Source organism: Nipponia nippon, unplaced genomic scaffold (assembly GCF_047370975.1).
Source record: "Nipponia nippon isolate SJK-2023a ecotype South Korea unplaced genomic scaffold, ASM4737097v1 scaffold_3, whole genome shotgun sequence".
NCBI classification, from domain to species: domain Eukaryota; kingdom Metazoa; phylum Chordata; class Aves; order Pelecaniformes; family Threskiornithidae; genus Nipponia; species Nipponia nippon.
The window spans coordinates 54,722,752-54,865,074 of record NW_028262347.1 but is presented as its reverse complement, the minus strand read 5'-3'; the positions used below and the strand labels follow the sequence as shown (position 1 = coordinate 54,865,074).

The 142,323-nt window shown below is 46.8% G+C and overlaps 3 protein-coding genes across 10 annotated transcripts; 1 reads left to right on the top strand and 2 right to left on the bottom strand.

The window, feature by feature from the left end:
* Window positions 1–64,712: 64,712 nt before the first annotated feature.
* EMP1 (epithelial membrane protein 1) lies at window positions 64,713–79,885 on the bottom strand. The gene is made up of 5 exons (XM_009475265.2): window positions 79,713–79,885; window positions 68,278–68,395; window positions 67,280–67,382; window positions 67,032–67,172; window positions 64,713–66,439 (listed from the first exon to the last, which is right to left on the bottom strand). Exons 2-5 carry the CDS (start codon window positions 68,353–68,355, stop codon window positions 66,276–66,278), a joined length of 486 nt encoding a protein of 161 aa, XP_009473540.1. The 5' UTR covers window positions 68,356–68,395; window positions 79,713–79,885; the 3' UTR covers window positions 64,713–66,275.
* On the top strand, window positions 68,956–118,578 carry GSG1 (germ cell associated 1). Of its 7 annotated transcripts, none has more exons than XM_087764882.1 (7): window positions 102,194–102,301; window positions 104,994–105,125; window positions 110,362–110,680; window positions 113,238–113,285; window positions 116,083–116,235; window positions 116,359–116,470; window positions 117,554–118,578. In XM_087764882.1, the coding sequence occupies exons 2-7, from the start codon at window positions 105,063–105,065 to the stop codon at window positions 117,867–117,869; spliced, it is 1,011 nt and encodes a 336-aa protein (XP_087621008.1). In that variant the 5' UTR covers window positions 102,194–102,301; window positions 104,994–105,062; the 3' UTR covers window positions 117,870–118,578. The 7 variants fall into 7 exon arrangements, with proteins under 7 accessions (XP_087621011.1, XP_087621008.1, XP_087621009.1 ...); XM_087764881.1 differs by lacking the exon at window positions 102,194–102,301 and adding an exon at window positions 103,875–104,006; XM_009475316.2 differs by lacking the exon at window positions 102,194–102,301 and adding an exon at window positions 104,788–104,900.
* A 151-nt stretch (window positions 118,579–118,729) lies between these two features.
* FAM234B (family with sequence similarity 234 member B) lies at window positions 118,730–141,341 on the bottom strand. Of its 2 annotated transcripts, none has more exons than XM_087764879.1 (14): window positions 141,177–141,341; window positions 134,210–134,602; window positions 133,147–133,245; window positions 131,019–131,207; window positions 129,386–129,516; window positions 128,554–128,701; window positions 128,060–128,201; window positions 127,258–127,401; window positions 123,706–123,787; window positions 123,320–123,475; window positions 122,591–122,708; window positions 120,919–121,415; window positions 120,512–120,761; window positions 118,730–118,928 (listed from the first exon to the last, which is right to left on the bottom strand). In XM_087764879.1, exons 1-12 carry the CDS (start codon window positions 141,211–141,213, stop codon window positions 121,165–121,167), a joined length of 1,890 nt encoding a protein of 629 aa, XP_087621005.1. In that variant the 5' UTR covers window positions 141,214–141,341; the 3' UTR covers window positions 118,730–118,928; window positions 120,512–120,761; window positions 120,919–121,164. The 2 variants fall into 2 exon arrangements, with proteins under 2 accessions (XP_087621005.1, XP_087621006.1); XM_087764880.1 differs by having other exon boundaries at window positions 121,189–121,415; window positions 141,177–141,325.
* Between the last annotated feature and the right edge of the window lie 982 nt (window positions 141,342–142,323).

Here is a 142,323-nt window from a genome sequence, read left to right as displayed (position 1 = left end):
GCTGTGATTCCAACACAGTTTCCACATGCTCCCATCCTACCTCCAAGCGAGGCAGCTACACAGGGCAGGGCTGTAATGTATCCAATGCTCCAGACTTTCAGCTGTGGGCCCAAATGCATCAGCCCAAGTCCAGTGCCTTTAACTTCCCGTCACAGCATCCTCACAGCACATCCATGGTGACATCTGTCAGTCCTGTCCCCTCCTTCCCAAGGCTTCACCCCCCTTTGCTAGCACAGCGAGGCTCAGCACTGGCTGGCAGCTCCCTCGTTACAGCTGGGCAGTCACGGGTAGTGGATAGCAGAGGTGACTCTCTGAATTATTCAAGAGCACATCATGGTTTCCTTGCATTTCCTTTGAAATGATTTGGCAGGTGATTTCTATAGATAATTCGTGACCTGTCACTCATCCAGAAAGACTTTGCAGTGAGCAAGGCTAGGTAGAAGTGTTTCATTGAAAACTTCTTCATTTTGACAGTTGTGAGTTTTGTTTCTTTGTTGTTTTGCTATTCCCTGGATAAAAGTTGAATGAATTTTGTGAAATTCTTTTTGAGAGGATGTGGGAAAAGAAAACTTCATTATGAAAAAGATTTCGTTTCAAAAACTGCTGGAATTGCATTTGTAAATACTATTTTTGATTAGAGATTCTTCTTCACTTCTTTTTTCACATTATTTTATGATGTGAAGATTACATGTGCTGACATCATAGCACATATAAAAGCTATAAAAAGTAACATAAGACTGGAAAATGAAATAAAAATGAAATATGAGAACTGAAAACATAATTTTTGAACGTTTAAATAATTGAAACATTACCAAGTTCTATTTCTTGAGAAACACTGGCATATTCATTTCAATTTCTAATTGTTGTAATTAATTTCATTCCGGTTTGAGCTGATTAGACTGGACAGGTAGGTCACATAATAGGTCTTTGTTCTCTTGTTGGATGTGTGTAATTCCTGGAACCAAGTTTCTCATGCAAATCCTGACTACAGAGAGCCTGAAATCTCTCTTCTCACATCTCCTTGTAGGACTCATTTAAACATTGCTGCTTTTGCAAACACACGCATGAGTGAACTCATTTCCTAGAAAACTTGTGAAAATGACCATAGATGGGGTACTAACATGCAAAATGATTTTATAATTGAAATGAATGTCTCCAGCTGATTATTTCTTGCCTTTATATTTTTTTCATTCTTTCTTTGGTTCTACAACCTCCTGGTTCTACAGCTTCCATACTTTGCAACACCTTGCAGGTACACCTTAGAATAGAATCATAGAATCGTTAAGGTTGGAAAAGACCCTTAAGATCATAGAGTCCAGCCGTTAACCTATGACTGCCAAGTCCACCACTAAACCATGTCCTCAAGCACCACGTCTACCCGTCTTTTAAATACCTCCAGGGATGGAGACTCAACCACTTCCCTGGGCAGCCTGTTCCAATGCCTGACTACCATTTCAGTGAAGAAGTTTTTCCTAATATCCAACCTAAACTTCCCCTGGTGCAGCTTGAGACCGTTTCTTCTCGTCCTATCACTTGTTACTTGGGAGAAGAGACCGACCCCCACCTCGCTACAACCTCCTTTCAGGTAGTTGTAGAGGGCAATAAGGTCTCCCCTCAGCCTCCTCTTCTCCAAACTAAACAACCCCAGCTCCCTCAGCCACTCCTTATAAGACTTGTTCTCTAGACCCTTCACCAACTTTGTTGCTCTTCTTTGGACATGCTCTAGTACCTCGATGTCCTTCTTGTAGTGAGGGGCCCAAAACTGAACATAGTACTTGAGGTGCGGCCTCACAATGATCTGCTCCATGACCTTCCCTGGTACCGAGGTCAGGCTGACAGGCCTGTAGTTCCCTGGATTCTCCTCCCAACCCTTCTTGTAGATGGGTGTCACATTTGCTAACTTCCAGTCATCTGGGACCTCCTCGGTTGACCAGGACTGCTGATAAATGATGGAGAGTGACTTGGCAAGCTCCTCTGCCAACTCCCTCAGTATCCTCAGGTGGATCCCGTGTGGCTCCATAGACTTGTGCGCATCCAGGTGGAGGAGCAGGTTGGTGACTGCCACCTCTTCAACAACTGGGACTTCATCCTGCATCCTATCTCCATCTCTCAGCTCAGGGGCCTGAAAACCCTGAGGATAACCAGTCTGACTATTAAAGACTGAGGCAAAGAAGGCGTTAAGTACCTCAGCCTTCTCCTCATCCTTCATGGCAATGTTTCCCTTCGCATCCAACAAAGGAGGGAGATTCTCCTTGGCCCTCCTTTTGTCGCTGATATATTTGTAGAAATATTTTTTTGTTATCTTTAACGGCAGTGGCCAGTTTAAGTTCCAGCTGGGCCTTTGCCTTTCTAATCTTCTCCCTGCATATCCTCACAACATCCTTGTAGTCCTCCTGAGTTGCCCGCCCCTTCTTCCAAAGGTGGTAGGCTCTCCTTTTTTTCCCAAGTTCCAGCCAAAGCTCTCTGTTCAGCCAGGCTGGGCTTCTCCCCCACCTGCTTGACTTATGGCACATGGGGACGGCCTGCTCCTGTGCCTGTAAGACTTTCTTCTTGAATAACATCCAGCCTTCCTGGACTCCTTTGCCCTTCAGGACTGCCTCCCAAGGGACTCTGTCAACCAGACTCCTAAACAATCCAAAGTCTGCCCTTCTAAAGTTCAGGGTAGCGGTTTTGCTGACCCCCCTCCTTACTTCTCCAAGAATTGAAAACTCTGTCTTTTCATGGTTGCTGTGCCCAAGACAGCCTTCTCTGTTCGTAAACAGCAGGTCCAGCGGGGCACCTCCCCTGGTTGGGGTTACCAGCTGCGTCAGGCAGTTATCTTCCACACACTCCAGGAACCTCCGAGACTGCTTCCTCTCTGCTGTGTTGTATTTCCAGCAGATATCTGGTAAGTTGAAGTCTCCCACAAGAACAAGGGCTAGAGATTGTGAGACTTCAGCCAACTGCTTGTAGAATACTTCATCTGTTTCCTCATCTTGGTTTGGTGGTCTATAACAGACTCCCACTAGGATATCTGCCTTATTAGCCTTCCCTCTGATCTTTACCCATAAGCACTCAATCTTATCATTACCTTCGTTGAGCTCTAGACAATCAAAACACTCTCTAACATACAAGGCTATCCCACCACCTCTCCTTCCTTGCCTATCCCTTCTGAAGAGCTTGTAGCCATCCATTGCAGCACTCCAGTTGTGTGAGTCATCCCACCATGTTTCCGTGATGGCGACCACATCATAGTTTTCCTGCTGCTCAATGTCTTCCAGCAACTCCTGCTTATTTCCCATGCTGCATGCATTGGTGTAAATGCACTTCAGTTGGGCTTTTGATCTCTTCTTCAACACAGGCATGCCACCCCTAGGCTCATCCCTAACAAGCCTGGTTTTATCCCTTTTCCCCTTTGCATCTAGTTTAAAGCTCTCTCAATGAGGCCTGCTAGCTCCTGAGCCCAACATGGAGGGAGCCCAGGGCCACACACATCACAGAGCTCCCAGCTTGCGCCCGAGCAATCCACTGGCTCACAGTCATGTTGGCTGAAGCAGAAGGTCAGATCTAAAGACACAAGGGTTTAACAGTAGGGTTTGCCCCACTGTGCCCAAGAATGAGTCAGGCAGGAGCTATTAGCAATAGAGTAGACAGGCTTGATCTGCAGTCAACCTCAAATGCTTCTGAATCAATTGGACACTTTCCCATGCGAGCCCAGGGATTGCAATACCTATGATGGGCATGGGACAGGAATGTGTCATCATGCATTTCTCCTTCCAAGCATGATAATACAGTCACCTTCTGGGGACAACTCCCAGTACCTAGAGAGAGGTAGGAAGAGCTGTTAGCTCTTGGCAATCCTGCTCTGGGTGGGATTTCAAGGTAATGGCTCTCTGGCACCTCCCTTGTGTTCCCAGGAGAAGTCGTCATGTACCACTCCATCTGACTCAGCCCAGGAGTAACAGCAGTAAATCTAAAAAGACTCCATAAGAAGCAATGTAAGTTTTCCATAAAAATATGGGGCCTGCGCACAGCGTAAGGGAGAACAAGAATAAAAGAAGACTGGAAGGAAAGCAAGCTGGTCCAAACCCAGCACCAGGCGCCATGGCTCCACTTGCCACAAAACCTAAGGATAGGTATAATTCTCCTCACTTCATTCATAAGAAAGTGAATCTCTCTCTCTTTCTCACACACACATGCTCTCATGCTCTTTCTTTCTCTTTTCCTAACACTTCCAGAGACTCCTATCTTTACTCTGTCATTCTGGCTGCAAGTTTCTTTAAATTATAATTGGATAGTCTCCCAGATTCTGGGGGACCCCTTTGTTAGAGGAATCCCTGGGTTTATAGCCCCTATTTGATTAAATTGGGAGTTGAGTAATTTGATGAAATTGAGTAAATTAACAAAAGACTGACTAAAGATATGATTCTCTGTTCATAGTAGAAATCCTGTTTTACCAGTAACTATTTTTAAGGAACTCTGTAACCAAATATGTATGCTTGCACATCCATGTGCTTTTATTTTATTTTCTGTCAAATAAGACTCTGAATTTATGAATACCGTGATCTGTGCATGCCTCGCTGGGAATTCAGACCTTAGCCTGTGTGCTTGCTACCCTTGACCTTGGAGATCCCAAATGTGTAGGAACCGTTTGAACTAATTTCTCCAAATCCGTTTCATTTTTGCACTGTGAGTGGACATGTGGCTGTTAGACACGTGCAAAAGCCCTACATGCAACACACGGGAGGGAGGGCTGCAGCACAAGGGAAGTTCTCCTTCAGCTGGAAAAGCTCAGGCTGCTGTGTCCACCCCAGAAAGATGGTCTGGGTGCTGCACAAGTGTATCAGAAATCAGGGCAGAATGGATCAAGGGGCCAGGCAGGACAGGGGCAAAGCATGGGGAGACACTTCTTTCTGAAATTATACCCTTGGAGTGCATGTCAGCAGGGACAACGCTAAATAACTCTGAGCAGTAACCTCGCCTCTGGGTGCCTGTCACCACCTCCAGTTTCTGTCTTGTCTTTTTTCCCTTTCCCTTCCTCTCACTTCCTGCACCCTTTTGTTCTCTTAATTCTTGCTTATGAAGAACACCACAGCATTGATATGTAAATTGCACCAAGTGCTGCAAGGAGGAGTGTGTCTGAAGGAGAAATACATGCCATCCTCCTCCCGTTGCATTTTGCACTCCCCGGTGGGCTCCTCTCCCCATCTCTGGGAAAGGAGGCAGGGAGAGCATGTGAGTGGGATGGTGAGATCCCACGAGTGGCCTCCTCCTGCAGCTCCTTTGCACCTCTGCCTCCATGGTCCCTGTTCCTGCAGTTAGCAATTAAAGCTGTGATCTTTCTTGGTGCCCACAGCGTACTGGGCGGTCAGTGCTGCAGATACCACCCTGCACTGGTGATCGTCCCAGGTACCAGCCTGTCACAGCCCTGAGCTGCAAGGCTGTCCCATTCCTTTGACACAAATGTGATGGCTGTCGTAGTGCCATTGTTTGTAGAGGTCTAAGTCGGGTGGAAAAGTCACATATAGGCACACACATGGAGTGATTCCCGCCCCGTTCCCCGCCCCAGGAAAGGGATTTTCAGGAGAAGTCTCCCCCGGGGACTGGAAACAGAATTTCTTCATGTGTAGGCAGTGTGCTAGCAGGTTTTTGTCACTTTCATTCACTCCCTAGATAGGTTACCGGGGGCTGAGAGCTACTGCTCCTCTCTTCCCTGTCATCTCTTAGCCGGATAATCAGCTCCAAAATTCAAAGATTCCTGTCCTGCAAAAATGGAGCAAAGGCATGTAGTCCAGCCTGAAAAAAGACTGGAGATCCACCCGGACAGCTTTCTTATTCTGCTGGGTACTGACGCATTTATTCCCACCACACTCCATAGTCCAGATTTAGCTTATTCAGCCATGGCAACCCAGCTGTCTGGGACCCGAGCTGTATTTTCTCCCAGGCTGCGTATGATGTCTCCCCTCTGCTCTGCCCCCCCCCCCCACACACACACCTTGAGGAGCAAGCTCTGAATTCGGCACAGGTTCAGGAAAGTTTTGCATCAGCTATTCACCCTTTCAGTCAGCGCTGCTAGGGTGTCTGGGCTGAAATATCAGCACAGCTGGTTGGAGACACTCACCTTTCTGAGCGCGAGGGATGCCTGTGAAATATAGATGGTGCATTGCTCCATGAGGATGCCCAGTCTCTGCCACGGCTCCCCCAACAAGCACTAACCCCCACAGGAGCACTGTAGGGGTAAGGAGTGTGGCAGCACCTGCAAGTCCTGGGCAGACCCAGGGTGCCATGGTGGGAAATGTTGGATGCTCCCTGGGCTCAGAGCTTGCCAGGGCCAGAGGAGGATGATGCAGATATGATAGCCCCTTGCCAGACTGCAGCTTGGTGGCAAACTGTGTACATATCCTGATCCTGAGTCTAACCCCATACCCCGCAAAGGTCAGTGCTATTTGTGCCCCATGCAGTTTAACATGACTTCTTTGACAAAACCTTGCTGTTCTGTGGCACCCCAGTAATTGGGGCTGCAACAGGAGAAGACCTGGGGACTCCATGCCTAGGATGTGTAATACTGACCTCCATTTGCCTGCTGTTGTTACCTTGCCTTTTTAATGTCGGTTCATCACATCATCCCATCCTGATACTGCCCAGAGATCCTGGAGGAAATGCTTGGGGGTTGGAAAAAGGTTGAAGGGTAAGGGGTGCTTTTGGCACCAGAAACATTTTGGAAAGAAGCTTGGATTGGTGGCACAAAAAAGTTCCTTGGGAATTGGAAAGACCAGCAACAAAACATTTCAGGCAGCGCCTGTTGAAGGGTGTATCCTTCACCCATGAGCAGAGGGGAGCTGCTCACATGGATGGATGTGCAGCAAAAACCCCTATGGCCTTACTTGTTGCTGTCACCCACTCAGCCACCCTGATACTGGTAACATTAGGAGGTTTGATGTTGACTGTTGGCATCCATTTTGGCTTTTGTCATTGAAGTTGCTGGTCACTAACACATCTGATGGTGGGCCCTGGTCCAGAGTGCCTTCAATTCAAGGGAAACTTTCCTATTGTGTTTAGCCGGTTCTGGCTCAGAGGCTCGCTGTTGGAAAGACAGCAACAGTGGCCCTTGGACCATCTGTGCTTTGGCTGCCAAAATCCCTAGTTTGCCTCTCTCCCTACCTGTGCAGACAGGGCCCAAGGAGCCACCACCCTGCGGTGAGCCTGGCTTGGCAGGTGATGAAGCCTTTGCTGCAGGATATTGAACTGATGCAAGGGGGATGGCAACGAGAGCTGTGGAAAGGGTGGAGAGACAGGAGCAAAGGATTTCATCCTGCAGTGGGTCTGAGATCAGCTTATGGATGAATGGATGGGTGGATACAATGCAGAAAAGCCCTTTTGTCTGCGGTGTATCTGAGATGGGTGAATGGGAAGGAGCAGTTTTTGAAAGGATATTTCCCTGCAGCAGGGCTGAGCACAGCTCGCATGGCTGGATGCAGTGATAGGGCAGCACTGCCTCTGGTAATGCTGAAAGCAAGGGATGGGAGCAGGCTTGCAGGGAGATGTGATTCTCAGCACTGTCAGGTGTATGAAATGCCCATCCATTAGGAAAGAAGCAGCAGCTTTATGCTTTTGATGTCAGCTACTGATTTGCAGTGATTTATATCAACAGCTACAACCTGTATTTACATAATATTCCTCATAGGACTGTCAGGGCTCTGTACAGGAGAGAAAAAAATGGTCTTAGGCTAAAGCCGTAAGCCCTGCAACCTGGGAGAGCCAGATTCTTTCCAAGACCCTGCCAAAGCCTCCCTGTATCCATTTAGAAAGGCTGCTGTAAGCTTAGCCCTTCGTGCCTGAGTTTCCCCAGCTCTGAAATGGGGACAGTAATGGTTTTCATCTTTACACGGAGGGGTGGGTGATGGAAACTTAATGAGATGTGCTCCAAAAAAAAAAAAAAAAAAGTGTTTTAAGACCTTGCAATAGAAAATGCACGGCTCCAAGCAGTAACATCCCTGGGGTGAAAGAGCACACTAAAATCTTTAGTAATCCTGGCTTTCTCTGGGCCTGTCTCCAGTGAAGAGACACGCTGTCTCAGACTGGATTAGATGGAAGTGCCCAGGCCAGGAGTCATTCTTTCAACTGCTGCTGTTTGCATGTCCTGATATTTAAGCAAGTAAAAAAGGACATGGTGGGGTCACAACCCCAACAACAAAGGTAGGGCTGTCAGGGACCCTGCATAGCTTTGATTTCTGCCCAGAAACTGATGTGCATTCCTAAGAGCCCCCTTCTGCCTGCAGAGTACGAATTCACCCATTTCTGTCAGAGCCCGGCCCCTAAGAGGCTCTGCTGCTCCATGCAGGACCCCTCACTGACAAACCCAGTCCCTTTGCAAGGTGCAGAAGAATGGGAAAGGGGCTGGGTGGCTCACAGGGAGTGAAGGTTGCTGTTGCCTGGCCAGGTGGTATGTGGGAAGGGAGGGCTCCATCCATAGTTCATCTATGTGACTTCCCACTGGGATTGTTTTCCATCTAAATCCAGAGTTATTTGGTCTTGGTTTTGGATCAGGATCTTCTTCATTTTTCAGTGCATTTCGACTTTCATTACACTTGCTCTCCTGTGGCTTCAGAAGTCCTACACTAGTCTAGATATTATTTTATTTTGAGGTGTTTTTTTAAGCCTCACTGAATAAACTAACCAGGTTGGAACATTAAACATTATTTAGTGAAGCAGAACCAGGAGAAGACATTATTTCGTGCTCAAGATGGCCACAGTTGGACTCTTGCTATATCACCAGGCAAAATGAGTGAGTTTCCTCTACTGTGCCAGGTCCAGAGAGGAATCTCTCTTGTAATTTCAGGATGACAGAGAAAAACCGTGGTCAGTAAGAACATATTTGTTCAGCTCAGCAGATCTCCCTTTATCTTTATGTCCAGATTCTGCCAGCCCAGAAGAAATTGCTTGTCTGAACCAGGCCTTTTAATGATTCCCTTTGTGCAGTTCTGGGAGAAGCATCCCAAGTTTAAGCTACTTGATGGCATTCCAGCCTGTTTCAGCTCTTACACCGGGTGGATAGTTAGTGTCTCCAGCCAACAGAGAAGAGGCTGCTGACTGCAGCAAACAAGCAGATACACGTGTTTTGGCCCACAGTGGACTGTGGTGAAGATACAAGAGTGTTATGTGAGGCTGTATTACGATGTTAGATAATGGTGTTCTGGATAGCAACTCTCTCCCAGGAACAGGGCTATGCGGCTCAAAGCACCACACTGGCTCTGCATCGCCAGAGATGCTAAATAAATGAAAGGCCTTTAGTCCATATGTCTTGAAGTTGGCCACAAGTAGGAAAATATTGATTTGTGGTGACAAACGTAATTTCTAAATTAATTGAAGAAAGATACCATTCCACCTCAAGCTGTTCCATTTGCATAAGAATGAGGAGATCACCTTAAACAAGAACAAAGAGACCCATATACATAGTGAACTGTGCAAAAAACAAATTAGCTGGAGGTGGGAGAGCTGAACAGCCACTGACAGGACAAAACTAGCTAGTCTGGATCATAGCTGTTATAGAAACAACAGAGAGACATGAAAACAGACCTTTTAAGAAATATGGATTTTTCTCAGGAAAATACACTCGTGAAGTACATCATGCTACATTTCACTTGATTGATAAATGACCTAATAAAACATGCAGCAGCATCTGCCATTAGCTAACTCTGTCCAGTTCTTGGTGTGGCCATAATGTACACGCAGTAATTTCCAGAACACTTTAACATCATCTGGCAAAGATGTTCCCATCTCCAGTTTCTTCCATAGATCTATCTATGCACACTGAAATGTTTATGTCCATGCAAGATGCAGGTTTGAAACTATCATCTTTGGCATGTTGCCTGCATAACTTATAATCAGCTATAGGCATCTGATTTGGCAAATCTTACTATGGGGTGTTGTAGATACACCCATCTAGGCTATACCTTTGCTTTAGCAATTCCCAGCTGATAGCAACAGACACAGGCAGATGCAGTTCTGACCTCGATGGAGCAGCAACACAACCTGCAAACATCTCTGGGTGCATGTGCGTGCCCCGCAGCCAGGCCTGAGTGGGCAAAGCTCCCCTGCCCCCTAGTAAATCCACAACCGGCACAATTGAGGAGCAAGATTTTCTAACTGAGTCCATATGCTGCAGCCTCCCTTGGCAACACTTTCCTTGAACAACCGCTTGAACACATGCTCAGCAAGATTAGTCAATGAGCTTGTCTCATGTACGGTCTCACAGGAGGTCTGTGGCAGACCTAAGAGTTGAACCCAGGTGTCTGGGACGGACCCGAATTCAGGGCTCTAGCTGGGTGGTGCATCACTTAAGCAGACCAAGGTGACAGCTAGCAGCAGAGCTTAGGAGTTGCTGCTTTCCAGCTCACCGTGCAGCTCTTCCTTCAGCTTCCTTTCTTCATGAACACACACACAGCCTCTCACTTCGTGTTGAAACTCTGATAAAACTATTCCTGGCTGCCAAACAGGCAAATTTCATAGAGATGAGGGAAGGAAAAAAAAAAAAGCCCTTATATTTTTTCATGGCAAATGTTTGCTCAGCTCTTCTTCTGACTATGACTAAGAATATTTCATACTCAAATAATCCATCACACTTAATGCTGTTAACTTTTCAATACCAACTGTACAACCCACAGAGTATACAAAAACCCCTTCTGGGATTCTTTATCATCATAGCAACAACTACAGAAGATATTTGCCCTCCTGGTGAAAGGCATTTAAATCACGTGATCATCTAAAGCCCTTCCAGCCCTTTTCAGGCCATGAAAGAAAAAAACTGAACAAATCCTCATTGTTTCTCCCTTTATGTGATTCTTCTTGGGAGTTTCTTTGTAGAAACAGGGTGGGTGGGGGTATTAGCCACTTCAGAGAGGTGGCAGGTATAAAGGGAAGCAGCAGGTGACCCTTTGGTTAATGTCCTTCTGAAACCATCTTGCTCTAGAGTTTGTTCATTGCTGCAGTGTCCTACAGCCCTATGCCCTGAGCTGTGTTTGGCACTGGGAGGCTGCTCTGGGCACTGGGCTGTGCTAAACGCTCGGCTGCCACTGCGTACTCTGGCCTGCAGAGATGCTCGCAGCGCTTTCCTCCAGCTGCTCAGGGCTTGGGAATCGGGGAAGAGAAGGCGGCTGCCACTGGGCATGCAGTGGCTGGAGAAACTGCTGCTAGTGGCTACCTGTTGTTCTTCCCAAGCCCTCTGATCTGCTGCTGTAACTGCGTGCTTGCTCACTGCCTAACCTGTTTTTAGGCTGGGGAAACAAATCTTGGGTTACAGGAATTATTTGGCTATGCTGGTTTATTTTAGCAGAGCTGTGTTAGGAAGTGTCAATGATGCTGCTCTGCTGGCAGGTCTGGAGCATGGTGATTTCTTAGTCTCCCTGAGCTGTACCCAGAAAAATGTGTCCAAGTGCAGCCTTTGGGTGCCTACAGGGGTACCTGTGGTTTCATTCCACTCCTAGGACACGCAGATTTGTGTGGGTGAGGCTGGTACTGCTACATGTGAGTGCTCAGGCCTTGTTGTGAGTGACAAAACTTGCACATGAGAAACTAGGGGAGTGTGTGGGTAGTTAGCAGGTGGACATGCTGTGCCCTGGCTGCACTGGTAACAAAAGCTGAGCTTACCCAGTTTAAAGACCTAAAGAGGGAAAATGTTAAGCTGAAAGGAGTTTCAGGATTTTCTTAACTGCAAATACTCTTGGGATATGCAGCTGATGTATGGCTTATCTCTGCCAATTGCAACAATTCATCCAGCTGATCCTGTACTCAGGGAACCCAGACATTTCTTGAATGCCAAAAACCTGCTGTGCCTTTACTACAAATCTGAGTGCAAATCCTAAATCTGCAGCCTTACCTCAAAAAAGGGTACTTCACTAGCACAATCTCTTCCCAAGCACTGACTTCTAGATTGATCTTAAATAGATTTAAATACATATTTGGGATTAAAACAGTCCTGCTTGACAGAGCAAGCAGGAGACTAACTCTTGTCTTGCCTGAATCTCTACTGCTATGGGCCACCACTGCCTTTATCCTTCTGAATGGAGCCCAGCAAGGCAGCGCTGTTTCCCTCACAGCTGAGGCAAGGGCAAGCAGATGATCATGGGACCAAACTGCACAGGGAGCTCATCCCTCATCTAGGCACTGCCTTGCTGCTATGAGGTCACTCTGACATCTACAGGAAGCTCTTGGATGCTTTAAATGCTGCTCTCCTGAGTAGAGAGGATTGTGATCAGACCTGTGAGACTTGCTCAGGAAGGAGTCACACCAAGCTGACTCTCATGTCCTTTGGGAACTTTATGCTCCCTGATTTAAGTGTCCTGCAACTCTCTCTTATATAAATCTGGCTGTGATGCCCATGGGTACAGTTTATCCATAGGTTCCAGTCTGATTCTTGTTGTGAAAAGTCTCTTCAGGCCTGATTTACCAGCAGATGCTCAGCTCACAGCAAGGTGGGTCACTCTGGCCATTGAGGCTGCGTGGGCTCCAGTCAGACCCTGAAGGGAAGTAGGTTTTGGCTGGGTCCTGGGTGATGGCTCAGCACAAGGGAGGGGATGGAGGGAGCAACTCCTTTAATCATGTTCTGAATCTATATGGACTCCTTTAATTTTCTGGAAATCATGCTCTCTTGGCATAACCAAACCTGCAAGATCTTCTCCTTAAGTCGCTGAATGCCTAAGAGTTAACCTGGACTTTCAAATTGCAGGTTGAATGTTTATTGCAAGCACTGGGAACAGCAGGACTTAAACTATCCAAATTGCTAAATGCAAACTATTAGGTAAATGGTATGAAGAACGCTGTAGGCCACCCAAGTGAGTATCGCTTTAGGGCACTAACAATTAAACTGCTGCAGGTTTAAAATGTTCTCTCAGTCTTAGAATAAAAAGGGAGATGTACTTTGGTAGCCCTTTCTGTAGAAGGTGTGTTAAGGTCTGGCTCTTCACCTCAGTAAAGATAAAGGCCTAAGTAAAGACATTTTCAGGATCCTGTTGTGTTAAACATTTTTCTCATCCTGCATAAAAGATGACCCTTTTCACTCTCTTGCTTCCTCAGAGCAAGTATAAAAGCTGCCAGCTCAGGTGCCCACTGCAGGGGAGGAGGAAAGAGTCACGGAACAGGAACCAGAACAGCTGATACAAATTACCATTCAAATTGGAGCAAATGCTCCCAGAAATGTCACCTATTAAAAGATCAACTAATAAGTTCCTGCTGTAGCCCAAATAGCTCAACTGGAAAAAAAAAAAAATAAAATCTGGTAGTCTTCAGGCCCAGGCTTTTTGTGAGCTTTGCAATCTGAAGTTTGTCAGTTTTGTACTTAGCACAATTGATGAGGCTCTGGATAATATTTATTACAAAAACCTGCTGGATCCCTTTGAAAACCTAGACCTTTAAGAGCTGAAAACAGACATGTGACTCCTTCCCCTTGCAAATCAAAGATAAGAACCATAGCAGATAGCCAGAGACTGCTGATGCCAGGGATGGGGGGGCGGTACTTTGCTGATTCTTCACCTGCTGATTTGGTACACGTTAATTTGAAAAATGCAGTAAGCCTCCAGTGCACTGGAGCCTGAAAGAGCAGTATGGTTTTGATGAGGTCACGCTTAATACTGTGTATCTTATTCCTACAGCTTCCAAGATGAACATCCCTTGGCTGCAAAGGCTCTAAAACAAGTATGGTTTGACTGCATCCTAATGGGTAGATTTCATTTTCTTTGAGTGACTCCTGATCACTTTTCAAAGTCATGTGTGTAATCACTGTGAAACCTACAATTTTCATAATTATAAATACTGGCTATTTTAAGGTTTATGGAATCTTCCTGTCACACATTTCTTGTTTTCCCAGTTAACTCCTGATGCTACCAGCTGTGAACTTGGAAGGTCTGTACCTTCCTGGCGTGGGTAAGGATCTTATTAGTAAAAAGATATTTTAGCTATGGAAAAAGCCTATCAAAGAAGGACTTAACCGGTAAAACAAACCTCTGTAATAAGTAGCTTCTTAGAGCTAATGATAGTGAGACCAAGCCCTAAATTGGAGGTTGTAGAGTCCAAAGGCCACTTGAGTCCAGCTGGTTGACAGGATTATGTGTATTTGTGCAACTCCTGATTGTAGCTGTAGCTGGGTCTCTTTAACTTCTGGTCATTTGCTTCCTGATTCAGGGCAGCTGCTTCTGTGGCTCATGCTGAATCAGATATAGCTGAATGAGGTCTATCTACAATAGCCTGGCGTGAGCAAATCGGGTTTTCCTGGTCAAGCTCTCAAAGAGTCCTTGTAAATTAGTACAGTTAGCAGTAGGGCCTACCAGTAAGATGCTAAACAAAGAGCGATATGTTAATGCCAATTGTATCAGAACAGAAAATAGCAAGGCCAGGTAGGCATGCAATGAAATGCAACATCTCTACACAAAGGGTTTGCAATTTGGTTGGGGAGAGCACCCCAGCTGGGATGTGATAGCAATCTGTATCACTCATCCGGTAAGTAAGATAATTTTCTATCTGCCCATAACATACTTGGCACAGATCCCAGCTGTGGTGGGCTGGTGGCCTTTGGCTGCTGATGGAGGAGGGCTTGCTGTTGGGGTTAGACTGTCACCCACGTAGCCTAGTTTAAAATTAGTAAGGATGTTTCTGCATGGGTGGCAGTTGCACCTGTATGTTGCAGTGCAGATGTGTCTGTAATCAGGAAAGGGTTGGAGGGAGACATGTGTGTTTTCTCTTGTGGAGTAGGAGGGTTAAGATGAATGGTCGTTTGAACACAGTTACAGCTTTCTGTGTGGGTGAATTGCTGAGGGTGTTTATTGTAAGACATTCCACCTGGGGGAGGAGTAGGACAGCAGAGACTCTTCTGTCTCCCTCTAAGCACCATGCAAGGGAAACACTGCCAGCAGATGAATGATTCTGTACCTCTGGCTTGCTACCCTCTCTTGCACATATTCTGTATAGGAGCAGCATTGATGCAGACTGTTACGGAGCCACCCAGGAGGTCTTCTACCTCTGCACCCCATGTTGCATGTGAACTGAGAGCTGTATTCAGGTGAATTACAAACAGGGTTAATGCAAGTGGCTCTGGTCCTGTCTGACACCAGACCCACCAAGTCACCTAAACAAGATGAGCTAAGACCTAAACCTACCTATACCAGGAAAAAAATTGTGCCATCTCCTCAGCACTCTATGCAGAACACACCTTGATGGTTTGTTGTTTGTGCTTTAATGGCTGGATGAGATAGGGTTTTCCCTGCATGGCAGTGACTACTTGCCTTACTGATGTGGTATGGACAACAGGTGGCCCCTGGCACTCCATTGCTCTCCCCAAAGCTTTTATTCTAGTTTTTGACAAGCTGTTGCACCGGTAGTTGACTTTGCTGGGGTGCTTCCTGGGACCATCACCAAACTACCTCACCTGCAATGCCTGAGTTAGGTTATTCTCAAGCTACTTCTCAAGGAGGTCTTGGTTGCTCTGTGGCCAATCTGCCAGTTCTGTAAGGGTGCCTTGATTATCTTAGAGTGGCACATCCTGGAGGGCAGCATGCAGTAGCAGTGGACATCCCATGCCATCCTGGGGACGAGAACAGGGTTTGTACTGAGAATTTTGACTTGTCATCTGGGAGAAGTAATTGTTTGCCACCACTTTTCCCTCCAGATCCTCTCCAATGCAGGAACAAATAATTTGTTCTCCCTCTCTGTAGTGATGTTTCTGCCAGGGGCAGCATAAAAGGGAAATAACAGGGTATATGGAGCCAAGAGGCAACAGAGTGTCTGTGTTGTGCCAGACAAACCAACCCAGCGCAATATATTTGGGGAGGGCTAGAGCCAAGAGCTCTAATTCACAGTGGCTGTGGTGCACCATGCCTCCAAAAGCTTGTACAAAGCCTCCCCTTCCTCAGATCAGCCCTCTTCTGTGAACAGTGCAAAACTCACAAGGATCTCAATACTCCCTGTTCACATTTCTTGGGGAGCATAGTTCTTGCTGTGAACATTAAGCCTCAAAGTAGGCTGAACGCAGGGTAGAGAACAAGGTCATGGCCCTACTGCTCCCCCTCCCCTGTCATTCTGGGTTGACTGAAAGAGTAGAGCTAGATGCTAATAAATCAGCAATCAGCATGCCCTTCTGAATAATCTTCTGTTCCCCTAAATTATCTTTTCCATCTAATATTGGTGATTTCATATAATGCTAGAGAAGGGAAGGCTTGGGATTCATGGCTTATAGGAAAGCAGACTCTTGCTATGCAAGTTTCCCCTGTGTCTGAAAGAACTCTGCCTTAAGTAATTGTTGCCCTGATTTTAAGATTACTGCTGGAATAAGTTAAAACAGACAAACCAAGTTGCCTGATGCATGGCAGAGGGGGCTGGAGCCATGAGGTCTTTCCTTTCGCCTCACTGCATTGATAACGTCTTACACAGGCAAACTGTGCACTAATCCCAGAGTGGCTGGAAATCTTGCCGGGAAGGACACTGCCTGCCACTCCTGTATCACGGAGATGGAGCATTTAGACATACGCAGGCTTGCATAATTTTCCTGACTAAGTGACTTCCTCTTTGATAATGCATAAATCAGATGTACCTTAAACTGCTGTCCTGTTTTCCTGAAAGCCTGGGCAAAGCTGTGCAACCTGGGAATAATGATCCCTTGATAAATGAGGGAACTTAACTTCCCAGGCAGGGGGGAAATGGTGCAGGTGACATTCTTGTGAAAGGCACAGAGAGAGCCTTTGCAAAGGCTTAACCAATAGCTTGATACTGGTTTTGGTTACGGTGCAGTCTTCAGGTGGGGGAAGAGGATATTTCGGACAGGATGATTACTGCCCTGATGACTTGGAGGGGAGGAGAATATGTGTGTCTAGGGAGTAGGAAGCAGCCATACTTGCTGAGCCATGGCATGGTGACAATCTCTCTGGCTCCTTCAGCTGGTTTCCGTCAAAATGTTCGTTACTTGAAAAGGATGGATTTGAAATCTGTTGGTGTATGGGTTTAAGGAAACATTAACTGGTGTGATGAACATCTGGCCAAATGACACGTAGGCAGAGATGCTACAGTTTCCTACACAATATCCATGCAGAAGTGGTCATACTTTACCCAAAGGGAGTTGTGTTCAAGAGCCAGTAATGAGTCCATAGATCTCATGAGTTTCATTTGTAAAATGTGTTACCAGAGGTTATAAAAAGGCTGCAAATTGAAGCCATTCTGCTGCATTTGTTGAGCTTCTTTGGGAAAAGGGCAGCTGTCACCAGCTTCCTGAACTCATCTCCGGCATGGAAACAGTGACTGTTGGCAAAGGTGGTGGCTTTTCTCTCTCTTCTGTTTCCCCTGCTTTGCTTCTGCCTGTGGTGTTAACTCCCAGTGAGAAAGGTGAAGGGATCTTTTGACCTGGGTTTTCTTTGTCTTATTTTAGAAGGCTCATTGCGTCTGTTTTGGATCTTGCTCAGATGTAAACTGTTTGTTTATCTCTTCACAGATGTAAAACACAAGGCTTTATGGATGTAGAATCAGTTCTTTACAACTCCTTGGGTAGAAGGTTTAATCCTCTCTTAAGGGTGAGGAAAGACACACAGATAGAGTTTCAATGACTGACTGGAGGCCTAATTATGGGTAGGGAGTAAGCTTGAGATTAAAAATAAGGTTTGAATTCAGCCCCTTAATGAACGCTGCTAGATCTCACTGCCTCATTTTATGCAGATGTACAAGCAGCATATGTTTTACACAACAGACTCATCATGTTGACTCATCGGAAGGAACAGAAAAGGGAGTGTTTCTGTATTACCCACTATCTGCCTTTTGCGATGCACTTTCCCTGTCTCTGTACCTTGAACACCCTCTTCACTGTGGTCTTGAAGTGTGCGTGCATTCATGAAGCACAGGCTTCCTTGCCAGATGGAAGTCTATACAATCTCACTTCAAAGGAAGGGGTGAAGGTGGAGGGGGAAGGAGGGGATTTTGGCAGGATGGAGCCGGTTGTGGAATCTGCCCCCTTGCCCTAGGAATGGCGCAGATGGGGAGCGCCATCTGCCAGTGCCTGGACTGCATGTTCTTGGGGGAGAAGGAAGCTTATAAATGAGCCTCTCTTTTTCTTTCTCTCTGTTTTAACATTTATTTATTTGTTCTTCCCTCTCTTCCCCCTTGTCCCTCCCTGCCATCAGCTGCAAAACTAATGGCATCATGTCAAAATCTGTTAATGCATCTGCTGTGCAGGTTTAGGTTATCAAAAGCATTAGCGAAGCCAGTCTGCAAACACCTGGGGAACATCTGTCTGCCATTACACAAAAGACTCTGGGTGGCAGGGAAAGTTAATAAATCTGATTGGTTATGAAGCAGTATTAGGCATTGAATAATACCACCTTGGAATTCTTCCAGTGTCCCCAAAGCTGTTGCACAGACTCTCTCTGTGCATGGACCATGACCATAAGGGAGCCTAGGAAAGACTTGCTTTGGATTTGAAAAGTCTCAGATATTGATGGCTGATGGCATTAGTACGAAGTTCTTGCTCTCTTATTGCACCCTCTTCTCTCTCTAATGACTCCAGTGATGATGGCAATGAGTGACTTTCTCCAGCCCATGGATGTTTTGAAATTGGTAGCAGGCATCCTTTTTGTTTCTCCCAGTAAGAGTATATACTGCCTTTGAGACTTTTGCTATCAGTGGCAGAACCTTGTTTCTGTGGGTAGCAGATGTTAACTGTGTCTCCAGTGGAAACCCTTTCTCTCTCCTCCCCTAAGAAATAAACTATAATTATCCAGGCTGAAGGTAGGAGAAGGATTCATGAGGTAGAAACCAGAGATGGAGGTGTTTTTAGCAAATTGATAGATTACCAAAGAGTTGAGTAGCACAGTGAGATCTGTTGAAGGACTGGCAGAGAGGATCAACAGCATGAATCCATCCAGCATGAGGCATAGCCACTTGCATTGACTCAGCCCCCTGGCTGCTGCTAGAAAATCTGAACAGGAGGAGTCAAAAAGCCATCCCAAAGCTGTCTCCCCTGTGAAGAGTCAGATATGGTGGCTGAAAATCTGCTCTCCACTAGACTGCACTGTAGACCAGGTTTTTATTGTTTTCTGACCTCAGTGAACTGTGGCTGCCTCAGGGAAAAGGGGAATATAAGCAGCATGAGGAGGAAGCACTCCCAGGGAAATTGTGAAACAGCAGTCAGGAAGAAGCTGTGCTGCTTTAACTCATCTGCTGCTTCTGGATCACCTGGCTGAGCTCACTTTTCCAATCTGCCACAAGTTGGGACTTCCTTGCTAGGTCCTCCTACCTGTTCTTAGTGGTTGCATCACAGGTTATTGTCTGGTTCTTCTTTGTGGTCCCAAGCATCTTGTCTCAGTCTAATGATCCAGGGGGAGATGCTGAAGAATCTTTGCTTTCTCCATAGACTGGAGAGAGATTGCAACACTGACATCCCCAGCTTTGGCTCTCCACCAAGCCTGGTAGCAGAGGGACCAACCCCAACAGGCTCAGTCCCATACCTGGCTGCCCTAGCAATGATGCACAAGGAGGCAGTGTTGGCTGATGTCTGGTGTGCTGCTGCCAAGGGACCCCATGGGCTACCATGATGCATGGGCTACCATGATGAGGTACCTGAGGATCTAGTTGACCTCATTGGACATCCAGTTCCAGGAAAGATGTGCTTTTTCTCTCTCCTTCTCATAGGATGTGAATGCTGCTGACAGAAGTTTCCACAGGCCCTTCCATGCTGACAGTGTTTCAAAAGACAGAAATGGGGCAAGTGGGAAGGTCACAAGCCTTGGATCTGAGTGGGAAGAGGTGGAAGATCCCCAGGGTGCCTGTCAAGACAGCTCCAGTGAGTAGGAAGCTGATCTTGACTGGGAAGACTCCACTGAAGAGGTTCCTGCTGTGACACTCCCTGTTTTTCTGGATAGGCTAAAAACACTGCCCCTGGATCCAGACTGGTTTTAAGGCTTGCTGTCATCACCCCTTTGGTGGCTGTAGCATCAACATCCCTGTGTGTTAGGCCATTCCCCACTGGAGGGGTGCTTAGTCCTCAGGAACAGCACTTTAGTGTCTGCTCCACAGTCAAGACTCACTTGCTTCTACTTTTGCCAGAGTTTATCAGTGCTCTGCAACCATAACTGGTCCTACCCCTTCCCCTCAGTGCTGGCTTGCATGCTGGGGACATCTCTGTGCCACCTGGCAGCCCCTCCCATGGTCCCAGTGCTCCCAGTCTCTTTGTCAGGCTGGGCACGTAGGGCTCTGCTCCCCTGGGTAGTTTTGTTCCTTGCCCACCTGAGTACTGATGCTGTGGTAAAAATAACTCTGCACGGAAATGAGAGCACTGATTGGGATTTAAATAAAATTTACATAAAACTCTGCCTTGAGTACTAATTAATTAGGTGTTAAAAGCCCCTGAAAAAGCGGGAAGGGGGGCTTGTTTGGCTTGCCAAATAGGGGAAGCTGTTAGGTGGGAGAGGTGAAGACTTTCAGTGGCCTAACTGAAGTACCACACTCCAGCCAGCTGGCATGGTGGGAGATTTGCTGGTGACAGGCAGAAGAGAGGCTCCCTTTTGCTACGACGGGGCAGTGCTTCCAACCTCACTCGGTGTTGTCTCTAGACATCCTTCTTGCCCGGGTGGTGCTCAGCTCCGTGCAGAAGAAGAGGTGTTTAGCTCCTGATCTTGTCCACTACCCAGGGCAGCAGAAGGCAAATGCAACATCAAGAGGGAGAGGGGCTGTGTTAGTACTAGCAGGTGCTCTGTGGTAGCCCCTCAAGTCAACTTTTCCCCATCTAATACAAATATTACAAGGGACAGCTCTGTGGCTTGTAGTGACTTACTGGTTAATTAAGCAATGAGATGTACCAGTCTGGGTGACACCACCAATTAACTTGTTCCTCATGCTGTCTATCTAATTTAATCTATCTAGGATTTTATAGAGTGCTCATGGCCACAGAGAGGCTGAGGGTAGGGAGGCCTTTAAATTTTACCACAGTTTATATAGTGCTGTCTGAATCCCATGGCCACCATTAGAAAATGGGTCATGTAAACGGACAAACAGGGACATGCGGTTGCTTGAGCCATTTTAAATGGGATTGAACTAGCTTTCTGTGTCAGAGAAAACATTTGGCTTTCCCTGGAGACAGACCGGATTCCTCACACCCCAGCAGATCCTCAGTGAATTTCAATGGGCTGGGTTATGAGGCTTCTCCACTCAGTAGTTCCTTGCTGCACACTGCAAGAAGTCCTGCTGTGTGCTTAGAGATAGGGCCTGGCAGGATACTAATACCAGTCAGTGAGAGCCTCCTAACTGGTTTTTCTGCTTTCAGGATCTTCCAATTTGGAAGATCACGGTGCAGTTTTTATCTCGATGGGCATCCTGATGGAGGCTGCCTGCCAGGTTGAGCTCACAGTCTGTCTGGTTCCTGGCCGCTCTGGGTAATGTCCCTCCCTCCTCCTCAGCCCACCTGAGCAGCAAATCGCCTTTCACTTGTACAGAGACAGGCTTCCTTGGTCTATCAGCAGCCTACCACTTGGCCTGCCCAAAGCTACAAAGACATATCCTCCTGTGAAAACTGAGGGTTTGTTCCAAACTGGGGGACACACACCCCAACATAATTACAAATACTGAAATTGTCTCCAGAGTGGAGTTTAGTCTCCTTGCCCAGCTGTACTCCCAAAGAGTGCAACAGGCTGCTGTGCAAATCTGAAGGCGATACTTCAAGTGAGTCAAAAACCTCTCCCTGCTCAGCTTTGATGTCCAATTTCTTTTGGCTTTTTTTTTTCTTTTCATTTTTCAGAGAGGTCTGGAGCTCACAAAATCCACAGGCAGTGGAGAATCCCCTTGTTGTGCCATTAATTTTTATCCACAGCTGGTCATTAGGTATATGGGAGCTGGAATAAGCCTCGATCTATCCCAGTCTTGGCATACACCATACTTACCTTGAGATGACAACAAATCCCCAAATGGGAGTACTTTCTCATTTCCCACATTTCCCACTTCATCCCCCCAAAACAATCATTTAGACTCTGCAAATATTTTGCTCAAATTCTCTTTCTCAGCCTTTTTCCCTGTATACATCTGTGTCCCCAAATATTTTGAAAATTCCAGTGTCCCTGGCACTGAGCTGTACCTTTTGTGACTTGTTTTTGTGTATGTAACCAAGGCAGATCTGCCCTGATCAATGCATGGATGTCGAGCTTTCAAGGAAAATAAAGTGGGTAGCCACCCTACAGTGGGTATGTAATGGATCACCTGTGCTTGGGCCACTGCAGTTCTGGAAAAGATGTGAACAGAGACCCCCGTGCTTTTTTCAGTGCTACAGAGATTAATTCTAGTTCTTCTGCCAAGTTCCAGCTGAGGTTGTTACATACTGCTTATCTAATCTTTTCTTTGCAATAGTACTTGGCTGTTGCTGTGTTGTTTGGGATTTTTACCAGAATGGTAATGGTCAAAGCCCTGGGGAGCAAAGTCTAATGATCCAGATTAGCATCCTGCAGTGCTGGGTGCTGTCCAAAGATGGGAGAAACCAGATGGAGACAAGCATGTGGTTCTCTTCCCCTGCCCCAATTCTTACCCCATTTTGATGCCATATTTGACATATTTAAATTGCAACTTCAGGCTGAGTGAAAGCACAGTTAGCATAGCAGGCTACGTATACTTTTGAAAAATATAATTCTTCCTGGAATGCCAGATGTACTCGGCTTTCATTTTCAGGTTACATATTGTACCCTCTGAGTGAAGTGTAACAGCAGAGCTGCTCTGTTTTGCGTGGATATTTGAGGAGCCCACAGTGTCTGTTGTTGCAGGAAGAGTTTGTTCCCTTTCCAGTGTCCAAGATCTCTTTGTCCTACAATGCACAACACCCTGCCAACCTGTGTAGTGCTGCTGCCATCCTACCGGTCACTGCTGCAGGGCTGGAGACACCATTTTCAACATGCTTTTGGGATGGATTTGTGTGGACTCCAGAACTGTGGATGCCACAAAAGTAACATCTCTCTGCAACGGGACAACATGTGTTCTGTAACCAAGGTGGGGATGACTGAAGGCAGCAGCATCTGCATGCAATATGCTGATTTTAAAGTGTTGAAAACATGTCTAGCTGTCTGGGTCTTTGGCAAGGTATCCAGACCAGCTCCAGTGCTCAATTTGTCTCTGATTTCTAACGCGACCTTCACCACAGAAGTGTTTGAACCCCACTCAGGAGTATATTATGTTAGAAGCTTGATAAGCGCATATGTAACCAAATAGGTGGATTTCTGAAGAGAGGAAATAACTTTGAAATATGAGTACTTAACTAGCCATTGCATTGGCTTATCAAATGGGTTTGGAAGGAAACTCAATCTCTGTTTCCATTATATTTATCTTGTGTCAGGCTTATAGTTCAATGTTTCGGCGATTGTCAGGACTTAGAAAGGCTTTACTCCCTCCCATCTTCTGAATTTTGTTTCTTTTCCACCTTTCTCTACATCATTGGAGACAGTCATGGCTCAGGACAGGATGCAGATCTCAGAGTGGTGGTAGAGCTTCATATACCTTTGATGTGTCCTGCTCACATGCTCAAGACATTTGGTGAGCTTATTAATTTTCCTGCTAGATGTCTGAACCCTTTTAGCCCTTCTCTTTTGTTTTACAAATTCCCTTTTAATGCAGAGATCCACAGCAATGATGTCACTTATGCCCTATCTAACCTCTTCCAATGCCACGTTACGATGGTGGCATACTAAGGGTCTTAAGTTTCTAACAGTTTATTGGGAGCATCCAGTAGCCCCTAAACGGAACATCGCTTGTGTGGCTGCCTGTGACGTCCAGGCAGCAATCTCAATGCCATGACTGGTCTGATTTATTCCTCTACAGAGCAGGACACCTGCCCAGAGCTCCTCATACACTAACAGAGGTTAGGATGGTCAGGATAAGATCAGTTCTGCATTGCCATACTTCCCCTGAGAGCTTAGCCTTAAATGTAATTACCTCAGCCTTTTCATGCATATCCTCTGTTTGCTAATGTTAGCCCTTCTCCTTAGCTGGAGAGCTTCTCTCAGTGATGGTGAATGGGAGGAGTGGCTGGTGGAGCAGTGAAGGCTCACTGCCTCCAAAATAGCTGCGTTTTATTTGAGCCATTTCAGCCACCTCCTGTTTTTCTAGTGATCACAAGGGAGTTAACTAGTTCTCAAATCTCTTAAAATTTTCAAAATCACTTTATGTTCCTGTTTGCTGCTGTTTTTCATTTATTTTTGCTTGTAAATCCAAGCTCTTTTATTCATGTATGTTCCGCTATGTGTCTTCCAGGTTAATAGGTATTTTAAGTAAGACCTTTTAAAGGTTTCTTAGGGATTACTATTGCAAAGAAAGAAAGAAATCACTCTCCCATACACGTGATAAATTCAGAGCCCAGTATTACAAGGTTTTTCTAGAACTGAAAACAGTTCCTGTGTTTTGGGGGCAAACCCATAGATTCAGGTTGGAAGAAACTCAGGAAGCCATTTAGACCTTGCTCAAAGCAGGGTCAGTGATCCGACTTACCCCACCTCGCTGTTTTACACACGCTGTAACCTTAGCTTTGACTGTAGCTGTCAAGCACTGAAGGAAAAAAAAACACTACAAACCCCACAAGATTATATGTCATTTTGAAGCACAGCTGCAACCACTACGTTTTTTCTCTCCTATAATATAAGCAATCTCTTCTGCTAACAGTAAACTGCAACATCTCCATCTGACAGTACAGTTCCTTGGAAATCTGTTGCACATGACTGCCACTGTTTTCAGTTCAGACTTGCTTCTGTATTTTGAGTTGTTAGGATGTGCTGGGGGCTGAGCGCAGTGGCTCTGTGTTCAAGGAGAGGGGCTGCATGCAGCACATGGCAGCTCTGGGTGAGGTGGTGCAGACATCGACATGAGACTGTACTTAAGGCTTTAGGACCCAAATCCAACACAAGTAAATTTGGCCCAGATGTCCTGATATTTTAGGTGCCTACCTTAAGAGGTGGAGGAATAAAACTATCTGTCCTGAAGTGAGTGGTCCTGAAGTGTGCCAAGGGAGACCCTGGAGGGCAGCTCCGGCTATTGGATGGGGTCTAGGTCTAGAAAGAAGCTGTCGTGATCTCAGTCCTGCTCTCGGCTTCTTGTGTGTGCAGGGTAAGTCCCGCAGTCCTTGGGAGAAGATTTACAACAGTATGTAGGTGCCTGACAGGGGTCATACTGGGATCTTCAGAAACTCCCAGGCACCCAAATACATCAGTAAATCTGCACCTCATTCAGTCCCTCATGGCAGGATCCTGAATTTATCTGTAAGGAGGTAATCCATGGGTAGGAGAAGCTGGTGGATGCCTGGTGGGCCACCACTCTGGGGACCGGAGCTGTGCTTGAGCCTGGGGGAGCTGAATGGCAAATGGCAGAAATGATGCAGTGCTGGGAAACTGAACTCATCAGAAACCTTTCCCAGCCTCAGCAGCAAGCTGTCTCCTTCTGCCAGGGCTCAGCCCAGCTTTCCAACCAGGTAACCATCTTCAAACAGACATTGTTAAAAAAAGAAAAAAAATCAAGCTGTCATATTTTTTTTTCTTGCCCAAATGTAGATTTCCCCCCTCCACTTCCTGATTACCCTGGCCTATAGTCCAGATTTGACAGTGGTCAGCCAAGGGACAGGTTTTCTACACATCCACATGTCTCTTGGTGACTGAAGTCCTGTTGATGAACTCTGTGTACCAGGGTACTGTGCAGTTAGAACATGCTTGTTACAGACACAAGAATCACCAATGAGTGAAATAGTTTTTCGTCAGCTAAATATGCCATGCATTTAAAATGTCTGTCCTCTATGATAGGATCTTCCAGGCATAGTGATGGAAGGTGTGTGGGCTGGGACTATGCCTTAGCCAGAGATATCATAGAGATCTAACAGAAACATTGAGAGTGGAATGGATGGGCATGAACAGCACCAGAGGACGTGGCAGAAGGACAGGAATGACAGCTGTTGATGACACCTAAGCTAGAAGATTATCAAGATCACAGCACATTTTGCAGCTTCTCAAAACACCCAGAAGCAAAAGACAGACTGAAGCCCTTAAGAGGTAAGATAAAGGACAAGCCTGAAGCCATTAAAGACATCCAGGTAAGGAGACTAAAGCGAATGAATAAATCAGCAATGTTTCCTAATACTTCTGAGAGGTGGAACAGGGCGGGGAGACAAAAGATAACAACCACTGTGAACCCTTAAAGTGAACAAAAGGCAGATCCAAAACCAGCCCTTGGTCACCTGCCTAAGAGGAACTCTAGAGACATGATGACTCATTAGCTCTTGTCCCTTGTCCTCCTGTCTTTGCAAGGAGTCCTAGCTGGAGCACATTGGCACACACCTGTTGGTGCCTGAGAACATGTGGGTATGAAAGAATGAGTGTGAATGAAATCAGTGGTTTAGAATAAAATCATCTCCCCTGGTAAGGTCTCTCATTGAACTCTGATGCATTAGTTGAGATTTGTGCGACAGCAGAGTACTCCTGTTCCTAGCAAAGGGTCAAAGTGTGATAAACCCTAAAAGATGATGTTCTGCATGAGGAATGTGGAATATTCACATGCAGCCCTGTGAAGGTAGATGTGTGCTCCAAAGCTGGTGGTTAAATTAATTCTTAAAGCTCCTCAATTTGACATTGCTTTCCTCTCCATACAGAATGTAACTGAAGGAGGGATAATTTTCTCTCCTCCTCTGCTTCTTTCTTTCTCTACCACCTGTTCACACATATGATGTCTTCTGTCATCAAAGACTATACATACTACGTTGAATGAACAAGCCCTGATGCATGGCTGTGGTCCTGAGGTAAAGGTGTGTTGGGAATATTAAAAAGGCAGGCTGTGAATGAAGAGAGAGAAACTCTACAGATTATATATGTTCTTCCTTGTCTTCATTTCTCTGTAAACTCTGGCTCTAACTCATGTGTGAGCTGCAAGACAGCTGTCAGACTGAGCACTGCTTATTAAATACATCTAGTGAAGAAATGAGGATTGAGCTAGTGCAATAAGGAGAAGCAAAGCCTTCATCCCTGTTGGCAGATGGCTCCTGGCTCCTGGCTCCTGGCTGGACCAAATGCTCATCTTCCCAGGGATACTGGAAGTGACTGCAATTTTATCCCCCCCTCTGTCTCTAAGTGCCTCAGTGCGCTTGGATAACATGAGTGTCTGAAGTCCCTACACACTTTTTCCCCCACCCCATTTTCTCTCAGAGACTGAGGACACACTGAATGCAAAATGACTTCTTTATTCCTTCTGCTCAGCCACAGCCCTGCTGACTTCAAGCACAAGTCCTGCTGTGCAAGGCTACAGGTGTAGATAATGCAGGAGCAGTTTTGTGGTTGTATGAAGGAGTCAGTGCTTAGAGGGTGCCTGGATCCTGCCTGTCCCACTGCCTTCCCGCTGTGTACACTGAGGTGTGACTGGGTCAGAGAAGGGGGGTGGCTGGTGCTTGCTGGGACTGGATGGCTGTAGGTTTTCATTTGTGTGATATGTCTCCATACAGACTGCGCTTGTGTGAAAGCACACCAGCTGTGCACGTTACAGGTGTGACATAAAATGTAATGACCCACTGAGTCAGAGCAATGGTCCCCACAGCCCAGTGCTTGGTGTCCTACGGTGCCAGCAGGAAATGCTATTTCAGAAAAGTGAGGGAGCCTGTCTGCTCTCTGCGGTGCCTTCCCTGTATACCCCACCGGCACCCACAGGCCTGTGCTAGGGGTGCCAGTAGTACATCCCTGCCTGCCCACTTCAATAACAGAGCCCTCTTGTCCATGAATTTATCCAGCTCCTTATGACCCCGATGACACTGGCTGCCTCCACCACCTCCTGGGACGGCAAAGTCCAGGTGTTCCCAGTTACCCACTGTAAAGAAGTTCTTTTTTTCTTTTATTCCTGATTCAACCAATTTCTTACTGATATCAGGGAGCACCCTCATTCTTGCAGCATGGCATTTGGTGAGCAGCGGTTCTGCTTTCACCTTATGCACTGCCTTGGTGAGTCTCTAAAGCTCCCTAACATCCTCTTCTCCAAATAGGAGAACACTGTGGCTTTGGGAAACCTCCTTGGCTCCTGGTAGCATTGAGTGTGCCAGTTGGATGCTCTGGGGCAGATGACAGCAGGTGAGGGTACCACTAGCCAGGGGAGGGGTTCTCATCTGGTTGAGCATAGCACAGGTGCTTCTGGGGGGCTGTGGCATGGCAGGACTGAGGCATCCTGTCCTCAGCTCCTCAGGTATGGCTGGGGCAAATGCATGCTGTGTGGGAGGCCAGAATATTCCTGAGGATGGTGAAACAGCCTAGAAAACATATTTACCCATTTTCATCCTGATCCTTTTGCTGAACTCAGCTCCACAGTGGAGACAAGTAACTTGGGCCTTCTGAGTCTTAGTGTCATCAGCTAAAAAATGGGGCTAATATCAAGCTTACCTACTTTCCAGTGAGTCGCAGCTAATTAGAGTTAGCATTAGTTAATGTTTGCACAGCCCTGGGATGTGAAAATGGCAATATCATGCTAAGTATTACTCCTGGTGCCTAGACACCATGATTCTTCATAACCAGAGCAGTCAGTTAAATTAGCTGAAAGTGGAGACATGAAGCAATGAGGAAGGCGGAGGAGATATACAAACATAATGCTGTATGCATGATGGCCTGCAGCTGCAGAGGGCACAGAAAGCTCTGCTCCTGCTACTTAGGGAGCCAGAGAGAGAGGTCTCTGTTTGCGTAGGAGAGCAGACGCTCCCCAACAGCTCTGGGTTGCTGCTGCAGCAGTCCACGGGCTGAGGAAGGGAAGGGAAGGGTCAGTTCCTGACAGATTTATGGGATAGAGGGCTCTGCTCAAGTCTTACATCGCCCTCACTCATATTCTGTCGAGGATGCTGATTCTCTGTGAGGCCTACAGGACAAAGGTGAGCAGCACTTCCCAGAGAGTGGACAACCCTGCCTCATGTCTGTCAGCCAGCACCGTCCTCAGTGGGGAGCAATGAAGACTCTTCATTGGGGGCAGTACAGGGCAGTGTTTCACCAGTCACAGTGCAGGACATCTCTGGGTGTAACACAGCCGGGTAGGTACACTGTCTCCAGCAGGAGATCCATTTCACCCACGCCAGCTGTGGGCAAGGAGCAGACACTCAGAGAGAGTGTGGGAGAAGCAGGGTGGGAACAGAGCCATCTCTGTTCCCAGCAAGGCACCATTCTGAAGGGGAAAGTAGTGGGACTTGGTTGAAACCCAAAAGGGGGATTTAGAAGTGTGTGATGCCATTTCCAAAACCTGGATTTTGTCCAAGACACTTGGATCAACACCTTGGTTTTTGGCGATTGATCCAGAATGACTACCCATGTCAGGAACTTGGCTTGCAGCCTCCTTCAAGAGTGATTCCCCAGCCACAGAGAGGTCTGATCGTCTGTAGGGACATGATCCACCAGGGAGGCAGAGGGAGGATTGCCAGGCTCTGAATCACCAGTGCTGTTTCTTACATCTCCCCAGTGCTAACCTACACATTAGCTGAGGATTTGGCTACAGCTCCTGGCCAGCTTCCACATTCTGCAATTGCATTCTTCTGCCTTGAAATCCCCCTCCTCACACACATGCACATGCATACCCCATGGTTTCAGAGGGACACAGAAACTGTCACTGCTTTCTGTCCAAAACTCCTGCACAGTGGTGGAGCTGGCTCATCCTTCTCAGGAACAGGCTCCATTTCAGTGCCACGAGACATGAATTACGTGTCTGGAAAGGTTATAAAAACTCCTTGGGACCCTTTGGAAGGCAGATGCAATCCTGAGATTAAAAGTGGTATTAAAATGTCACCCGGTTTGACTGCTGGCATGATCAGGGCCTGTGGCTTTGACTGGGGAGAGGTATCCTCGTGATGCTGTAAGGCAAAGATTGCTGACACTAAGCATATTCCATTTATGAAATCATAAAGGTGCCTGTACTAGGTAACTGATTTAGGATTTTGTTCCTCCTTTCTCCTCCTCTCCTCCTCCTGTGGTTTTACTTCAGCCTCCTCCTCCTCCCCACACTATCTCTTCTCCTCCTAGAGAAGCTGAGTATCTCCTGCCGTCAGAATGATTATTCTCTCTTGTATTAGAATGAATGATTAGTCTTTGTCTAGTTGCCTCCATAATTAAGTGCCGCATGAAAGAATATTCTTGTAAGTAACCAAGGCGGTCGCTCCCTGTGGGGTTGTTTGGAGCGTGGTACAGCTCTCCATCGGCTTACAGGCAGGGAGGTGGGTGTCCTGCATGGAAATGCATTCACACCCAGCCCCTGACACAGGTACCGCATGTGCAAGATGCCATGCTTGTAGCTGGGGCACAAACCTCCCCAAGATAGATGTGTGCACACGATGATCTCCTTGCATTCATTTGTGGGCAGCTACAGATATCCCAGCTGATGTATGCTTGTATGCACAGGGGGCACACACTCAGCCCTCCTCCCTGCCAGGTACCCAGCCCTACATAGGCCTGTACACTCCTGACCAAGGACTGAGCCTCTGCCTACCTCCAGCTTGCCTTTCTCATTTCCCTGACTCAAATCCATCAGTCCAGTCATTTCCTGTCTCAGTATACCCCCTAGATAATCCCCATATTAAGAGGAGGCTCTCTGGGGAGGGCTGGGGTGAGGGGAGAGATGGCGAGTGGAGACGGGATATTAGACAGCAATAAAGTGTAAAGAACACCCCACCCTTCCTATAAATATCCCAACAGCTCCCCTGCTTCCTAGCAGTGCTAATGAGGCTCAACAGGAGTGATGGAGGGAGACAAAGGAATCACTGATGAACAATCAGAGATGGTGCTCGGCTGCTAATGGGACTAATGAGCTGCTTTGCATAAGATGAGAGGGAGGGAGGAAGAGGAGCAGATGGGCTCTTGGAGGGAAGGCCAGTGGCAGCAGGAGCACTGCAAGGAGTGCCCTTCAGTGTGGCAGCGCTTGCTGCTGTCTCTCTGCTCCTTCCCCAGCAGGAGACACTGACCACAGGAGAGCCATCACTGGGCAGCTCTGCCCGAGTGGCTCGGGCACAGCCTGTATCGTGGTGTGAACCATGACTTACCACAACATGCCTCAGCCCACGTGGCAGGTCTTGTATCGTCCTTGTGCATCAGAGAGGTTAATCCAATCATTTACTGAGGAAAGGGGACACATCTTCTGTAACTCTAGTGGCCAAGACACGGACATGTGGACCTCCAAAGGACAATTCACCCTACTCTTAGAGATGTCCAAGTTAAAGCAGAGGTGTCAGACTCTGAAAGTGCATTTACTGTGGCCGGCTGGATTGATTCTCCACTTGTCTATCTTCTGAGCGGGCACCAGGCAGATACCCTGAGGGTTATTATCCTGCTTTGAAGGGGATTAGCATCTTGTTCCCTACCTTTTGCCAGTAGGAACTGGAGTCCAGCTGTAGGTGAGAAACTCAGGTTTCACAGGGAGTTGGCAGCTGTGATATGGTTGAGGAAGGAGCGCACAGGAGAAAGAGCAAGAGACAGAAGCATATACTGCAAAGGACGGACGCTAGTCTGTGCCTCAGTTAGCCAGGTATAGGCAAGGGGAGAGTCTAACCTCAGGCCAGACCGCCACTAAGGTTTAACAAAGATTTTGTGACTTAAAAAACAGGGTGGCCTGGTGCACTCTGGCAATGTGTGGCAAGGCATGGCAGAGGATTTCCAAGCTTGAGAATATGACATGAGCAAACCACATTTGGGTCACTTTTCCTTGGCACATTAGTATCACTTCTACTATGATTGCTAATGTGAGACTGGAGAGACTATGGTGCCCTGTTTTGCCTCTTACACCTGACTGCTGATCCTTCCAGCACTGCTGGGTGAGGGCAGGATTATCATCTCTGTCACCCTATTTCAGTCCTTGACCCCTCTTCTGAGGCTGTGGGCAACCAAACAAGCTATGATCTCTATTGCAATTCGGACAAGTGTCTGCTAATAGCCGGCCTGAGGTCCATTAATGTGTTTCCCTTTCACAGAAGCTCCCCGAACAGCCAGAAGATGGTGATGACCATGCAGCAAGAGCAGCAGGTTAGAAAGGCTGCAGCATTGCTCTCGTTTCAATTCAGAAGCAGATGCTATAAATTATCTTGCAAATGGAGCTGTAGGAATGATTTTCTGCCTTGCCTCCATAATTTGTTGGCACGTTATCTAGGTGCACAGCTGCGGGTGGGGTGTCCTTACAGGAGGGAGAAGGCACTGAGCTCTCTGCCCACTTATTAGCTTGTACTGGGAGAGATGATTATGGGCTGGGTGCAACTCCTCTAGCAGAGAGGAGCTGATGAAAACCTGTTTTCCCCTAGGGCAGGCTGTGTGCAAGGCTGTACGCCGACTCCCACTCCCAATATGGTCTCCAGTGTAGGGGGCATCTCTAGCATGAGACAGGCCTAAAGAACCAGTTCTGTATTCAGAGCAGCCTGTGGGCTATGTAAAGCCATCAAATATTCAGATGGCCCCTATACTTCTCTAACTTTTTCAAGGAAAGGGGGTAATGGAAAGGGATAATTTAGTACTGGGCAGATGAGAATTACAGTGCTATGTTGACTTGAAGCCAGTCAGTTGGGATGCCCTCCGTGTTGGGCCAGGAGAGACTCCATGCCCTGGGGGTGTTCACAGGGAAGCTGTGCTCCCACTCCTCCTCAGGCCTTTTCCAGCTGCTGCTTCTCCCCCTCCAGATTCCTCCTGCATGTTGAACTCAAACATGTGAACTCCCTGAGTTGGGCCTAGCAGGATTTGATACCTATACCTAAATGTGGAGATCTGAGGTGAGCTGCGAGGCAGATAATTTACACCATCTTTGTGTTGCTTGTGGGATATTCAGTCCTGTCACATTTGTTAAGTCTGCGTGCCTTGAGTCCTGCACTCTGCGTCTTGCTCTGAGTGTCCCTGTGTCACTGCCCTGCCTCCAAGGGCTACTGAAAATGCTTTTCCAGGATCACCTTCTGGCAGCTCTGCATAGTTGCAGAGGAGCCCTGTAGAAAAACCCTGCAGGTTTTCTCTGACTCTGCATGGAGAATATTGCAAGGAAAAGAAATAGAAAAGATGTGGTTGGCTCAAAATCTGCAACCCATCTTTTCAAATGGCCACCGTGCTGTTCTGATGCCTGATCAGAGAAAGAAATCTACCTCTTTGGTAATGTGATGGGCAATGTGATGTTATCCTTAATGACTGTAGTGATATGAGGCTAATGGAGGCCAGACCCTTGTGCACACGCAGATGTAGATGTGTAGATTTTGTGTGTTCTGAGGGTTTACAAGAGAAATCCATGACAGGTGACCGGGGCAGACCATGCAAACAGGATGAACAAGATGCTACCTGAGTTTTGCTGTTATGGTTTGTCACTGCCATGCTGGTGGTGGTGGCAGTGGTGAGTGAGTGGCACTTGACTAGGTAGGATGAAAGAAGGGCTGGAGGCCAGCCTGTAGCACTAAGGAGGGAAAGCCTTGCAATGGAAAACTGCAGAGAGCGATGGGGCGATGTTATCTGTGGCCATCGGTCTCTGCCCCGTCTGCCTTCTGTAACTGCTTTGCCAGCTTCCGGCTGTGATTGGCATTTACTGCCAGTTTCTTCCCCAGAGAGAGGAAAGGGTACTGCTGTGCGGGCCCTAACGCTTATGTACATTTTTCCCTTCAGGATCCAGAGGTGCTAAGATTGCTCATTTGGAGCACAGTTTTGTAACCTGTTCGCCTGCTGCTGATCCTGGCACCGGTAGCTGAGAGCACATGTGCTTGTTTTCTCTAGCTATTGGCACACTTCAGTCTCCACTTCCCTCCTCCCCACATTTTCTTTCCCAAAAGTTAGTCAGGCAGAGGCAAAAAGAGGAGGAACGACACTAGATAGACCTGCCCAACAGAAATTTTTCACAGCATGTCCTTTCAGGGTCTGGACCTTAAAATACAGAAGGTGGTTATTGCTGCCATAAGTGACTGTACTGCAGCTGATCAGTGTAGAGAGATCTTCCTTCCAGCTGGTAAATGCCCTCCTGCTTTCTCTATGTAATATGCTATTACAGCTGAAGGATGCTGGGTTATTTTTGGTTCGTTTTTTTGTTTGTTTGTTTAGTTGGTGCTGTTTCTAGTTTGGGAAGAAAATGTCTTTGCTGAAACCATGGTGGGCAGAGGATTGTCTGTCAGATTCCCATGGCCATGGAGCTGTTGTGCTGCCTGTATTTATTCCATCTGTATGATTATGCTGGGTCTCAGCGACTGAGCTGTGTCTGCTGAATTCTTCAACCGAACACCTGGAGATACTACTCTGGAGACATTTGTATCATTAGACATTTGGATGGAGGTCAGAAGCTTGTAGGTTCAACCACTTCTATCACAAACTTCCAGTGCAGCTTTAGACAAGGTGTTTTAACCTCTTACACCTCATCCCTGCCTCCCATCTGCAAAATATAGATATCGAAATCTTTCTCTTACCCACTTGGATTTTAAATTCTTTGGAGCAAAGGGCTTTTTTTACAACGTGCGTAACAGTCTCTCTTTGGGCTTCTGAGCATCACCATACCATAGACAGATAGTTTCAGTTAGTATTAAAGCTGATCATTTTTAGTAAGTGATGATCTAATGGTGCTCTTTGCAAGAGGATGAAAGCTATGCTTGGACTCCTGTTCCAGTTCTTCTTATATCAGTATCTTCTGTATCTCTTAAAGTCCCTCTCCTATTTCATATTCCCTTTTTCTCTTGAATTCTTTCATGCTGTGCTGCTGTGGCAAAACAGCTGCCACTGAGCACCTTGGCCTTGACATATATGTATACAGGCAATGGGAGGTGACAGATGGGAACAAAGTCCTCTTATCTTGGAAGAGAACTGCAACTTCGTAATCCAAAATCTGCAGTCAAGAAGGATTTTCACTCTCAAGTTTCTGTTAACACCTTGGACTGTATTCATACACCGAAGAAGCATGGTAGAAGGGCAAAAAACGACAATGCACCCAAACCTTCACAGACATTTGGCCTGCAACAGTCACCTACATATGCCTAGGAACTCACTCTCTGTCATCTATGGAGACAACCATTTCCAGGGGCTATGTAACATCTGAGCATTTACATACATTGAGTAGAATATTTACAAATGCGCTCAATTGAGGGAAAGGGTCTCCGTAATCATCTTTCTCTTCACTAGCATCCCTAACAGGGAAAGTCCTCTTTCCCTGGTAGATTGCTTCAGCAGAAGCACCATAGGACCCGTTGCCATGGAAACAAACCCCTTTCCTTCTCATATTTCAATAATGTATTGAAGGTTTTCAGGGCCTTTTCCCCTTTTTCCTCTGCTTGGCCTTTCAGCATTTACTGTGCATCATATGCTGGAAGTGCAATGCTCTTATTCTTCAAAACCCAAACAAAAAACAACACGCAAAATTGTTCTTCCATCTCAGCTGACTCTCTGCCATCCTTCCCTCTTATTCCTTGTCTCTGTCATTTGATGGCTTAGGCTTTCTATGGCAATCTAACCCAGAAACAGCAATTTGCTTTGTGTGATACAAAGTTCCTTTGCCTGTGCTCAAAAGCTCTCCCCGAGGGTAAGGGAGAAGCCCTGCTGCCATGGACCTGTCTTGCAGAAGTTTTTCCCTGTTACACAAGGCAGTTGAATGTCTTCTGGGGTATTGGGGGTGAGGAGGCAGGAGGTGTAAGGATTTCCACTCATGGGAAGAAAGTGATGAAATGTGCTTTCACAGCAATGATTTCCAGCTCTGCAGTTTCAATGCATTACAGCCTCTGCTGTGAAACCTACAACCCCATCCTGCTTGCTTCATTGCATAGAGCTAGCTGCACCTGCTCATTAGAGTCTTGGTTGTTGAATAGCACAACAGATGAAAGAAGAGATCTAGGAGCAGTTAGTTAGGCACTGAGCTTTAGAGGTGGGCCTCACTATGCTGTGCAGCTGCCTGTTTCCTCGCATAGTCCGTTCCTCTAACAAGCCCTGCAGTTCCCTCTAAGCAATGCATGTCCCACCGCAGCTCCTCCCTTACGGTCCACAGGCGACTCCTGGCTTATGAAAAGCCTAGAGAAGGGTCTTATGTTGGTGGTCATCACCACCACCTCCCCTCAGCATTCATGGGCTGCACTTCAGATAAACATTATTATGAGCACATCCCCTAGTCACTGCTTCCCTCCACTCTTTATGTGCCCCTCCACAAGCACAGCTTTGGGTACCTTTGCTTTTACCTGCTAAGCTGACTACAAAGGATGTAGTATGTTCGGGTTTTGTTGCTTCTGAGTGTGTGGGAATAACTGTCAGCCCTAGAGGGCAAACAGTGTTTTCTAGAAGATTAAAAAAAGAAAAAGGCAATTTATTTGAATACAGCAGCGGTTTCGACAGCACTGAAGGTAACCTCTGACCCATCAAAAGAATAAGCTAGGACTTCAAAAAGCACTAGAGAATGCATAGGGTTACTGCGTTTACCTGCCAAGAATAAGAACAGGAGCTGGATCTCATAGCTGAGATACTGAGCTGGGATGACAAGAGAGCAGATAAACAACGACCAGTCTTAATGGGTGTTGGGCCTGCTGCAGAAAGAGAGAAAAATAAAAGGAGGGGCTTCCTATGATTCCAATTGCTCCTTTTTGGTAGTATGGGAACACATGCCCTAAACCATTCATAAACCATCATCACTAACTCCCCATCATCTAGAGCGATTGGCCCACTCCAGGAGAAGGGCCAGAGAGGAACATTCGCAGACCCTGATGCGTGCACTGCTGGAAGGCTTAAGACTGCAAAAGCACGGCATACACGTGTGACTGCCTCCCAGGGAGATTAGTTTCTGCTGCGTTCTTATCTGTGCTCTCAAATGGAGTCAGGCTGAGCTAACTCATTATTTGGTTAGGAGACCCGTAACTTGGGCTAGAAAAAGGTGTTGATGGATTCAGCGTTGGCGAAATTCCCACAGAGTCTGTGGAAAATGTTGTTCGCAAGTCAAAGGTGTGCATTTGGCTGTGGGAGGTGCCTTCTTTCTGGGGAGCAGAACCACAACACTGAGCACTGAAGTCGTGGAAGGCTTTGCTCCCCACGTCCAAATGAGACAGGGAGGCAAAAGTGCTAAACCACACTCTGAGTTCACAGCATAACGACAGAATTGTCTACCACCGAGGAAAGTGCTTGAGACTAAACCATTACGTAATTGCACTGTAAACTCATAATTACTTATTGTGTTTCCTTCCAAAGATGCAGGGCTGAACAGAGTGTCTCTTATTTTGTAGCAATTACTGATAACAAATGGTTTAGTTAAAGCTCAGTAAAGATACTTTTGGTCAAAGCCTTTATTTTTCCACCGTGGACTAGAACTTAATATTTTTGGCCTCAGCCCAAAGAGGTGACATTTCGAAGTATGAATAAAACTAGCATAGCAACTTGCAATCGTGCGAGGACAACTAAGATCTACATTTCCTGTAATTCCTTCTGTTGTCTGCTGTTTTTTCTTGTGATCTAGACCATCTCAGTTTGGTTAAACAGCCAAATAAAAAGGCAAGAGCCATCTTTCTGCTACAGTTTTGTCTAGTGCCTTGCACAAGAGCTGTTGGGGACTGCTGCTGGGGGCCGAGGTGTGGGGCCTCACCAGCAGAGATGAGACTACTGCTGCAATGAGATGAGCAGAGATGATGGACTGCACAGAGCTGGGAGGGTGGTCCCGTGGGAAATGTAATCATCACGCTGGTGCCAGTCACAGTTAGTGGCACTGGGGCTTAAATCCCCATCATCAGGGTTATCAGTGAGTGATCAGTGCTGGCAGGAAAAGGGGAGCAGTTTAAGCAGATGGGATATCTCTAATCTTCCTAGTAGCTGTGTTTGTGCGTTGGTGCCATGAGGGCAAATAATCTGGACATCTAAATCCCTTGTCTATACTTGGAGTGTATCCAAATGGATGTCAAGGTAAACAATCACAAATCCTGGCTTGGACTGTCTACCCTTGAGGCCTCCAGCAATGTCGCCAGGCTGGGTGGTTGCGGACTATGGTCCCTGCCAAATGTACACAAGGCTTACTCTGGATGTGTCCTTTGGAGCAGAGAAGTCTTCTGGGCATGGCTTTTAGAAGCCAATCCCTGCACTGGCACCCAAGCCGGTGTGCAGCCCTGTTTTGCAGTGGAAAAGGGCTCTGGGACTGATAAGGAGCAGGAATTTGGGAGAGCGGGGAGCTCATGGGTGACAACCTTTTCCAGGAGATTTTGCGTGCACACCGTTTTCCCCAGACGAGGGTCTGTGCTCTTCAGGCAACAGCAACACGAGGCTATGGGGGCTTGGCTGGGCTGCCTCTGGCCCTCTGTTGTACTGATGTGCCATGAGGCTGTGCTCCGGGGCTGCCTGGCTTCAAGGGTATAAATCAGCAGAGCTGTGTGGTATGGCGTAGGAGGCCAGTCTGCTTTCTGGGCAAGAGGGAGGCTGCCTGTGAGCGCAGTTTGATTGCGGTAGGAGCAGACAGTGGGCATGCCTCTGACCACCAAACCAGAGTCCCAGTTAGAGATGCATCCCCCAGCCACCCCCACCCCAACTCAGCACTGCTGGCCCCTTTCACCCCAGAGCCCGTAGCTGTCACACTGCTGTCTTAGAGCTTAAATGCTTCCTGCTTCCCTGCCTCTCCAGAGGCTGCTTCCTACCCGCCCCACAGACCAGCCCCAGCCCACCTTGCTTCTGTACCCCCCTCCCGGGCCCTTCCTAACTCCTTCAGAGCTGCCCACCCAATATGTGAAGTTCACCACAACCCCCAGAAATTGTCAGTGACAATTTCTGCTGGTTAGTGTGGCTGCTCCAGCCACCCCTCACCTGCCTCCCCAAGGGAATGATAGCTCCAGTGCATCCTGCAGGTGTGGAAACAGCAGGATGCAGGAACCACTTGCCAAAATTCCTCCTCTGCATGAACCAAAGACTGCAAAAAAAGACATGTCTAGGGAAGACTTGACGTATGCTAGTTCTATTGTTGTTGACTTCTGCTAGGGATACAGTAACTTTGTCTTACTTTATTTTTTAACTCTATCATGCATTTGTTTAAAAAATGAAGAGGTTTGGGTGAAGGAGACCGAACTAATTCGGAATTTGGCCTAGTTTGTGAAAAGATCTTGGAATTTTGAAACAGTTCATTTTGGACACAGCTAAAGATTTGATTCGGGTGATTTTGGAATAGAACTTAAAAATACTGAAAAATACAAATATTGTTTTAAAAAAAGTGATCTTTCTGAAAACAAGAAAAATAGGAACATCTTTTCAGACTGATTAAATTACTCCAAACTGTAAGAAAGGTCGGTCTGGAATAAAATGAAAGGGGTCAGATTGGATCCAGCATAAACTACTTTACTTAAAATCTGCTTAAAAATATTGTTTCAGGTTGAATCCTATTGGAGGCTATATAAAAATGAATAAACTTCTCCCCAGCTCTACTTTACACAACAGTGAGAAATGCTACAGGTGGACTTTCACACTTTTGAATACAGACAAACCTATTTTTGCATGGTACAAAAAGAAAGAAACGGTCACAGCACAGAGGAATGTACAACCTCTAAAGAAAAGAACAGAGGGAAAAAGAAATACAGGGGGAAAGGATATATCCTGTCAGCAAAAAGGAAGCCTTGGTAATATGTATTTGTTTTATGGTGATATGTTTTATTAATGATTTTTTAAACAGTGTTCGGGCTTGTTTAAATACCAGTTTTATACAGATTTAACTAAATCAGTTTACAAAACAATTGAAATAAGTCAGGCAATCTCTTAGAGCACAGACACCTGTATTACAAGTGTTTGTATTGGCTTAGCTTATGTCAGTAAATCATCCTTCCTTCACTGCCCAGCTTCTTCCCACGGCCGCTGTTTGAATGCATTGCAGGTGGCTTTGCCTCCCTCTCTCCCTCTGGAATCTGACTCCATTCCCCTGCAGCAGAAGAGCGGTGAGCTGGGAGAAGGACAGGCTGAATGCAGGCCTGTCTCCCTGGTGGGCTTTTCGGAAGGTGGATCCTGAGGAGGAAAAAGAGGCAGAGGGGAGGGCTAGCAGCTTTGCAGACGCAATGCCTGCATCAGCTCAGAGATGCAGCTTGCAGCTGACTACGGTGGAGCGCTGGCTCTCCCAACAGCCATTTTAGTCGCAAGAGCTCAGACTCAAGCGAAAAAGAAGTTGGTTTTTTTTTTTTTTTTCAGAAAGTGAGCAGGGCACGTGAAGATGCCACTTCTTCATGTTTTGTCCCTGTGCTGGCTAATTTCCCCCTGCCCCAAAATGTTTTGTGAAAATGTCTTTTTGCCCAGGTCACAGTGATGCTGCTGTTATATATTTGCCTTTGACTCACATGGAAGCAGGATTCCTTGCTGGCTTCTGTAGCGCGGGCCCCAGAGAGGTACAGAGCAGCAAGTGCTCCTTTCAAACCAACCTCTGTTGGTTGACATCCCTGACATTTTTGCACCTTCCTGCGGTTTACTTGTTGCCGGTCCCTGCACATTAGCAGGCGGCATTTCAGCCTCGACCTATGGCTAATGTGCAAAGAGGAAGAGAGATGGTGGTCAGGGTCCGCGGTGGAGCCACGCAGTTCCCAGCACCCGTCCTGGAGGACCAGCTGCCTTGCACTCAGCGTGTCTTCTGGTGCATCAGCTGAGGGTGCTGCGCGTACGTCTGCAGGCGATGTTGCTGTGTGGAAAAATGAGTGGAGCTTTCCTGCAGTACAACAAACACACCTGTTAAAAAACACTTCTGTAGGCCTTCAATCAGGAAGGAGGAACGTGTGCCCCAGCTGGTGTCTGGGTAATGTTATTTTTGCAGCGTTAATTTTGTAGCGACCTGTTGTACGTGTCCCCTGCGGTGCAGGAGTGGCGTCCCAGACTGGACCAGGATGAAACCGTGCCGTCAGACCCACCGGCCCCTGGGCTGGGCACAGGGGAGAAGGACCCTCCCAGGCCTCTCCTCCGGGAGAGCAGCCAGACAGCAAGCGGCCGAGGGGCAGGGGCAGCCCACCCTTCCAGCAGGACCCACCAGCAGCCTCGCTGCCCAGGGGTCAGCCAGAAGACACTCGGGATAGCGAGGAGTGGGGGCGAGCACACACAGGGCCCCCCCCAAGCATAAGATCTGTGCGGGGAGGCGGGGGCTGCCCTCACCGCCGCCCCGGGGCTGGAGCGGGGCCGGACGGCGGAGCCGCAGCCCCGCCACCGGGGTGCGGCGGGCGCCACCTTGCGGGCGGCGGCGGGTGCGGCGGGTGCCGGCCCGCCCGGGCGGAGCGCGGCCGCGCCTCGGCCCCTCCGGGCTGCCTGCGGCCGCCGCTGCGCATCCCCCTGGGGCTGTGCCTGCGGGCCCCGCACCTCCCCGGCCCCTTGGCGCCCTCCCTTGCCTGGCGGCACCGCTCCTGTCCCTTTATTAATTTCTGCTTCACACTTCCTCCTGCCTCGCCGCTGCAGCCGTCCAAGATGCTCACTCCCACTAGGGCATCTTTCCCAATCTGGTACATATCAAGCTAAATGAGGCATAATTAGGAATAATTATGACATGACATGGTCTGGAATGAGAAGCAGATGGGGCTTCCCCCAGGATGCTCCAAGTTGGATTTCAGGGAGGAGGGGAGAGGGACAGAGGGGGGACATGGCAGTCTGTCATGGTTTCCTATCTTTCATCCCCTCCGCTGGCAGGGGCTGGAGACAACATCCTGGCTGGCAAGGCGCTGCAGTGAGGCCAGCGTATGAGGTCTGTGCTGTGAGACACCCGTCTTGGTCACTCTGGCTACTCTGCAGCGGCATTATAAGTCACTCACTCTGTGTTAGAAGAGCAAAGCAGCACTTGTGTTTGGCCACATGTGCTATCCCTCTGACTCTTCCTTCTATGCAACATTAGTCCTAATTTTACAGTAATATATGGAGTTTTTCTCTAGGAAGGGGGTGGAAGAGGGAGAAGTGAGGAGTGGTGGCTCTTTGGAACAGGTGGAAGACTCTGGTGCTGAACTGCAGAGGCCAGGAAGGTGTTTTCACCTGTCCTTTGTGCCCCTTCTGAAGGACACTCAGCTGCTTTGTATGGTGGGCTGTGCATGAGGAACGATGCTGGAGAGGTGCTGGGCACCACGAAGAAGAGGGATATTTAAGGGAAACCTCAGTCTTCGGCTCTTCTGGGAAGATGCTCCTTGGAAAGGGGGTAAGGGAGAGGCCCTTGCTTGTGATGTCTCTGACACATTTATTTGCCTTGGTGCCTGTACAGGGACAGGAGGGAATGTGGGTTTTGACTGAAGATGTGTGGCGCAGTGGATCCACATGGCTGTGTTATGGAAGGGTAAGAGTGTGAGTTGTCACGTGAGCATTGATTTCTCATTAAAAACTGATGTCATCCACAAGAAAATCCAGGATTAAGGGAATTTATAACCGTTCTCTTTTCCCATTACAATAATATGAGATGTTGGAAGGCTTTATCACTGGCATTTTGTCACTCTTGCATATCTGGGTACATCCCTCTGGGGAGAGAGCCAAACCTTACCACACAGAAGATGGTGATAGCATGGGGTAGACTTCAACGCCAACTAAAGCACTGCACTTATGCATCTCTTCAGCTACCTTGCTGTCTGGAGGCACAGACAGGTAGCAAGAGGCCAGACTAGCCCAGGTCTCAGATCAGGTGGTTTGGAGTCAGGACGGGTGGCAATGCAGGAGAATTGTGCTGCTCTCACCTTCATCTGTCCTCTGCCCCCGAACTCCCCAGCCATGCCCCCAAGGCAATACCTGCCATGCAGAACAACTGGTTTACTTTCACCCCTTGCTATACAACCTTGGCTGCAGGGAGAGCATCCAGAGGGAGCAGTTGTTTCCCTTTCCTCCGGGATAAACCTTGCTTGTTGCTGAGAGGCATTTTGCACCTAGTTTTTCAAGCAGCCATTCTTTAAGCTGCTCCTGCCTCTAGTTACCAAATTATAGATTTGCTGTTCCTAGCAAAAAGTCTTTTTTCTACAAAAATGAAGGCAAAGTGAGATTTTCTTAAGAATGTTATGGGAGATGGAGGGGTGCATCCAGGAGTACTCAGGAGCTGCAGGCTAGTTCTGCTTGGACATACGGTCATCCCATGTCTGCTTCTGTTCAGCTAGTGTTGCTTGTGACATCTCCAGTACCCCACATGGTTGAATTCAGCCTGCTGACCACTACCCTCACGATCTTGGTGTAGATTAGCTGGCACCAGGTCTTCGTGCTTGTTGCAAGGTTTCTGCCATGTCTCATATGTAAATGGACTGCTCGGTTCAACAGTGGACTTGCAGAATAATTCCTCCTAAGGAGCTGCCTCTGCACTGTGATAGTGCTGGCTGTAGGTTTTTAGTTTGCTGGGGCTTGGAAGCTCTGGCTTTGCCAAAGTCTATGGCTTCTTGACATTTTTCCTGGTGAGTGGGAATGAAAAGCAGTATTTCTGATTCTTCCTCCGCAGGGAATTTTCAAAATGAAACTGAAGAATCACTTCTGGAAAATCAGTCTTGTCATCTCAGAGTTCTTTAAAAGTGCCATGCTGTTAACATCTTTTCATGCCAGAACAGTTGAAATATCTATTATTCTTATTTCATTTTCAAAACCACTAAAGGGAGGATTTTTCTTAGTATCTCCTGAAACCCATTTTCTAGAATAGCTGCTTCTGTTTCTTTTATAGAGGAATATTTTAACACACTGATAGAAAGGGAGGGTGGGTTCATCTCGCTCAACTTTAGTCATAGAAAAGTTAAGCATTTAAGCACAGCTTGTTGTTTGGGGTCCTTTCACAGTCAGGGAGAGAACCATGAATCAACAGCATGCTCCAGTGAGGTCATGCTGTAACTTGAGCAAGAAGAGATATACCTCCATCTCACAGAGCACTGAGAGAGTAGTACTGCCCACTTCTTGTTTGTTTTGTGATCAGACCCACTGAATCGCCCTCTGATGTTTCGGTTTCTCCTCTTCTGCTATAGAGGGAACCAAAATGACTAGTTTTGCCCAGACACCTAATTGTTAGATAGCTAGAATTAGTATGATGACTGTTACGCCACAGGTCTAGTTCAAATTTGAAAATGGGAATCAGGTATTTGTCATTTGGACATTTTCGAAAATATCCTCACTGGTAAATACAATCATCAGTACCCTCCATACCCCTTGAGTGTGCATAACTGAAGCTTGGCTACTTCAGGAGATATTGCTTGGCTTCTCGGAGAGATATTGCTCATGAGCATAATGCTGCTGTTTGCTTATACACTGTGACACATGCTGTGTTCACACACACTGATTGTGCCCCCCTCGGGCATCCTAGATAGCACTTCTTCTGTGATGGCATCTTTCATCATGTCCAGTTTTAAGAACTATCTTCATCAGCAACACAAACTGGGGAACATTTTATGCTAGAATCATTCTAAGAATAGAAATCTGCTGGATATCTATGCAAGATGCCTCCTGGGTTTATTGCCCTGTGGGCTCTTGGATCCTTTCTTGGAAGTACAGGTAGACACTCTCTTTGAAGCAAATCAAACTGGAAGATTTCTCTGTGCTGGCTTTTTCATGTAGCCCCACAGGTTATAGACTTGTAGCAGTATATGTACCTTGAACTTGCCCAGCGCTGGGTTCTGGCAAGCTTTCCAGCTGAGTTTACTACAGTTTGTAATAACTGAGACAGAGTGGGGACAATACACTTGAATTGTGGTTATGGAATGGAAATAATCTCACCTTCCCTGGATTGCTGGACACCTAAGAGTCAGCATCTGTAATTTAGATACCAAATCAGATTTAGAAAAGATACATGTGCCTAAGGTTGGCTTCTCATGTGATCTATAGATGCCCCCAGGTAAGTTAGTTGAAGAAGGCTGATGAGGAGATATCTACCTCTCTTAGATTTATTTTTTTTTAAATAAATGCCTTTATCTGCATTTTTAGGTTTCTGAATATTTTTGTAGATCTGATCTACTCTCATCTCTATCATTCCAGCTCCAGTTTGAAAAACCCAACCTGGCATAAGCAAGCATCGATTCTAGTTCCTCTTGGTTCTGGCTGGGGGTTGCTTCTAACATGGAGAGGTGATGGGGCAGCTCAGTCCACATGATAGGAATTACTGTCTTTGCTGTTGTCTCAGTTCAGGCACTGCAGGCTGACCCTGATGAACAATAGATAATGCAAACTACCTCTCCTTTCTCTGCCTCTTCTCCACATTTTGGCACTTACCAGCTAATACAGGGACATGGCTCTGCCTGGAAAAGTTGGGAGGAAGCACAGCATTAACTCTTCACTGATCAGATATTGTAGAGACTCCTGGTTACTGACCATTCCCACAATGGTTTTGTTCTGTCTTCATCATCCTCAGTCGTAGCAGCTGGAAGGATGTGCACCAGTAAGGATATTTGCTGCTCAGCATATGGCTGAGTTTCACCTTGAGACCTTAGTTCTGTCAGCAGTTTAAAGATTAAATGCCACCTCTCTAAGCGAGTGTCAGAATCACCAAAAAAATCACTGAGAGGTAAGAGACATAATCCCTTAGGACCATCTCATTGATCCTCTCATGGTTCCCAAGCAGCGTGTAGTCCTGAACGCATGACTGTCCATTTCACCAGATTAGTTGATTTAGTTACACATCCCTTGGGCTTGTCGGGGGGAAATTTGTATCCTTGGAAAGAAGCAAAAGTCAAATAAAAGCTACTCCAAACCATACCAAACAGCATTACTTGCTGCGGTAAAGTGCAGGTGTCTCCTGGGACTGGAAAGCAGCTATTTCTGTTGGTCCTGCTGAAACCAGCCCAATTCCGCTGTCTCCAGTGGAACAATGCATGCTGTGCAGCTTGGTTGTTGCTGCTGGCTTCCAGCATGGGGTCTAAAAGCTGCTGTGCTGAAGAGAGATCTTTCTTTATGTCTTCACCCAGATTCAGAGGGTCTAGGACCACATTCTCCCCCTAGCCAGCTGGTGAATGGGTGTGTCTACGTGCAGTGCCCTTGAGAATCGTTGACGGATGCCCTGCATATTGCATGAATGATGCTCTCCCAGGGAAACATTCTCTTTTCCCTTTCTTTGCTTCCCCCTCCTCCTCTCCCTTCCTCCCTCTCTTCCTGTTTTCTGATATTCAGTCTGTGAAGACAAAAGGTGGCTTGTCCTGGATGTGAAGGCATGGAGACAGCAGTCATATTACTGGGGCAGTGTTCATGAGCATTTTCTCAAAAAAAAAATTTTGAGAAAAATTTTTCCTCTTGTTTTTTTTTTTTTTTTTTTTTTTTTTATTGCATATGAGGAAACACAATGAATGGGGAGACTTGCCTGGTATTTAGCATACACAGGCGTTTTGGTATGAATTAAGGTGTCGACTTCAGCTGATCGTTTCTCACACATACCCAGAGCCCTCTGGTGGTCACTGAAGATCTTAAACTTCCTTTTTTTGAGTTTCATCCAAACGTATACAGCCATTTGTAAGACTTATTTTGTGTGTGTGTTTTTTAAGGGGGAAGTTTGCAAATGTTGGTGTAACATTTTTTTTCATTATTTTCCCACACACTTTTACCAGTTCTGTCTTTTAAAAATTGTATTGTTCCGTTGCCCAGTAATGTTTACTTGGAAAATTGGCTTGGCCTGAGAAGTGCTATATTTACTCTGCAGGCAATGGAAGCTGTTGCTGTGCAGTTAAAGAAAATTCAGGGAGTGTTTTGGAGTTGGAATTAATTTCAAATTAGCATGTACTGAAACTTTGACTTTGCCATAACATTTCCTTTTAAACCTCCAGCTCAGAAGCAGATTTTTAACTACTCTCCAAGGGTGGCTGACTCTGTGGAGGAGAACAAGGAGAGTGGTGGAAGAAGGGGAGAGGAAGGACCCATGAAGAGTCAACACAGAGTGCTGCTGCATTTTCTAGATGTCATCTTTCCTTCAGCCTTCTCTTCTTAAGCACTTTAGCTGAAACAGCACTGCTGGCTGGCTGGTTACCCCACACTCTTAAAAAGCTAAGACTGGCCGTACTTGCTTAGACCAGAGGAACATCTCTTCTGGTGTCATGCCTTCAAGAGACATCATGATCAGAAGGCGGTTCTCCCAGGTTAGACTCACATCTTGAGCTCCAGGTGTGCTGATCCCTGTAATATCAAGCTATGGAGCAGCTCTCTGTCTGTATCTGAAAAACCAAACCTTCCTCTTCATGCTGTTGTCAGACTTTGACCCTCCCATAGTCTACAGGACACAATGGAGGTCATCTCTGCAGGTCTATCTAGAGAATAAGAGCTGCTCTCCTTTAAGAAATTACAGGATACTGTCAATTATGATGTAAACATTCCCCTCAAGATCTCTGTCATTCAGGGTCCCTCATCTGTGTGCTTCTGGGACATCCCAGTACAGACCAATACAGGACCTCTGGAAGAAACTGCCTTCTTCTGAATGAGCAGGGCTGTGATTTGTGTGCTGGGCTGGCCAATGAAAGGCTGCTAGCAGTGGAAATCCAGCAGGGAACAATGAGATATTTCCTTTTTTGCCAGGTGAGGAAGGAGGCAGCTGCCCCTTGGGAGGAAGAGGCAAGGGTCAGCTTGGAAGGAAAGCAAGAGACTGACTTATAGCAGGAAGAGAGTAAATAGTGCTTGAGAGGGCACATGTGATCTTTTTGGTATTCAACATGCAGTAAGCTTTTGTGTGTGTGTTTATGTGCATGCACACCCGGGGGAACTTAAAACCTATTCCCAGAAGGCTCAGATAAACCTATGCCTTTTAACCTTTGGGGGCAAGGCAGCCATGTAGTCCCTTTGGGGTGCTGGCAGTGAGCTCATCGCTTGGTGGTTGCAGAACGGATTATGAATGATGTGATGTGTTCAAGGCCAGCCAAGGAGCAGCTGGAGGGGAGACCTGCTGCAGAGCTGGGGCCAACCTGATGCTGCTGCTCCTGCCATCATGCTGAGAAATGTAGCAGATTTGGATTGCTTGCTTTCTGGTTAGGTACCACCCCAATCTGATTACTAAAATGCTGCCTATTTGCATGCAAGTGGGCAAAAGAATTATTGCGGTCACTTATGAAATACCACTCTGACAGCACTAGGCACCTGAAGAAGCAGCCGAGGGGGCAGACAGTTTGTATAAATTTTCTCATGACATGGATTGAGTCTTCATCTTGTTGCTGAATCGGGTGGAAGCTGTAGGGGTCAGGAGGAGGCCTGGGAGCTAGGCTGTTCTTGGGTCACTGTCCTGCTTGTACTCTAAGTAATCTCCCAGCCACAATTCTCTCTTGCATTGAATAGCAATAATAGCCACTACCTGCGCTTCCAGGCTGCTGAGAAAATGGAACAGTTAATCAATTTGAAGATAGTATGATATTGCAAGCCAAGCAGATCTGGGCCTGATCTACCTTTGGCAGAGAGATCTGGGTGATACAGAGGACGACATTAGGATCCTGTCTGTGACATAGTGCAGATGATGGCCCCTTTGTGGTCCAATAATTTGTATCAAGCAAGAGAGTCTTAGTTCCCTTCTTATCACAGGCTCGTTAGCATTTTCACAATGATATGGCTGGTGTGAACTGATGACCTTGCCTTTCTTTAGTCTCCTAAGCCAGCCCCTGATCCAAGCTAAAAAAAGATTCTTTCTTTTCCGATCTCAGAGAGAAAAAAAATCAAGTCCCTACAGAACAAAGAACCTCAAAGTGCTACAGAGCAGTAGGAAGCCAAGTCAAGCTATCGGACAGCGTGAGAGCTTTGAAAGCCTGGATTAAATTGGCAACTTGCTGAACAACCCTCCTGAAGAGAAGAGATGTCACCTTTCACTCAGAGGTGGAAACTTGTCCTCCTCAGTGCGTGCACGCACGTGTGAGGGAGGCAGGCAAGGAGGGGGAGGAACAAGGCTGGTGTAGCACTGCAGACTCCTATCAGGAGCAGAGTGCACTAGGTTAAGCAATTTGCAGCAGCTGAGATGGTCTGTGCTGGCATATGAGGTGCAGAGTAGGTCTGTCCAAGTCCTCTAGCAAGTAACTAACTTACCTAGCTGTCCATTCTCTGTTATATTCTCTCGGACAGCAGATGGCTGCTTTTCCCTATCCTGGTCATCTTTCAGACTTCTGGGATGGTAAGGGACACAGAAGGAAAGAGAGGTTATTTTGCTCCAGAGAAATAATAGGATTGTTGCTTTTGAACATTGTAAAAAAAATTGCTCAGAACTCCTTCTAAAATAGAATCAATCTCAGGGTTCCTCTGTTGTCTGGAATTAGGGGCTAGTGTGCCACCAAGTTTTTCCATTGGAGTCTGTGGAAGTACTGTAATGTACATCCTACAGGCAAATGGCCTTATATTCGGAGATTGTAACCTCATCCCCAGAATGTATGTTCCTTTTCCACGAACCAAAACTTCAGGATCCAACACAAGAAAAAAGCTCCATTCCCTCCCTCTCTTCCGCCATAGCCAGGCATAATCACATTTTCTCACATACCTGCTGATGAGAAGAGCTGGGTACCTACCTCCAAAGTGGTCTCTGTCCCCCTTAGCTCTGCGCACTTCTTCCAACTGCTGTGGGGCCGAGGGCTGCTGGAACCACTGTAGTGCTGCCAGCCCAGCTCTCACCAGGCAGGCAGAGCCTCTCTGTGTTCAGTAAACTATGCAATAGCCTTAAGCCATTACACTGTGGCTGCTACTTTTACTTTGTGACATTGAGGTCAACACTTACTGTATTCACATATGTGGCTCTGTAGATCAATGCAAATCAGCCCAGGAGGAACTTTTCCACTTACATTATTGGGAACTGGGGGAAAGTGGTACTTTCACCTGGGGGACTGGGAGGAATTGCTCTTTGTAATCTGCTTCCCTCCTGCTGCGGCACAGATTTGAGGCAGGGACGGGAGGGAGGGCCCTCTTCCATCTCAGCAACAACAGCACGAGAACCTGGTCTATGTATCTTTTAGGGAGGTTGCTTTCCTGATGTTTTTCTGACAAAGCTCTTAATTCCTTTTATTGATGTAATAATTGATCTCCTGACAGTGCAGCCTGAGATGCTGCTAAGCATTTCCAATGGACTCTGATTAAATAGCATACAATTCCTCCATTTGGCTTTGAAAATACCTTCCTGGAATTATCCTGTAGATGAGATCAGGATGTGGTAGGCTACCTCTGGCTTGTCTGTAGCACTTCAGGGGAAAGGGGAGCATCCCACAGGACAATGTTTAGGGATAACCTTCCTGGAGGGATACATTCTGCTTAATCCCTGACATTTAGAAGCTGTTTTTTATGTCCTGCGATAAACACAAAGCTCCTAAAAATTCTCATCCACTGCAAGATGCATGAATCCTGTTCTACATTTTGCTAAACTCTTAACCTAAATAACATCTTCCAACAATGACTTCCACAAGTTATTTAGATGCCATGTGGAAAACTTTTCACTGTACCTTCCTCTGTTGTAATTGAATGCCCTTCCATTTCCTGCACAAGGTAGTAATTTTGCCTTCTCCTTCCTTTGATATTTTTATCTGTTGCAGCCCTCACTTATTTATTGCCTCTTGAAACCAAGAAAAGCCAATAATTCTCATGTGTCTTTATGCCACAGTCTCTTTACTCCTCCGGGTTTTTGTCCCTCTGTTTCTGGTTCAGTTTCTGTGATGTCTTTCTTGATAACCTGGTCCTGCTGAAGTTAGAGGCAAAATGAGTGGATGGCTTTGTTGATCCCTGAGTTTCACTTCAGAAGCTTGGAGGGAGAGTGCTGTTTCAAGTGAAGGTGCATCACAGTTTTGTCTTCTGTATTTTCCATCCTATTATGTACATTTAAAATCGGTACCCCCTCCTTTGCAAGTTACTGATGCTACCAGGTATTCGGGTTATTCCATGCTCTTAGAGGAAGAAATGCCTAAGTGCTGTGATAACTTTAATTGCTTGTCAAGAGATTTGCAAAAATTTAATAGTAGCTGCTGTTCGCCATCCAGAAAGTGCACTCAGGTTCTCTAGGATGAATTATGCTGGAAGAAGTGAATTTGTCATCCTTATCAAAATTATCAGCTTGCATTACTTTCCATAAAGATAATGATTTCAACTCAGCTAAGTGATTTCTGTATTTTAGCCCTGAAGTCCTTCATGATCTCCAAAGAGTTAAATCCATCACGTGCTTGGCGTTGGCCTCAGAGATTTTACAAGGATGAAAACTGGTATTTAGTGTTGTTAGCTTTTTCTAGGGGTTAGTAGTCTTTGCCGAGGATACCTAGATCTGTATTTAATTGAGGGAGAAAATACTTGAAAAGGTACGGTTGGCTTCAGCTCTGTGATGTCTGAGACACGGAAGAATGAATCACCAGAGTGGAATAATTGCTTGCTTTTTTTTTTCCTCGATAGCCCCAGCATGGTGTCAGAATGGAACCTGCAAATTTATAGCTTCAAACCAGCTCTGGATATGTAGATGCCACGTGGGTTCCCCATTTGCTTGCAGGTCAGACCACAGGCCTGGCATGCTGTGTGCAGGCTGCTGTAGATACAGGGGCACAGCCATTCATGAATTCTGACCTGGTTTTCTGCCCTCTCCCTTGGTTCATCTACAAAACTTTAGGCCTCTTTCCTGGCTGGCAATTCCATCATTGTGAGACCTCAGACACTTGGTCCCTAACAGATTTGGAGTAAATAAATAGTAAAATGCTGATGAGGACAAGGACAGTAATAAAATTCTCCTGTCAGCAAATTCCTCATCAATGCAACTTTCCAGGGTGGCTTTCACAGTGCTGAGGAAGAGGAGTGCACAAAGAGGAGTGGCCAGTTACCCCTCTGCCAAGTTGTCTTGAGGATTTTGGTGACTGCTTTCCCTCAAGGCACCATGCTCTCACAGAGTAGTGGACTGGGTCACTTGCTTGTACTGTGAGGGCTTGAAGAGTCACATTATGCACAGAGGCTCTCAGGTGTTGCACAGAGGCATGAAAGGATGGAGATGCTGGCTCTGGAAGCCTTGTTGGTGAGTTGCGAGGCTCCAGGCAGTACCCTGATGCTTGATTCATGTGGACTACCTGTGCCCTGGGGGTCCTAGAAGGATCTGAGACTCTTGAGATCCCTTACTTCTCATTGCTTCCAGCTGGGAGTCCTGAGTGGGCTCTTCAGTCTCACCAAGGTTTATGGTGTTGGGGTTTGGCCTCAGAAGTGCTTCTGGGGGTTGTGTTGTGGCAGGGTAGACCTGTTCTCAGATACTGGTTCCCTGAAGGGCTTATGTTTGTACTTAGCTCTGTCATTGCACTGCAGGATAATGTAGACTGTGATTTATGAAAGTCCTTAAAGCTGTGTTTGAGCACTCCGAATTAGACTTTCCTACCTCACAGAATTATTGTGAGGGGAAATTAATAATTCCAGGTATATTTAATCCGGTGGGGAAACTGAGCAGGCATGGAGCTGGGCAGGAAAGTTAACACAAGTTGCAGAGAGTATTTCTGAGGCGTTCAGATACTGGAAGTGCTTCTGTAAAGAAAATCTGGATTGGTTGTGTATTACTTTGTGGCTTTCATTGCTAATTGTCACTAGGGATTATTTCTGCATTGGAAGAAGGCATCAAAATAACTGTTCAGTACAGGAGACGGAGAATGTCTCCATTTGTAAAAGGTCCAAAAAGGTTCAGTGGGCAGCAGGTGAGGGATGAGTGGCAATCAGGGCTATGGTTTCGAGCAGTAGATGCTGAAGTGCTCATATTGTTGTTGCATCCAGCATGCTCCCCAGGATGGAGAAGGGCTGGCGTTGGCAGGAATAAACGGCTTATGCACAGTGCTAATGCAGAAACTGGTTAACTCTATTGCAGATAGAGTTAGGATTAAAACTGGGCTAGGCAATGGCTGCACTGCTACCAGGGGTCTGAAAGGGCAAGGTTGAATGTCTTACACGTAGTCCCAGAGCTATTAGGATCTCTGGGCCCAGACTTGTTTCCAAGCAGTAGAGCTATCCCTGAACTCAGCCTGACCCAGTGGCATATCTTGTCCTAACCCTCTCCTTCCCAAATAACTTTCAGTCTTGCACTGGTGATATCAGGCTGCCGTCTTGCTCTTTAGGATCCACAGATATGCCAGGACTGTCAGGTCCTGAGCCCTGTGTATGTGGCTGTTGGGAATAAAATGAGAGAAGAGCTTGAAGGGGTACTTAAAGCAAATATTTAGGCACTGATATCAACAGAGATGAAAGTGCGTCAGCTTAAATTAAGCATTAGTTAGAACAATGTAAAGTTAGTGCATCTTGGGGGAAAGAAATGTAGAGCTGGAAAGGCAAGATAACCCTAAAATAGCAGGTAAACACCTTATCGGAGTCCTGTGGTTCTGTATGGTCATCATCAACCTCATCTTAATTTTGAATTAGCCTATAATTTGCAGAACCAATTATAACTTAAGAAACTGAGGCAGGGGGATGGATAAAGAATTAAATTAAGCTTAAGGATGCACAAATTGTTTAAAAATCGCTGGGTCTGAATTTCCTATTATGTACGAAGTATTTTATCTCATTTGCCTATTCCTCCTTCTACCTGTCTGACAGCTACTGAGCTGACAACTACATTGTTTTTAAAAAAAAGCTAAAGGAGAAGCAAGTGCTGTGGTCGAGACACACAGCCATGTTGTTTGCTGACAAATCTCAGGCAGGTGTGTGGTCTGACGTGCACACAGGTGGGCCGGCTGCAGACATGGGCAGAGTAGGATGTTTCTTAGGGAGGTAGGCTGCCCAGAGCGGCAGAATGGCAGGATCTGCCACTGCAAGAGGAGACTGGTACCAGCCACTTGAGCAGTAAGCGCTGGCAGTCTCTGCCTCCTCGCACCGCAGGCAGAGTGGGGCAGCCTGGCTGGTGTGTCTGCCAGGAGCAGGTTTGATGGTGTTTGGTCCTTCTGTCTCCCTGAGTGGGGTTTGTCCCAGCACCAACTGTTGCTACCCTGCCCCAACACAGTGGCAGATCCTGCATGATCAGCAGCTCGGGTGTGGTGGTTTCACTGCTGTCGCGTGACTCGTATTTCCTGCCAGAGAAGAGAGGTTTTCTGTTTAAAATACGGTATTTCCAGGGTCTTGTCACAGCTAATATACAAGACCTTCTATTCTGGGTGTCAACGCTAAATTTTGCCTGTGCTGCTGGGCATTTTTGAAGTAGCTCTGAACCTGCCTTCACAGGCACACATGTGCACACTTGTACTTATGCAACACCCATTAACAGGAAAGAACACTCAGTATAAACACATACACACACAGAGCCATATGGACACATGCTCATTAATTGAAACCAGGCCCATGTACTGAATCTCTTTGGTAGCATCCAAATCCTGGCCAATCTGCCAGTACTTATGAGATGCAAGACTGGATCACTTCCATTGTCTGTCACTTAAAAGCTGAAAATTATTTCGCTGGCCCCTGGCCCTTGCTCCCATGTTCTTTGAGAAATAGCACTGACATTTTGTTTGAATGCACATGTGGATATATTTATATTTTGTGCAGTATATTACATGTAAGCTATAGCTGATGCTTACTTCTATGTAGATGGTTAGCTCAAGGCACACAAATAACTTAAGTTGTCAGATCCAGCTTAGGTGGATGGAAACACAGTGAACTCCACAGGAGTGAATTTCTTCTTGTAAGTATACTGCACACACTGGAAAACAGTCTTTTGATGATAAAAAGACTTAATTTGAGGAACAAAATCAAGTACTCAGGAAATGTCACAATTAAGTTTGATATGAATCTCAATTAATTGCTTTGGCATCCCAAACCATTCACCAATCTTTAAATACAAGAGCACATGATGTTTCAACACAGTGCCATGCCTCACTGAGCAGGCACAGTGGGAGCAGCTTTTGGGAGAGGTCAGAGCTCGGTAGCAATACGGACTGCAGAGTGTGAAGCATTAGTCACTACAGATATTGGAAAGTTTGAAGAGAATGAGATGGAGGTCCCCAGGCTGGACACAGACATATCCTCACTTTAAGGATGTTAAATGCTGTCAGGACAATTCAGAGGCAGTGCCTGCCTCTGCCATAGCTTTCTGTGTGATGTTGAGGGGGGTCACATCACTGTGGTCATTTACTGAGACTAAGTTTGTGTGTGCCAATTTACCCTCTCATCAAATGAGAAAAGTATCTTATGTGGCCACACATAAAGATATCTTGAGATCTCTCTGCAGTGCTTGAGTTCTGGTCCTGTGAGAAGATCCCTGTATTCTGTGCAGTGCTCTGTGGGCTGAAGATGCAGCTGGGTCTCATGTCACGAACACCTACATCTCCTGGCCATGACTTAAGCGTGTAAAATTCTGCCCTGGAAGCCAGGGCTCCAGCAGCCTCTGTGGTGAGCAGCACCCAGCCTTCAAACAGACCAAACTCTAGCTTTTCTTCTTGAGATTTTTCCAAAAGTTTTGGTCTGCCTGTCTCTGCTAAAAGAGCCTTTCTTTGGAGGGGGCAGGGAACTGCAGTGACCAAGAGTGGAGTGACCAAGCCAAGTCTGGCAAAATCTTTGCCTGGCAAAGGAGGCAGTCCCAGGCACGGGGACTTGGGAAGGGTGAGCTGGCTGGGAAAGATTACTTGCAAGCATTTTAAGTCATTCAGCTGAATCCATGCTCTGCACCAATGTTGCAGACCATAATTTTCCCAAGGACTTGGTATTTTGAAACACAATGTATGTATTTGATCTGTCTTTCCTCTAAAAGACCATCGGGAAGATTTGCCAGTGATTTACTGTGCCCATACTGGGAGGAGGGGAAGCAGATCATTAAGCCTCGAATACAGCCTGCCATCTGGATGGGCTCAATGCGCAAGAAGGCGTAAAGTTGGGATGCAAATGTGCAGCACTTGGTTGTCAGCCAAGACAGAGCTTGTGCTCAATTGTTTAAAAGCAGATCTACGCAGACATGGCTTATTGCAGGGGAGGAAAGGGGCTAATGGGAGCCCTTGAGGTCTGCTTTGCAGAAATCACTGCTACAGCTGAAACCTGTGGGAGCCGTGCTCTGAGTGCATGGAGATTTCCATACATGGGCTATTGGTGTCTTGATAGTGGCACCTAAGATTGATTGATCTTTTTGACATTTATGTTCGTGCTCTTGTGTTTCCCATCCAGAGGGTTCACATTGGTGGCAAGTTTCTGGGTGTTTCCCAGATCAGTAATCCTGACCTGAGGTGACTGGTGACTTAAGGAGATGCATGCAAACTTCCTTCCACTTCAGTGTGCAAGCAAAAAGATGAATACAGCTAGCCACATTGAGAACATTAAAGTGGCTTGTAGAAACCCACTGTTCTCTCTCTGCCTTTACCATGGACTCTGAATGTGATGCTGAGCAAATCACATACACCCAACTTTTCAGTAGTGGCCATGAGCTGTTTTCTTTTGTATGTAGAGGCAGCCAGCCACTGTGGTGGCCAAAATTAATGGTCAGCATTGCAGATTTTTAACTGTGATCTGCTTATGAATCAGTTCCCCTGTCTCTAAAATGCCTGTGATAATGGTTTGGTTTTGCAGAGGTGACTGGAAGACAAAAGTCCTTTTCAGTTTGGGAACTGCTCAGCGGTGATAATAACGAGGCAAATCGAACAGCCCAGGAGGGAAGCAGAGTTCTGTATGCATTCTGCGCTGCTGGCGTGCAGATAAATACGGCCACAGAGTGAATAAGTAAGATAGCCTCATCTGCGGAGCACTTGTGTGTGCTGAATGAGGCAGCGGGTCCAGTAGAAAGAGGAAGAATATAGGATCAATTAATTAAAATTGTACCTCTATTATTATTTCTGTTTCTAGAGTTTGGTCTTTCTCCACAATCCATTTGGTATCAAATCAAGGGCGGGTGGGAACAAATGCTTATTTTTAGAGACTCTTGTGGGGTTGAAACTTACATTTGATATCAAAAGCCATTTCCTGTCCGTATTTGAAGTTGGTATCATGCTATTCTGCAGCAGTTGCTAGTGGAAACTGTTGATGTGTTGGTACACTTCCATTATCCATCATTCTGCTCTGCAGTTCGGGAACTGGAAGGCGTGCAGGTGGCTTCATTTTAATATCTATTTAAAGTGTAAATGGCTGTCTGCACTGCCCTTTGAAAAGGCAAGGGCTGTTGGAAGCTTTCAACACTGGTGGGAACTAAGAGTGCACATGTGATAGAGAAGAGTGGCAAACGTGATGCAAGATAATTGCTGATAGCTTTGAGGATTAAAACTGAGACATTTGCCCTTTGAGTACCTGTGGGAGCTGTGGAAGGTGACAGCACTGGGAAGCAGAGGAAGGCGGTCCCCAAGGAAGCAGTGTGGTGGGGGATGACATGGCATGTGTCAGCCAGTCCACCCCTGGAAGGGCTGGGGATCAAATTGGGAGAAGGGTGCTTTTGGTTAAATAATGACAAGTGGTGTCTACGCTGTGCCTGTTAATCTGGCTGTCTTGAAGGTGGGAATGCAGATAGTAGCCTTGTTTTGCATACCGGGAACAGTTAGGTGTAAGGTTTTGGTAGACCCAGAAGGCAGAGGTAGTATCATTTCTCTCTCTCATACTAGAAATGTGTTTTCCCAGACCTGCTGGAGGTGACTTTGCAGCCATGCTCTCAACCTTTGTAAAATAGGTTATATGAAACTATGAAAGTTGAGATGAATCCATGCATATGAAGGATACTGTTGTAAACAGAGCAATTCCAGACAGTGAAAGAGATAAGAAGGAAGAGCTCAGGGTCTGTGGCTTCCCATCCATTGCACCTTCTCATAGAGAGAGCACTCTGATGAAAGATGAGCTCCATTTTGCTTGGATCCCATTAAGATCAGTGATTCTGGGGAAAAAAGTAAGGTTACTACACAGGGACGTGGATTTGTTCTCTTAGCTCCACCCAGCATGCCACATGCGTGGCTGTGCAGTGTTTTCCACCTGGGTTGCATCTAGATCTGACTCTACTATGGCACAAAAGCTTTGCTGATATTTGAAGACATGTGCAACACAGAATGGTCAGAAAGTTAGAAACGGGCTAACTTTCCCGATCACGGCTTCTCTGAGCAAGCAGTGCTTTTATCTATAGCATATGTGTTGGCCTAAGTGTCATTGATTTTCTCCTGGGCAATAAAGGGCTCCTGCATGACTCCCAGCTTGCTGCTCTGCCAAATTTTACTTCCATCTCTGCAGCAGGGAGAGGGTAGAAGTCATCTAGGGAAGGATGAAAGGAAACAGTCATGGTAGAAAGCATCTGCTTTTCATTAAGTTTTGCCTTAGAAGCAGATAGTGCAAAAATCTGTTTTTTCCCTGTGAGTGGAAAAATAAAATGGGACAGAGAGACCAAGCATGGGAGAAGTTCAGCGTAGGTGCTTAGTATCTGTCAAAGCCGTAGTCATCTGAATGTGAATGTTTGTAAGGGCCAGTGTGCAGTAACGGCTCCGTTGGCACTACAGGTCAGCTGGGTCTCACTCCTTGTGCTGCACTGGTTCTGCTCTGAAGCACGCTGGATCTGGGTGTGACTGTGCTTGATTCGTCATGACCAATATCTGCTTAGTCACATTGTGAAAGTAATATGGAAAGATTCTCCTTGGAGGCCTGTCTCCTTTCACCTCTCATTGCTGCTCGTTAGCCGCAGGCATGGGTGAAGCAGGTAGCTGCCCAGGAAAGCAGCTGGGGAGGTGGGGAGGTGGTGAGGGGTGAGCTGACCGCCAGCTTTACCCATGCTGGCACGCAGCAAGCATGGCCTAAACAGTCGATCCCCCCTCCTGCCTGGGGGGCAGAATATCCCCTTCTTGCCCTCTGAGCTCTCTGCTGCTGGGGGAGGCACAGTTGAAGGCTATGGGACAGCTGGATCAGTCCTGCCCCCCAGATCTCTGCTGAAGTGCCTGATATGTCCACAACCTTTCCCTTTCCCTTGTCCCAAGAACAGTGCATCACAGAAAGACCCTGGCAGGTCCCCTCTGATTTCCTGCTCCTACAGAGGCAGCCTGGGAGGTGACAGCTGAGGAAGCGGTGTGCTGAGGCTGCAAATGGCTGGCGGGACAGGGAGGTCTCCTCTCCAACACCTGAGACGTCAGGCTGAAGGGGCAGAAGGAGGCACTTGTCCAAAGCACAACAGAAACTCCCAGAACTCTCCAAAGCCATGGCCTTTTCCTGCACCCCTCTCACCTCTGCCAGAGCTTTGATGACTGGATCAAACACATGCTTTATAATTTGCAGAATCCTCTGAATTTGAGTGGAAAAACACTCCTCCTATGCTTAGCTTCATTTATCTCCTGTTGTTTGGGCTCTACCACACTTCCACCCCATGTTTCCCTTTTCCTCAGCAAGACAGCAGTTGTGCTTCTCTATGGGCATGCAATTATACAGCAGGGACTACTAGATTTACTGCACCGCAAATACAAACTTTGCCTTTATTGCAGCAAGGTCATTGCAAATCTTCTGGTAGGCACATGGCAAAAAAAGCAATGACTTCTCTGATCTTTTTGTCGCCTTGCTGTGGGGTTTCAAGGTCTCCACTGGGTGTCTGTTCAGTTTTTCTGGCTTGGGTGTTTGAAATGAGATACTTAAATTGACAGACTTTGCTAAGCCTCTGCAGCTTCCACAGATTTCACTGGCAACTCATCAGTATTAAAACCACACACCTGAAAGCCAGTTACCTTAATACAGACTTAGCTACTTGTCTGCTGCAATCAGTCTTTAGGAACCTAGGACCTGCTCTTTGGGAATCTGAGAAAGACCCTGTTTTGTTAAGATCCACTGGAAGTCTGGAAGTGATGGGGAGTTAGCTGGAAAGGCTTCCACCCTGAAGCAGGAGCTGTAGAGGTCCTAAAGGACTGTGGTCTTTCCATCTTCAGGCCACCCTAGCATCTTCTCCATTCTCTGCTTCCAGCCTGCTTGCCCCAGCTCAATGCAATTTCTCTGCCTCTGTTTCTCTGACAGTACACAGCAGAGGGGATGGCATTAACTGCAGGAGTGAGAGGCAAACCCATTTATCTCCTTGAGCCCAAAACAGCTCTCAGTGGCAGAAGGGAACTGAGCCACGGTCATCTCTTCAGGCCTGATGGTTAGAAAGTTTTTGCTCATTCCCCCGTAGAGTTTCTTCTTCAATTTCCATTTGCCCTGTGGGTCTCTCATTGGTGATAAACACTCTGACGATGTTACCTCTTATACGGGACAAGATGCCCCTGACATGCCTCTTTCTTCTTCTACATGACATGCCACAGGCCAGTGGGGAGCCCATCTGAGGGCTGCCAAGTGAGGCTGGGGCATGCTCCCACTTCTGAATTATACTATGATAAAGCAGCACTGTCCCTGGCTAGGGATGCCCATATCTCAAATCATAGGATCATAAGATATAGTCAGCAGAGACATTTGCTGGGGTTGCACTGACCTCTAGTGACAATGCAGGGGACCGGGGTCTTCAGCCATCAAGGGGCTGAGAGGGCAGGCATGGGTCCTTGGCGCTGGATGGTTTACAAGGGTTTGTCCCACTTTTTGGCAGGACTGTGCACATGAGCCTCTAGTACTGCCGTGGGGAAGCAAGCCTACTGCCTGATCAGGGTCTTGGTAGATGACTGCAGTGGGTCTCACGTGTCCCAAACTCCATACACCGCCCCACTAAACCGCTTGTCCTCCCCCAGCCCACCAGTGCTGTGATGGTCTTCAGGTCTTCTGTAGTGTTTGTTTTTCCTGTCTATCTCATTCTCCCTCCCATCCAGAAATCTGATCCCCCATTTCTTTCTGCTGCCCCATTCCTTCATGGCATCTTATCACTGCCAGTCCATCCTCCTGGCTAGGTAGTGCCCATGCTCCTTGCTTCTGGGATGGTCCTGAGTACTTCACTCCTGCCTTTCACCTCTGCCTCCACCTCCGCACACTCTGGCTCTCTTGCAGAGCCTGCAAGCCCTTTCCAGAGCTGGGATGCGAAGTGCAAGGGTTCTGGTTTCTTTGCCACAAAGCTGCTTGCTGTGCTGCATAGTTGATCATCCTCTATGTGATGCACATGAAGCATCTCCTGCTTCAGAATGCTGTTTAGAAACAGAACCCCCTAAAAAAATACATTCAAGCTGTGCTGAGGCTATCTTTTTCCTCCCTGAGTCTGTAAACAAAAATGGTGACGGCTTTGGATCCAATCCTGGGAGCTGCTAAACGTGTCCCCAAAATGCTGAGCAGCCTCAGCTTTTAGGGACATCAGTAGGACTCAGGGGCTGTCAGCAGCTCCCAGGGAGCCCTGCACTGCCCAGAAGCATGGGGGAGACCTGCCATGGCTGCAGTGTGAAGAGCACTTTGCCAGCCCCCCCCCATCTCTGCATGCTGACCCCCTCTCTCACAGGCCATGCCTACAGTACTACCTTTTCCTTGCTTGGCTAAGCTGCCCTGGTGTGTGCATGTATGGTTTCAGGGCTCTGATAACAAGATAGTGCCTCATTCAGTTGATATTCCACTGTCTCTCAGAACCACACATCCTTCCACCCTCCCAAAGCCCTAGGAAGTGCTTTTACTCACTGAATTACAGCTCAGCCCCCTCAGCTCTGTGTTGTCATCAGAACAAGGCCCAAAAAGCTCTACAGGGAGCACGTCCATGAAAAGAACCTTTCATTCTGGGAGTTGCTTCCAGAGGAAGAAATAATCTGTGATGCCCCACAAAACTCAGGAAAAAAAGTCACATCCATCTGTGAATGCCAAAAGCCAGGCTTCTGTGCACCCGCAGATTTATCTGGAAGATGGAGAGAGGCAGGAGCACCCCCGACACCCCTTTCTTTATCACCTCTGACTGCGTTATGCTCGCCAGGTCATCTGTATGAGAGTGACAATACTCACAGGGCAGAGCTCCACAGCACTGCCTCTTCCCCTAGACCTCACTGCAGATAGATCCATCTCTGTTGCCCAAATCCTGACATGGGGATTAGCCTAAGAGATCAGATGAAGCATCTTGGCTTCTCATAAATCTCTGCTGAGGAGCATGCCTCCTGTACTTGCCTCTAGGCACATGCTGGCTGGAGACCCCTCACCCTATGAATTAACCTCTCTGGTCCCTGGCTAGCCTGGTCTACATGAGAAGCCTGAGAGGGGGTGGAACAGAGGAAGGCTGCCAGCTACAGCCTTCCACGCTAGGTTGAGCAGAAAGGCAATCAAGTTTCCTAAGCACTGTAACAGATGACAAGGTGTATATTTATACCAGATACCCACATACTTTGGGTGAATTGTGCAACATGAGATTTGTCATCATGCATCAGATCACTGTATATCTAATCCAATATCATGGCTCTGACAAAGTTGGGAGAGCTGAGCTGCCTGCAGTGATGCACCTCGCCAACTGTGCAATGCAGAAACAGAGGGTCTGGGATTAAAATTCCTCCCCAGTTCCTCCAGCAATCAACTGGTACCCTGACTGCTCTTATTATCTGAGCAGGCAGAGCTGCAAATGTAAATAATCACAAGATTAGGCAGCCTTCTGAAGACAACTAGTACAACTGCAGCATACATTTCTGGGCTGCCCCCTGGGTTGGATATGTTTTGAGTGGGATAATATTTCATGCTGATTTTGCCTTACTTTCCTCTGTTAAATGATTCTTGGGCTAACTGCACCCTGGATGCCAGCCGTGGAGAGTTACTCCAGTGCTGCAAGTGGCCTATAATCTTTTACACCACTCCTAGCATCATCTTTTATGCCTCCTATGATCTCTCCATTCCTTGCACATTTTTTTTTTTTGTTGGTGTTGGTGGTGGTTTGTTTTTTCTCTGTCATCTTTGCTGCAAGGGAATCAAGCCATTCTCCTGCTCTGGGTGTGCTGGCAGGCAGCTGCATTCTGTAATGGTGCTGCTGCCTTTGTGTTTGCAGTGCTGTCATCACCCCTTGATCAGCCCAGGAGTCAGTTACTTTGCTTGGCTGGTTTTGGCTTCTGCCATTCACAGAGAAGGCCTCTCCCCTGGCCTGTCTGCAGTGGCTTTTGCAACACTCCCGTGAACATGTACAGATAATTTCAAACCCGTTAATGTGAGCAGTTATTGGACTGCTTCTTCCCAGCCTGCATAGCTTGGCTCTCTGGTCAGAGCAAGAGTGTCTCTTGCTCTTGCCCCCTTGGCTGTCCCTCATTTTTAGCGCTTCCTGCAGCTCATTTACTGTAGCCAAATGCCCTGAACTAGTCAGTTGTTTGTCTATGGAAAAACCCTTTCTCCTTGCAATGTGACCTGCAGAAAAAGGGCCAGGGAGGGGGAATCCTTCCTTTGCTGTGCAGTGGAGTCTCAGGCATAGGAATCGTTGTGTTTCTCTGCTTCTCCTCTTCAAAGGCTTCTCTTCCTACTGCAAGGACTCTGCTGTGAAGTAATGGAATCAGTTTTGGTCCTGGCCCTTGTGAGGCTTGGTCACTGAAATCCCTGTAATGGCTCTTGCAGGAGTGCCATGACTTTGTGTCTCACAGTCTGCGTGGCTCTGGCTCAGTGTTGTTTCAGGCTGTGTTGAAGAAGATTTTTGAGCAAACACCCATCATATGACACAACCAATAGTGCCATTTGCTCCTATCCTTTTCTGCTTCCTTCTGTTTTGTAATCGATTAATCTTTGTTGGCATCTGCTTTTCTGTTTGGTATGTTCTGTCCTGCCAGCGCCCAATGTAATGCCCTACCTGCCAGCCCCTAATGTAACAGGACTCAGAAGATGGCGGTGGGAACTACCAGATGTGGAGCAAAGACTGTCTCATTTGGAATGGGTTATACTTCAGGGACTAGATCAACCAGGTTTGCCAGATGCCAGAGGACCCAGTGATTTTTTCCAACAGTAGATTAGGGCACTGATCCTTTAAAAGCCCAAGTGGTTTTTCAGGCAAACCAAGCTGACCGGAGTGTCCAGTAGCCTTCCTATCCTTGTTGAGCTGCCAATGACAACAGTTTGTGGTGAGACAAAGGTTGCTGGACACCATTGTTCAAAAGTTGAGACCATTTCCTGTGACCTGTCCTGGGCATCCCAACAAAGTTGGGATTGCTTTGTCATCCTGTAAGGTATCATATTGTCACATGTGATCTGTGCTGTGCTAGAAACAGGGCACGGATACCAGCCTAGCAGTGGGTGTGCTCCTGCAAAGCTCCCTGGCTAACATCCCCCAGTATTCCCACCTCAGCCACTGGCTCATGTCTCACCTGCCAGTGTTAGCTTGTAGCCAGAGGAGCCTTGTCCCCAGTGCCTGACTGGTCTTTGGTTACCCTGCACTTATAGGAGTGCCAGGAGGATAAGGCACAGCAGGACTCCTGGAACCTCCTGAGACCAAGACAAGTGTCCACCCATTGCACACCATGAGCCTTCCCACACCCTGCTGTGTATGAGGTCCTTCTCTGGTGAAACTTCAGCTCCTAAAGATTCATGACACCATTCTGCCCTCAATTAGCATGTGTCTTAGCTATCCCTAAGGCGGATTAATTGATAAAGAAAAATTTCCTACCCACCTGATTCCCACTAGGCCTTACTTCACCTCACAGCTCACAGGATTGTGCCCCAAGTTGCTGAGATCTGCCTGTGCCCTGGGCTTTGGACTCTTTGCTCAAGCTCTAGAGCTGCTGAGGTGTTTGACCAGAAAACTCTAAGGAGACAACAGCTGTACCAACTCACGTGGCACAGGCAAACATCTCAGTGATTTTGCTTTGGGGCTCACTTGTGCTTAGGGTTGTTCTAAGGTATAAAAAATCCTGCAGCATCTTAGGCACCAGCTTCCACAGAGGTGAGATTCTGCCAGAGTGAGAAAGTACATCTCCAGCTCTCCTGGGTGTGAAGCAAAGCCTGGGTCTGGGACTGAGTGTTGCCATTGCTCACACTATCTGCTTGAGCTTGCAGAGAGCCTGAAACAGGAGCTCTGAGAGTTGTTCTGCTTCCTCCTCCCCTCCAGAACAGGAAATCTCATATATTGGCAAGCAAGAGAATGTGGTATTTCTGCATCATCTTAAAGGGATGAGCTTTGATTCAGTGAGAACAGCAAATGTTTTCGTTAACAAGTATCTGAAACACTAATGAAAAAAAAAAACAAGAGCAGAACTCTTTATAATAAAGGGAATCAGATTTTATTTTTATACCCTCAAAGTTAAAAATATGCATTTCAAAATATTTACAATGACTGTATATGAAATAACCTTTGTTAATGAAACAGCAACATACAGTACTAGAATATATCCACCAAATTGATAAAGTCTACATAAGAAGAAATTGTAACAGAAAGAGCGAGAAAGAGGGAGAGAGAGAGGTAAATAGCATCCATGCACAATCTGCACCTGCATGTTTTTTTATACTCTCTGCCTTTTAGTTGTGGATGGAGTCACAGGAAGTTTTGACCTCTTGTCCCTTACAAATGCCACTTGTGACTGAGATTCTTTGAATGGAGAGAAATTTGTGGGTTGCAGCAGTACCAATGCCTTACTTTCCCATGCCAGCCTGGGGACCTTGTGTTACACAGTGGACTCAAAATCTCTCAGCAACCCTGGGAGGTAGGTGTAGTTTTATGGAAGAATTTGGCAGATAGAAAAGCACCAGGTTAAGTGACTGGCCTAAGGTTGTGCAGCAAGAAGCAGAACTCACAAGCCCTGCCTCTCTTGTAATCTCTCATTAGAGAATACATTTCCTCTGCTAACCAGTATCATCTGCCTTTGAGATGAGCTGTGTCACAAGGTGGGGCTCTCAATTAATACCATGTACTGGGTGACTATGTGGGAAAAAAACCCTGCCTGCAGATAAGTACTTGTCTCAGTAAAGATCTGCGATGTTGCAGTGCTGTTGCTATGTTCTGGAGCTGAACAGAAGATTTGAGTGTAGACACACCCCCAGATGATTCCCTCCCTGCATGTGCATCATTGAGCAACTGCATCCTCTGTAATTAGGAACCCCTGTGTATTTTCACCCCCATTCTCTCTCTTCCCCCCGCCCCCTGTCTCTCTCCCTCTCTCTCTATCATCCACACCTGTATATTTGCCCTTCCTACCTGCATCTGATTCAACCATGGGAATGTCAAATAGTAAACAGAACAGCAAAAAAAATTTGCTGCCTTATTTCTGTAGATATTTTAATACAAATTTAATCTGATTTCTATTGGATTGCTTCTCAATTTAATGTCTTTAACTTTCACATATATGTGCATATATATATATATATTTAAAAAAATGTAACAAAAGGCCCATCCCATTTGTTTCAATGGACAAAAAAAAGGGTCATAAGCCTCACTGCCCAACCCACAAGGCACGCCCGAAGGTGAGAAGGGCTGTAGGAAGCGAAAAAGATGTAGCCCTTGTTTTTGTGGCGCCCTTCTATCATCACTGCTGAGCTTGAAGCTTTGTGAAGGTATGATGTGACTTTGCAGAAAAGAAGAGCTGTCTGGGTCACTTGCAGATTTCTGGTGCAACAGCCCCAGGAGTGCTAGATCAGTTGGAGCTGTTTCTCCCTCTCTTTGGTGAAGGAGTTTCTGAGGATTCTAGCTTTGTTAGTGATTTTTCTGTGGTGGTGGCAGTGGTGATGATGGTGGCTGTTTCTGTCTATTGGCCCAACAGTTCTCTCAGCAGAGCAATTCTTCCCCATTCCCAGTAGCCAACCCTCTCCCCTGGACTCCCATCAGCCCTATTTTTTCCTAAGAACAAGGTAGAGGATGCCGATGATGAAACTGAAGCAAAAGCAGATCCAGGCCAATATGAAGCAGTAGCCATGGTGAGAACTTGTGGACTCGGGCACCTTGCCTGTGAACCGAGCTGTGTAAATGGAGACTCCAATCAGAATGCACAACCCTGTGGGAAGGAAGGGGGAAAAGAGAGAGAGTTGGAAAATGCACAGAAACCAGCATTGCTGCAGGACTTCTGAAGTACTGTTGTCCCCTGAGATTGTAATGCATGTCTTGTGCCATATGAGAGAGGGGCTGCTGCCCATTAGGCTTATTTGTGGAGAATTTCTCTTGCAGACATGATGACATAGGACACTTGGGGCTTGTTTAGTGGGTGCCATGGGGAATAAACCTTTGTCAGGAGGAAATCAGTAATAAGATCTGCAGACAGTTTGGTGGTACGTGTTGAATCCCATGAGCAGTAGCTGTCTAACTGTTTATTCCCCTGCCCCCCACAATACTTGAATCCTTTTTGTAGTCTTTCAAAGGTATTTTGCAAAACCCACTGGGCTTTTCTAATGAAAATCTGAAAATATTTTCATTATATACAGTAAAAAAACCCCAAAACTTTCCAATTCCTCAGTGCTTTGTTTTATCAAAAAAACGAGCCACTGGCTGACAACCTCCCCGATGGCCATGTGTGGCAAATACGTGCAGCTACTTTTGCTTGCAGAGGCAGTGGGACGCGTGCAGAACCATCGCAAGGCGCATGTACTTACAGCAAACCAGCATGATGGCTCCAGTCACGTAGAAACGTTTGCCTTTCTCCAGGGTGAAGAGCTGGACAATGAACATGACAAGCGCGATGACAGAGAAAATGATCGAGAGGATCATGAAGGCTTGCACGGCTTTGAGGGACGCTGTGAACACAAAGGGAATAGATTTGAGAAGGTCAGGACTCAACCTTGGTATTGTGCACCGAGCTCCTACAATTCATCACCACAATGAAAATGCAGATGTAACTTACCCTCATCACGACTGCTGACTGGCAGCTGCTCGCAGGTCTTGTTGCACAGTAGCCAGAGTCCCGATGAGGCCGTTCCTAGGTTGGAATAACCCACCATCCAAACCTGAAACAGGATGAGAGAGTTGCGTCAAGGGGGAGAGGAGCTTCCTTGCTCTTCTGGCCAGTTGTCAGACTAAACCATAAGGGGAGCAAGAGTAGTCCAAGTGCCACGAGCTGAAAAAGCCAGCACGTGTCAGCAGCAGATGAACAGCTGAAGCCGGTGGGAGATGACGCAGGCTTCCAAAGCCAGGAGGCATCGGGTCCAGGCAAAACACCGGGGAGGTCTGTTCCCGTGATCGGGGGGAAATCGCTCAGATCATCCTCCCCCTCTCCCCGTGCGAGGCGGCAGGAGGGCACGGTGGGGCGAGCAAGCTGCCGAGGCGGGTGCGAGGGGCTCCCGGAATCCGCCCCAGCGAGGGCAGGGGGGCGCGGGGAGACCCCGGCCGCGCCGCCCCCGCCGAGCCGCCAGGGGTCACCCTCGCCCCGGGTTTCCCCGGCGGCCGGGGGGCCCGGCTGCATCCCCTTGCTCGGGCTTTCCATCAGGAGCAGCACCGGGAGCTCCGCTTCTGGCGTCCCCCCAGCCCCCAGCAGCGGGCTGCTGCCGTCAAAATAGACAGGCATGGGAGGGCGCCCAGTTGTGCAACAGCCAGGCCGCCAGATGGGATGATAAATACCGCTTCAGAGCTGTCATCTGCTGATCTCCCCTGCTCCTCTTGGATGAAAAGTGTTGAGGTGCTGCTGGCTCTGGGATTTGGGAGCAAAGGACGACAGGCAGAGGCTGCCTTTCTGCTCTCTGAGCACACCCATCACTGCTTCATGTTTACTCATGGCCATGAGCAGGTGTCTCTCACCTGTAGACCTGAGCACCCACCCACCTGTCCCCCTGCCAGCCGTATGAAGGGTTAGCTATTGCTCCAGAAGGCAACAGCTGTGTCTCATCCAGGGTGGTCTCTACTTACATTGGCAATGGTGGAGACGAAGAGCATGATAACAGTGGCAATGTGAACCACAAAGATACCAGCCAGTAGCACCAACATCTTTGATCCCTTCTAGGTGGTGTCACCGATACAGAGAGATCTGGAGGAGAACAAGAACAGAGGGAGGAGGTGAAGGGAAGGGCTGAATCAAAGAATAGCATTACTATAACCTTTATTTACATGCAAGAAAACAGGTTGATCTTAAATCCATTCTGGAATCATGTAGTCACAAAAAAAATCACTAAAACCTTTGTCAAAATCTGCCAGAGAGTTGCTCAAGAGGTTAAAGAAAGCCTGGAGGTAAGGAAACCAGTTTGGGAGGAGATGTAGAGCAGGGGTAGTTAGCTTGGGGGCATTTTAAAAATAGCCTGAGTACATACACAAGTTGCTTAAATTGGTGTGTGGTTATGTAAAGTAAAAATTACATACTCCAGGCCTACACTCCAGGAAGAGGAGTTTTTGCCCACAGGATTCACAGAGGTCAGGAAAGATTTTCTCTTCCTGTTCTCCCTTTCCCTCTCGAAGAACAGTCTCCTCCAGCCGGTCTGGGACACAGACAGGTGGTGTGGAGGACTGTGTGTTCCTGGGTGCATCAGGTGTTGAGCAGCGGTGGAGAGTGAACTGGGGGGGCTACCCCTACTCAATGGCCCACTCCATTATGTGAAGAACAGAATAACCAGAACAGAAATGCCACTGAGGTGTTCTGGGGCAGAGGAAGATGCTTAGGTTTGTAATGAAAACTGCCTGTATCCCTTTTGAAACCTGAGGCATGCAGATCACTTTATTACTGCAATAAGATTCTCTTGTAATGCAAATTCCTCTTTGGATTGTTTTGGGGTTTTTTGCCTCTCTACCCTGCAAGCTTTTACTTTTTGTAAGATTCCATGTCATTGATGAACATGTGATTGGAAAGGGAGGGCAATGTTCTTTAGATAGCTCTCATGACACTGTTCATCAAGGCTGCTGACTTCTTCCCTGAAAATGCGAAATACAAGCAACAGATGTAAGCTTTGAGGGTGAGTGCAGACAATTCACACAAAGTGAGTGAGCATATTTCCTCTCCTTCCAGGCATTTATTAGTAATCGTGCAGTATAGCCACAGAAATCAGGCAGAAGAGTTTCCTGGATCCACTCACAGGGATGTGTTGCTCTTTCTCTTGGTAGTGCTCGTACTGAAGTGGTACTGAAGAGCAGTATCAAGTATGTGATTAATGTTGGCTGTCAAGCTATTTTGGTCCAGGCGACTCAGGTAAGTTTTGATTCTGTCACCATTTGTACAGGGTGTGGTAACATTGTCATGGAACAACACAATTATACTTTATGATGTCTTCCAAGCAAACTGTAACAAAAGGCTTTGTAATGTGGGTTTTTTTACTCAATGACTCCACCTTCTCCACTCCTGTCTTTCCTCTCATTGTGGCCATGTGTGGGAGTGTATTCCTGTAAAGCGCTGCAGCTATTCCTTGCACTGCTTTGGATACAGTTTCCCAAACCACAGCGGGCAGACAGGCTTCTCCATCAGTGGCTCTTTGTCCAGTTCAGCATTAGCTGATGACCAGGAGGAATTCCCTGAGTTCAGGATCTCAAGGAACCAGCTCTGTTAAGTCACTCCTCCCACCCACATGAGGCCACTCCTTAGAAGGACAGATTAGATTTGGTGACTGGTCCTATCTCCTCAGCAAGAACTTGTCCACTGTGAGGTTTCCTTCACCTGGGAGAACTCTCTGAAGTTGTTTAGCCTTGACTTGCTAAACATGGGCCAGGCTTGCTTGTCTGCTTTGGGGTGTCCTAGCAAACTCCTCATACTCTAGGGCTTGATTTGCATGGATGGCCTGGTCACTGTGCCCTCTCTTGTCACAGTACTTCCCTTAGTGATGATCTTGGAGAAAGTACAGCCTTCTTAGGAATTCTTCTCTGACTGCAGTGACAGTCATTTGAGTTCAGCATCACTAAAATCCAAGTTCTCAATACTATATACAGGCTACCACATGAACACACTTGACCTAAGCATTAAACCCCTTCTTTCCATTGACTGCAAAAGGAACGAGGGTTTCAAAATGCTGGATGGCAACCGATATGGGTATCACCACTGTACCTTGAGCTGAGAAACTATTGCTGTTGACATGACTAAGTTACATATCTGCAGCAGGTGCCTTGAATGGAGCCTCTGAGTCAAATCTTCCCATCCCTTTGATTACTTGTCATCCTTTTTTCTGATTACCTTGGTTCTTACACAAACTGTAATGAGTGCTCTTGCCACCATAGTGTATTGGTATGCATACACCAAATTGTGGCAAATTTGTCTGCTCTGAAATTTGCCTTTACTGAACAGTGGCTAAACTTCCTTCTTTCTTAGATGGATGTATTTTTCCATGGCCTCTTTAAAAACGAATTCAGCAGTTTTTTTGCCGATTAGTTTTGAGGACCTTCAAAAAAGCCCTGTACTTGAAAGACTAAAAACCTACTTTCATGACACCCTAAAAGACTAGAATAGTCCCTTTAAATGCATCTTCTGTTCGCGTTCAAAAATGAAAATGAGGGATGTTACTTTTCAATGTAAAAAAAAAACCCTACGCCCAGAACTTTGACCAATATGCTAAGAAAAAAACAAATCCTTTATTCCCTTTGCTTTTTCTGCCCTGTTGTCACACTGCTTGAGAGTACTGTTAGTTCAGGTGCTTTCAGTGCATCTACTTCCTGAGAACGTCAGCACCTCTCCCTGAATACATGCGCTATCAAATCCTCCCCCGGGGATATGTACTCACAGCTTAGTTTTGATTCTCTGTGACTTAAAGCACAAGCCTCCCTCTCTATTCATTCACTTTCCCCTTCCTTCATCTCTCCCTGCCTTTTAAATAAAACACTAGAGAACAATTCCAAAGGAGCAGTGGGTGAATGAATGGCACTGAAATAGAGTCATCTCTGTCTCTGACGGCACAGCATGGACTTTTCCTCCCATTAGACAGAGAAGCTGGCAGAGCATTGGTGACTGACAGGACACTCTTTCCATTTGTTAAGTGTGAGACATCTGTCTCCGCTACAGGGTGGGGTCACATTGCTGGAGCAATAGGACACAATTGCATGCAAATGCCTTTTCTTCCATTCCCCTACCTAAACTGCAGCTGGATTTGGAGCTCCTCAGGCTCTTCTTGGGCTATGAGTCAGTCTTAGCCTTCCTAGAGCTGCCAGTTTTTTCCACTGACTCACCCCAAAGCTCTCAAAACCACAACTATTTAACCCTGCAAGTGTTCAGGACACTCTCAGTTTTAGGACTTCTTCTCAAGAACCAGTCAAGCAACGAGGTTGTGAGTCCTGCATTGAGCCTCCTGGCACGTGTTCCAGAGGAGAGACCCCAGCTAAGCCAAGAAAAACAGAGCTGAGACATGAAAGTAGAATGACTACTGAGGTAGGACATGCTGGTGGGGAAGAAGCATGCACCTGCTGAACAGCCTGTGTGATTAAAGAGATCTTGCACTGATGACAGTGGACTGAGTTTCCTTTTCCTGGGATGATGGATGAGGAGAAATAACAAGCCACACCAACAGTAACCATGAATAACAATCACCATAGCAGCCTTCAGCACAAAAAAGCCTACAGATAAGTATGACAGACTCTTATCTCTATAGAGACTATTTCTCTGACCCTGCAGGAGTACACATTTTAGGGAGCAACACATAGCTCTGCTGCACCCTAGTTCAAGTTTAAGCAGGCAAGCATTATGCATTAAAAACTAAGACAAAGTCTTCTTGTGCAGGCAAAGTGTAGCCACCCATATCGCCCCTCTGTCTACTTAAGTGTTTTGGATCCTTCTGTCTGGAGGGCGATCTGGAGAAGTGAGTCCTTGCTCTTGGTTTGCTGCTTAGCAAAGCATCAGAATGAAATGCAAAGTGCCACTTGGAGATATGACAAAGGCCAACAGTATAGTTCCTCAAATATAGGGAGTAGGTTACTCAAGAGGGTAAGCAAGATTAGGTAGTGGTACTTTGCTTCTGGCAGAAAGTGCACTGCTGTGAAAGGAGTGGAGGTGAAGTGTACAAGATGTTTCTGCAGGAATGATCAGGTGGTTTGGGGTGAAAAATCAGAGCACTCTCAACTAAATCTGAAATATTTCAGATCTGAAGTGTTCCTAAGGGATGTAGCTCATCTGGCTTCCATTCCCATTCTCCTATCTGAACTGAGGTTCCTGCTTGGGACTTCCTCTCCCAGGGTGAGTTGGTGAGGTGTACTGTGAGTAATGCTGGGTGAGGGGAGAACTCAGCCAATAGCCTATAGCAGCCTCTAGTGTCCAGGGAGCAGAGGACATCTAAACTGCACCCCCTGTGAGCACCATGGTGACCTCTCACTCCTCTAAAACTCAGGTTTTCAGCTGAAATCCCTTGGGTTTGATACATTCAGTTTCTCAACAAGGGAAAGATGGCATTTCAGGGGAAAAGCAAATGCTTTTGGCCAGAATGTCAACAAAAATCTCCATAGATTGAAAGCAACTGAGATGAAAGAAATTCTGCCTTCCCCAGCTGCCACCACAGAATATAAGCAATGCAGTAGTAAGTCAGGTGAGTGATGTGTCTCACCCAGTATGCTCTCTCTGATGGTGACAGTAGGAGGTCCAATATTTAGAGAAAGTACGTGAACCTGGCCACTGTCTGAGGTGGCACAGAATCACACCAGGAATACTGGTGGTTCGAAACAGGGCCAACGCCACTAGGGAAAGAAGGGGAAAGTTGGATAGGACAGGACAGCAGATAAAAACTATTTGATATTGTTTGAGACAGCCACAAACTGCCACCTCTGTCACTGATACGTTCCTCAGTGCAAAGCCAACCTACAAATAGCAATGCTGCCATGATGCTACCAGTAAGGGAAAGCTCAGGGTGAGATAAAACCTTCTGCAGAATTTGTAGATCTGCCTTTTGACTGATCTGAGGCCCTGACTGCATCTTATCCCTGCTACAACTGCATGCCTTGTCATTGTGTGCAATATGAGCATGAGTCCTCATCGTGCCCAGGGTCATTTGGCAGGATGCAAAGATGTGAAGATCTGTGTGATATTCTGGTGGCATGGTGACTTTGGACCCATCACATTGTTACTAGAAAGCTCATGACAACTGTAAACAACCACAAGGGAGGATCTTTTTGCTTTCACCCTTTTCTCTGTTTCTTCCTTCAGATCCAGCTGAATCCAGAGTCCTTGCTGACTCCAGACTTTTATAAATCACTGTATGCCAGCACTGCTGTTGACAACCCGGTTTTGACAGACCGGCCTGACTCAATTTACAAGTCAGATGCTTTTTATAGACATGTGGATGAGTAGGCTGGTGCCTCTAGAAAGACATTTCACATGTGTGGGAAAAGGGTTGGGCAGGAGGTGTGCATGGGCACATGGAGACCTTTGGAGCCTCTGGTTTATGGTAGTGAGAAGATTTTGTGTGTGCATGGGTGGTGGCTGTGGTGACGACATGGGGTACAGTGAGGCTGTAAGAGTAGCAGATGAATGTTAACCAAAAGGATAGTGTAGAGCAGCCTGAGGGGCTACAACTGAAAATAAGCTTAAGTAAATGGAAGATTTTGTTTGGTTCTTAGGAAGCGTTCCCTGGTCTCCAAGGCATCAGGGGGAATTGCCTTCCCAGGGGAGTGGTAAAGCCCCAGCATGTGAATCATTTCTTGTGGGGCCAGACAAAGTCCTCAAGAATCCACCCTTGGTAACAAACCTCCACTCTCCGAGAGATGCAAGGGGGAGTCACAAAAGATGACACACAAGGGTTTTCCAGCTCTCGTGCTCGTGATTCATATGAGAGTGGGGAAATATCAGAGCTCCAGAGCAGACAGTGAGAAACTGGCATTTTCTCCAGAAGAAACCACCCTCGAGCGCTCAACATCAACAGAAACTCCAAAGCTCACTTGGTAGTAGGAAGGGGAAGAGACAGCTGCCTGGGGCCTGGCAGGCAGCCAGCAGCCACTGCTGGAGGAAGACACTGTCACTCCTCACACTAGGCACGCCAAGGAAGGGCTGGGACTGATGGGCAGCGAGTAAGAGGGAGGGGTGGGGAAGGGGACCTCAGAGCTAATGGAAGCACAGAAGTGTTCCTCTGCACCTTTGGAGGTACGATGGGGAGCACCCTCACCCCTTAGTGTGTTGGATGGTCCCCAGGTGGGCTAATTAGACACGGGAGTTGCTGGGACTTGCAGGGGTTCAGATAAGATGCCAAGATATGCGAGAAACGTTTGTGGGAGGACTGACGGTCTGGGCAATGACGTGGTGTGTGTAGGGGTGTGCATCCGCAGCTCTGTGTGGCTCCCTCTATGAATGGGAGTGTGCACCTGTGGTTCCCCTGTGAGCAGAGCTGAACCGCATGTGTGAGTGTGTGTCTGTCTACGTGCTTACTCATGCATGGCTTCCTTATGGGTGCATGTATCTATCTGTGCGACTTTGACACTGACAGTGCCCACGTGGGAGAAACCATCTGACAGCTCTGACAGCAAAGTTCAGGTTACAGAGTGGTGTGAGCAAAAGTGCACAGATCATTTCTGGTGGGACTTTCTGATTTTCTTCCTTGCAACAGCCTTTAGATAGAGGTGGAAGGTCCGTGGACCCCATATCAGCTGTGCTTTTGGCTGCATTTTTAAATTAAAACTGCAGTTCTCTGATTTACATAGACAGTTTTGTAAAGATCTTCCTTTTTTTTTTTTTTCAAGGGAGGGTAACTCTGAAAAAGAAGTGGCTCCTTATATGATAGCATCCCTCTCTCTCAAGACTGCAAAACCTCTGAACATGTCAGTACAGCCCATGAGACACTGAGGTCAATGCGACTTAGACATCTAAAGAGTCTGAGCTCTTGGGCCAGTCTGCCTCCAGGGTGTCCTTGTTCCTGCAAGCCAGCTTGGAAAAGACTGTGCAGTATTAAATTGCAAAATCGTGTGATAGCTCCTTTCAACCCACAGCGCACGAGTGATGGACTGGGGGGAGCAGGAGCATGCGTATGAAGCAGAAACAAGAGGATGCCGTGCAGCCTGGAGTTCATCGGTGCTTTGTGCAGGGTGGGGTAAAGGTGGTTGCGAGGAAAAATGCCCCACCTGGCTTCAGGAGGGCTTCTTACACCTGTGATTAGTAAGGCCTGGCAGAGTGGTATAAGGGTCATTCTAGCTCATGTTACATGCAGAAATGGCTTTCCACAAGGCATCAGGAACTCCCCTTGTCAGGGCACACCACGCTGGCCTGGCTGCAGCTGCTGGAGGCCAGCTAGCAGGCAGGTTGGCTCAGCTGCCTGAGCTAGCACGATCAGCAGCTGTGCCAGCCTCAGAGCCCAGCTTTCCTTCAGCAGTGGTCCACGTTCCTGAAGCTGGTCTTCTGCAACCCACTGACCAGCTTGCTCTGAGCATTTTGCAGCTCTTCCCTCTTGCCCCCATGGCTCTCACTGTCCCTTCCAGAGGCTTGCTGGGGCCAGTAGGGGAGATGTCTCTCAGGAATGAGAAGAATGTGAATGCTGGACCCAGTTGTGGCAGCTGCTTTCACAACTCATCTCCTTGAGCAGACTCTGCCCTGTGGGGGCAAAAGGATAGGAAAGGCTCTCGCCCCAGATTTCCTCTAATCCAAACACATTTCCAGGTGGCCCCACATCACAGGAGTGAGACTTTGGCATGAGTCACTGCTCACCTGCCGTCAGCCACTTCAATGCTCATAGTTCATTGCATTCTTCTGCATGGCTGGAGATGACCTAGCCCAGGACCTGTCCTTGGACTCTCACCGTGGGTGTCTCCCCAGTCCTGCAGTACAGACTGGTTTTCATAGGGGAAAGAGGATAGATCTTAATTATGAGCTTGGCAAACCAGTCACTCCCTTGGGGAACATGGGTTCTGTTGCTGAGTTGTCCTAATCCATCCCTCCTTATCATGACAATGCATGGGCTACATTTGGTCTTACTCAGAGAGCAGCTTCCATGTACTCTCTGCCCTGCTGCAAACAGTTCAGGAGGAGGAGGGTGCGTGGAGCTGCAAATTTGGCCAGGATTTCCTTTGTTCATTGTCTAGCTGTTCTAACTCAGGAGGTACTTTCCAAAACTCTCCCAGTGGGGTTTGAAGAAATCATGCTCCAGATTGCAGCCCCCAGATGTGCTACTTTGCTGTGCTCCCTGCAATGTAACAGCAGGAAGCAGCTTAAGAAAGGAGGCACTCTAAATTTCCCTGTGGGCAGCTGATATGGGGAACTGCTGCTGGACCCTGTGTCATACTGTGGGATGACTGAGTGTGGACTGGCTCTGACAGAGGATCTGTATAGTCATATTTGAGCTGGTGCTTCAGCACATTTATTCAGGGCCAGTATTAAAGCACTGTGGCTACCAGTTAGTTATCCGTCCTGGCAGGGGATGTCAAAAGAGCAGGGCTATGGAGAAGAGCCTCCTTTTCTCTGCACGCTGCTTTGCCTCAGCAGAAAAGACTCATGAAGTATTAAGGATCCATCTTCAGATGGGGAGATAGGAAATCCCCTTCCTTGCCCTCCCTTCTAGAGTTGTAAAAGAGCACCTCTAGGTCTCTTACTTCTCCCTGCCTTGAAGGAAGAGTAAAGAAATCTCATCTTTTAGACTTTTTTAATTACTTTTTTTGCAGGAGAACAGGAAAAAGGGAAAAAATTAGGAGTGCCACGCCCTGCAGCCTGCCCTGTGTTGTGTTGGGTGACAGTGCTGTCACCGCCCTATTGAAGGGTACAGGCACAGGAGCCCATGGAGATCAAAGGGGTCTAGTAGTGCTATTTCTTGCCTTGTGGGGCACTTGAGTATCCGAGGGCAAATCCCAGCACAGGTGCCTCCCCCTTCACCATCGGGCTTAGCACTCAGTGGAGATCACCCGTCCTGCAGCCAAAGGTAACTGAGGTGGTAAGCAAATGGCAACGTGCCATGGAAGGGGTGTCATGGCTATTACGTGGGGTTGATGGGGCCTGTGAAGCCCTGTGGGAGCAGGCAGGGCTAAGGAAGCAGGCTGTACCCTGCCACTTCTGCTGCTTTTGCTCTGAGGAAACTCAAGCAGGCACAGGCTGAGTGCCATGTGCCAGCCTTGCAGCTGGGAGAGTGATGAAGAGAGAGAGAGAAGGATTCATGTTTGCAGCAGATCTCCCCTGTTTCATTATAAAGAAGGCCCCGAGGTGGGTCTTTTACCCAAAAAATGCTGGCTATTATCAGCAGATCTCCCAGAACTGTTTCAAAATACAATCTCTTCTCCACCCCAGGCCACCAAACAGTAATTCCTGCATGCACTTGCATTACTCGCACACTGCAAAAGTCAAAGACCACTGGCTAGGCCAGAAGGGCCGGTTTTCCAAGCCTAGAGCTCTCTGTCCTCAGCAGGGTACTGGGGAACACTAGCAACCCTGCAGCTCTCAGGCACCCACTCCAAAACTGGGAGTTTCTCCACAAGATCCCAAGTCCCTCCTCCATTAATGTGTCCTTGGGTGTGGCTCGACTCCATCTCTCTCAGATGTCTACCTCGGGATGGCATGTGCCTGGTGGAGATGCCCAGCTCTTACACAAGGGTAGCCAGGATGAATGGCTCGGACTGTGTGCCACGTGCTTGAATGGTTAGTCATAGCTGGGGGGGGGGGCTTCCATGGGAGCCTGCTGGGAGGAACTCCTTAGGTGGGTGTGCAGTTCTTCGCATGAAGGAGCTGCATTTCAGGGTGTGGTTCCAGGCACTGCTGTGTTAGTGATAGTAGGATACCCCAGTTTTGATCCTTTTCCTATGCTGATCCTCAAGGGAGCAAATAGAAATAAATTGCCTTTAATCCCACACTCTCTCAGTGCACACAGTCCCCAGGTTTCGCAGCTGTGTGAGGTGGGCTCGATGGAGGCATTTGGCTGACTTAAACCCCTGTTATCATAGCCAGAATAGCTAATGGGCTCCAAGTTTTCACACTCTTCATGCCCAGCTCCCTCTTGTATGTTTGCTCAGAAAAGAATCCCACTCCATCCAGAAACGTCAAGTGGGCAGTTCATGGGCAAAGTTGCTCTCAGAGGTGTCTTGAGGAATTCAAAGCTTTTGAGTGAAAGTTGCTCTGTGGCCACAGCACTATATTTTTTTCCCTGCAAACCGATTTAATTGTTAATCGTGGTAAACAACAACTTCTGAAAATGTTTTTTAACCAGACTGATTGCTGACTGCCCTGGAAACACTCACTGCCTCAGTCAGCTTCCCTACCACTCAAACACATCTATTTCTCAGGCAGGAGGCACCTCTGCATGATCGAGCTACAAGCAATAAGGCCAGAGGGCACCTCGAAATTCACAAAATCCATCCTTCTGCTGTAAGGTTAAGGTCAGCTCAGCTTCTTGGCCATTCGTACAGTAACTGTCCACAGCACCAGCCTGAGCACCAGCCATTCCCAGCAGGACTGGGCTAAATACTGTTTCAGTCTCTTTCAGACCCATGAAACTGTGCAGGGGCGTGCTGGGTTCCTGCAACAGGAACCAAAGCCTAGTGCCAACAAACTTGCTTTGCTTCACTCCCTTTCTCAGACCTCAAAAATAGTTCAGGGTTTTGACCGCAGGATACAAACCATAGCAGACAGATGAAGTGAGAGTACTGGTGAAGAAGGGGAGGGAGGGAGGGGGAGGTTGCATTGAAAAAGGCAGGTGAATAGGGAAAATTGCCAGTCTCTGCAATCCTACGCTTCCCATCAGTGCCTCCCCCCACCACACCCCATCATGCAGCCCGCAGTGCTCTTAGCAATTCCACCCGCTCCCTCACTTCGCCTCTCAGTGCTCCCCATTCCAGGATCTGTGCTGCTAAGGAAGGTGTAGCATGCATTTCTACCCATTGTGTGGCTTTGCTTAAGAACTGGGGCTTGGCTTCAGCCTCAGGAGCTGGAACGCCAACAGAAAAAGAGAGCTTCTTCCCATTGTACCCCAGAGCCTGAACCTTTGGGGCCTCTCAGACTTCACTTGGAATGATCATTGTTGTTTTAAATTAAAGCTTGGCAAACGACCGATGGAGGGGAGAGAGACACACAGAAAAATATGAGTGAGAGGCAGAAATGCTGAACCAGCAGCCTTAATTTCAAGCAGGCGTTTTCCTGCGTTTGTAAACAATGCCACTCCAAAAGCGTGCAGCAGCTCCTATGCTGGGGCTGGCCCAGGTTGGGCGCCCCGTGCCTGCGCCCTGGCTGCACATGCCCTGGAGGCGAGAAGAACATTGCTACTGCCAGCACTTTACGGTTGCAACCGGGGCCCCTTGCAGTGTTGCGTTGCCCCGTAACGCAGCTGGATTTCAAAGCAAAAGCTGAAAGGTTAAAATGCGTCCTGTAACCAGCTTGTGTGCCAAGTTGAAGAGAAGTGGTGGAGCAGAGGAAAAAAGCAGGCTGGAGCTGCTGGGCGAGGGGAGCAGCTGCCAGCAAGGGAGAAAAGTTGCTGAGGATTTTCAAGAACAGCTCTTACCGTGTGGGCTGGGGCCGTCCTGGCACCTGCGGGAGCAGGAGCGTGCTGGGCTGCAGTGCTGATGTCCTGGAGTGCGGAGCTGTAGTGAAGGGGAGTGACCTGGTGGTGGTTTAAGTTTCCTCTGGTGGTGCAGGAGGGTGGTGTCTTTCCACTCTGTTTTAAAGGAGTTACTATGAATCAGTCTGCCTTTAAAGAGAGGGAGAAGGGGGGGGGGGGGGAAATTAATGAGCTACGCCCTGCTTTGTTGGCAGGGAGTCAAGAGTCGCTGGGAGGAAACCAGCGATTCAAAGAAATCTGTGCAGGGCTGCGTCTGACTCAGTGTGCAGTACAGAGACCGCAGCCTGGAAAAACGACTGACGCTGATCCAGCTGAGTAATAGAGGCCCACAACAGCATCTGTTTATAAAACTTCTGGTTGTCATAAAAAAAAATGTGTAGTTACAAATGTGGCAACGGGACTTCAACAATACAATCACTCAAACAAACAGCCGGTTGGCAGGGGGCATGGTGAGGCTGGGTGAGTCACCACATCCCCTCCCCGTGCTGCACAGAGAAAAGTTGCCGAGGTTGGCGGCATGGGGGGATGTAAGTCGGACCTGTGGGGTTAGCATGGACAAGACTTTCAGGAATATACCAAGGAGCAGAGATGCTCAAAATGCAGCTCTGGCCTGGTGGTGACTCTGGAGCAAGTTGGCTAGATGGTGGTGGTTTGCTTCCACAGAGAGAGAACATGCAAGGAAGATGAAATAAGGAGTCTGTGATTCACAGTTTTCTGAGGTCAGCATTTCTTGTCATCTTAAAGACCTCTAAAGATAAGTCCTTTACATTTGCAGAGAATTGACTGGTGTAGTTGTCTTGTGGATGCTACGGGCAAGATTGAGTGGGGATGTGCTTGAGAAGTGGGTGAAGGGCAAAAGAATTTTGTCAGAAAGCACCTGGGTTAAAATGTGATCCATATTGTGATAGAGTTGGTGATCTGCTACTGCAAGGAATCAAGCCTGTCTTTGCAGAGGCCCAGAAAGAGATAAGCAGATACTGATAAAATACCTGGCAAAGGCCTTTCCCACTTTAACAAGGAGGACACTGGATTGCCTTTATTTCAAAGACAAAGCTAGTGCTCTTTTAAGTCTACACGGATTAAAAGACCTTGCTATTTTTCAGATTATTCCTTCTCTCTGGTGTAATTGATATGTGTCTAGTCTAATTTTAGACTATAGCAACCTGCTTAAAACACAGCTATGGATAAAACAGCAGCAAAGATGACACATATGGTGGGCAAAGACATCGTGCCCAGACAATCCCATGGGAATAAGCCTGTGTTTAATACCTGTGGGTTAGAACGTGCTTCTTGGTGATACACATGAATATGATATCCAGGGAAAAGAAAATATGTTTGCTTACCCTGCAGAAGGAGCTGGCATTTGCATTGAGCTGCACTGTCCATTTGCCCTTCCCGGTTGCCCCAGCAGAGTTTATTGGAGTGAAGGATGCTCAGCTCCACACAAAATACTGGAGTGCACAGTCCCAAGCAGACTCCGTGGACCAGAGTTCAGCTGTGGTGGAACATCCTCTGCCCCAGACCTGCTTGGAAGTGACTGCCCATCTGCCAGAGGGCAACTGTCTGCACACTCACAGAATTGCTTATCTGAGAGCCAGCAGCCAAAACACCTGAGTCTAAAACACAGTCACATGAGGCAACAACAGTGGAGCCCCCTAAGAAGTTGCGTGTGAAGTGACCCATGACTGGCAAAGCGTTATTTGTCCAGAAAGAGCAAACTCATTTTGTACAAATTGCTCTCTAACCTGGAAGACCGTGTCAGGCAATGGCCAACATCAGACGCTTCGCAGGGAGGCAGCAGGATTCTGCAGTGTCAGCATCAGCTTGCCCACAGGAGTGTTGCTTCCTAGCTCTCCATCTGGAAATGTTGCTGCCCAGCCAGCAGAGTAAAGAAAAGTAACCGGACAGGCCACATAGGCTGTGACTGTGGCCCTGGAGGAGCACTGGTACCCTGCCAGCAATTGGCTTCATCCCTGTTGCTATACCTGTCAAGCCGGGTGTGAGAGGGGGTAACTGCAAGTGTTAAGCGAACAAAGGTGCAGATCGCTGCTCCTGTTTGGGAGCAATGCGCGTGGGCAAGATGATGATTTACACAAGTGAGGGTACCTCCTGAATGTCAGGGCACGATAAGGTTGGGGGAGAGCTCAGCTTCCACTGAGCAGATTGGCAGCTCTTCGGGATATTTGCACCTTGTATCTGAACAGGGAGACAGGGTAGAAGTGAGAGAACTTCCTACCAAAAAGTAAAGGTAGGAGAACATTTTAAGTTGATAATATTTGTTGTGTTTTCTGTGTAGCTGTTTGTCTGTGGATGAAACATCAGCTCAATAAACCTTTATGTGTGTGTGACGGAGAACCAGCCCTATCCACCCATTTAGAGAAGAGACTGGTCTTTCTGTGTGCCTCTGGCAACTTCTCCCTTTAGGGTGTGTGGTTTCAACAGGGCAAGTTGCAATAGAAAACCATGACGTGAAAAGTCTCATCATGGGATCAAAAGTCTAAAGCATGCTGCCAGTTTGACACACTCAGGTTGAATTGCCTAAGATCCCCACACCATAATCCATGGTGTCCCTTGACCTAAGCATCATTCATTTCACAGGTTTTTCTGAATGCCTACAGCCAACTAATAGGAGGTGGTCAGGTCAAAGCCATGAGAATTTAAGCTGTGGGAATCTGGATTGGCATTTCCACAGGCAATGAGAGGGTGAAGCTTTCCCATGCGTGCCATGCCTGTGCTGAAGCCCTTCCCAAACAAGCAGCTTGCAGCTGCTGTGTATCTGCTTGTTTTGCCATGCCCCACACACTTGCAGACACCACTACTGTGTATGAACAGTAGTCCTTGGTGTAACAAGATGAGCATCTGCAGTGACATTAGATAAGACAAACATTAAGCTTTCGCAAGCCCAGATCAAAGGAGGAACAGACAATGATGAGTGGGAGATGAAGTGTAGAGTTAGGAGTGGGGGAGGCATGGTCAGGCTCAGCTGGAAGCATCCAGAACAGATTGTTTCTAGAGATGGGGGTGCCAGGGGTAATAGGCCATGGTCTCCCTACACTTTCTTCAGATGCCAGAATCTGTGCCTGGGAGAGGTCTGTAGCTGAGTTCCCATGCTCCCTGGGATGCTTTCAAGTACAAATTCAACAGGAATTCAACATATGCTATTTGGACATGCTTTTCTGGATAACTATCTGCAAACACACATTGCATACTAAGCCCCCCTGCCCCAGTCTAAACAGCATGCCTTTCCACCTAAAGATACTTAAACCCGTTCCTCTCTCTTATATGTGCTATTTACTCTGTGCAACATCCTGCTGGCTGGTTGCAGGACAAGTGGAAGTGATATGTTCCATGCTGTTCGCTACTTCTCTGCTTGTCATGACATGGAGAAGGTGGGGTTGAGCCTGAGCTAATGCGTGGGTTTAAAAAATAGAAACCAACAGGTTTCATACTGCTCTGTAGTGGTGTAACTGATGTGTTTATGTGTGTATCCTGGGGTTATCCATGTGATACAGTAATTTGCAGAGACACATAATACATTTCACAGCCATATGATAAACTGCATTTGTCACACATGACCCTGCAGGGCTTCAAATGGGAGCATTCATCCACTGGAGAGGAGAGGGCGATGGTTCCCTTATTTATAGCTTCGCTTAGTTCTGAGGAAGCAGATACTGGAAGTCACACCTTTATGGTTTTGGTCATTTCTCTAATGTGTGTTGTCATGTTCCTGTCCCCCCAAGGACCGCTAGACTTCCAGTACTTAGGGAAGCTGACTTTACAAGCTCAGTGGTACAGGAAAAGACTAGATTGCAGTCAACACTGAACAGATGTAACTCTTTGTCTGCACAGTCTGGGGGGTTTTTGTTTTGTTTTGGGTTTTTTTTTTGGTGGCAGGGATAATCTCTGGCCCAAGTACTTTGGTAAACTGTATAAAGAACAAAACGTACAGAAGCATCTACATTTGAGTTTTTTCAAAATCACTTAGGACTGCCAGACTGACGAACCTTTGGAAAGTGAGTGATAGGTACAGAGTTGAAAATGCCCTGGGTTTATAGTGTTTGTGTAGGAATGGTGCGTCACAAAGCTTTAACAGGCAAGAATTGCCGTAGTTCCCTCCAGGACTTGAGCATTATGAGTGGGGTCTAGCCAGAATGCTTTCCCTGCATCACACCTACCACATCTGGGAAGCCCCAAAGCTTTCCTTGTTTCTTAACAGGAATAAAAGAAGAATATGGGCATGAGATAAGGAGACCATTCCTACCATAACTTGCAGAGTCATTAGAATTTAGTTCTGTCCTACCATGTGAAAAGGACCATACACTTCATTCTTGTGTTGGAATGGGAGATGAGGATGGATTATCATTCCTCTGTGCAGTGGGCGAACTGGCATCTCACACTGTCTTAGACTACTGACATTCACATTGTGGTCTCTGCAGCAGATTTCAAGATTCTGCCAGACTGGGTAAATGACAATCCATTCATAACTGGCTGAGCGGTTTGGACTAGTTCTCAGGGTGTCAGGTAGCCCAGAAGTGCCTTGCCATCCTAGGCACTGTTGTGTGGGCTGAATGTGATCCTCGGGCTGAATGTGATCCTCAGGCTGAGGTTCTGAACACCTGGAAGAGACACCATGAGCTGGCTGGTGCTGGGAATAGAGACCTGAACCTGGGAAAACATAACTTTCTTCCATGCTTTGGAGCAAAAGAAGGTGTGGTGAGATGAGAGCCATCTGAAATGAGGAGATCTTCCCCTGCTTTTATGAGACTGGGGGAACTGCACTCTCCATCTCATTTTCCCTTACTTTAACCTCTACCTCAATCTCTTACTTTTTTCTATTGGAAACAGCCCGGCTGAAGACATTTGCTTGGAATGTGCAAATGGTACCTCTGCCCTGGCAGACCCATCTGAGCTGTCACTTTCCCCAAGAACTTTTCCCATTCCACATCAAAGAGGTAGTGGTTGGTGGTATTTTCCACCTGCACATGAAGGTCTCTCTCATCCATTCTGGCAGCCAAGGAGTTTTTTTTTTATTGCTTTCTCCTGCTCCTGGCTTGTTTCTGCCTCTGCCTTCTGTGGCTGCTGTATTGCGCAGTACATGCTACTGATTGCTTCACTGACAGGTTTTACTGTGTTAGTGGAGAAAAAAAATCCTCCAAGCACAAAGAAATGGCATGAGTTGACAGTGCATTATTGTTCCCCTTTCATTCAGTGCTGACAAAGCGAATTACCTGCATGACCATCCTGGACTGCAACTGTGTCACTGGCTGTAGAAACGGACCTTGGCTAAGAGGCCAAGGCAAGGGCAAGTGCCATTTGTGCTGCAGCTGAGGTTTGATAATAGGACATCTTTTTATTTACCTGCTGCTCCCATGAGCTGTTTGCAGGTGTTATCTCTGCTCAAGGATTGCTGGACTTTCTTCTTAGAGCAGATGTTGGTGTCCTGAGAAAGTGGCAGGATCTCCCTCTGCAGCCAGAGATAAGGTCTTGGAGCATGCATGAAAGCTAACTGTATTTGCCTTTCACTCTCAACAATATCTTGCTTTTTTTAATCTCAGAATGCATTTATTTAAGTAGCACTGCAGTGTCACAGGCTCTACATGTATGCTGGAAGGGAGAGTGCTAGCCTAGAAATATAAATGGGAGAGTTTGCAAGGGATCAGTCAGAGGCAATTGAAAGAAAAGCCCAGGGAAGGCTTGCTAGGGAGGGCAGTCATACCTGTACTGGTCTCACAGTGAGGGTTAGGGTTGGTGGAAGGGGAAAAGCACCAAGCTCAGTGCATGGTGAGGAAGGAGGAGAAGGAAAACAGGGAAGTGTAGCTGAGACGGAAAGACAGGCTGGGCATTGACGGGGTCAGAGCAGGGCAAAGAGGGCTGAACACCATAGGTGATGCAGCCAATAAGGAAAGCGCCTTGGAGCTCCAAGTCCTGGAGCAAAGTGCAGAGGGCTGGCAGGAGGTTGGGAAGTCCTCTCCCTCCTGTTGGTGTTGCATGGCAGAAGGGAGGGGAGGATCTCTAGGTTTGATCTTTCATTCCCTGACAAATAGGGAAACAATTCCTGTGACTGCAGAGGCATGGTTCCCTTCTGAATGAGGAAACATCCACACGTGTCACGCTATGGGCCAGCTTCTGAGTTTATTTGCAGCAGAGCAGAACTGGAACAACTTGCATTGACTTCATGGCAGTCTTTCTGATTTTGAATCAGGGATTGAAGCAGTGCCACCATGTCAAGAAACTGCTGGTAAAGAGAGAATTTGTGGGAGGGAAAGCCCCTCACCTCAGCACAGAGACTGAGCATTGAACTAAGCTCTCTCTCCTTCCTTGCTACCTGCTCCCCTGCTTCTTGTCAGCTGTCCATTGATCTTTTGAGAGGGAACATAAATTATGCTTTGCTTCCCTTCATACACACATGCTCCCTTTCTGTACTTTATGCATGCGCAAACACAAAAATTTTCATGACTCCATTCCTTCTCCTTTTGTAATGTACAGTCACCACTTTCGTGGCTCCCTTGTGTTTGAGGCAGGATATGGGCAGGAAATAATAACACAAGATTCAAACTGGAAAAATGCAAACCTATTATCTGGGGGAAAATAAACCCAAAGTTAGCTATTCAGAGGGCGGGAGCCTTTGGAACTTGCAAGAGAAATAAAGCTGGAAGCAACTTAACAGGGACAGCAGACAGAGAGCTGGAGAAGAGCTTGCAACGTGATATAGCACTTAGCGGGGGAGAAGGCAGTCAATGTCATTTACAGCTCTTCAGATGCTGATGTCCCTCTTGCATCCACAAATTTCAGAGCCATATTTTACCCCTGGAGGGGCCCTATCAGTGGTAATAACAAAGAAAGCTGAAGGTTCTCATTGATAAGAGGATTTGCCTCAAATCCTATGGCAGGGAATGACTCTAGTGTAGTCCCAGCAGTGCTGTGGGACTGAGGAATTGTCTGGCTGCTCTGTGGTACCTTCATACAAGTCAAAGTCAGAGGCATCATGTCCCTATGCAGCTCTGTGCTGGGAGCATGGGGGAAGACATGAGGTAGACAAGGCAAAGGAGAAAGGGAGTATTCACCACATTGCCTGGCTCTGGGGGTGATTAGGTAGCACAGAGAAGTAAAAGCCTGGGCTTTTTGACTTCAGGTGTGCTTATGAAGGGTGATGCTTTGTGGGTATGGAATGAAAATCAAAAAAACATCCCAATGGCACAAAATGATTGCTTGAATTTGATAGGTATGTCTGGGCACTGCTATCCCTGTGAGATACATGATCAACCAGATAAAAAATGAGAATGAATGAACTGAACAAAAGGACATGGCAGACTGGTAAAGAGTGCTCCCAAGTGAAGCATAAGGACTCTTGGAGGTGGACTGAAGAAATGCTGAGGCAGATGTTGTTATTTGAGGGGATTTTTGAACTATGGGCAGAAGCTTAAGGGTAACCCTAAAGCTATAGGTACTACCTTGCTGAGAATAAATGTTACATCTTCTGTGATACGCAAGAGCATGGGTCTACTTTATAATACTGGTCAAAATTGGACCAGAGGGTGAAACTGAGCAAAACAAGGCACAGGCTGAATAACCTGCAACAATAGCTTTGCAGTAGCCAGGTTTGGTATGAATGATGAGTGTACCAGATCAGGGTGAAACACAGAGGAGCGAGGGGCACTATCATCTTTGTCACTTCCAGAAGAACAGAGCAAAAGCTTTCTGAGTGCAGAGTCTGATCCTCTTCACAGGGCTGCTGTGCATGTGTTGGGGTGAGCAATGTGCAGGCAGGGTGATAGGCCACTTTGACATCCGATTCCTATTATTGTGGCTAAAGAGGCAGTGAGCCATGTGTTAGGAACGCCCATGTGGTACTTGAGATGTAACTCAAGTACCTTATAACTGGTTATACTTCTTAAACTGGTGATATTTTCCACAGGTGATGGGGAAGGAGGCCATCCTGCCTCACAGACCACTTGCAGAGCAGCTATTCCCAGCAGGCATCATGAGCAGCTCCGTCTGGCTGGCTGCGGAGTCCTTTTCTCTGTAAGAAGAAAAGTGGTCAGGATGGAGGGGAAGGGAGGTACTGAACTCCTTTGACTCCTCCGAGTTTCATGGCAAGGATGGGCTCCGTGTGACTCAGAAGCAGCAGTGTGGCCGGGCAGACCAGCTCTGATCAGGCAGTGAATGCCCGTGGGCTGCGCTGCTGCTTATGGAGGTTCCTTGTGCTGCCTCCCACCCACTTGTTCCAGTCCAGTGCTGTCACCTTCATGTCTCAATGCAGAGGTGATATCCATGCCATGGGCCAAAGAGTGGGCATGACGGAGCTCTGAAAGTTAACAGAGACCTCTGCATGTCACAACTACAAAAATAAGTGATTGTAGAGTGAAAGCAGGGGGGAAACAGCAATGAAAAAGGAAGCCGCAAAGTCTTTGGTAGCTGATCTGCTCTCCATCTCTCAGAGAGGTTTTACTGCTGTCTCTGGTGTTCTCTTATGGGGAGCAGGATATGTGGGTGTGTTGGAGACATGAATTCCCAGCCTTTCTCTTTGCTGGAAACCAATTGCACCCAATATTAACACAAGCGGCAGCTGCTGGTTGTCCCACTCCCCATGCCAGCTGGCAGCTGAGTCTGTCCCAGCAGCAGCTGGCACTGCTCACCCGTGCAGGTCACTGAATATGCACTGTGTCCCTCCCAAAATGCCTGGAGAGAGTCACCGAGCTGAGAGGCACTGAGTCACAGGAGATCTGTGGAGGTTTCTTCTGCCAGGAGAGCAGTCTCTGAAGTCAAGCTGCTGCTCAGCCAGTGCCTTGCTGGGTGCCATGTGCTATTTGTAAAGCTGAGTTCTTAATACAAGAAAGGCCAGCTTGTCACTGTAATTTAAAAATCCTTTTGCCGTCTAGGGAAATGTCAGCAGGCAGAAACAAGTAATGGGATGGTTTGACCCAGACACAAAGAAGCTGTTGTTTTCTGCCTGTCCCGGCTCTCAGTGGTGTTGGGTTGCTCAATGCTGCTCAGGAAAGCAGCTCTGGAATTTCTGTGCCTTCCATGAAGGCTGAAGACATATGAAGTGAAATGCCTCTGCCTGAATAAACACCTGCCAGACTGTCATGGGAACAGTTGGGATGCTGAAATGCAACAGGGTGAGGACTGGCACTGGGCCCAAGCTGGGTGTTGGGGAGAATCCTCTGGCAAAGCTGACATCTTTTTTTTGATTGCTTAGTTTCCACCTGCAGGTGCAATTGATACCCAGGTGGTGGAGTGACTAAACTTGCCCACTGTTGCTGCTGCTGGGTTCAGCTGCACAGAACAGTGGGGAGGAATAGAGGAGAGGGGATGGGTGTGAAAGGAATTCCTGTCTCAAGAACCACAGAAGCATTTTCATGCCTGGGATACTTTCCTATTTGCTTTCCCCTAAGGTGGCCCCTCTCACCTTGGAGACAGTGTGGCACCTGAAACCATGGGCCACATGACCATGAGGTTATTTACAGCTGCAAAGTCAGGAGCAGATGACACATTTTGCAGGTTAGAATCCCTGCTGGGGCAGTCTGAGGGATGGATGTGGGGGAGCTGGGGTGTTTCAGAAGAGGATATCAGGGTGACAAACCTCTAAATGATCCTGGCTCAGAGAGCCTGTGATTTGGCAGAGGAGAGTGGAGGCTGTGCTGTGCCCACACTTGGCCCACTGATCTGTTTTCTGATCCATCCCACTCTTGAGGAGGCTTGTTCACAGATGGTGGAAACTTGCCCAAGGCATCCTTGCCTGTCCTCATCAGCCATAGTGAAAGGGAAGGGACACATCAGGAATGATCCAAGTCGAGGGAGGGGAGGAGTTGCAGGGGGCATGGTGCAGATCTGCATCCTTCACTGATGTGAAGAGCCCGAACCTTTTCCATGCAGTAACTCTCTTTCCTATGGAGCCCTCACATCCCCTGGAACTCAGCAACATAGAAAGCAGCAAGCACCTGTGTCCAGTTTGTTCCCTCCCTGTATTTGCTAGATTTAAGGTCCAAAGCATTAAAGCAATTAGGTTTAGTTATCGCAAAGAGTGTCCTCGCATACCTGCTGTCTGAGCACACTGCATCTGTGAAAGGCTGGTGCCAGGCAGTCCTATGTACTGGACCACTCTCAAAGGTGAGCAAGCGCTGGCTGTGGAGAGCTCTGCCAAATGGGACCACAAGTAAGAAAACAAGCGTCAACCTGAGCACTTCAAATGGTCAGTCTCGAGAAAGAGCTAATCAGAAGGACCTCACAGGGCTCTGTGCTAACACTAGTGCTATTCAACACACTTGTCGTGCTCTGGAGAGGAACACCAACAGCAAGTTAACAGTTTACTTGTGGCCCACAATTATTCCAGAGAGGCAATCTAAAGCTGACTGCAAAGCATTGCAGACAATCTCCTGGCACTGAGTGGCTGGGCACTCCCTGGCAGATGAAATTCAGTGGCAGCAAATGCAAGGGAATTCCACGAGGAAGAAAACAGCCTGGCTGTACAGATACACTGAATGGCTTTAAGTCAGCTGCTGCCAGCAGAGAAAGAGATCTTGGATTCATTGCAGACAGTCTGCTGAAAACACTGTCTCAAGGCTCTGTAGAGTTCAAAAAGCCAAACAGAAATGTTAGGAATGAGTACAGAAGGAACAAAGAACATGATTTTGCCTCTGTGTACTTCATGGTCTGCTGAAAGTTTGAAAGTTGTGAGTGCTTCTGTTTACTCCTTTGAAGAGCATAGAGAAACACTAGTAAGAATAGAGAGGACATCAACAGTGATCAGAAGTAGGAGATTGCTAATCTTGGAACAGAGATGCCTGAAAGGGAATTACAAATGGGACGGAGAATGTCAACAGAGAACTAACATTCACGCAGTTCCATATCACAAAAACTAATGGCACCTGATAAAATGATTAGGCAACAAGTTTAAAACAAACAAGCTATGGACTTTTCCACGTAGGCATCAAGGAATAATGGAACTCATTGCCACAGACCATTGTGGAAGGTGGTGCATGTCCTAAACAGCAGGCTGATGGAAGGTGATGGGATGTAGTTTAGCTTCCTCTGTTTCTTGTGCTTCTTTTCTTAATACCTGGTGACTGCTAGAGAAGAGATACTGGTTCTTCAGTCTTGGCTAGTACAGGCCATCTTACATTTTTCATAAAACTCTTTTTTTTTTTTTTCTATAGTCATTTCCCAAATTATTATCTGACAGCTGATGAGATATTACAGGAGAAGTGGAAAGTGAAGCAATGAGCTGGAGAAGACCGCAAACTTCCAGATGGAGAGCTGACACCTCTTATGGACATTCCTAATGTTCTGTGCTAGGCCATGTCATAAACCAGAAATAGGGACTTTTGAGCGAAAGTAAGCAAAGATTGTGGTCATGTTTTTAAAATGAGAAAAGCATTGTTTTTCCTATTAGCTTTGCCAGGGCAGTAGGCGTCCTTAGACATTTAGGAGATATAGGTAGAAGAGAGACATACTCTTCCCTTGCTGGACAAGCAGTAAATATGCTCTGGCTGTCTGATCCAAACAGTTACACCTGTCCAAGCAGGAAATGCCAAGTTCCATATCAGCAATGAAATTTGGATTCTGCCTATTTGCAACCATGAGTAGAACATTTGCAGAAATAACTGAGAGTAAAATTTGTCCCCAGGGATGCTGGTCTTTCCAGCTTGCACAGACTCATTGCTTGGGGCTGAATTTCAATTGAGGAGAATAATTTTGCATGAATAAGCTGGAAGGAGGTATAAACTGTCCACAGACAATCTTTGCAGAGGAAAAGATAACTAGCTACAAGGCCAGGGCTGTGGGGTGCTGGCAACAGAAACATGTTGGCTGTGGCTTAGCACAATTTCAAACAGCAAGCGGTCCTGGCCACAGCCTGTCCGGGGGTGTTTCACAATGTAAGATCCTGTCACAGCTCTGGGAGGGGGAGAATATACTTTCTGCAAACAAAACTACCTTTTAGTTTATTCAGCCCTTTCCAATTCAAATGCCTTGATTACTGATGTCTGCCATGTCTTAATGACCAATGTCTACTCAGGGACTACAGCTTTTAAGATGATACATGTCCTGAACCATTTCAGCTGTGGTTCTGCTTTTTTTCCTTGTTCTGTTCTGCCCAGTTTCTGACTCCACCTTCTTTGCCTGCCCACCCTCCTCAGTAGACAATGTTTTTCCATTTAATTTTATGAGACAAATGTAAGGCATTCTCATCCCCTCCCCCAGGCCTGGAGAAGAAAAGCCCACATCTGGAGGTCATTCACAGCTGGAAGATCTCTTTGGCATTCCTTCCTTTGAAATCCAACCCATGTAACCTTCTGTCTAAATACTCTGTGCAGGCATGGCAGAAAGGGGCTTTGCGAGGGGAGTCCTTGAAGAAACCTGTGACCCCTACACCCTTTTGCAAGTGCCAGGCTTAAAGATTACAGACTTTCTTCCCCACAAGGCAATTGTTATTTGGGTTTAGGGCTTCCTAGTTTTGAGGTCTCCAAATACCCACTCTGAAAGCAATTCAAAAAGGAAACTTTATTCTTCTGTGGTGTTAAACATACACAGCAACAGTTAAATGAAGCTGTCTGAAGCATTGTGTAGGTTCCACAACTGATTTTGTCCGAACAGTCCTTCCAGTGGCCTGTGGGCTGCATTTTGTCTGTACAGCAGTTCACCCAGACTCCTAGTGCCTTTTCTACCACTGAAGAATAAAACTTTAGGTCTCTTGCATCCTCCCCGCCCACTTAGAGTAAATTGCTGTAATCTGACCCCTGCTTGCCAGGAAGGTGGATAATCTGTGATTCCATTTTAAATACCTTCGAACAGAGACTTACTTGTTATCTTTGCGTTTGCTTAGCCTGTATATGCTTTCATCTGTGACTGCATTACTGAGTGCTTTACAATGCTAGCAACCACACTCATCATCGTTGTAAATGCCCCTGTCATGACTAACAGGACAAAGATCATTGAGCTGCTGGTTTGGTATTTAAGGCCTGGCACAGAGGAAGCGGGTGTGTCTTTTCCCTAAAAAAAACCCAAAAAACGTGAGGGGGGTGTCCTGTTTGTTTCCCAATGGGATTCTGTCTGCTTTTATGTTCTGATAATGACCATCAGCTCCCTGTGCCCCGTAACACATCCCCTTCCTGGGGGAGCTCACTGTTCTGGCTGTTCAATAGCCTCGTGTGTTTCGCACGGTATTGGGTCTCTGGGACCCAAGTGGGACCAGCTACCTTAACTTCTGGTGTCACACCAAGGTACTGTTCCACTCATATTTTATACCTGCTTGCCTGCAAGCATCCGCCCCGATGTTCCTTCTTGTATTGCAAATCTGAGCAGACTAGAGAGGCTATGTTCTTCTACATTAGTATAATTTGGGAACTGTTCGTGGTTGGTTGTTGAATTTTTACTCTTGAAGTAAGTGAGCCTTATTCTGAGAAGAGTCGATGTATGTGTATGTACATGCACTCAAGAGGTGGAGGAATATATTATAAAAGTGCCATATCAGTTTTCTAGTTCTTAGCCTCTGAGAGATTAAAGGCATCCATTCACCTTTTTAAAAGTTAACTATTGCAGGATATGATTTATGCTGTCCTGTTTCACTTCATACTACTACAGGCACTGTTCAGCTCACGCGTCTTAGCTGAGGTGATAGTAATAAACTGCTGAACAAGAGTGACTTAAGCCATGACACAATTTATAGGGACTTGTCTGACTCAATTTAGCTTTCTAGGCTGCCCCATATAATGTAATGTAATATAACGGTCTGCACGTATCTGGGCCATATTCAGCCTACCTGCTACCTCAGTTTGACTCACGTTGTGACTATTTTCCTGAGAAGACTGCTGAGGGAACAAGGGGTTAATGGCTCTGGGGAAAAAGTGACTTGTTTTTTCTTTTATCAAGCTAGAATTGTTCTTTGTGTGATACAATCACCAGAACATCTGGAATAGACATGTATTTTGGGGAATATGGCTGCTTGTGCCGAGAGCTAAAGTGTCTCTAAGGCTTCATATACCCAAAGGAATACCTTTGTAGCACTGGGATTAAATTTGCGCTGGTATGAAAGACAAGCACAATGCTCAGTAGTCTTACTGACACCTTATTCTAACAGTTTGGGAAAACAAACCAAACCGTATTATTACTAATGATTATTACTGTTATCTGCTCCATGGCAATGCTGAGAAGCTAGGGCCCCAACGTGCTAGGTGCTGGTCAGAAATATAATGAGCCACCACTGTCCTTAGAAGTAAATGCGATGCTGACATGCAATAGTGATCACTAGTGTGGCCATCACAGAGATCTGGGTCCTTGTTTCAGAGTGCAAGGGTTGGCCTCTAAGGAAGCCATTTTCTTTTCATGTGCTCTTCAGTGTGGATACTTTGGGGAATATTTCTAGACATGTGATGCTGACCTTCCCACCTCAGTTATTCTGTTGCTGGTGACCATATGGCTGACATCAGGAGCAGTGAGACCTGCAGTCCTATCACACCAGGATTGTAGGTTCTTCGCCTGCTGTGGGCAGCTGGAGATGGTCACAGCTGCTGCTCCCACAGGCTGCTCTGGAATTGTGATTTCTTATCACTTCTGAAAATCTGGCTCTTGCTCTCAGCATTGCAAGCAGTGTGCTTCCTTTTGACAGGGGATTGAACCAGGGCAGGGCAGGGCTGGGACAGGCAGTTCTGAACAGCTGGGCTTGCACACACAGTGATGAAACTTTGTCTTGGAAGGATGGAGACAAGTGGAATACACTGCTTAAGGGAGAAGATCCAAAAGAAAATAGCTGGAGTAATGGAAGGAGTTTGAGTGAAAGGAAATGTTCAGTTGAATATCAGAAAATCTTTGCTAGCAACTGACTTTTGTTGGTGTGTGGAATAGCTTCCCAAGAGAAACCCAGTAATGGAAGCCTAGCCTATTGGTTCTGGTCTCCAAAACTGGACTGGCCACAGGAGAACACACTGCAGGCCAGAAAATGAACTTGCTTTGGCTGGGACAAAGACTATGGGTGTAACCCTGCACCATAAAAAAACAGTGCAAGTGTTTCCAGTGACCTCAGGGAACATAGTCTCCTTCTAAACAGTAACCCAGTGCTGATTTTCCATCTCTCTTTTACACTCGAAGGTGTTTCTTGTCAGTAGGGTGGTGGTGGCAGAGTCACCAGGATATCCAGAACTGTGCCTTTCCATTCAATTCTGCTGCTTATTCCCTTCAGGCAGCTGGTAAGGAATGGTGCAAGAGTCTCTGAGATGCACAGAGCATTGGGAGGAGGGAGCCAGATCTACTTCCCACCAGCAGGGATGGGAGAGCGCACATCCACCCTGTGCACTGTGTATGAGGCCTGTAAAGCTGTATTTATTTGATTAACTCTGATCTGCTCCCAGTCTCTGATCTGGCAGGGGCAGGGAAAGGGGAAGGAATAGATGCCCTTCTACCAAGCTTGTTCTTACTTCACTTATGCCCTCTGCTCCCCTGGGACTCCTCCGTCCAGCAGCCCTTACAGCAGAGGCAAGTGACACTTTTTTTGCTCTCTCGTGCTGATGACTGGTCCCAGTGGAAGTCTCTGTCTCTTGCCAGATGTATCCCCAGGGAGCCACCCACCTAGTGCTCTTTACAATCCTTTCTGGTGTTCCCCAGTTATGCTAAGGTGTGTTAGTGCTGGGGTGCACAGGACAGCATGAGAAGGGTGGAGGCAAATAGCTGTGGTTTTAAAAGTAAATAATTTAAGCAACAATAACCTCTCCACCCAGGTAATCACAGTGAACAAACATTCTGCATGTCAAAGGTGTTTCTGGAGATAAGGGTTAGCACAGTAAGTCTCCTGCTTTCTTAGCTGTACCTAGTGCTCAGCACTTAATGCCACCTAGCTCTCTGCTGAAGGCAAAGCCTCGTCCCTCTAAGCAACAGTGCCCCAGTAGAAGTTACCAGTCATTTTTCAAGGGGAAGTCTTTGTGCTGACAATAAGCTCCCAGTGTGGCAGGTATGGTGTTTTCCAAGGGGGCTGGATTTAACCCCTAAAACTTTGCCTTTGACTCAGAGAGTGCAGTATTTGTCTGGGGGAAGAGAGAAAAGGGGCAGATACAGAGTAAAATTCTGATGGCTGGAAAATTCAGCTTCATAGTTGCAAACTGCACTTGTGCTTGCAAAGCAGGCTGAGGCTTTTGTTTTCCTTTTTTTCTTTTTTAATTACTCATGCAAATACCGCTTGCTGGAGAAAATCTCTATTTCCTCAGCTACCCACCCAAGGACAGCTCTACAAAAGAAGTCCTGGAGATTGCTACCGAAGATTTGGCCTTGTGACCTTCCTGCCATATATTGACAGGCGATTACCATGTTGTGATGGTTGCCTAGCAAGGTGGTGGCAATTGTGCTGAGGCAGAGTGACAGCTGTGTCACACCAGAGGGCTGGTGAGGCTGAAACTCTGTAATATTTGTTTTGCAACAGGGCGGTGCTTGCATCAGTGTATCCCCAAGTCATGAGCGTGAGAGTAGTGACAGGGTTACGCTGTCTACGTGCTCACCTAACTTCTATCACCAGGTGCCCTACAGTGGCTCCCTGGTTTGGTGTTGCCAACATCCCTGCGGACAGAAATGACTGAGCCTTGCTGTACTCGTAAAGACAAGAGCTACTAGAGTGGTGGAGTGGCGTTTCTGTAGACCTGTACAACCAAGCTTGGAACTGTGTCAAAGAGCAATGCCTTACGTATAAAAACATCCTTTCATTTGTAATACAGTTATTTTTGCGTTATGACATAATGATCAAGGCCGTGGCATGTAGGAGTCCGTGGGCTCTGATGCAGAAACCTTCTTGTGGATGGCAAAGATAATCAACACAGCCTCAGTTGTATGGCTTGAAACCTTATCAATGGTTAGACTTCAGAAAGTGCCAGGGAGGGATCCTGTTATCAGCAAGTGCTTCTAGTGGGGTTCCTATGGTGGTAAAGTTTTAGCCTGATGGTACTGAACTCATTTATCAGGAAAATTTAGTTGGTGGCATATTTGCACATCACACAATTAATAGCGGGGACGGCAACAACAGCAAGGTCAGCTCAAATTGTGCAGGCAGAGGTGGATCTCTTGAGTGCATTTCAACAATGAAATGCCACAGCTGCCTTCTGGTAGCAAAGCGTGTATGTGGGATGCGCCAGGGAGACTGAAGACAGTATCCTGAAACACAGTGTCACTATAGAGGATACAGGCATCACAGTAAATAATCTTTAGGCTAAAAACCCCAACAGTTGAGGAAAGACATCACTCCTAAATGTATAAGCGGAATAGCAAGTGGGACATTTTCATTTTTTCAGTCCCACTAACCTTTGTGTCCCAGCTGAGCAGCAGAAGTGTAACTTGGCTTCCTTTAAAGTCTTGGTCCCCTGAGAGCTCATGTCAGGGACCAGATTAGTGTATTGTCCAGTTGGCCCGCACCTGTAAGATTCCTGACCCTGGAAATGAGGTACACAGGTGAGGACGGGAGGAATTGTGCCTTGTGCTATGCTCATAAGGTGAAGGGAAGCTGGGAAGGACATGGAGTACAGGCATGGCTGGTGAGATCATACTGGAGCACTGTCTTCTGTTTTACTGTTTGTATTTCTCAAAGGATGCTGAAAACTGGAAAGGACTCAAAATGTAGTTTATATAAGAGAAAGTTAAGAATTGACTTAATCACAGTCTACAAATACTTCACTTGGGAGAGAGATTTCTAATAGTAAACAACGCTGGCAGAAAAGGTCTTGTTGAAATCTAGGTTACACCTACACTAGTAAATAAAGCGATCCAGGGCCAGTTCTCTGAATGCGAGGGCAAGTGGCATGGCATCGCTCTGAATAAAATTTCTTCTCCCCCAAAGAAGGTAGCCTTGCCCAAATCACCTGTTGGAAATGATGCCCTGACTTGTGGTGTCAGACTCAGCCCTGCTGTTAGGAGAGTACTAGCTCCCACAAGGCAAAACTTGCCACAAAGCATGCTAATAGTTTAACAATGCAGAAAATTGCCTGTCAGGGCTTGAGTGCATGGTCGGAGCTGCTTAGCTTACTAATACAGAAGTCACCTCAGTGGCTGGCAGTTGAAGGCCATCTAGATATAGGGTGTGCACTCCAAACTGCAAGGCTGGTTAGCCAGTGGGGCAGTTTAGGGACAGTAAGTTCCTTGTCATTTGAAGTCTTTCAGTCCAGCTTGGATGTCATCCTAAAATGACAGAGATGTAAGAGAAACCATGGCTTTAGTGTGGGCAGGAGAGAGCCTGAAGGTGAATGCTGTGCATGGGGTCAGAGCAGGTATCTGCAGTGTTCAGCAGATGCACCTGTATCCCTGAAGGGTGTGATCACTACAGGGAAAGCCTCTGTGAGAACCTCCTAATGATCAGAAAGAAACTCATTATTCTCCATCATCACTCCTAGGAGCCCTAAGCTCTGTGGAAAGCACTTGATTAAATCTCTCCACCTCGAGGGTAGGAGATGGAAGCGGCACTCCCTGCACTCCCTGCTGCTCTCTTCTGTGGGAAGTCTCAATGCCTACACATAACCTAGTAGATGAGAGGGGCTGTAGGGGCTCAGAAAAAGAGAGAGAAGCTTTCTGGGGGTGGACATTGGCATTCCAAGCCGTGGCTGTTTTCCAAGCAGTGATGGAATAAGCTGGCTGAGATCCTGCAGGCATCAAGTCACTTTCCCTGGATGTACATTTTGGTTACGTACTAGTGAGCCTGGTGTCTGAGTCAGGGCCCCAGTGAAAGCCTGGGAGTGAGGAGGTGGAGAAGGAATAGTACAGGAATCTTCCCATTAGTAAATACAGTAAAGAAGGCCAGATTAGAGGTATGGCTCCTCTGACATCCCTGCCTCTGCTTGCCAGGATACATCCCCAAGACAGCAATTGGCGCTGTCTGGGACACCTTGTGCCTTACCAGATTTGATCTGTGACCCACAGCTTTTTTCTTTAGCAACAACAAAAAGACTTTGGTAGCTTTTCTGTCTAGAGGATCTCAAAGCCTCTTGAGGACCCCATTTGAGCTTTTAAAAGAACAGTTTCCAAATCTTCAATGCAGAGGTTAAGCCAGCTGTAAAAGTGGCTATGAAGGATTGTGGGGAAGTTCAATCATTCAGAGTTTAATTTTCATTTAATAATTATTAAATGCATTTTAATCTCTGAAGAGGGGAACAGCAGATCCACTCCAGCAAAGCTGTGAAGCACACATTCAAAGTCTGTAACAGACTGTGGGTGGAAAGAAACACGAGTAAATTCCAGAATGGTTTTGTTGAGAATCTTAGTAATATTGCACTTCAAACATCACCCAGATGCATGACGGTGCACTGCACCCAAACCCGGAGCATGACGATTGCAGAGGGACATGTTATCCTGGACTGCTGTGTTAGCCCACACCAGGAGGTGTTCCAAGGCTGGAATAGTAAAACATGTGGTACAGTAGGACGATGGACTTTCCTAGGGCTCACTGAGGATTGCTCAATACAGGTTGGACTTCAGGTACCCATTAGCAGAGCCCTGGGGCATCCTTAGGCTTGCAACACAGACAGACTTACCAGGAGTGGTAAAGGGCTGTGGCACAGGCCTGTGACCTGCTTTGAGCCTCATGAAAGGGTAGCGGCTGACCTGTGACTGCATTCAGTCATGAACTGAAATGCTAGGGATTTTGAAAGTCAGGATTGTGGTGCATTGGTAAAGCTGCGTGTAAGGCTTCAGGACTGATGGGAGTAATTAAAGATGTTTGTTGTGTCCAGCACTGGATTAATGAAGGAGCAAAAGACCAGCTCTGCAATCTCTGTTTTAATCCAGCTCTCTGAAAGCTGATTTCAAAACAAAGCAAAACAGAAGAGAGAAGCGGGGAGAGAAGCCCCTAATCAAATGTTCTGCTAACTCAGAAATCCTTTGGTGAAAACTAGCAGGGGAGAGCCATGCAGAGAGCTAGACCTGAGCCTTCCCACTTCTTGCCCAGTGCTGAAGACTGACCACAAGTGACTGCAGCATGCTTAAGTACGGTCATGGGTCTCTCAAAACCACCCTCTTTACCATTGACCTAAGCCCTAATCCTCACCCACGGTGTCCTCAGTGGAGCTCACCTGCACGTGCATCAGCCCGGTGGGAGCAGCCCCTCTGAGCTGTGTTCCCTCCTGTTCTCTCCAGCCAGTCTTTCTAGTTTCACAGCCTCTGTGATGCTGCAGGCTTCTTTTTTGTTGTGTGTCATCCAGGAAACACACCCACCTCTCTCTCTCCAGCTCCATCTTCTGCCTCGCTCAGGATTCTGTAACTCGTGTGAAGGAATTTCAAGCAATGCAAACTACAGCCAATTTAAAAAAAAAATCATAGAAATTAGAGACAGGAAAATCTTGCTAGCTCATCCAGTCCATCTTCTCACATTCTAGCCCAGCCCAGTTCCTGCAAGATTCTTACCTACAGCACATTTTCCAATGCATTATCCAGTCTGGTTGTGTACGATTTAAGCAATGGGCATCCTTTACTTCCCATGAGGGACTGTTCCACAGATGACTACTTTTCACTGTTTGGAAGAGGTTTCTGAAGTTCTCTTTCCATTCTGCCTGACCTAATTTCTCTAAATTCTGCCCGTGGTAACATGCTAGCCAAATGTTCTCCTTCCTTCATGCTTACCCTGTTCAGGTGATGGCAAATAGTTCTTGTTCAGTCAAGCTTTTTAGCCACGACGCTTAATACTTAGTTGTAAAGCTCAGCAATTATAATCCTTGGCTACCTGGGAAAGACTAATGTTGAGATTAGCATTTTAATGGGTGCGCAGAACATAGAAGACATTGCTAGTAGTGTTACCTCTTTATTATAATAGTCATTTGACACATCCCATCACAAGGTTTGGCTTTGGTTGGTTTTGCCTTTGCCAAACTTGGAGCCAACATCTTCTAGCTCACGTCTGCTTCAGCTGTTTTATTGGGTTCTTTTTGGTTTTATTTTTAATTTCAGTCAAAACCACTTATCTGTTTCTGAGAACAAGGCTGGCAAGGGGTATATTCTGTTTTATCCACATTTAAAAAAAAAATCTTGATGACTCTTTCTTTTAAGAAAACAGCTTCTGAGCAGTGTCTTACTTCAAAATAAATCACAATTTTTCTGTCAGGAACACACCTTTTGCCATCTATGACAAAATCCCCCCTGAATTTGGCTAAATAATGAGCCTTTGAGTAATTGTAGCTTGAGCCTGCTCAGAAAAAAATAATGGGGGCCAGGAAGGACAGTTGTTTATTATTATTTTTTTTAACGGTGGGCCTCATGGAAATAATAGCACATGATTTAAGGCCCAGGTTACAATGCACTTGCACAAAGGGCCCTGGCTATGGCTGCAGGGTCACCTTACTCTGGCCTCCCGGGGCCCAGGATGGTGTCACCACTCCCAGACTCCTCCTGCCCACGGCCAGGGCCACCCTGGGGATGTGATGTCCCCGCTCTGTGTGTGGGACCTAGGTTGCCCAGGCAAGCGGAAACCTGGCTGTGAGGAAACAGGGAGGTACAGAGAGAGGAGGAGGAGACAGAAAAAGAAAAAAAAATCAAAACTGAAAAAACAACAACAACAAAAAAACAGCAGAAGAGAGGGAGACGCCCAAGTTCTCTGCTGGCAGTCTCTAAAATATTTCTTGTTTCCGTTTCCACGGACTGGGGCCCTCCCTTCCCCCAGGACCTGTAGGGAAGCCTTGGCGCCCCACAGCTCCCTGGCCACAGCACACACGTGCTGCATCCGCCCCGCACCCGAGACGGTGACACCGCCTGCTCCTGGCACTGCCTGCTCCCGGCACTGCCTGCTCCCTCCGGGCCTCCAAGGCATGGGGTCGGGGGCCCAAACTTTTGTCACTGCTGCCCTGTCCCGACCTGTCCCCTCTCCAGTGCACAGCGAGCCCCGCTGTGCTGCCTGCCGCAGCGTGCAAGGGCATGGGAGGCATGAGCACTGGGGCTGGCGCTCGCCAGCAAGACAGTCTGTGAAGCCACAGCTCCAAAATGCCATGAAGGAGTGGAAAGGGATCTGAAATCCTCATTAAATCTGGGAAAAAAGGAGATGTCCTCAGTCCTGGATAATTACCAGGACATCCAGAAAGATAAAAGGTGCAATTATAATATCTAGCACCGTTGTTTTCAAAGCACCCACGGTAACATAAGCCCTCTGCTCAGTGCTGTAAAGAAAGCTGGTTTTAATATTCCCTTTAGACCAGCATATTAGACCTTGGCTCTTCTGACCTGTGCTCACTACCATCTCTTCTCTGTCAGGGAAGCCAAGCTGAGAAACTCCCTTGTGCCTTCTGGCCACCCTGGTTGCTGTACCTCTTGCTGTGCTGCCTCTTTATTCATGAATTCTTCCCCTCCCAGTTTTCTCTCCCCCCTTTTTTTTTCTTGCCAAAGCAAGGAGTTTTTAATAGCTAAAGAACGAAAACACCTCCCACGCCTCACCTCAAAAAAGCTAACTCTCTGTCTTACTCACTCTTTTTGATTTCCAAACCTCTCCTGCTAGCTTAGAGTCTTCCTTTGAAGCACTGGTTCCTCAAATACTAGTGTGTGAGCATAACTTTAGTAAACTGTGTCGTTCCAATGGCCTCAAGGGGACAATCCACGTGAGTAAATAATTCAGATGTGGGATGGAGACCATGGCATTTAGCAGAAATGGAAAAGTTTTCTGTTGAATATTGTGATTTGGTTGGAATCAAGATATTACAAGGGAATATACTGACTTCAATCCAGGATGGAGTAGTATCTGCCTTGCAGAAAATTTTAACAGTAGTCTTGAAGGTCTTCAGGGTGCCTCAGCTGTATTGATGCAGGTGGAATGACTAGTTAATCTTTGGAGGCTTCCTCTAGCTCTGCTTATTCTGATTCACCATAGTGAAATGGAGGAAAACATAAATTGAAGTAAAGAACAATTGCTTTTACTTACTTATTTCCATACACGAAACGAAAGTGCAATGTGGTTCAGCTGTACTGTTTCAAATATTTTTTGCTTTAAAACTGGTATTAAACCTTTCTTTGACTCCCGGACTACCTGCATATTTTATGTACTCTTTGCACAGATTAATTTTAGATCCTCAAGTTTTGTCATTATCAGAACAGAGTGTCTCTTTCCCACCAGCTTTGTGCTGATTCCAACATCAACAAGGATCAGCTGTCCTGTAGATTTGCATCTGTGGGAACGACTATGAAGACCCAACTTTATAGTGTAGGGAAACAAGAGCTGTTTTTGAACTATCAGTCCAGCCATGGCAATGTGGAGTTCAGCACAGCTTACTCTACTCCATTTCTGGACTGAGGTTTGTACCCTGCATTGTGCTCCATATTGCTGCAGCAAAATTGCTAGCAACACCCAATTAAAACAAGCACTGAATGTTTACTCCCCATCACTGCCACTGCTTTGACTGCAGTGTAAATGCACCACTAATGACTTGGCCAATGGGAGGGGAAAATTACGTGTCAGAGCCAAGTACAGAACCAGGAACTTGGGCTGTCAGCCAGCTTGTTAGATCACACTGTGTGCCTCTAATGAAATGCATTGATTTGTGACTCTTACAATAACATTTTTAGGAAATCATTTCACTGGCTATTTATTTGTGCGTTGGAGCAGCCTGATGAGGTTAGAAAACTAAAGCAGACACTGCTTACAAATCAAGAGCAAAATTTTAAGAATGAGGTTAATTAACCATTGGAATAACTTTTCTAAGGATGTCATGGGTTTTCCATCATATCCTGTTGCACATCTGATACTAGTTAGTCGTATAAAATATGTGCTATAGCTCCAGCAGGAGCTCTGTGTATCGCTAGAAATGATTGTCAAGTTCTCTGGGTTCTGTTACACCGGAGATGAGACTATGTTGTTGTAATGGTCCCTCTTGACGATAAAAAAACCCATGAGCCTGTGACAGCCATTGAGTCTGGGTGTTTGTGGTTCTGTGGTGTAACAGACTGAGATCCCATAAGTGGTAGATTTAAAACTGGCAACAATTTTCATAAAGGGGACTACCAAATTACAAAGACGCATTCTGCAGAAGTGGATGCCCTGCCAATCCTGCGGCTGATATAATGTACTGTGATGAATTAACGAGCTCAGAAAGAATTAACCCATCAATGGGTTAATTCTAAAATTTAATTCTAAAATTCTAAAATGACAGACTTGATACATTTCAAAGCATCTGGTCAGATCTCATGGAATTCTTGGCTGCTACATGTTCAGTCAGAGAGAAAGAAATAGTGGGGAGAGTCCATGATCACCTTGTAGTATTTCACTGGATGCCTCAGAAGAGCAGATGGGGATAGTGAGCAGTGGATAAGGTAAGCCTTTATCTACTTGGGAGTTCGTATGGACCCTTTCCTGGACTGAATCCTCTTTAATATCCTTATAGATCTATATAAAAAGTTTTCTTTGTCTTGTCTGCTTACAGTTTATGGTTGGCTAAATTTCACAAATAACATTTTTTTCTGTGTGCTCAGGTGAATACATCCTAGAGTTGCCAGAGTTTAAGTATTCTGTGAAAAGTAACCCCCTTTAAATAGCCTTATGTTGCCTACCTAGAAATTGAGGCATCTAGAATCTCTAGTGAGTTCTCAAAGTCTGTGTTGCTGCATTTGATTTTTTTTTCATGTCTACTTTCTATGTGCTTTTTGAATCGTTCATAACCATAAAGATTAAAAAAAATCCAGCCAAGTAAGACTTGTTTTGAGAAAAAAAAAAACGAAGAAAAAAAAAAAGTAGGGGGAAACAAAAAAGTAGTTAGGTCCAAACTAGTGGCAAGCTTGTTTGTTCATCTTTAAGATGCATTTACTTATTCCAGTTCAATCTCTATTTCTGTTCTGCCACAGACATGATGTCTAGCTATGTAAGCTGTTCATGTTTAAAAACAGAATTCACCTTTAAATGTGCTTAGACTAGAAAAAATATGCCTGGTGAGGTCATTTGCAGAGCAAGAGTTAATGCATCATGCAAACAGCTAAATAAAGGTTACAATCTGAGTGGAATTATTCAGAGCTCAGGGAGAAATCTGGCATTTGCAGTCTGTCACTGGGTTTGAGAAGTCTGGCTCTCTCAGTGTCACTGCCACCCGGAGACATCCTGCTTTCTGTGTGGCAGTAAGGGAGGGCACTGCAGCGCTGGACGGTCTTCCTGTAAAAACAGCAAAAACAAGAGCGGTGGGAAGTGTCATGTGTGAGGAGTGTGTGGAATGAGGGGTGAGTATGAGCCCGTCTTTGTCCAGGTTTCATAGAGCAACGTTATGGGTGTAAATAGCCGCTCTTCCTCCTCTCTTTTCCTCTTCCTGACAGCTGAAGAGCCAATGTCAGGACAGCGTATGATCCCTGGTATTCCTGGGGAGGAGGGCTGCATGGAGGGCTATGAAGAGCTGTGTGCCTCTTGAGACGTGCCAGTTAAGTATTGCAGTTTTTGGGCCCTATCTGGTAAGGGCTTCGCGCTCTTCTTTTCCATCAACATCCTTGGGATTTGAGGGTGCCACTTTGGGGCACGATACACCCTAAGTATGTATGTGACACAGCCGGGATAAAAATGCATCACTTGCAAACGCCCGGGCTTTTGTAGAGTCAGCAGTCTCCGTAGAGGTGTTGTGCTAGAATTGTGTTTTGCATTTTGTTTCCTTGTTTTGTTTTTATAAGCCAAGCACTTGGCTGATTGCGCAGGAAATCAACTGCTATGGGCATTCACTTCAATGGGTGAACCTTAAACGAGTCACCAGGGACTGGCTGCTGCTGAGTTCAAAGAGAAAGAGACATCCAAAACCTCTAGCCAAGCCAAGTTATGGTGGGAAATGTCAGATACAAGGAGAAGAAAACTGGAAGGCACAGTAGGGTGAAAGACATACAGCTTGGTTTTCCTGTCCATAATTGGTCAGATTAAGGCGAGGTTGGAATGGAGATTTTAAAAAACAAAACAAAACATAGAACTTTGCTAAGGGAAGTTTGTTGACCGTCAGGAAATATCCTCTGGTGTTTATATTCTATGAGCTATGTGCAATAATCTGGGGATGGAAATATGTTGAGAAAGTTAATATGGTACTTGACAAAATACTGGAAAATGTCTTAGAAAGAATAGTTCCATGCAGGGCAGAAGGTGGAGCAAATGCCCTGCTAAGCTACGCCATTTATTCCTCTTTTTGTTCTTTCCCGAATGATTTCAGAAGTCTCCTGAGGCTCAGATAACTCAAAGATAACTCAAACCCCCTATATCCGTAGGTGAGGTAAAGAGGTTGTGTTCATAGAAATGGAAAAAAGAGAAAAACAGAGCGGGAAACAATATAAAGGGAAGGAACAGAAGTCTAAACTTCGGTGTTGCTTCCCCCCCCATCATGCACCAGAGCAGCAGAGACTCCCAAAAAGAAGACTAGAGAAAGATTGCCATCTCCTGGAAGGATAAATATCTGCCATTATTCAGAATATCTGAATCTGAATCTGAAATCTGATATACATATATTTTTGAAACCATAGCATATTTCTGATAAATTTATTTTAAAATCTGAATTCTTATCCATATAAGTCTAATTCCATCCCATTTCATCAATATATATGCCGTGATCCCAGCTTTAGAAACTGACATAGCATCCTGGATTTTAGTGAGACTCTCATCAAGCTTAAAACTAGGAACATGATAACATTAAGGATTATCAGTAGAGAGATGGACTTTACCTATTCTTGAGCCTGAAAGCCAGGCTTTTTTTTCCCTGAGCATTTAGAAGCTGAACTTAAGGTGTCCAGATGTGGAGAGACTGAGCAATGAAAAAAAAAAATTACCGCTCTCCTTTTAAGCAGCATCAGCTGTTATTCTACCTATTTCAATAAATTAAGTACATCTGTGTCAAACAGAAGCTTTTTATTAATCAAAAAACCTGCAGACAGTCCATGGAGCACAGAAACATTTAGCATTGCTTTCAGTTAGCCCATCTTAGAGATGATTATCTATATTAGAGGAGCTTATGCAGTGACTAGGATTAAAATAGCCACACAGCTACCGACCATTCTGCTCAGGGCAGGAAGGGTCAGGAGCCCGTGATAGCACAGCCCACGTATGGGACCGAGAACCTGTCAGCTCCGTCTGCTACCTGTGGTGTGCAGGGGGCTGTCACAGGCTGGGCCATCACCCTGAGCTATTTGTACACCTGCCTCCCAGCCTCTGGGCTCTGGCGTTGGAAGTGGGGGATGAGAGCAAATGGACCACTGGTTTCCTCTGTCCCGGCAGAGCAGCAGGGCAGGCATGCAGGGAATCTGCTTTGCTCCCTCCCAGTGGTGGTGGTGGGAGCCTCACCCGCTTGGCACTGGGCAAAGCCTTTGTGGGGAAGACAGGGTGCGTACCTTTGGGATGCTCCTCTCCCTTGCAGTTTGATTCAATGCAGCGCTGCTCTATGCCCTCTAGTGACAGTTCATTCTCCTAAGAGGTAATGCCATTCTTGCTTTTCACTGTTCTGATACCAAACAAGGTGTATCAACACCCTCAGGTATTGTGTGAGCCTTTAAACTTTCAGGACAAGAGCTCAGAGGGGACTTTGAGTGAGTGTGAATCTTTCTGTCTCTCCTTACTATCTTCCCAAATTCATCCAATGTGAAGCTGCTGAGAGCTGGGATTCCTGGTGAACTTTATGCCTTGGTAAAAGCTGCCACTACGAGGGACACTGACAGTCTTCCCCATGCTCCCATCCTTTGAGTACCAGACTTCTTCGACTTGTCAGGATTTCACCTACCTCTGTCACGGTGGTGATGCCGTAATGCCGGTCTGCCACTCAGCAGTACTTCTGCTAAGGGGCTCCTTTTGTCATTAAAATCTCCAGTGCTCATGGGGAAAGATGGATTGGCATCTCTTCAGGGTCTGAAATCCTCAGTCCTCAGAGCAGATGCAGTCACATAAACTTTCTTCTCCCCATTTTTTTATTCTCCCCTTTCTGCGGCTGGCAGGTCTGTCGAGGAAGATATCCCGGGGCTGGGGGGCTTGTGGCCTTTGCCGTTCTGCTGAGACAGTGCCCGGGGCAAAGGGTGACCTGATGCCAAGGGTGCTGGTAGTTTCTCAGCTAAGGTCACTCATCCCCTGAATCACTGGCCATAGAGCCGCCAGCTCGCTCCATACAAGCTCCCAAACAGCCACCACATGGAGATGGCTGGGATCTTTCTGTGTTTTATGGAAACTTTCTACTCAGTCAATACAGGTCACCCTTCTGTACTTAATCCCAGCCCGCAGCACCAATCGCTTCCTGTGTAATCTCCCAGAACAGCTGTGCTGTGATTGCATTGTGGATTACAAAATGACCGTTTTCCACAAAACAGCTGCTGGCTGGAGGGATAGCATTTAATAATCACTGGGGGGTGAGGGAGGAGGGGAGGAGACAAAAGAGAAAGTGATTTTGAAGCAATTGGGTTTCTTGGAGGACCTAGAGATGAGCAAAACAGAAGACGAAGCCTGAGTCCCATTTCTGTATTGCTTCTCCAAATTAACAGGACTTCGAGGACTTGCTGCCAAGGTAAATTCAGCTCTTTCCTTTTGGGGCTACCTAGATACTATGGTCAGTTATTGTCAATAAGTGCTTGGCTTTTATGGAGGGAGACTTTTCTGACAATGTTCTCACGAAGGAGTAGTTCAGATTTGCTTCTCATTCCCCATGTCCTCTGCATCCTTGATCCAGTTCCTTCTTCTGACTCATTTGTTTCTCTTTTTTTTTTTTTTTCCTTTTTCCTTATCACTTGTTCTGAAATTATATGGCCTTTCAACTACTATCACAAATCAACTGGAGAGAATATTTTTCCCACTATTGAAGATTTAAATTAGAAAAATTATTTTTGTCAATATTATGAGTGGAAAGATTTTTTTTTTTAAATAAAAGCATGAGCAAACCGAAACCTGATGACAGAAAATCTTATAATCAAGCATTGATGAAAAACTGAAAAACTTTGTGTGCTGAAGGTTTCTATTTTCAGATGAAAAATCATGGTTTTGAGGGGAGCAATTTTATCTATCATTTCCTTTTCAGTCATAAGCAAAATTTTCCACTGAAAAAACTTTCAGTGAGGAATTTGCCACCAACCTTAGCCAGAAACCTTCGCATAATTACCTGTTCCTAGTAGGTATCTGCTCTGTGAAAATGGTGATACCCAACATGCCTTCAGATCATGGAAGTCATTAGTTATGGTATCATTAAGATGTTACCATCTCCAAGGTGCAGCATCTCCATTGCTGAAAGAAAGAAATGCTCTGGTGAAGAGACAAAAGAAGCCAGAGCGTAAAACAATACAGCAATTTTTCAGGAGCTGAAAAATTTTCTTGCCTTCAATGAGGATGTTCTGGATCAGGCACTGTTTTCTCAGTATGATAAGATGCTAATGAAGTCCTGCTTTCCAAGAGGAGCTTCAGCACCATTTTTATTGACTACATTTCCAAGCTTGATGGTTAGCGGAACAAATGCTTCTAACTGCACCACTTTTAGCTGTGGTGCAGTCACAAACAATGCAACGCTCAGTATCATATTGTTTATTTATAGTAGTGTCCACTGTGTGCTGGGCCTTTCTCACACGTTCAACGTTGGGTGAGTCAACCGAAATTATGTGAAGAGGATCGGCAGCAGGCAACGTCTGTACAAACTGAATTCATGGGCAAATAGATTTTGAGAGTCATAAATAGGAAAGGGTGGGAGTATCTGGATGAAGTTGTGCCAAACATAGGGAGTGCCATGTGGGAAGAGGCATGCGTTGATTACATGAAAGTTGATGTGTGGGTAGATGACATCTAATCAATCCATGGAGTGATAAGTTGGGGTTCTCAGAAGTCAGCGCAAGGTTTTGCAGGAACCGTAAAATCTTAAGCTTCCCTCTGAGTGAGAAAGACCACAGGATCCTGCTACACAAACTGCTTTCTGAGTTACTTTTTCTGATAAGATGAAACCAGGAAAAGTGTTTGTGGCAATGCTTGCTCTTAAAAAAAAGCCCTTTGGCACTTTATGTGAGAGCAGAGACACTGTCATCCCACCACCCTACCAAATTTCTGATGTGCAGAGCAGTGCTTGCTCAGGTGGGAGGTGCTGCTCTGGGGCTTGAACTTGAGCTGCCAGGGCTGGATAGCTGGGTGTCCCTCTTGAGCAGGTCACTGCTTTGATGTGTGACCTTCAGTGATCTGGGAACGTTTTCCTGCCTTTCCCCACTGTGAAATCAATACACTCCCTACCTCCCTAGGTACAGTAATGAACTGCTTGAAAAAGTGTTTTGGGGCACTTGGCAGCAAGAATTCTCATTTAGTTGGACAGAGCATTCATCATGCCCCATCTAAAGGCAACACATGGTATTTGGGGAAGTTGATTAACAGTTTTTCTGTACCATCTCTGAGATGGAGTGAATATGATGTCCCTTTCATTTTGCTCATGTGCTCACACACCCCGATGCACTCAGCCCTTCTATGTCTACTGAGTCACCCTCTCTTCCCCAGTACAGATATTCAGTGTACTTTGAGATGGTTGAAGCTGACCTGAAAGCCACTGCCCTGGCTTTCAGGAAATGTTTCTTCCATGCTGGGTGAGCTCTTGGGATGCTGTGAGGAGGGCAGAGTGCTCATATCCCCTCCCCACAGGTGCACGCTGGGAAGAGCTGGAATTCGTAAGGCTAGGTGGGACAAGTGGCTGATGTGACAGTCCCTCCCATTTGTGTGTTGTAGATGGAGCTGCTGAAGGGATTGCCGTGGCGCCGTGCTTTCCTGGCTGTCATCCTGAACCTGCTGGCTCTCAGCCTCTCCACCACTGCCTTGCTTGGCAGTTACTGGTGCACCGGGACCCAGAAAGTGCCCAAGCCTTTGTGTGGGAAGAGCAAAGCCACCAAGTGCATCGGTGTCCCCATGCCGTCTGATGCAGGTGCTAGCAATGTTTCATCCCAGGATGTGGTGCACTACAGCTGGGAGACCGGGGATGACCGCTTTGCCTTCAGATACTTCCACACGGGGATGTGGCTTTCCTGTGAAGAGAGCATGGAAGGGCCAGGTAGCGTCTTGCCCAGGCAGCCACAACTTCTTCCCTTGTATTTGCCCCAGAGGAGTTTGGAAATGAAAGGCGGGAGGCTGACAGCACTTGGGAGAAAAGCCTTCTTCATTTTCCTAGATGGCATTGGCCCTTTGCACTGCTGTGGTCATTATATTTCTGTCCTTTATTGGGATGTTTACAGAGAGGGACAAGGGAGAATGGTTGTCTCTGGTGTGCCCTTCAGTCTGGAATACGGGCTGCGAAGTGCAAGAGGTGGTGGTGGTGGCAGTGACTTTGTGATGGCATTGTTCATCCTGATGTGAACTGGAGAGAGCCTCCTTTTCTCTTTCCCCATAACGCCATTCCTACACACAGCTTACTTCATGCACTCCAGGGCACATTTGTGCATGTCCCCTCAGAAATCTAAGCAGGCTGATCTTATGCAGCGTTGTCAATTTATAGTTATCACTGTGAGGACTTCAATGGTTGGTGTTCTCCTCAAATCACCAAACTGAGAGGTTTTGTGAATTGAAAAGGGACTGGACTTTTCTTAATAAAAAACCAAACAAACAAACAAAAAAACAAAGAGAGAAAGAGAAGTACTGCCTTATAGATACAGAGAAAACCTGGAGGATCTGAACCCAGAGGAACTAAAGCTAGGAGGCAAATTGACCTGAGGATTAGAGCTGCAGTACTGTAATATTTTTAGTTGTTTTTGTGATATTGTGATAGGTTTCATTTGTCGTTTTTAACCTTGCGGGACTGGCACTGTAAACCCTGGAGTGCCAGGGGCTGCTTGTGCAACCTGTACTAGACCCCTTTGGTGCCTCCCTTAACCCTTGACTTGCTTCTGCCCAGCCCTGCTGAAGGCCTTCTGCTGAAACCTGTGCGACGCCAGCACAGGTGGATGCTCTGCAGTTCACAGATGCTCTTTATGGCCTGGCACACACATCAAGGATCAGAACTGACCCAGAAGGTAGCCAACAGGGAGATTTGTATCTAAAGATACAGTGATGAAAGTTGCTTTCATCAGGCCCATTCCCCTGAGCCCACCACCCTCCCTTCAGCTCTCCCAAAGCACAAACATCTCATCTTCTTTAACTAAGCCACCGTTCTAGTATAGCATTTCTCATTTTCTTATGTGTTGCTGTCAGAGTTTGAAAATAAAGAACTGGTGAATACAAGCAGACAGAAGGGGGGTGGGAGCAGGAGGGAATGTGCTTGAAACTCTCATGTCCTAATGAGAGGGCTGCTTTGTTATGAGCATTTCCAGACATGCTGCGGAAGGAGATGTGTTTATTTCGGACTGGTTTGGGTTGGGGTATGTTTCCATGGTGCTTGTGGGAATGGGACTACATCCCTTGACAGCTTTCTCTGAAAGACTTGTCTGGCCACCAGGCAGTCCTGGAATAACCCTGATGCCCGAAGGAACGTAAAGAGCAGGTTACATCTGGATTGCAGCAGACTGTGGGGTAAAGCACATAGTCAGTCTCGGTCCCCTGCTTCCTGCAAATAGAGTACAACCCACCCACTGCTGTGGGTCTTTGAAGGAAGTGCATAGGCAACCACATCAGCTACTATGAGCTGCTATGAGTGAAAGGAGTTTGAGTTGAGCTGGAGAAAGGATTTCATTATTCAGGCTAATCTCAGGATCAGTTTAGATGAGCCATTACTGAATAACCTCATTAAAGTTCTAGGTGAAGTAGCAAACCGCAAGTTAATGAGGACTGCAGATGGCACTAAACTGGGTAGTGTCCTGAGAGCTGTGGATGACAGAAGTAATACAGGAGATTGGGAGAGATTAGAACTGGGGACAGAAATCAAGAAAATGAGATTCTTAGATGAAAAGCGGCAGGCTGATTTCTGGGAGAAAATACCGTGCTCCTCCGTAGAGGAGAGGACCCTCAAATGTAGTAATGCAGTATGCAGTAAGATAGACTTACAGATAATAATGATGGACCCTCAGCTGAGACAATAGTTTGCATCTGGCCAACATAAAAAGCCAAAGCAAATATGAACGCCATTTGTCCAAATAGCATGCCTAAAATGTGAGGACAAAAGACCATATTTCTGTGTGATTCTCTGCCACAGAAGAGGGACTCACATCCATCACGCAGCATTTCACTTGGGAAGATTTTTTTTTTTTACTTTCTTCTTTGGGAAGCAGTGCTAGAACTGCTCTGCTGAGACTGGAGTGAGTGGGAATTCATGTCCTCAGCAGAAGTGGTAGGTCTGCAGTCTGTTGTAAGCTACACCCTTAATAGGCCTGACCAACAGTTAATGTTGTGAATGAGTAGCAACAGATTTTTATATTCCCAGAGGCTCGTAAGATTTACAAATTGCTGAAGTTTTTTTCTGGAATGACCACCTCTAGTTTTTCAGGCAGACATTGCCTTCTCCTACCTTGCTCCAGCGAAGGTCTGGAAAGATAGTCAGAAAGAAAGCAGACGTGAGAAGATCTGATGGGTAGGCTCAGGGATGACTGGAACTATGCAGTGAAGAGAGAGGGAGAGATTTTCTTTTCCCTTATGTACCCTGCATTGTCTTGCAAACTAATACCTTTGGTTTTGTGTTTCAGAAGAGAAATGCCGTAGCTTTATTGAGCTTTCACCACCAGCAGAGAGAGGTAAGAGGAAACCCCCATACCTCACTGTAGCTGCCCAGTGCACCTCCTTGGGATGGGGGACCTGCAATATTTCGCCTGTGTGAGGACAGCAGGGCGGGCCCCCAAAGAGCCAAGCATGAAATCTTGGCCTCATGGTTGCTAAAAGAGTGAAGATTTTCTCCCAGATATTTGCCTAAACCACTGCCATCTGTGAGGTCAGTGCTGGAAACATCAGACCCCCTCCCATATGAAGTGGGATTTGTCTCATCTAATAAGTTGCCCAGTCTGAGCTTGTCATCTTGCTGCAGTCAGCGGCAAGGGGATGGATGCCACCTGAGGGCAGTCCCTCCCACATATGCTACATGTTGACTCAGTGCTACAGTCTTGGGGTCTAATGTGATGACTCTGGAAGCTGAATCACGTCTTACTTTGTGGTAAGTGATCAGGACATCCGAAAATTACACTTTCAGGGTGAAGTCCTTGCTGCATCAAATACAAAACTTCATTTGGGTTGCAGAACTCACCCCTCCTGTCATTGTCACGTGTTTCAGATTATCCTGGGGATACCTTCAGTATACCTGGATATATGTGTAGATGTGCAATGGAGATTTTACTTACTGAAAGCTTTGCAACTGGTGTGGGCTTGCTAACTATTCCCTCAGATGGAGGCTGGAGACAAGTCATTTCAGAGGATGCTCATATGTGAAGGGAAAGGCCTGGGGTGCAGAGCCTGTGTCAGCATTCAAGCCGTGAAAGCAACGGCTGGAATAAATGCTGAGGAATTGCAACAGCCAGCAGGGAGATGAGTAATTTCGGGGAACTCATCTTCTTTTTCTGCTTTGTTTCCCCTATTTTAAAACACTGGCAAAGACTGCTGACTTGCTTTTATAAAGCGATGTGCATTCCCCAGTGAGGGGTCTGGTGCAAGTGGCGTGCAGTGGCATCTCTGTGCAGATTAACCTGGGTCACTCTCAGTACAACAGCAGGGTAGAAAAACCTCCCTTGCTAATTCTTTTGCAAAACAGTATTCACACAATTCAAATGACAAGATAATTTTGAAGTCATGCAGATCTCCACTTTGTCATAAAATGAATGACTTAACTGCATTTACTGAGTAACTCTTGCATTTATCACAAAATGCTCACTTCACAGATAGTAGCAATGCATTTTTCTGCTTTCTCACCTCCCTGTGCTTCATTCCCTGCCCAGATCTCTGGCTCTGTTGCTTCCAATGTCTTCCTTATAGACTGTTTTCCTAAGAAAAGAGGTTTACGCAACCAGATTAAGTGCCTTTGTAAATCTTTCTGTCTGTCCCCCCTCACACTCCTACTGCTCCTTGTCTAATTGCAGCCCAACATTGATAGAAAGGCCATGTTCTGTAAGACATTGAGCTCCTACAAATTAATCGGAAGATCACTATGAGCTTAAACATGACACTTACAGTGACACTGTGGTCTTAACAGCCCTATCACCCGCTTTCGCCCCTTCCTGCTCATAGCATCATCTTAAGATGACCTGGTCCTCCAGCACAACTGCCGTTATATATTTGGGCCAGCACTGGAGAAGGTGGTGTGACTGCTGATTGCAGGCTGGCCTGGCTGAGCTGGGTGTGTGGAGAGCAGCTTCACATTACATAGGCAGCATTACAAGACCAGATTACACAGCATGCATGGTGAACCTGGACTCACAGGGGACGTGATGCAGAGACCTCTGTGCATGTGTGGTGCCTGCAGCCTCCAGGACACTTTTCGGCAGTCTGACTTCTAATGAAATAGTCTCCCTGATGGTGCTGCAGCAAGCAAGCCAGCTCCTTTAAGCAGGCAATGCAGCTCATCAATTCCTGCTAAAGAGCTGGATGACTCTATGGCACTAATGACATTGAAGAGTCAAGTCAGTGCCACATTAATGAGGATTTTCTTCACACTCCTTTTCCCCAGTTGAATGTCTCCTCTACGGCCATTAATAGTTGCTAATGGTAGCGTTCACAGTGCTGCTTCATTTGTCAGGTTAACATTTCTTCCTCAGTGAATCCTGTGCTCTTCCACAGCCCAGCATTACAGACTGCCTTTTCTCATTCTCCTCCAAGTCCTACTGCACAGTAAGCTCAGCTGAGGACTGTGGTATCACAGTCCCACTGATAATCCCAGTATGAAAGTACTTGTACTCTGTTCAAGCAGTAAGGTGAGTGGTGAATGTTATTGCCCTAGCTTGATATCTGCCCCAAGGAATGTAGCTTCATTTTAACTGAGGTTTCAGTGAGAAATACAGGCCTGCAAAAGTGACCTGCTGAATTCCAGAGTCCAGGTCCTAGCCACAGATGCACCATACAGTTCTTCTCTTAACCAGTTGAGTCCCAGGTTAAAAGTCATTTGCTTCCACTGTTGTGTTTAGAAACCTACTGTGAAGGTCACTACACTGATGGGAAAGAACATTTTAACACCCAGCTCAGATATGTTCATGGTCAACCTATGAACAGTAGGTCTTGTGCTCAGCAGCTTTCCCCCTGCCTTTTCCCCCATGGCTTCTTCGTTGCTGTTTATGACTAATGCTGGCTTGTTTACAAACAGCTGTTTTAGTTCCTCTCAGCTTTTGCAGTGCCAGACCAGCCAAGTCACCTTCTGTGATGGACTCTCTGTCCCCTTCAGCATCCTTTGAGCCCTTGCTCACAGGCTGGGGGGATTGCTGTTGGGTGTTCGCTGTTTTCCTTCTTTCCCTTCTTTCCAAAGGACATCCTTTCAGGATTGAGCTGGGAAAGGGGAGTGCTTTCCCCTGAACAAGCCATCCTGTATTGATGTGAGGAGTTTCTGGTTCCTGGCAGGAATCCTGTGGCTGTCACTGGGATCAGAGATGCTGTACATCAGCTTGCTGCTCATCAGCTTCATCCTCCTCATGGTGGAAATGCTCCATACCGGCAATCCTGTCTGTGGATTGAAGCTCAATGCCTTCGCTGCTGTCTCCTCGGTGCTGTCAGGTAAGTGTGCTACTGCAGGTTTGGAATCACAGCAGCAGGAGATCCTCCTTTTCCACACAAGGCTGAAATATGCAGCTCTGGCTCCCGCTGTAAATTCCTTGCTTTCTTGTCTTCTTGTGTCAGGTCTCCTTGGGATGGTGGCACACATGATGTACACTCAAGTCTTCCAGGCAACAGTTAATCTGGGACCAGAGGACTGGAGACCGCACTCATGGGACTACGGCTGGGCATTCTAGTACGTGAGCCCTGAAACCATCTTCACTTCCCCAGCCTCTTAGGTTTCAGCCATGCTACACTCTGCCAAAACCCACCTCCTCCCTTCTTGTCCTTCTGCGTGTCCAAAGACAGGTGTACCATGGTTCTCCTACTGCTAATCTGTCTTTGCCTCATCCCTTGCTTTAACAAATAGTTGCTGAGTTACTTAAATGAGTAGCTACCAAAGATTGGCAAACAACGGGGTCACACCTAAACAAGTGCCTTCAACCCTGCTGACTAATCAGGTTTGCTGCTATGCTGGTTTGCCCTGTTTGGTCTCAGCTCTTCCCTGTGTGCAGAGGCCACCTGTGATATGCTCTCAAACATGCCTTGTTTTTCTGCAGCTTAACTAAGTTGCATGCTGGTTTGGCGTCTTCACTAACCAATGTCCAAAGGGCCTATTCCTGCAGCACCAAGCCTAGGCACATACTTAAAGATGTGGACACTGTAGCCAGGAAGAGCAGCTGCCAAAAGCAGGTGGCTCAGAGTTCCTTTCTCTAAAGGCTAAAGAAGCCAGCTGCAGCTGATATGCCATAACTGACTCGAAAAACATTTGGATGAGCCTTGCATGTGCCCATGGAAAGCACAGGCTCAATTTGCAATGCTGTGCTGACGATGACCACATTTATTCTTAAAACTTAGAACACTGCAGGGCCATGCACCCATGTGGACGTCAAATGTCAACGTGGCCACCTGGTTATGCTCAAGTAGACATGCCTCATGTCCAGGAAGACACTGAGCAGCCCTGCAATACAGAACTTGCTTCCAAGCTGTGCTGTCCTGCTCTGACTAGTTACAGACTTTCCTGCTGCCCTTTTTGTTCTCCCTGTATCCCTCCCTTCCCTGTGACAAGGATGACCAGTATTTACCCCACTTATCTAAGAAAGAGCCTGTGGTGGGATAACCCCTAAGAACTGTAATGTTATGAGCCTTAGTCTTTCTAGTTCATGTCCATGCTCAGCAGCTTCTGCCTGGCAAATCAGGGCGCATCACGATGCACACAGCTAATTCCTTACCCTCTTGACTTCTCACAGCATGTGCTGTTCTTGTATCTCTCCTGTAGCATGGCCTGGGCCTCCTTCACCTGCTGCATGGCCTCTGCTGTCACCACTCTCAACACTTACACCAAGACAGTGCTGGAGTTCAAAAGGAACCACATCAAGGGCTACGATGGGAGCTTCAAGGATCAGCCTCAGCACCACCAGTGCTTCGTACAGCAGCAAATAAGCAGCTACTATGAGCCCCAAGCCAAGCCCCTCCATTCAGTCTCTGAGGGAGTCGGCTTCTACTCTGAGCTGCAGCAGAAAGTGCTACAGCGGGAACCAGAGCTGGGACTGGATGAGGTTTTGGGACAGACGATCGGGGAGGATTGCTGTTAGGGATGAGTGCGCAGGGACAGAGCCGTGGGGTTTGGGAGGCACATGAGCTCTGAACCAAACACTAGCACCACTGTTAGCAAGTTCCTGGGGAGCTCTTCCTCTACTGTTTGGGGAGTGAGAAGGTGAACACTGGGCCAGGGCAACAGCAGTGCCAGCAGTAGCAGGGTGGGTCCTCCGCGATCGCAGTCTGATGGGTGTGCTCAGCTGGCAAGGGTGAAACTGGAAGGACATGTTGTTGGTGCCAGCTGTCTCCAAGCACTTTCAAAGTTGAGGCAGATGTCCTAATCCCAGCAGTATTGCACCTGGGAATAGATAGTCAACACCATCCACCCGGCAAATTGCAGTGCGGGTCCTCTTTGGGCAGTGTCACATCGACCTTCCAGCAACCCCCCTGGTTCAGTGCTATGGTGAAGGGCATCAGTACTCATATTGATGGGCTGTAATCCTCTTTGAACACCCCACTTTTTCCCCATTTCCAGGCCCAACCTCCTCTTCTCCCTGCCCCCAGATTAAAAGTGCTGCTGCAGTAGGAATGGGGGGTTGCTTTCAAACATCTCTCTCCTCCTCTTTCCTATCTGTAATGACTCCCACATGCTCCCTTCTTGCTTTTTCCCCCCAAATCTCCCTTTCTGAGGTACTTTCCTGTCTGTCTCTTTCTACTGTCTTCTCCACAACCTTTCAGAATCCTTGGCTGGGCTTTTGCTTTTTTCTTTGTTTCTCTTCATCTGTCCCCTTTTCCCCATTGTAAAAATATTGCAAACAATCCCCAAATCAAGCAAACTCATAATCTCTCAAAGGTGAAACACTGGTTCACATGACACACTGATGCTGTACACAGCATTTATTTGCTCCATTGCAGTTCACAGTTCAAATACATTTTCCCAACAATATACAGACAGACTCTTTATTCACAGTGGGGGGGGGGGGTGTGGGCAGGGTGAATTCACATTATGGAGGAGCTAATGTCACTGCACTTGAATATCAGTTGTCTCAGGAAGAATCTCAGGAGAATAGCTACTTCAGGTAACAGCTGCTTCACCTTTCCCAGCAAGGTAGTGGCTAGACAGGAGGGAAGGGGCACTCCTGTTTAATCCTCGTATGTTACTGGTCCTTACACTTTCAGTCCCTATTATGCAGCTGTATTAACTGACTATATATTATAAACACTAATCCCTGTCTGGAAGAAAATGCCAGGCCGAAAGTCATTGCTACAGTTGTGCTAATATATACAAAGCTATTTACACAAAAATACCATTAAACATATACAAACTGTTCACAGGCTCTGACATTAAGAGAGCAGGGCCCAAGGACCAGCCTTGGGGCTTGCAGCTAATCCTGAAGGGCTATCCTGGAAGCTTTACATGGAGATGCAGGGAAGGAGAAGAGAGAGGGTGATATAGCAAGGAGAGGTGTCAAGAGCCCCGGAGAGCAAACCCATGGTAGATGTGCCCATCTGGAGGGAGGGTCAAAGTCCTGCCATCACCTCACCACTCACACGCAAGTGCAGGGAGGCTGGAAGGGCACGTCCCAGGAGGACAGAAGAGCCCTTTGCAATCCTCATCTTAGCCTGGCTTTGCCTAATGTCAAAGGTCTGACCTAGAAAGGCATACAGGGAAAACAGTTCCTATGTTGTTGCCCTACACTGTGGGGAGCTGCCGCGGCACCAAAGTGGTTGGTTTATATACGGTCACTTCTATTACAAAAAGTTCATGTAGACGCTCTGCAACTACAACACAGGAGACTGATGGCACACTCAGAGGCACAGTTCAAAGCACTAAACATACTGAGAGCAAATGTGCACTGGGGCTCCACACAGGGCTGGGCTGGCAAGGGAATGGTAAAGTTTAGCTCAGAATAGGGTTGAAATGCACAGAAAAGCTTTCCAGTTCTGCCTCTGTCTGAGCCTCTAAACCCTGAAGCAGTGGTGTGAGAATCAGCTTTGCTGTCACTGGATCTATTATGATCTTTACAGTGCCAGTGGGGATCTGCTGGGAATCTATCCCAAAAGGGCTGTGGCGCATTGCAAAGGGGGACTCAGCCCAGTGGACTGCAGTGTGATGTTACAGGGACACTTTGGGTTCATAAAATCTTAGGGATGGATAGAAAGGAGAAGGAAATAAGACATGAACCTTTCGCTTCTACATCACCCACATGAACCTGTCTTGAACTTGGGATCAGGAAAAGAAATATATAAAAGTGCAAGAACTGGCAAATGCTGTGGGGACCATCTTTCTCTAGATCAGGTAATTCAGCCAGAGAGCTAGTTTGTTTGTGAGTTTGGTGACAGAATGGAGAAGAGGGCTGAGAGCACAGGAAAGGTTGTGCACAAGACTAGCCCTGCAGGAGCCAGACAGAGGCTTCTCTCCAAAAATAAAAAGATTAAAGCAGGTGCTGTCCTTTAGCCAAACCATTTGCCTTGAGTCCTCATGGCCTGCTCTAGGCCTAGAGCTTATTTGACTGCCTGGGAATACTGTTTGGACATAAAAAGGAGTGTCCTAAATCTCATTCATAAATTAAACATACAAAAAATATATATATATATAGTATAAATTGATACATATATATATATATATAAAAAACTTGGCTTTATATATATATATATATGTACATATATAAATTCTAAATTCACATTTCCGTGTTACCTGGAAGGAAGCATGCAAGAACGGCACATGGAGGGAGAGATGCTGAACAAGGTTCCTCTGGTACAGGACAGGCCTGCCTAGGACAAACCTGCCTCCAGCAGCATTCCCCAGAGAGCTGAAGAAAGGGGAAGTGCTTTTAGCCCCCATTCCCTTTACACAGCAGTTTTCCTGAATATCCACAGAGCAGCTTCCCATATTCTCCATACAGGCCACAGGTCCAACCAAAATCTGAGGAACCACCAGGCTAGAGCTGGAGAAGGAAAGACAAACAAAAACTAAAGCCAAAACCTATTATCATCCGGTCTGGTAGAGAAAAATGGTAATTCACAGGTCAGCAACTGAACTTGGGCACCACTATGTGGTGGACCCTTGTTTGCCCGTGTCAAAACAAGTGATCTCTGTCTCACCTCTCTGTTCTCTCTGAGTCTGTCAGTCCCTTATGATCATCATCCCCGGTTCTTTCTAAGATCCCCCTCCTCGTCCAACTGCCAAAGTACAGCTGGGCCTCACAATCTGTCCAGCTTATGCCCAAAGGGGCAGCCAGTCATCTTGCAAACAGTCTCTTTGAAACCCACCAGTCTCTTTGCATCCCAAAGAGCACCTAACTGTGTCTGTAGGGAAGAGATCAGATGTTTTCAAAGGCCTGGATTTCATTAGGGATTCTTGCACAATCTCACCTTCTGAGGAAAGTCAACAAATTTCAGCCGGGCAAGAAATCGCCTCACTTCTCCACGGCTGATTTTGGGAGTGGTGGTGTCCTTTAGCCACACCGTTCGACCTTGACTCATCATGGCCCACTTCAGGCCCAGCTTGCTGACCGAGAGTAACCCTGGCTGTTTTTCAGAGGTTGCAGTTGTTGTCACCATGATGTGAAATGCATCCTTCTGGAGATCGTTAATTCCAACTGTCCCATCAGAAAAGGGAGAGAAAATATTGCTGAGGAGTAAATGATTACATTTCTTCCAAAAGAAATCTTACAGTCTTTTCTCAGTCAAAACATCCACTGGACTGAGGGTATATTCAGTCTGACTTTACAATTGTATGTACCTTAGTTAATCAGGGAAAATTATCAGGGAAAATTATTTTAAGTTAAAAATTTTCCATGGAAATAAACTGAAATTTAGATGAGAAATGGAAAGGTTTGGTTCCAGGTGATGTTTTTGAGCTTGACATAGGAGATGCACATATTTCAATAATGCAGTTCACTTTCAGAGAGCTTTCCTTCCCACACCTGTTAGCAGATACTGTTTTACCTCTATAGAAGGGGAAATTGGTAAAGCACGGGCAAGTCAGTTCACTCCAGTCACTGCAGAATGATCTGTACAGACCTCAGAAATCCCAGTTTCTAACAAACCCCTCTAAAAATGATATTCTATTTGTTCTTGACTGAGCTGTGTTTTTGATACAAATCCAATCAGATGTATCACTACATAGCAGCTTTTCTATGCTTCCTGGCCTACTAGACTCAGTGCTGGATGAACTGATCTTTTATCCCACACCCTGCCATGCTCAACGGGCTGGCTGTTGGTTGAACTGCTTTACAAAGAGCAAGGAAATCCAACAGGGACTGTACAATCTTGCATAGGTGTTAAATCCAGATCTACTTTTCCCTGAAAACACATGTTTAAATATTTTGGATTCTCCCTTTCAAAAAGAGAGAGGAAGAAGCAGCACAGCTGCTATCCCAGTGAGCAGGAGAAGATGGCCAACAAAGGCGGAACTGTATCTGAGGTGACAGAGAAAAGTTTCCTAGTGATTCTTCATGCACTGCCTTAAACCATAAATAGCTCCATCGAAAGCCAGGGAACTTCTCCGGTGTAAAACATGCATGAAATCAAACTTGGACCTTTCCCTGCTTAAACATGTGCAAGAAACTCAGTGTGTCTTTTATTTGCAAAGTAGGGGTTGGACAGGGCCTTTCTTCAGGAGGAAGATGGATCTTATTTCCCATTGTTGGCCTATGTGTGGTGGACCTCAGGTGCTACCTTTAACAGCACAACTACCCCCCATTGTTTCTCACAGCTACCTCTCTCTCCCGTTATTTCTTTTAGCCTAGGTAGTTTCTCCTCCTCATCTCACCTGCTGAAGCAATGACTTTGTCTGTTGCATTGGTGAGGTCCAAAAGGACGGTAGGAAAAACAGGATGGAGGAGATAGAGGTGGTGCAGCCCTGGGCGCTCAGGTCTGGGACCAGGTTGCTGTTGGAACAAAGGACAGACAAAAATGTTACAGCTGGCTAGCAAAGAGGAGACTAGCTTTGCCAAAGAAATAAAGTTTTCTGACACTGCGCTGTCTTTACATGGATCAGAGAATCAAGAACTCTATGGTTTTACAGAGATGAAATCCTGCAAAGTTTTTTTTCTAAAACAGAATTTGCTCCACAACTTCTGTTTGGTAAGGTTGAGATCTGGCTCTGTCAAAGTCAGCTTGATGGGCAAAGCTACAGTCTGGAAGTTTGAGTCTCCATGCTGACTTGTGTGCCTGTGTGCAGAGAAGCAGCGCTCTGGGGCTGGGAACAAATCTGCAGCAAAAATATCTCAGTCTTGCAGAAAAAAATGAAATTCACGCAGAAAGTTTTGGTTTTGTGTATGCGGACTTTCTGTCAATAAACCTTTCTGGTGAAGAATTTGCACATAAAAACTCCTCTGTTCAGGCTCAGAGAAGTCAGAGTGTCAAAGCTAGAGCAAAAGATGTCCCTGACAGCCTTCTTATATGGCAGGTTTAAAGTTCAATTACATTGGCAATAAAAGACAGAGACTGCATGTGCCTCACAGAGAAACCTCAAAGTGAAGAAAGGATGCTTGCTCACCAAACTTTGCAACACAGGCTGTGCTTCATCAGCCCAGAAGAGAAAAACAGACTTCTTGTCCAAAGTCATGACTGACAGCGCATCAAGTTGTTGCTTCTGCCACGGGAGTTCCTGGTTCCAAACAGGGAGGCCGGATTTGCCGTCTATCACCACCACCTCAAGGCAGGGGAGAGATCTAGCATTAACAGGTGTCCAGGTGTGGGTGTACAGAGAGCCCCCTTGCAGCAGCATGGCCTGTGCTGTTCCCTTTCATGCCTGTGGCCACAGAGTGATGAGTGTCAGCCACAGAAATGGGAAGAGTGAGGAGCAGGGAATGATTGTCCCTTTCTACCCAACCTCCCTCACCCCTATGCTGCCACTGCCCTCTTTGCCTTCACTTGTTTTACCTTTTTGTTCCCATCTCCAGTCTGTGCTTGCAGCATGAAGTCCAGAGTTTCATCAGCACCGAAGTAACCTGGTACAGGCTGGCTGCAAATTTGGAAAAAGAAACACTCAGCCCCATGGCAGAAAAACAAGGATCTCAGATGGAGGCAGCACAGTTGCTTTCATCCTCCATTCTACCTCTTAAAAAGGCAGGATGTGCTATGCTAAATAAGATCTTTCATCCACTCAGAACTGTTCTGACTGTCAGGAACCATTTGTTGGTGGATCAGAAAAGTGAAAAATGATCAAGCAGCCCATGGTGCTTGTTAACTATTCTTCAGAGTCATCTGGGGGGGGGGGCATCCCTTGCTGGGCTGTGCAGACATCTGTTTATCATCCTGTGACATGACTCTGTATTATTCTTTTCTTAGCATGAGAACCTGTACAGTTTTGCTATGGTCTTAAAAAATTACCCTGCCCTTTCAAAATGCATTGGCAGATTTGACCTCCTGCTGAAAGTGTATTTCCCAGCCTTAGCTGTGTGAAATGGCTCTTAATATACTCACCATTAATGTCAGCCCATGATTATTTGTTTTCTTAGTTCTGGCAGTTTTACAAGCCTTTTTATAACTTTCAGCAGTTTAAATGAAGTCCCCTCTTATCCTCTCCCTTCTGGGTGACATAACACTATTACTTGAATATCCCTCATTATAACTGTTTTCTAACCATCTTGCTTGCCTTTGGCTTTCTGAGTCTTATCTCTGTCTTCCTTAAATTCACCACAGCTAGACACAAGGTTCTAAATAAGCACTGACGATTCCTCAAAATTCACAGAATCAGAGATTTTATGGCAAGGTAGGATCATCAGAATACGTCCTCCCCCTCTTGTTTATGACAGATTGCTGTATTTCACCCAATTAACCAAGTATCAGTAGACTGACTTTGACTAGATCTACCAGCCATGAGGCTTGCTACAGAAATACAAAGATGAGATGAATTCATCACTTCTCATGACAGTCAGTTCTAATGATTAATCTCACCCAAAGAAACATGCCTGCATTTTCATTTTCTTGAACATGAATGGCTTTCGCTCCAAGGCACTTGTTCTTGCTATAGCAAGACTAAAATGCCTGTTAGCTCATATTACTTACACACGCTTCTGAACTCAACTCTCTGGCTTCTCTTTGATCATATAAACACCCTGACTTAAATCTTCCACGCTAAAGAATTTTCTCCAGCCCTTTTCTCGATTTTTTTCCAGCTTCCCCTTCAAAATGTGCATGCCAGAATGGCTCTTCACCAGCAATGCCACAGTACAGCAGTGGCTTGACTATTTATACTTACTACATCAAAAAATGTCATTTGCTTCAGACAGCTTTGGCAACCAGAACCAACACTTTCAAGGCAGTATCATGGGACACTCCTATAGCTTGAAAGCTCTCCAGTAGCAAAAGGAAGTAGAAGGCAGTTCTATCCTATGGGCACAAATTTAAAAGCTCTCCTAAGGTGGCTCTTCTCACATCCCTTATGGGTTACAGTCGGTGGCAGATCCCACAAACTGAATGCAGACAGACACAGGTATTTTAGATGCTACGAATCAACTGAAAAATCCCCTGGGCACTTTCTTAAATGAACCAGAAGGCTAGTAATTATTCCTCCCCAACAGTAATCCCCGTAGCAACCTGCTATTAATCCTCTCTCATCTGAAACATCCATTTACAACACAATTTTTAACTGCTTACTCAATTTCATGGTCTCTGAACTTCACCCTTGTTTTATGACTACTGATTCTCCTTTATGGTTTTCCAGGGATCTTGTTAAAAGCTATCTGGAAATGCAGCACATCTGCAGCAACCAGGCTGTTTTTCTCAGAGACTGTTCCCAAAGGGCTGGACAGTCTGCCTGGCTGGAGTGGTGTGCTTGGGGCAGGTTTACCCAGGAAAAACGGAGCACTCAGCTGGCTCTGTAAGCTTTGTCTGATGAGGAACTGGGTTTTGGTCTGTTTGACTCTGTGGTGACACCCCTGAGCTGAATTTGTCCCCCAGCCTGTGTTGCTTAAGCAGAACTCTACATTCTAAAAAAATACCCTCTTAAATGAATGCTTGTGCACAATATATTCAGTCTACCAGATTTTGTCTCTCTTAACTCCGAGAAAACAGGCAGCCCCGGACTTTAGCACAGTGGCCTTGAACAAGAATTGCTTTCATTAATTTTTCAATGCCTATCTGGCAGCTTCTGTACATGTGTTGTACTGTGTCCCTTGGGAGGTCATGGAACCAGAAAAAACAGGGCTGGAATACACCAACCTGGAATACTAGTTGCCCAGAGAGGTTGTGGAGTCTCCATCCTTGGAGATATTTAAAACCTGACAGCACACACGCCCTGAGCAACTTGCTCTAGCTGAGCCTGCTTGAGCAGGTAGGTTGGACTAGGCAATCTCCAGAGGTGCCATCCAACCTCAACCATATTGTGATTCTGTGAATAGAACAGGTAAAGCAGTTTTCAACCCTTCTTGATTTGAACCCATAGAAATTTTCCAGTTCATTAGTGGATCTGTTTAGAAATATCTTGTGTATAACTCATTTTACAGCATCTATGAACTAGCTTTGCTTAGTCAGTACACACTTACCCTTTAAACTAGACCCCAGACACATCCAGAAGTGTGCAGGCTCTAGGCCCAAACCACTTTTAGTCCATCTCCTTTCCCTACAGCATGATCAACTAGCCATAAGCCATTCCTAAAGCCATTGCTTACATCACCCATCAGCCTTCAAGAATGTGGACATTATCAGAATATCAAACCTAGTTGAACACCAATTTTTTTTGCTTAATGAAGTTCCAATGCCTTCTTCCTATAGATGCTCTTGACAGTCAGGTAACACTGAGCTGAGAGCTGCTTTCTTTCCTCTAGATAGCAGAGCAAGCAATTTGTTTCCCACATCATTTCCCTCAACTGTGCCCAACTGCCCTTTGCAAATATTTGATACTGGGCAAGCTGAAATTGCTGGTTATTATCAACCCACGAAATCTGGCAAATTATTTAATTTCCATGTGTGAAATTAGAGGATGACCAGTATTACTTTAAGGTTTACATTTAGTATAGATGGTGTGCTGACTGCCATCAGAATGCTCATTTTCAGCTTTCAAGGAACGTGAAGATCTGTGGGCCATGCTCAGCAACCTTCTCTAAATACTTAATATCACTAATGCAACTGCTCCTCTCCACTGAACTGGCAAGTGGCAGCCCTGGACAGCAGATGGGCTGAATAACACACCAGTAATCCCCTGAATTCCAATGCCACGACATTCCCATGACATCAGTGTTGGGTACCTGAATAAAGCCCCTTATTTGTGATCACTCACAAGCACACAGCTCAGGTTTCCAGCCTTCTGTTCCTTGCTCCCCCCTGCCCTCCTCACTTGCTCAGCAATGCATCTGCACACCTCCAGTTCTTAGATTTCTCTGCAGACTTGAAGAATTCTTCTCAATTGCTAAGGAGGACATGTGCTTACAAGTGAAAGGCAGGAAATGGTACAGGAAGAAATAGGACAGAAAAATGTTCCCAGTATGTAACCTGCTGATGTTCTGCAGTTCCAGGGTCCAGCGGGGCTCCAGGTCCTGTCCCCGCAGTAGGATCAAGCCCTCTTTGGTTGTGATGAGCAGGTTGCTGCAGTTTGTGTCAGGTGTCTTCATCGTCTGCAGGAAATCAACACCCCCACTGGGACAAATGGAAAGCAGAGGAGATTCTGAGGCTTGTATCTGCACATCTCAGCACTAGCTGCCTGTCCACGTGGCAACTCATCCTACCTAAAATTTGAACTGTTCTTGAAGAAGCCCATCTTTTCCCCAGCAATGGAGCTTAGCTTCCTTTGGGGGTTCCTCAGTTAAGTGGGCTAAATTCAGGTGAGGGGTCTTCTGAACATCTTGAGTTACTATGAAAAGCATGGAGTCTGGGGGTTCACATTTGTTCCCTCCCTTTACTCCTATCCAGGCTGACCTTGACCACAATTTGGCAGTAAAGAAGAAGGAGCTGAGAAATCCAGGTCCACAATGCCGTACACAGATGGAGCTTCTCAAAGGGACTCCATTAGCTGGGAACACCTTTTGTTTTTTCCTCCAGGTATGCATAGAGGGTGAAGAAAGGAACAAGGAGCAGGAGAAGCAAAGGACTCCCTTTTATCATACTCTGTATTTCTTTTGCTAGGACAACCACGGGACAGGGAGGAAACAATACGTTCCCCAGAGTATTGTTATCAACTGGACAATGAAAAGAAGGACAGTATTGAAGTAGAAGGGACCATCTCCAGGAGCACTAAGAGGTGCCTACCCTCCCCTTCCTCTCCCAGCAGAAGCAAGAGGACAAGTCCATCTCCTACCTGTAAATGTCAATGAGCTCTGACAGGTTGACAGATCTGCGCTTTTCCCACTCCAGCTCCTCCTGCTGCAGCATTGCAGGAAAGCTGTCCCGGTTTCTGGCTTGGGTAAAGATATCCCTCAGGGCAACTGCTTGAACATTACCTGCCAGGAGAGTAAAGATGAAGAGTCCTGCCTGCAAAAGTTAACCCCCTCGTAGCATGAAGGGTCCTTGGGACCACTGCAGTTGTGGTAGAAGGCAAAGAAATGCCCAGAGCTGGAACTTCCCTGGCATGATGTGCCTTTGGGAAATTCCAAGGTATTCCAGGCTAGCAGGTATTGGTGCTCCTGCACTTTTCCATACCATGGCAGTGAGACTTGTTTCCATGCCCTCTACTCCTAGCTTTGACAGCAGAAGGCACGGTAGAAATATCCCAGGGACGCTCTGGGACATTTTACGTAAAATGAATGTTTTCTCAGTTAAGGTGAAGTGCTGGAGAAGCAAGGTGCATCTTACCAAACCCAAACAGGATGTAGATGGCTCCCCGGCTGGTGATGTGGACCTGGGGGCCAATCACTTTCCCTTCTCCATTGGCGCTGTACTTCACAGGCCCACCCAAAGCAGTCCCAGTCTTTCCTGACACCAAGACGAAAAACATATCAGGCTGCAAAGAGAGAGATGTAGAGATTTTTAGCAGTGCTTTCATGCACTTGTACTCTCAGAATCTTCCCTGGTCCCCACAGCATGAAGCTCCATTGCTCTTTCCCCCCACAGCAACGTCTAGCTAGTAGTTTCTTTCTCCTTGCTCTGTCTAGCTTCCTGGGTGTCTTACATTCATGCTTTTCTCTTGACTGCAAATGCATCAAAGATGGAAGGGACTTCAAAAACCTGAACTCCTCTAACAACATTAATGCTAGAATTGTGGGGAGGGATGAGCATAGAGGAAATCTGCATCTGAATTAATCACACAAGTACTTCTTTCTTTTGGATAAGCTGAATGCTCCTTTCTCCAGAGATCTATCTCAACATGGCTCCCTACACTGCTTCTAAACACTCGCTTCAAACCAAGCCTTCACTGAGCAGAAACAGATAATTCTCAAGTCTCAGCCAGGGGTAAATAATGACCCTTCTGTTCATTCCCAGCTGACAAGAAATGCGGGTAGTGTCATTATTGCTTGATCTCACTGCTCTGACCTATTGAAAGAAAAAGGGTGTTTTTTAGGGAAATCTAAGAGAATGAAAATTAGGGGCTCCTGCAGCTGCTGTTACAGCCTTTCCACACCAGGCTTCCTGTTCTTCCTCTAGATAGTCAAGGTCCTTTCAAACCTTGAGCAGGGATATGCTGTACCTGTGTCTCTTTGAGAGCCAGAACAACAATATCCCTAATCCCATCTCCATCTACATCTGGAAGAGTTGCAGCTGGTGCAGCCAGGATCCCACTTGAAAGGTGGATGGAGTTCAGCGTCCAGATGGTCTTGCCTGCAGGAAGAACAGGATGAGAGAGATCTGCAGCACTTGGGGAACCAGCAGGCATCCCCAGAGGGTTCCACAAAACCTTTTTGAAGGAGGGAGCAAGACAGGTTGTTTTCCCCATTCTCTGAGAAGAGGAAAGACAAGCCTACAAACTGGGACAAGCTGCAGTGGGAAGCAAAGTTCTTCCCCCAGCATTTCTTCAGATTGTCTTTGAGTCATGCCTCAAATCCTGCTGTGCTTCCTTCTTAGCATCTCTCTAGAAAGACCTGAGCCCAAAACAATTCCTGAAATAGCAGAGAATATTTGAGGTTCACTCTTGGAAGGCGAACCTAAATGAGAGTGCTGCTCTGCAGGACAGCAGTTGTTTTCCTCAGCCAGCAGTGAAGCCTGTAGGTAGATGCCAGGAAAGGGAACAGATGGGCAGTTCTAATATTCAAAGTGTAAATCTGCGTCTCAGTTAAATTCCCAGCAGCAAATAGCCACTCCAACATGGCATGCTCACCCCACCTCAGGGTAAAAACATGTTAGCAGACGTGATGTCAAATGGTTCGGCAGTCCAGCATGGACCCAGCTGGAAACTCAGTAAAACCTGATTTGCAAATTGGCAAATAAACACCCAAAAAAGGCAAAATGAAATTCAATGCTTTTACTTTTCCATTATTCCTTTGCCAACACTTCTGCTTTTTAAATCAGAGTTTAAAAATGCTTTTCTGCTGCTGCTGCTGCTGCTGTGTAGGATAGGGTTTGCCCCTGCATGACAAAGGAAACCAAAGGCCAGACCTCAAAACACTTGTGCACATTAACACTACTACTGCTGGTAAAGGAGACAGCCTACGGTCCTGAGCATGCAAACACTGTGCAAGTAATCAGGTCCCTAAGTGCCGCTGCTCATTGACTGGATCTGTTACTTAAACCCACGGTTTCTTATATGCCTGCATTCTCTGTTCTGATTCCAAAAACATCCCTATACCTACCTATGAATATTTCTGCCAATGAATTAATGTGGTAGAACAAACAGCAATCAGAGAATGGAGGTGCGCATGAGCAAGTGACTAAAAATGCAATATTCCTTCACATCTAATCAATTCTTCTATGGGCCTAATTTCTCTGGAAGGTTTCCTGGCTGTAGCACATGTCCTTATATAACTTCTCCAAGAATGGTTTTCAGCTTTTCAGTGCTGTTAGGTAGGTGCTGAGTTGTACTAACAGCTCAGTGTTGATGAGGACAGACCTTACATATCCTTTATGCCAGGGGGATGCTACAGGGTAAGATTAACACTTCGAAATGTTCTGAGTTGGCAGGATGAAGATGCTGCCACAGAGCAGCAATGGTTTGGATTCTCTTATCCTGTGTTACTAGAAATTCATTAGTGTTTTGACTCCTTCCTGCGTGTCAATAGATAACAGCCACCATGAAGTCCTAGCACTGAATCATTCATGCCTATTAGCCCTTTAAAGAAAACAAAAAAGCAGTAGCATATTTCTAATATGCTCGTAGTTGACTCTACCTGTGGAGGCACTGAGAAGGCTGAGGAATTTTGATGTTCCTGTGACAAGGCAGACGGGATCTGTAGGTGCCCCCAGTGACAGCCCTTTGCACTGCAAACTCCGAGTCTCCTCTGGAAGCTGGATGGACCACAAGGTGCTGCCATTCATACCAGAAAGGGCCACCACAGTTACAGAAGGCCTAGAGACGCCTGGAAGAGGCAGGAAGGAGACAGTGAAATCCCTTGGCATCAGAGGCTATGTCCATGCTGCCTTTGGTCTTTGTGCTTGAGTTCCAGCTCTACCTCCCAGAGCTGAGTGGCTCAAGCCAGTCACATCCACACTGCCTGAAAGCAAAGGTCAAATCCCACCCCATGGCTGAGTCTCTCTGCCTGCAGAGCCTAGCAGTGATCTACAGACAAGTTGGGCTGTCAGCCAACAGTGCAGATAATCATGGAGGTTGGACCCGAGCTCACAGCAAGAAATGTGGTCAGCTGGGCACAGAGGAGCCAAGATCCTGGGGACAACCTGCTCAGTCGTGCTGACTTCCTGGTGTGAAATGTACTTGCTGCCAAACCAGACTGATCCTCCCTCAAGACAATGGCTAGCACCAAGGGGAAACCTTAAGTGACTCCCAAGGCAGATGCCACCTCATGTGAAAGTCCTGGGTTGTTTGTAAATCTGGAGCAGCAGAAGGTGATTGGCAATCTAAGAGCTTTCTCCTTTGTTCTCCAAATGTGCTTTATTATTGTGAAAAATGGACTTAATGCAAACAATTGGTGTAACTCAGGGCTCTTTTCCTAATTCATGAGTTAGCACAAAATACTTGTTAAAAAAAAGTGCTCTATGCTGTTTCAGTTGACTGTTGGCTCTGATTCCAAATGGGAGCAACTCTGAGCTCAGCCTGCCTTCAGACATAATTGTGGCTACTGTACTCTCCACCCGGTATGCTCACATCACAATTTAAGATGAACTCCCACACATTTCAAAATAACAACAGTCTCAGTTGACTCCTGTCTTACTAGCAAAATAACATGTGACCTGACTACACAAAGGGCATATCTGGGCCACTGGCTAAAAGCAAGTCTGAGCCCACTCTCTAAATCAAACTCACTTTCTTCTCAAACTGAAAATCATCTGGCTTATGCTAAAGGGGCTGCCCCAGCCCAAGTTCTCTTCACTGGGCAGACAGGCTGGGCAGATGCAGTACAGCAGGCAGCTGGGAACCTCCAGGACTTCAGAAGCCCAGGGCAATAGGATGCCACTGGACTTGGCAGCCCCTGTATAACACTGGCCAGTATCAGCAGGCTGCGGCTGTGTTACCTGAGGGGTGTGAGGGTTAGCAGGGCAATACCTGCTAAACAGCCAGGCACAGTAGCTTCCCCACCATCAGCCAGTCTATTATCTGTGAATTAACAACAATTTGGAGCCAAGCAAATATATGGAGTGATGTGGAGAAAAAGGCAGCAAGGTGAGGGTGTTTCCTGCAACACCAACCTACAGCTGCTCTAGAAAAACCCATAATGTTCCCTGTTGGCAAGCAACTGGCTAGTTCAGAAGAACCAGAGCACTCCAACAGTCAGCTCTGCCATCACTGTTCCTGTCACCAACTACCCTTGGTGATGACCAGGACGCTGGACGACAGATCAGGAGAGTTGAGACTCTACCACTGAATCTCATTTGTGATCTTTGTGAAGCTGCTTCCCTTCTCTGTGCTTCTACCTCTGTGCCTGTAAAACGGAGGTGGTTAGACTGAGCTGTTTTGTGAAGGCGTCTGAGAGATAACAAGGGGGGGAAAAAAGTACACCTTATTTCCAGTTGCTATTTGTAAAGCAGTGCTTCCTGATCGGTTTACCTCTGCCCCCAAACCAAGTGTGCACAAATACAGGACAAAGAGATGGACTTGCCCCAAGATGAGATAAGGGGAAATAGATGACGTTGACCCAACAGGTATGGGAGCATGGGCTTGCCATGAAAATTATGAGCAGCATGACAAAGCACAGACACAGTACACCAGCCATTTTAAGGAACTCCGAAAAGAGCAATGCAGTGGATTTGCAGTGGCAGGAACTCTTCCTGTGTAAGACAAACATACAAAGGTCCGTACTGACACGTACAGAAAGAGGAATGGAAAGGAGCTGCGGTGCTTACCCATGACACTAGCATTCATCAAGGCAGTGAAGACAATGAGGATGTCAGGGAGCCCATCGCCATTCACATCACACAGCTCCAGTGGGGATAACACACCACCTGCAACAGTCACAGAGAATCACCGCACTGTTGTCAAAAAGGCCACCCAGCTCATTTTCCACACTGGGAGAGGAAGGCTGGCCCAGAAAAGAGACTCATGGACACCCAAGCCTCACACAGTCTGCTAGGGAACCACCAATGCCAGGCAGCTCACACCACGGCAAGATCCTTCATTGCATGGAAAGGCAGAAATGCAGCATCTGGGTCAGAAAGGAAAGGGAAAGGGAAAAATGGAGGAGTTAACAGAAAAAGATTTCTGCTGCTTCCCACTTCACTTTCTGAGGTGATGTGGGAGCCACATATCTTATGAAAGGCTTAGATTTGGAAGCCAGGGGCAGAAAGCAAGGAGGGAGAGACATATCTAGACCTGTCAGAAATTATTTCACAAACCACTGTTACTTTACTGCAGAAGTCAGCATGGGAGATACTTTAGAAATGTTACCAGTGGCCCATATAGGATGACAAAAGATCCTGAATGTTGATTTACAGATTCAAGCAGGACAAGAAGACAAAAGAAATAAGGTTAGTTAAGCCAGTTAGAAGACACAAAGACTTCTATCCCTCTCCTCCTGAACACACCCACACAATTCAGCGTGGAGGTGCTGGTGAAACCCAGGATGCAGAGAGGGAGGCACTGTGTTTTAAAGTGGGCTGGGCCATATCCATCTGGAATAGAGTGTACCATCTGGACAAAAAGGCAGGATGGGAGAAGAGTCAAAATGTTTTTCGGTGTTGACAGAAACCAGATTTTGTGGCACTGTTATCTACCGATGCCAGATTTCACAGGCCTCAGCTTGAAGAGTGAGCAGGACACAGCTGCCTGTCTATTACCTCGGAGCATCTGCAGTGGTGAGGAAGGGCCTCTGCTCCGACCTGGCTCTCCCAGATAGGTCTCTCCCGCCGATGCCCAGCCTGGGAGCTGCCACCTCCCCCACGCCAGATGCTGTTCCTGGGGCTTTCTCACCTGCTCCCTGACCTAGGTTGCGGTTCCAGGTGTTATGCAAGTCTCTAGGGGGACAGGGAATTAGAAATGCGCACACCAACACAAGAATCATCGAGATCACCACAGTGAGCAGAAAGATCGCTGTGCGCAGGTATGGCATGAGGGAGGGAGCAGCCTTCTGCTCCAAACTTCCAGCTGTCTCTGCAGGATAACCCTCGGGCACGCTCTCTGATGTGTGCTGCTTTGTCATCCCAACCTCCACATCAGAGTCAGGGTCCTGCACCTCCTCAGGGGGGCTCTTCCCGTTCTTGACCCCCCCGTTCTTCTGGATGTTGAGTACCAGGTCATCTTCACTTTCATCACTGTCAGCCTGAGTGAGAGGATCGTATTCCCCAAGGTCTGGGCTCTTCTTTCCTGAGGAAAGAAATGGAGAGAGACAATAAAGCATAAGTTGCTCACTTTTGCAGGATCTCAGTGGAGAAAAAGCTGCAGTGGAGAGTGATACAGAAGGGATGACAGCGTAGTCTGCATTTTGCATGGATACAAGTGAGAGGTGTGAGAGAAAAGACAAGGTCTGTCCATCTTTCAGAGTAGCAGCTGCAAGAGAAAAGACACCAACAGTTTACTTCCCCAAGATAAAGGTGTATATATATAGTATCTATATACGTATATACACACACACATATGTATGTGTATATATATAGGGAATTCATGGCTGATTTAATTCTAATACTTTCCTCTTTGGTAATGAGACATACTGACACGAAGCCATGCTTAACGCTCCGAGTACCTAAACCTCACCACTCTATTGACTTCAGACTCTGCTCCTTTAGCATTTGTCAGCCTCTAATCCTGACATAGCCCCTCTTCACTTATGGTCTGTGTTCTCTGAAGGGGCCTCCCTCTGCAACTCATTTTTCCCCTCCTCCTCCTGCCTGGTCCAAGCAGCACTGCTGCCTTCTAAGTGTGCCACATCTGCTGTCCTGCTTTGTCAGGGATAGAAGGGGTAGAGCACTGTGCATGGTTTCTCTGCAGTGCTGGTAAAAATGGGTATCGACTCCCTGAAGATGAGGGCAAAGTGATTTTGCCCTTTCGGGCCAGTAACATGCTGGTGTCTGAAGGGATCGGGGCTGCCCCCCTAAGACACCACCTCCTCTGCATGGCTCAGCACTACGAGAGGGAGTGCTCCAGCCCCCGCAGTAGGAAACCACAGTGTTCCTGCTCTGTTCCTGCTCCCACCAGAGCCAACAGCCTGTGCTTGGCCTTGCCGAGATAGATAACTTAGTACTGATGCCTTCAGGTGGCGGTACAAGAAAGTAGCTTAGCTTTAGGTGTCTCCCCCACAGATGCCTGGCACATGGACGACTTCTCCCCCAAGGCCTAGACAGCCGCAGGGAGTGTGACGAGGGCAAGGGCAGAGCCTCGTCGTACATACTGGCATAAGGCCAGGGCCATCTGTTTATGAGGGCAGGCAAGATCACGCAGACTCACTGCCCTGAGCTACGAGTGGAGGATCACGTCTCAGGGAGCTGCCCTGCGCCACTAGGCTGGGCATGGAGCCACGGCCACTGCTCCGATGACTGCAGGGTCTCAGTCTATTTCCCTCTCTCTCCTATTCCAAGGTGGGACTTTGCTATCCCAGATATCTGCCTCATTTCCCTTTGCCGAAAGCTGACCTGAGACAGGAGCTAACTTGTGCCTGAAGGTACTCGAAGTGATCATGCAAGGCATAAATAATAAGCAAAAATACGCAAGCTGCAACCACTCTCAGACACTAAGATGATGGGAAGGCTTTACAGAGCGGAAATTTAAGGGCTTTCATGATTATTCTCTCTGCATAAGATAATACGCCTTCTAGTTTTCCTGTTAAAGGCAGACTCACAGTTACAGATGTACTGTAGTATCTAGTTAGTGCAACACGTCTATTTTGCATCATCTAGAATCAATTTTGCAGCACATGCATCTCATTTCTTTCTCATTTCTCACCCCACAAAAGGACTTTCACTTCCCCTTCCTGTACCACTTATAAATGGCATTCAGTGTCAATTTTAGGATTTAAGAAAAATTGTCAATCCCACTAAAGGTCAAATGCCCCACACTAAGTACAGTAGTCAGGACAACGCATCCACACTGAACAGAGGGAAATAAAGATACCCAACAAGATCACATATCTAAATCAGACCCTTCCTTTTTGAACTAGGGGCTTCCACAAAAGACTCACATCAAAACAATCTGGTGCACATACACGCTCCAAAAAGCTGCTCCTTGTGGAGGCAGAGCACCAAGCTAAAAGATACTACATTCCCATGGGATGGTCGGGTGTATCCCTGTGAGATACTGCATCATTTCACATAGATCTGCCCTAAACGTGTTCAAAGCATGGGTTTTTCAGGAAGTCTTGATAACCTTAGCTCCATCCTGTGAGCAGCACAGAAGGCCATTGACTTTGCTGGCACACAGCTTTCTGATCAGACACTGCAGTGACAGCGCAGTGTGAATTTCCCAGATGCCTATATGGTAGGTTGTGCTGACAAGTTGCTGAAAGAGTACTCAGTGAAAACAAGACACTCCAGAGAGGACTCGCTGGCAGGGTATTAGCAGCTTTTCACTACAGACCCAGATGCGCCAGTTCAAGCCAGGTCAGAGTGGTATGAAAAGCAAATGCTGCTGGCCCGAGAGTAAATGGTATTTAGCCTGGGAAGTCAAAGTCCGATAGTTATGCTAACCAGACTGCTCCCAGTTTTGGAAACGGGTGTGCTTTGAGTAAAACGACTCAACAGCATACTTACACTTCAGATATACTGTGATTTGTTTAATTATTTTAATTCCAGACAGTGAACCCAGAAGACTGAAACCTGCTGTTCATCCTTGGGGCAACTAAAAGCTTTGACAGGAATGAGCTTTATCTGGAACAGTTTTGTTCTGGATTTCTAGGAGACAGACAGGACCTCGAAATAATGGCTCACCCACTCCTTGAACTGTCAGGGGTTGGCAACATTCACAGTGGTGTCAACCACAGACGATCTGTAACAGGAACACCTTTCCTGCTGAGAACCACTGATCAGAGGCTACAAAAACAGCTACTACACAATGATGACTTACAGTTTTTGGTGATCTACATAGGAAAGGATCTATTGAGTCACAGGAGAGCTATAAAGCAGAGATGCTCAGTCTTATTTCATGTCTAAGCCTGACCAGGAACCAGAAACTGGCATTCCTTCTCACTGTCTTTCCTCAAAAGGTTAATTGGCACTCTCACAAGGCACAGCCACTCAGTAAGGTCAGGCATAAAATGCCCTGCTGATTTTTTTTTTTAAGCCAAAAGGATGGAAGACACTGCCCTTTAACAACAGCTGTTGGAGCACTCACCTAGCACATGGGAAACCCAGCTGCATACCTAATCTCAGAGGATTCAAACGCTCATCGCCCACTGTTCGGAGAGAGCCCTAACAATCGATCTGTAGGTGTTTTGGGAATGCATCTGGAGGGCTGGCGAGGATGTGCTCAGCCCGGCCTCCCAAGGCTGTTCTGCAGTGCAGAGAATACGTAACTTATGGCTGGAGAGAGAATAGAAGGAAAATGACTCTTCATCTGAGTTTTAGGTCACTTGCTGTGGGAAGGAGGGACACCACACTACTAATGACTCCCAAATGAGTTTTCAACAGAAAAGCATAAATGGAGAGACATAAACAGCCATAAAGAATGAGTGAAAACAAGGGCAGTCTCACACCATTTAGAGAATTATGATTTATTGAGAAGTGCTCCAGAAGTCAAATTCTTTCCTTTCTGGTCAACAACAAGGCTCAGGCTGGGAGAAGACAGTTTGTCCATCAAGAGAAAGCTAAAACTGCCTCTGCTGCAAGTGATCAGATGTCAGAAAATCCAATACTACCATGCAGTTTTCAGCTTCCCATTGTGGAAGTAGAAATGCTAAGACCCAAGTCGTCCTCTTTGTCAAATTCTTACCCTATCTCCTGAAACGATAATCACTGCATAACCTTTATGATAAATTAGTCCTTGCGCTAAAGAAGACAGACTCCAGACCTACCTTGAGCAGTTCTGTGGTTTTGCGTATGTAACAGATCTGTATAACTCACATCTTGTTATCTGTCTTTTGCATAGCATCTCTAAGTCTGTATAAATCTTGCCTCCACTTTACAGGGATGGAGTTCATATCAGCAAAGTCAGTTCCCAGCTGCTCTGTGTTTTCTCCTACAGGTACAGTAAACAAACTGCTTCTGTTCTGACCTGCTCTAAATTGTATTCCATTTTTTCCATGGCACAGTGATAAAACAGAGGTTCCCAGTTAGTGGCCTGTGGTTACAATCAGTCTTTAGGAACTGCTGCTCGTGGTCTGTGGCTAAGTTACTGGTCATGTCGCCCTGGATTTTTTTTTTGCAGCCACTGGAAGAAAAAGCAAATACTGAAGAGGGAGGTTTTCAAAGGCAGAAGAGAGAGAAAATGCCCCAAACTTATTGACTTTCAAGGGCAGTTGAACTCTAAACTGCACTTAATGACTTTGAAAATCCCCTGTGCATTTGCCTAATAGTACTTTTTGCACATGCACCTCTTGCAACTACTGCAGAACGTGACCTCTCAAAGAAGAAAAGATGCATCATGTGATTATGATTTGGAAAGGAGGCATCTGTGAGGTGATCTGTGTTGGAATCAGGTCCCACTCATAATGAAATACTCATTTCTAGTGCTGATGGCTTGAAAGATATTAATTGTAACCTTTTTTCTGTTTTCGACTCACTGGAAAGGCTTTTCATTGCACTCGCTTTGGAGTGAAAAGAGCAGACCTTGGACTTTAGACGAGTACAATTTTCAGTGCGTTATTCCAGTAATGAGATACCGGTTCCAGTATCCTTTGTACTTGCTTCAGGTTCTGTTTATTCTTCTTTTTTTTCCCAGCTGGCAGTGGGCAGGCACCAGTCACTGGGTAATACAGACATATCTCTAAGCCCATGGGGAGATAAGTTGCCACATATTAATGTAATTAATTTAATGAGATGCAGCAGGAAAAAACAGCTATATCAATAGGCTTTCTGCTTTCTCATTGCTGTTGAAAGCTGCATTTTTCAATAGTTAACCACAAAAACAAGGTATGATACATGCAATTTAACCTAAGAACTGATGCAAGAACTGTTTTCTTAACTGCAGTTGCAAGGCCTGTGCTCTTTTCCAAATCAGTGGCTCCCAACAGCAGATATCAAATAGATCATGCTGGTTTCAGAGATCCTGGAAGAGATCTGTACTTGTTATTGTACAGTTCTCCAGTGGTCACACCCCAATACACACACTTATACCCACTAGTTTGCACTTTTCCTAAATTAACTTCGTGTAAAAAATATTCCTTCCCATTTAGACAAACACATATAAATAACCACGAAGAAACTGACTGGCAAACAAAACTTCTTTGAATGAGATCTAACAGGCACTACATAAACTAAAAAATAATGACGCCTGGTATGGGTTACTAAAAGCTGGTGGGAAGGGCCTTAAAGACATTACTGTGACCTTCATGGACCAATGGAGGAGTGCCCTGGTTTTGGCTGGGATAGAGTTAATTTTCTTCCTAGTAGCTGGTATAGTGCTGTGTTTTGGATTTAGTATGAGAATAATGTTGATAACAGACTGCTGTTTTAGTTGTTGCCAAGTAGCGCTTACACTGGTCAAGGACTTTTCAGCTTCCCATGCTCTGCCCGGTGCACAAGAAGCTGGGAGGGGGCACAGCCAGGACAGCTGACCCAGACTGGCCAAAGGGCTATGCCATACCGTATGACATCACGCTCAGTATATAAACTGGGGGGGGTTGGCCAGGGGGCAGTGATCACTGCTCGGGGACAGGCTGGGCATTGGTCAGCGGGTGGTGAGCAACTGCATTGTGCACCACTTGCTTTGTGTATTCTTTTATCACTATTATTTCCCTTCCTTTTCTGTCCTATTAAACTGTCTTTATCTCAACCTACATGTTTTACTTTTTTTTTTTCCCAGTTCTCTCCCGCATCCCACTGTGGGGGGAGGGTGAGTGAGTGGCTGTGTGGTGCTCAGTTGCCAACTGGGGTTAAACCACAACAAGGAGGAAAGTACGACCTGCCCACTGAGTGCAGCTTCACAGGCTGGGGCACCGCAGGACCATAGTGGCGCGTGGTGCTGGGGAGAAGCCCTCCCCCAGCAGCGCACAGCTGGGCCCTGCCTCTGTCCCATGGCTGTCCCAAAGGCAAGACATGGTCAGGAGGGGACACGAGGCACTTTCCCATTGGGTTAATGCAGCTGGGTGCATTGGCACCATCTCCAGCCCATCCAACAGCAACTAGCACGCCCTCAAGAACTGGTTTTGCAATGTATTTTCATTCCCTCTTAATCTCCTCGCTGAAGAGAACAGTTGTTGGACTGCTGCTCCCTGACTTATCTGTGAAAGATCCGGTTCCCCGACACAATAGTCCCTTATGCCTGAGTATCCTTTCATCTCGCTGAAGATCTCTGCCTGGAAGATATGCAGAGCTGGTAGGCAGACTTCAAACATTTACCTGCGTAACTGCAGTGGCACTTACCGAACTCCTAGCCTGGCCTTTTGGGGTAAAACCCGGTGGGAGTGGATCAGAGAGGAACTAACGCTTTCTCCCGGTGGCGGCGGCTGCCTTGAGCCCCGCGCCCACCCCTGCGCGGCCTGCGGGACCCGGCGCCTCCTCCCGCGCAGTCCCGGCGCGGCTCCTCACAGGGCCGCGGCCAGGCCCAGGCCCCCCTGCCGCCACGCACGACGCCCCCAGAGCCCGGGCAGAGACCGCCACCCCACCCCCCCCCCGCACCGCCTGCGCCCCCGGGGCGGCCGGGCCTTGCCCCACACCGCCACATCACCATGGCAACGCACCCCACCGCCCGCAGGCAGCGGCAACCGCGCCTCATGCCGCCGGGCGCAGGCCCGGACGTGGCTGCCCCGGCGCGGCGCGGCGCTCCCTCCCTCCGTTGGGCGCAGACCCCTTACCCGGCAGCTTCAGCGCGCGGGACAGCACCGTAGCCATGCTGGAGAGGCGCAGTGCACATGCGCGCCCCCCCTCCCGCTCCGCGCCTTCCCGCGGCCTGCTGGGAATTGTAGTTCTGCGGCGTGGGAGCCCCCCCCCACGCCCAACCTGGCCGGGGCTCCTCGCCCGCACGGCCTCGCTGTGCTGGGGCAGAGGGAGAGGGGCGGCGGGGGGCGGCCCCGGGGGTCCCTGTCACGGGGAGCTGCGGGTGAGGGCCGCCCGGTGGGCAGCCGGGGGTGGGAGGGGCGCAGGCCACCGGGCCCTGAGAGCCTCTCCCCATGGGGCTGTCCCTGCCAGGAGCCGGCGGGCCTCCGGGTGGGGTGGCAGCGGGGCCCTCCCCTGGGAGGCGCCGCTCTCCCGCAAAGACGGCTGCCTGCCTGGCATAAACTTGGGATTCCCACCAAAACCGAAGCTCTTTATTGGTTCCATCGTCCTTTGTTTCCTCCCTGTTGTTTTGCAGCGGCAGAGACCCGCAGGGCCGTGGGGGCCTGTGGCAGCGAGCCGTGACCATGGACAGTCCAGATTTATACAGCCCCCACTGTGTGCTGGGCACAGGCTCATGCAAAAACATGGTCGTTGTCTTCAGTGGTTTACGCAGAAAGTGCCAGTCCTTTAAGTTGTTCTTGGTATAAATATATACCTTCATTCTTTGGAAGGTTTTGCTTGGAAGAAATTGTACTTGTTGGTTTTATTTTATTTTGCAACATTCTTTTTTTGCTTAATTATAGTACAAAAGACTGCTAGGGCGTTTTCCAAAGCTGTCCTTGATCTTCACCACAGCCTTCCGAGGTAAGCAAACAAGGGAATTCTCCCTTTCCCACGATGGAGAAGTTAAGCAAGGAGGGTTTTGTGGCTTCCCCAAAGCCACAAGGCTCCAGCTTCCTGATTCCGATGCCCATGCATGGGCCATCTACCACCACCACTTCTTCAAGTCACGATTTGTGTGAGAACTCTCAAGGCTGACTCCTTTGTCACAGAAGAGAAAGGAGTATTGGCTAAATACATCAAAAGAGAGTCAGCTGGCTAAAGAACACATCATTTTTCCTCAGCATCTGCTGCTGCTGCTTTCCCCTGTTCCAAACAATGTCTGTTCATGTCGGTCCTGAAACT

Coding starts and splice junctions, on each gene's coding strand:
- FAM234B (XM_087764879.1), bottom strand. CDS start 141,213: ATGGCTACGGTGCTGTCCCGCGCGCTGAAGCTGCCGG. Junction 129,517..131,018: donor CCTTCTCAGTGCCTCCACAG/GTAGAGTCAACT, acceptor TTCTTCCTGCAG/GCAAGACCATCTGGACGCTG. Junction 123,788..127,257: donor GAACTGCAGAACATCAGCAG/GTTACATACTGG, acceptor CCAAATTTGCAG/CCAGCCTGTACCAGGTTACT.
- EMP1 (XM_009475265.2), bottom strand. CDS start 68,355: ATGTTGGTGCTACTGGCTGGTATCTTTGTGGTTCACATTGCCACTGTT. Junction 67,173..67,279: donor AGTCAGCAGTCGTGATGAGG/GTAAGTTACATC, acceptor TTGTGTTCACAG/CGTCCCTCAAAGCCGTGCAA. Junction 66,440..67,031: donor AGCCATCATGCTGGTTTGCT/GTAAGTACATGC, acceptor TCCTTCCCACAG/GGTTGTGCATTCTGATTGGA.
- GSG1 (XM_087764882.1), top strand. CDS start 105,063: ATGAAGAGCTGTGTGCCTCTTGAGACGTGCCAGTTAAGTATTGCAGTT. Junction 113,286..116,082: donor TTCACCACCAGCAGAGAGAG/GTAAGAGGAAAC, acceptor GGTTCCTGGCAG/GAATCCTGTGGCTGTCACTG. Junction 116,236..116,358: donor TGTCTCCTCGGTGCTGTCAG/GTAAGTGTGCTA, acceptor TTCTTGTGTCAG/GTCTCCTTGGGATGGTGGCA.